This window comes from Trachurus trachurus, assembly GCF_905171665.1.
Source record: "Trachurus trachurus genome assembly, chromosome: 11".
Taxonomy (NCBI): domain Eukaryota; kingdom Metazoa; phylum Chordata; class Actinopteri; order Carangiformes; family Carangidae; genus Trachurus; species Trachurus trachurus.
In genome coordinates, this window is record NC_139904.1 from 21253992 (window position 1) to 21368516 (window position 114525).

The 114525-nt window shown below is 42.1% G+C and overlaps 7 protein-coding genes and 1 pseudogene across 10 annotated transcripts in view; 5 read left to right on the top strand and 3 right to left on the bottom strand.

The window, feature by feature from the left end:
• The window catches only part of LOC310993228 (E3 ubiquitin-protein ligase TRIM71-like), a 21947-nt pseudogene extending 20632 nt beyond the window's left edge, over positions 1–1315 (bottom strand). The window contains exons 1-2 of the transcript XR_014596494.1: positions 1264–1315; positions 899–1040 (exon numbers count right to left, since the gene is read on the bottom strand). The product of XR_014596494.1 is annotated as an E3 ubiquitin-protein ligase TRIM71-like (transcript). The remainder of the gene's footprint in view (positions 1–898; positions 1041–1263) is intronic.
• Positions 1316–41453: 40138 nt separating this feature from the next.
• On the top strand, positions 41454–55832 carry LOC310993535 (1-acylglycerol-3-phosphate O-acyltransferase ABHD5-like; the record flags this gene model as incomplete). Of its 2 annotated transcripts, XM_083981917.1 has the most annotated exons (8): positions 41454–41497; positions 42122–42204; positions 42511–42922; positions 43825–43976; positions 44505–44616; positions 44701–44881; positions 45343–45458; positions 55680–55832. In XM_083981917.1, the coding sequence occupies 8 exons, from the start codon at positions 41454–41456 to the stop codon at positions 55732–55734; spliced, it is 1155 nt and encodes a 384-aa protein (XP_083838043.1). In that variant the 3' UTR covers positions 55735–55832. The 2 variants fall into 2 exon arrangements, with proteins under 2 accessions (XP_083838043.1, XP_083838042.1); XM_083981916.1 differs by lacking the exon at positions 41454–41497 and having other exon boundaries at positions 42024–42204.
• Positions 55833–56599: 767 nt separating this feature from the next.
• On the bottom strand, positions 56600–71353 carry LOC310993534 (SNF-related serine/threonine-protein kinase-like). The gene is made up of 8 exons (XM_083981915.1): positions 71171–71353; positions 67732–68054; positions 67121–67339; positions 65630–65876; positions 60805–60946; positions 59522–59734; positions 59078–59212; positions 56600–57950 (listed from the first exon to the last, which is right to left on the bottom strand). Exons 2-8 carry the CDS (start codon positions 67852–67854, stop codon positions 56633–56635), a joined length of 2397 nt encoding a protein of 798 aa, XP_083838041.1. The 5' UTR covers positions 67855–68054; positions 71171–71353; the 3' UTR covers positions 56600–56632.
• A 2490-nt stretch (positions 71354–73843) lies between these two features.
• rpl14 (ribosomal protein L14) lies at positions 73844–77284 on the bottom strand. The gene is made up of 6 exons (XM_083981925.1): positions 77227–77284; positions 76576–76677; positions 76398–76492; positions 75839–75938; positions 74640–74693; positions 73844–73941 (listed from the first exon to the last, which is right to left on the bottom strand). The coding sequence occupies exons 1-6, from the start codon at positions 77227–77229 to the stop codon at positions 73882–73884; spliced, it is 414 nt and encodes a 137-aa protein (XP_083838051.1). The 5' UTR covers positions 77230–77284; the 3' UTR covers positions 73844–73881.
• Positions 77285–79880: 2596 nt separating this feature from the next.
• Positions 79881–82820, top strand: LOC310993498 (uncharacterized protein). Of its 2 annotated transcripts, none has more exons than XM_083981859.1 (6): positions 79881–79978; positions 80656–80685; positions 80970–81022; positions 81106–81485; positions 81578–81706; positions 82264–82820. In XM_083981859.1, the coding sequence occupies exons 2-5, from the start codon at positions 80672–80674 to the stop codon at positions 81704–81706; spliced, it is 576 nt and encodes a 191-aa protein (XP_083837985.1). In that variant the 5' UTR covers positions 79881–79978; positions 80656–80671; the 3' UTR covers positions 82264–82820. The 2 variants fall into 2 exon arrangements, with proteins under 2 accessions (XP_083837985.1, XP_083837986.1); XM_083981860.1 differs by having other exon boundaries at positions 79964–80086.
• Positions 82821–83590: 770 nt separating this feature from the next.
• On the top strand, positions 83591–86033 carry LOC310993229 (uncharacterized protein; the record flags this gene model as incomplete). Its single annotated transcript, XM_083981543.1, has 4 exons — positions 83591–83628; positions 83717–83831; positions 83909–84076; positions 85134–86033. The coding sequence occupies exons 2-4, from the start codon at positions 83778–83780 to the stop codon at positions 86031–86033; spliced, it is 1122 nt and encodes a 373-aa protein (XP_083837669.1). The 5' UTR covers positions 83591–83628; positions 83717–83777.
• A 2568-nt stretch (positions 86034–88601) lies between these two features.
• Positions 88602–90005, top strand: LOC310993169 (uncharacterized protein). The gene is made up of 4 exons (XM_083981484.1): positions 88602–88610; positions 88711–88822; positions 88902–89075; positions 89256–90005. The coding sequence occupies exons 2-4, from the start codon at positions 88766–88768 to the stop codon at positions 89877–89879; spliced, it is 855 nt and encodes a 284-aa protein (XP_083837610.1). The 5' UTR covers positions 88602–88610; positions 88711–88765; the 3' UTR covers positions 89880–90005.
• A 9169-nt stretch (positions 90006–99174) lies between these two features.
• On the top strand, positions 99175–100745 carry LOC310993230 (uncharacterized protein; the record flags this gene model as incomplete). The annotated part of the gene is made up of 5 exons (XM_083981544.1): positions 99175–99229; positions 99436–99463; positions 100035–100069; positions 100161–100531; positions 100617–100745. The coding sequence occupies exons 2-5, from the start codon at positions 99450–99452 to the stop codon at positions 100743–100745; spliced, it is 549 nt and encodes a 182-aa protein (XP_083837670.1). The 5' UTR covers positions 99175–99229; positions 99436–99449.
• Positions 100746–114525: the final 13780 nt, after the last annotated feature.

Here is a 114525-nt window from a genome sequence, read left to right on the forward strand (position 1 = left end):
CTGCATCTGCGTTACCGAAAACACGGGAGGGGGGGGGCTCAGTTTACAAGGGGCGCAGCGATGAGGGTGAGGTCTTCATCTGGGGACACATGGGCCCGTTGCGTTGTGTAGAAAATAATGTGCTAATTGAGGTAGATTCATGAGGTATTAAAGTCAGCTCAAAAGTGAAAATGGTGCTCATCAACATACAGATTTGTCTCTGTATTATACAACTCTGACCTGATGCAAAAAAAACAAGGAGGTAGACAGTTCTTCAAAGATTGTTTCTGAGGTAACAAAAAGAAGAAAAGAAATACTTAGGCTGTTAAGATCAATTCAGGTATAAGGCGTTTCAGGGAGAAGCATCCCCGACGGTCGGTCTTTCAAATAAAGACCAACAAGGTGACAATGGACGCTCGGTGAATATAGAAAAAGTGTCCGATGGTGGCTTCGTAGTAGAGGCTCATAAAATAAACCCAAAACTGGAGTGACACTGGATCGGCGTCGAAGTACAGGGGGCTCCGTCTCTCCTCCCCCACCGACTCGGCAACATGACTACGGGGCTACGCGCTTCTCAACAGCACCGGGGCGAGTGTCGAAATATTTCAAATCTTTTTTCTTTTCTTTTTTTCTGCACTCCAATTTGGGGCCGTGTCGTCGTTATGTTTCGCAGTTTGTTTGTTTTGTTTTCCCCCTCACTAGTCCACCATCAGTGTCCGTGCAGGCGGCGGCGTCGGGCGCAGCCAGCGGTCGGTTGGTAGACGCAGCGCGAGCCTCGGAGCGCGAGACCGTAAATTATTCATCAAAGCAACGGTCTCATAGCTCGAGCCTCGGGGTCGTTAGGGCATCGAAAACAAACACGGAGAGAGTCCAAACACCAGACAAGACGTCTACGGGAAGCCTCTGTGGGTGAGTTTACCGGTCCGCTTGGTGGAGAGGCCGCTTCCAGCTCCCCCTCTCCCCCTCTCCCCGTCCAGTCCGCAGGCTGCTCTCTCCCTCCCGGCTCCGCTCCGCGCTCAGGAATGCGCAGCGCTTTTCTCCTCCGGCGGCGTGGAAAGAGGCTGTGGTGTAACCGGTGGAGGGGGGAAAAAAACTCGGTCCAGCGACCGTGTGGACTTTAACTACGTCCCTTTACTTGTTTCTTATCGCCGTTGTTTACGCTCGAGTGAAATAACGTTAACATAAACAAGACGTGTGCGCTCTCGTCGTGGGCGCGTGTTGCTCGGGCTGCAGCTCCTCGAGCCGCTCTTATCCGACTGAGAGAAAAAATGGACCCAGTCCCACTTCCGCTGGAGGGAGGGGAGTGGGATGACGCTCGTGCGGGGGGCGTGGTCATGGGCGTCAGTGTGTCAGTCAGCCATGAGTGACAAGGTGAGCGCACAGCTTCGCCCCCAGGTAAAAAACCTAATCTAATTGTTTCAACACTACAGTGGGCAGGTCAAATGAAATTAAAGGAAACGCAATGGAATGAAACCCGGAGTCATTTATTATATTAAATTTACTGTTCCCACAGGATATACGGCTCATAAGTTAATTATGATTGATAGTCATACACAGTGGTGTATAAAAGCCTCCAGCTGGAGGACTGATGGAGGTTAACTCATGGCTGCTGAAGTTACTTGACAACTTCGGTAACGAGTAGGTCTCCAAATATTTACTTCATTTGGAAGTTTTTTTTTAAAATATTTTTTGGGGCGTTTTGCCTTTAATGGACAGGACAGTTGAGAGAGAGACAGGAAATGGGAGGCAGAGAGGGGGGGGGGGGGGGGGGGGGGGGTAGAAATTTTTCAACTACGGTGTACTAAAGATGTATTTCTGTGTAACCTATAGTGACAAAAATGTAGCCTAATTCCATGACATCCCCTATTTTTGTCTGCACTGAGAGCAACAGAAAAACAATAGAGAGCAAAAACTCTCACATCACTAATATACTATGGTACACCACAATTCTTTTTCATTTTATTATTAGGCTACAGTATATTATTATTTATTTATTATTATTCATTAATCATACTCTATTACAAATAATGCTTTCTTTTTTACTGCTATTGCTATTTATTATCTGTGCTATCTTTGCGGTCGTCTGATGCTGTAACCTTGTAAATTTCCCCACTGTGGGATGAATAAAGGACTATTTTATTTTATCCTATCTTATCTATCTATCTATCTTTCTATCTATCTATCTATCTATCTATCTATCTATTGGTAGAGCACCCGCCCCATGTGTTAAGGCTATAGTCCTCACTGCAGGTTCGAATCCCGCGTCGAGCGGCCCTATCCTGTGTGTCATTCCCCCCCTCTCTGACTCCCATTTCCTGTCTCTCTCTGTCCTATCCATCAAAGGCAAAAAAGCCCCTAAAAATATATAAAAATAATAAAAATAAAAAAAGTAAAAGGTGTTTTAACAAGTGTCTGATTTTGTAATCATACATTGACTCTAATCATATGAATGCAATAAACAGCAAGTTTATGATACATTTCAAACCAACACTATAAGTGTTAATGGAAACAGATTTTAAAAATGAGATACATACTAATGCATCCTGTTGTGTTACATGTATCTGATTCCCTGAACAATGAATGATCCTGAACTTCACTGTGGTGGTGTTAACACAGGTTAGTGACTAGTGAAGGATTCATGGACTTGTATGGAAACATACATAGAAGAGGGAAAGCTATTCATCTGTTGTGGCTCTGTCCTCAGAGGAACTACAATAACTGAAGGGAGGAATAATTCCCCAGCAAAAGTCATGTGTGTTGGCGGATCTCAATCTCAGAAGCATAGCATTTGATTAGACCACACAAGTACGTCAAGCATCACGTTATTTACATCCTGGAGAGCAAACTGGCTCTGGGATGGATGAGAATATATGAGAGTTTTAATGCAGAGAGAGGCTGTATTTTATATGGCTGAATGATCACCATACCAACAGAATATAGTGTACATGCGTAAACTTAAGTAATGTACTAAAATCCACCATACAGCCAATTCACCGAAAGAGATACTACATGTGTTCAGCTGTGAGCAAAAATCTCTCTCAGCTAATACTTTAGAAATCTTCTCAAAAGGAACATTTGACATTCAAAGGAAACCTGCTTTGTTAAGGTGAATAATAATGAAACTAAGATGTTTTTTCTCTTTGTAAAAGGACAAAGTCAACAACGTCAAATGAAGACGCACAAGCATAGTGAGACAGTGGTTAGTGGAGCAGGACAATCTTTTTCTAAAAGATTCCAAGTCAGTTCTGTGGGGCCACGGTGATTATCTAAGTGAGATCATATGAGACACATCAGTTGACACAGGTCACCAATGTTACCCCATTTATCCCAGAGTTAAAGAGAACAACAGTGACCTGGACAAAAAGCGCTGATGGTGAGTTGATTTACAGCAACCTCTCGAGGAGATTAAAGAAAGCGAGGGCAGATGAAAGGATGAAAGGTTTGAAAAGATGCCAGAGGTTATGATGATACATCAAAGTAAGAAAACAGAGTGGCCCGTGAAGCGTTGTGTTTCACAGAGGCCTTTCATACAACCACAGCGTACAGCTGATGATGTTGCTGGCTGCAGTGTTACTGTGAGAACTGCTGCTGGTGAAACATCGTGCCTGGGATGACACGGGCTGGGGAGGAGAGGCCGGTTAAGGTTACTGAGAGACAAAGACAGCAGTCACACACGCTGCTCTGTTTGGATTAACTGGAGCTGTGGATGACACACACGCTGACGTCCGTTTGCTCTATATAGTCATTTCCCATTACTTACAGAATCTCAGTAGACGTTTCCACACCACGTGTGGGTCTGCATGCCCCCGAGCTTTACTCTATGAATACAAGGAATAATAAACATTTGTCTGCCCTGTCTGCACTTCCAATAAAGCTAATCAGTTTACGGTAAGTGAGAGATGGCAGATGCAATAAGCGAAAAACTAAAAAGAATAATTATCTCCATTAGTTGTAGTTTTTTTTTGCCTAAGATCAACACCTTGTGAATAAATCAAAGAAATCAATACCTCAATAACTTTGAGTTTATAGAAATCAGAATAAAAATCTAAATATTATAGCTAACATTACTGAGAGGCAATAAGAAAAGATTAAAATGAAACGTAAGACTTTTGAAATACTTTTTTTTTTCTTTTTAGCATTTCAGAGACCTGTAAATCCCTTTCACCGCTCTGTGTGTGGGACGATTTTTAGGGCCTGAAGGTTTTGAATCCCTCACAAGTTGAAAAGTCATTTCACCATCATATGAGAAGGTAGTGTTACATTATAGTATAATCTCTTGCCTTTGAAAACAGAGTAATCTTGACATTTGATGATAATCACCCTCTGTCACAGCTGAAGAAAAATGGGACTGAAAGCAGCACAGGTGCAGTCTAGTAGGCTACAACCACAGCCACGTGTCTCCTTTTATCTGCATTTGTTTTTATTTCTCTTTACTCTGCCTGATAGCTGCATCAGTATCTAATCATGCTGTATGTGACTCATTGACTCATCACAGTCTAGTACTTCCCCCTGGTGGTTCAGTGGCTCTGTAGCACCTTTGGGCTTGCTGCTGATTGTAAAAAAAAAAAAAAAGACTGAAACACAGCATTTTAGAAATAAAGATAAACATGTGATTCCAGCTTTTTCAAACTGTTTTACTTCCACTTGCAACAAAACAAAATAAGAGAAGAAAATCGCTGGTTATGTCAGGATGCTGTTTGATAGCTTCACTTCAAAAGCACCGGCCTGTTTCCTACATGTGTATACCTGTCTATGTCTTATAGACTTGTGGCATTTCAAGGTAATGCTGTTATCAGGCTATTTAGCCAATCAGTGTCACAGCAGGACGTTCTGATGAAAGGTGTCACCCCTTCACTTTGGATCAATACTCCAGTAAACAAGCCTCTCCAGCTCCCTGCACCAACACACAGGTGCTGCTGACACTCTTTACAGATGATTTGTTTACACTGTGATGTGGCCTGAAATCGAGTTTCCTGACGCGCGTGCACTGTGTGCGCCATGACATCAAATAGAGTGATATCACATACGTACATATCCTCAGTACACAGGAAGGACTGCATTTAGGCCACTGATTGCAGCTGTTTCAGGATCAGTTTCAGTTTCCTCTGTGTAATAAAACAATAGTCAGACCTTCGGGAGCAGAACTTTCTTTTTTTTATATATATAAAAACGTCATACACAGAAAAAGAAATCACAGCTCTTGAACTGGCAACAAGTGAGGTTTTGACAATCGGTAAAATAATACAGTAACATAATACTGTCAAAGACTAAACACCATTATAAATATATACTTATTTACACTCAGATGGTATATACATTTAAGAAAACAAAATCTAATACCAATAACAACGCCGCAAAATTATGCTGGACTTTTTTTCCCCTGCAAATATTAAATCACACAAACACTGAGTGACTAATCAGCTAAAACAACTCAGGAAACAAGAAGGAATTAACAACAACAGAAAAAACAAAACAAAAACATGTTTAGTTCTGGCGTCAGTCTTTGGTGGTGATCGTCTGATTTCTTTGCTTCTTTGTCAAACGTTAAATGGAAATACGACCATTTGTGTGAACGTACAGCCAACAGTAATTTATGTGTGTTCAATTTCCTGATTTCATGGATTCTTTTCCACAGTCGACCAGTGTCTGTTGGGGAAAATGAGGAGTAACGTTAAATACTTGTGGGGCCTGCGGGGGGACCGACCGTCTGGGTCAATGCTTCCACATCTCATTGGCCCACAAATGATTGTGGCGGAGCCAACGTCGGGCCGAGGAAACGTCAAGTGTAAAAACTTGCTCCTGTGAGGAGTTCACTGCTGTGTAGTGAACAATGAGTTTGGGCTGAGGGATGCAAGCTGCAGAGAGGAGGCGGCTGCCGGCTGAGAGGTACTCGCTCTCCTCGCTTTCAGTCCTGGAGGAGGAGGAGGAAGCAGGAACATCACACACACATCCAGAACACAACTGAAGGCTCACTCAGACACACACAACAAACAAATGTGTTACCTTTTGAGAGTGATGCTGAGGCTGGCGGTGGTGGTCTCTGAGAGGTGGAGAAGGGCTGGTGCGTTGACAGTGATGAACATCTCAAAGGTGAGAGCCAGCTCCACCTCCTCCAGTCGCCAGGGAACGATCAGCGCCATGACACCAGGGGGAGCAGACACCTCTGTGTAGTAGCCCACACTCAGGGAGTCTGATGAACACACGTCAGTGTCACAGTTACATTTTAAATGACAACTGTTCCTTTCATCTGAATCCTTTAAAATGAAATTACATTTTCATTGTTAAAGGGATACTTCACCCAAAATCGATAAATCACCAATCATCATCTGTAGTAGTAGCTCCCAGTGGCTGCGCAAGATTTGCTACAAGATGTTCATTCTTTGTTGTAAACCATTGGAGGTATGATGTAAACACGGGAGAACATCTTGCAGCAAATCTCGCTCATGCGTGACATGGAGGTATTTGGACGTTTCATAGTGTGTGTTTTGGACGATTCAAAAGTGAGCACCATCCACCGCCATTATATGAAAATCCGTTGCCAGCCGGACCCCCCCCCCTGGACCTCCAAAAGCATTTTGATAACTGAAAGTTCTCCAAACCCTTCCTTGGCATGACGGTGAGTAGACAATTGGTGAATTATCGATTTTGGGTGAAGTATCCCTTTAACATCAGCGACCCTGATAAACTGATTTAGACCTCAAACAATGCATTGGCGGCTACAATCCAGCGATACTCACGTCTGAAGACTTCCCGTGCACGGAGCCAGAAGTTTTGTTTCCCCAGTTTGTGTAACAGTGTCTGCAGCACAGCGTGGTCGACTGACAGGTTTTTAGAGAACATGAAGTCCACTATGTCTGAGGCTACAGGGAGGATCTGTCTGTCCACACACACTTGTAGATGAGAGTTGAACAGAGCACCGTACCTGGAGATATCAATCAAGTCTGGGGGAAAAAGCAGGAGAATAACTGGCTCAGAATAATGTTCATCTCTGGAACAAGACTGAGAATAGAAGAAATAAAGGAAAAAACTAAGTGCAGAAGATTTTCTTGGTGCCTGACATTCAGACTCTTACCACTCTCTTGGTGTCACCACAAACACACTCAGTCACTAGTATAAAGGTGAAGGATAATTTTCATTTGAATATAATTCTTTTCTACAACTCTGTAGACCAGTGCTGATAATTTTCGAAGCTACACTCTCAACTGTGCCCTCATATTTATAATGAGGGCTTTATGCGCTGCAACCCCTCTTTAACATCCCTCTTGCTGACAGTCTGTTCGCCTCCTGCACTGATATTCTCAGTAACTTGAGTTTCTCTTCTGTTTTCCTTTCACATCAACCACAATTTCAGACCCCATTTACCATATTTACTTCTTTTCTCATAGATCTCAATGCAGATGTCACTTTATTCACTGTTCCCATTGAAAGCAGCTGAGCAGCCTTTGTGACTTAAGCTCCTGCCATCTGTGCGCCAACGTCAACCCACTTTAATCTTTGCCGCTTGCCATCTTGACACAAAATCAGAATCAACTCTGCATGCTCTGCATTTTTATACACGCCACAGAGCATGATGGGATTTTAATTACTTGCATTTACATGCGTGCAGCTGGGAGCATCTGGATTTGCCAGGTTTCTCCACTCATTTACTCTGGGTTTTCCTTTATTACTCGTCTAACCAAAGATGTTCCAGTGCTTGAGGGGTCAATCACCTAAACGATACATTTATCTGCACCTCAACGTTTAAATCTATTTATATAACGGTTGCGTTCGCTCACCATTCGGCTCTTTAAGTCCAGGGAGATTACGGAGAATGTCCAGTGTGTCTCTGTGAGACGTCTTCCCAGCTAGACTCATCAACACACAGCTCCGACTCTCCAGATCCTCTGGCTCACATGGCCATGGGCTCGAACTCAGGAACCAATTGTTTTCTGGATTGACAGATACATAAACAAAAGGTAAACACAATTTACAGAGACATGGTTTTGGTCACACACCTGAGGCGCTGAATTTCTCTGTAGCCAACAGCAACTAATATAGTAGATGTCTAATAGAGTTTGATTTCAGGTCGGTTAATTGTTGTTGTTTTTTTTATCTATCTATCAAATGCAAGTCACAGGCATCTGGTGCATACAAAAATACAATTTCTTTTATCAGATTTTATGAACTTAAATTCAGTTAACTGATGTCCAATGACACAAGTCCTGCCCGTATATAACGTTACCATGCATTATTTTCCAAGTAGTGTGTACACTTCACTACAGAAACAGTGTCACTCCCAAAAGAAACTTGGACTTACGAATTTGGTTTTGGTTGAAAAGCCCAAAATATTCCCAACCACAGCAGCAGAACAGAAATTTAGAAATAAGACAACATACAAGAACATTACACAATTTAGAGAAATAACATATAGTATATGTATCAAGTGTTTCATTATTCTGACATTGTTAACAAAAAAAATAACGGACAGAAATCGGTTTCTACATTCACGTGGCTCGGCTGTGGTGAAACTACAAATGTTGCAGCAGCAAAGACCTGGGTGGCATCATCTCCTTTCCTTTTGTAAAAGAAGGTCCAATGTATCCTCCTAATATCCGCAGATAAGGAAGAAAGCACTGATGGTCCTCTACTCTAACCCGCTCTTATTACGGCTGCCACTTCGATACTTGTATAAAAAAGTCATAAAAATGAAAAGTCCTGAGCTAGGAAGACTTTGACTGCAGCACTTCAGTACTGAGGCTTTATGGAGTTCATTCAGCCTGTGATGCAGTAGCTGCCCATTTCATCTGTTACCTCGAAGTGTGTTAAGCGCTCCTTCCACGCTGTTCGTCCAGAGGAAGAACTCGGTGGCCAGAGTGATCAGGCGGCAGCGTGAAGCACTGTCCTCGTTCCCAAACAAACCCTTCAGAGTCGAGTAGCTGACTTTTGAGTTGGACAGTACCTCCACCACCCTGCGACCCTACACAAGACACACAACACAACACACTACAGAGCTACACCCACTTGCTAACATTACAGCTCCTATTTCTCTCCTGTACAAAGATTTTCATTGCACATTTGCAGTATTTCTGTTCTGTCAACCAGGTTCCTTATAATGAAATGTCTACAGTCCATTTCATCATTCATAATAATTTACCTTGTCCCACTGACGTGTTTTGTGGTATCGCAACATGAGTGAGACTCCAATTCTGCCTAAAAAACTCAGGATCGGGCCGTCTTCATCTTCATTCTGACACACTGAAAAAGTGAGAATAATTAAATTACCAGGATCTATCCTTCATTCAACGTGAATTAATGAGCAAAAACACATTAAAATAAAATCCTTCTTTTGTATGAAGCCACTTTTGTTTATTGTACCTGTCTCAGCGAAGGCAGCAAAGGGCACCGACAGCTTATCTTTGCTCTCAGACAGGAGCGCGATGGCGATGGAACCACTGATCTGTTCCAGTTGGTTGGGATGATGGTTGAGATGATTGTTGCAATGGCACATGGACCTGAAAACCTTTCCCATCGCTCTCCAGTCCTCCTGCTTGGCACAAAGCTGACGGGCCAAGTATAAAAAAAAAAAAAAGCAGTAACAATAAAGTTTAACACTAAACCGTTTACTTTGTTTTGGTAAACTGATGGTGAGCAACTGTGATAAGAACTGACCTCGATTTCCACCAGATTCAGGTACTCTGGAGCGCTGCTGGATAGCCTTTTATAGTAAACATGAAGATCATCATTCAGCTACTTGTAAGACTTCTCAAAAAAAAAACAAAAAAAACACACAGCATGTGAATTGACTGACGGTGTCTGTGATATGTGCGAGCAGAGGAAACTCCTGCTTACCTCTGGCTGCTCGGTGAGGTTGGATTGACAACCTGCTGGAACTCTGGAGTGTTTTTCACAAAGTCAAGCGAATCCAAACTCAGACCTGCACTGGCCATCTATTGACACACACACACAATGAATCCCTCCAAAACAGATCATATTGCCTGCCATACAGTAAGAAAAGTGTGTAGGGACCAAGATACCTTCAATGTGAGCTGCATGAGCTCAGGTACTGAGCCTGTGAGAGCCTTCTCTCTCACAAAGATAAAGAGGGCCAGCAGGAAATCATAGGTGGGCTAGCAGGAGAGGAGGACACAGAAAAGTTCAACATCTCTTTCTATGTCCAGAGGAATATAAAGTAATGTGAAAATGACCATGATGGTGCTCATCTCATACAAAAACAGAACATGTTCTGCGCTCAGCGTGAACTGCAGCATGACATCACTGTGACGAGGTGGACAGAAACCACACTGACCACTATCTTGTGGGCCAAGCTGACGCTGAGGACTGAGAAGATATCGGACACCATGCCGGCTTTGAGCAGCGCCCAGAGGAGTGTCAGGAAAACCGGCATGGAGAAATACACTCCGGGTGGGTTGTTGAGGTAGTAGCCTGTAAACACAGCTTCTGGAGACAAAAGGAGACGTAGCAAAATGGTCACAGAGCGACAAGAAAGCAGGCACCAGATCAAGCAGTGAAGAATATGAATAAAACAAAACTTACTTGCTTTCTGGAGACACATTGGGTTTTTGATGAACCGTGCCACAGTTTCAACACAGAACTGAAAGAGAGGAAATTATGATGTGATGTCGCCTCTGTGTTCAACATAAATCAGAAAGCTGCAGGGAAGCATTACTCCACTTTGCATTCACAAGGTTTTGTACAACAGCTCTATAACAAACTCCTCTACTTTATGTGATCATGAAGGAGCGGTACGGCTCAGTCTCCTCACTGCTTCTTTGTACTCAGGGTTTGGCGTGCTGCGGTCAAGCTATGAAAAGATGAATTGTACTTTGTGCTTACCTTCTCATCCCCCTCCACGGGCACATGCTGGTAGCGACACATCTTGAATCCACAGGACAACAACTCACTGAAGTACTGCCTGCAGTACTGAGGGTTCAGAGGAGGAGAGAAGTTGCTGCATGACTCAAAGTTTTGACTCCAACAAACATCATTAACAAGCTGATGTCTCCCACTTCCTCCCTCTAATCAAATACACATGGACATTATCATTTCTGGGAAACGGATCTCAATCAAAAAATCTCCATCCTACAAGTTTGTCACTAATTTCAAGTCTACTATATTAAACAATAAACTATACATCCCATAGATCATTTATATTTCATGACTGAATTACTTTTATTATCCATTTTCTGAGGTAATTGCCAGTAACAGTAATCTCAATTACTAAGCACAGACCAGGCATAACAATTTTATTTAGTCATGCTGTGCACTTATCTATAATTTAAAATGAGATGTGACACTAACTTTTAAGACAATGAAAATAATTAAAAGACAACTGGGGGAAAACGGTGAAACAATCTGTTGTTTAGTTTAGTTTTACTTTTTAAAAACCCTAGCAGAAGGTGCAGAAAACCCACGGCCATCTTGTCACCTGTTTTTTTTTTTTTACCAATCCTGAGCATCCCAGGTAATTACACCTATTCTCTACTGGGGAAAAGATTGTGGAATAAAATAGTAAGTCTTCCAGTTTAAGGCAATAAATTGTTAAAATAAATTAAAAATCATAAAGATGTGTGTTAGGAGAGCGTAGCGATGGTCTTCATTCATTTAAAATACTTACAGAGTTGGATTTCTGGCGTCTAAAATCTGTCATGTTGGCAGGGCTTGTGATCCGTGACACTAGGTAGAGAGCAAAGGCGGCAAAAGAGCAGCCACACACAACAGTTCTTAATCTGCCAGAGGAGTTTGCATGTGCAAACAAAAACTGAAATCAGTGTTGATGCCGTTTTCATTTTCCACTCACCATTTCTTATGTTCATAAGTGACGGTATGTTATGTGTGTTGTTCACTGTTGGGATGGGGTGGTTCCTATTACAGGATATAAACACAATGATATTCAAAACGCTGACAGGTTGACAGGACACTTTAAATGTTTCATGTGATTTAACAGGTACCTTTCCATGCCTCCGTTTACATGATTGTTGTTGGCATCAGATTGGCCCTGTTGCAAAAACACAAAGCAAGTGATGCAGAGCATTTTGTTTCAATGGCTAAACCTGACATACGCAACATATGAAGTAAGACGTTAGAGGTTGTTAATGTACTTTGCACATATGATGAACAGGGCATTAGAGATTCCTGTAAAATTATAGAGAATAAACACATTTTATTTTGAAAGGCACATGATAAGACCTTTAGTTTTTGATAAACTTGATTTTGTAATGTTATTGTGCCTTATGCTTTCTTCCCCCTTCCCTTGTCTCTCTGACCTTTAACTTTGAGACTGAAACTAGTAATATTTTGTTTCTTCACAACTGCAAGGAAGATACGTTGCTCCAGTGCTTGTAGCCCTGCAATAAAGCGCTGAAAACCTCTCCTGGGAAGTGTGGTCCTTGGCCACTATGACACAACGCAGGGCTACTGAAGAGGCATGACATTACCATGGTTCTGGTTTGCGTGTCTGTTGCAGGCCATGTGCTGTTTTGCTTTTTGGGAGTGGTGCCGCTACTCTGAGGTCTCCAGGATCTGCCATCACTCTCCTCTGAAAAATACACACAACACAGAAAATTTTGGCAAATTCCATAACATGATATACAGCGGGGAAAATAAGTATTGAACGCATCAACAGCCTGGCATGGTGCACACACATGGAGGCCATGGCGGTCGAGTGCATTACTCATTGATTTGATTTTAATAGCTAAATCCAGGTCTCTCTAAAGCTCTCCGAGTGCTCCTTGGCTCTTAGACAACTCTTCTGATTGTTCTTTTGTTAATGGTGATGAATTATGTTATTTTCACTTCTGACCCCAGCGGTGCATTCAGAGGTTTAGAAACACGTCTGTAACCAATGCCGTTGCTATGTTTTTCAACATAAAAGGTCTTGAGAGAGCTCTTTGCTTTTACCCATCATGAGATGCTTCCTTTGTGACACCCTGGTGATGAGAAACCTTGTTATAGGCGTCAATTAGGACTAAAGCAGCTGATATTAATGAGCTGATACTGTCAGAATCCAGCTGCTTTAACCAACAGCTAAAACTCTGGTCATAACATACTGTCACTATGCACTTCTTATGCTTTTACGCACCATGTTGTTCACTGCACCTTACATTTTATTTTGCACTAAACTACAATCAACACTGCCTATTTTTTGTGTGTGTGTATGTATGTATATATATATTCTTTTTTTTATATTGCTATTTTATTATGTATAGGTTGTTCTTTTTATTCTTTGTGTTACTGTCACTGTGTAATGCTGCTGCTGCACTGTAATTTCCCAGCTTGGGATCAATAAAGTATATCTATCTTGTCTTTCCATTTCTTTTTGCACCACCTTTTCTTCATGTGTTCAATAATGTCATTTCACTTCATTACACATAACTTAATTTATGGACATATATCTTTTGATTTCATGTCTATAGCCCCATTAGAAATATGTTTACTGAGAAAAATGTTGATGCGTTCAATACTTATTTGCCCCGCTGTAACTGTCTGTGTATTGTCTTTTGACATCTGTTGTCTTAATACAGCTCATCATGGCTGTCTGCTGTTGAAATATTAATTACATAACAGATTCTGATTGGTGCACTAGCCATACCTGTGATATCAGGACTGTCGCAACGAAAATTTACAATGACTGGTGTCGATCTGAAACACACACAAAAAAAACAGTGTCAGTGATGAGGGCCAAACCGATTCATCTGTGATTGTAAAGAGATGGGAGCAAATGTGAATCCTTGCCTTTGTTTAACCCCCGGTGATGCTCCGCCTATCCTTGGCGACACCTTTTTAACCCTCGCAGTAGGTCCGGTTTTAGGGGCGTCACTGACCCTGGTAGGTCCCAGTTTGAGCAGCGCTCCTTTGGGTAGGTTTTCAAACAGCTCTGGGTCGTCCTGGACCACGTCAAGAAGCAGGATGTCCTGTTCATAAGCTGTGAACTCATCCAAAAGGCCAGACTGAGCACAACCAGCTGCCTCTGCTTCTGTCTTATCACTTTCACTGCCCTCTGTTTCAGATGGACTCGATTCTTCGTCTCCAGTAGAACATGGTTGCTCCTCATCGCTGTTGGGAGAGGGGCAGGGTCCGGTCACAACACCTGAGGGACGGCTGCTCTTTATTTTTGGAGCAAAGGGAACTTGTTCAGAACATATGTTACCCGGTTGAAGATCATCTTCATAGTCACTTTCATCCTGGCTTTCCTCTTCCATAGCATCACTCTCATCTCCAACGCTGCTCTGAGAAAGAGGACTTGTAAGTTTTGAAGAGGCTCTTTCCAATTCTTCATTCTGCCCTGATTTTTCACATTGGTTGTGGTCGTGGTCAGGAGACCCCTCGCAATTTCCATGAGGGCTGTTACCAATTTGTGGCACGTAATAGCCAGGTAAGATTTTAAGTTTGCTGGTGTGTTTGTTTACCGCCTCCACCTCTTTCTCATCTGCAGAGTACTGGCTCTGGGGCGGGGAGCTAAACAATTGGTGCTTTTGCGGTGTAGTAACAGGAGAGAGCAGTGGTGGGAGTTTGAACTCACTCAAATTAGTTTCCTCACACTGTTTCTTGGTACCGCATGGTAATCCGCCAACAGGACGGGCGCGATTAAATGGGCTTGTCTTAAAATACGGCTCCAGTATCGGTGGGCTCCTCTCTATGAAAAAATCTTTATCGCTGCCTTGCTCGTCTTGAGGTAGGAGGAGCGAGGACTCGCGTGAAGGAAAGGAGTCAGAGGTATTTGTTATAGATGAAGGAATGGGCGAGGAACCGAAAAAAGTCATTTGGGTTTCTTCGCAGTGGAACAGGGGTGTTTCTACGTCTTGGATAAAACAGCTGAGTGAGGAGGATGTTGGTGACGTGCTTGCAGAGTGACCCTCAGCCAGCTGAACACCTTTCACTTTCTCAAAGTGAAACAACGCGGGTGGGTCAGAGGATGGTGTGGCGGGGAGACTACTCAAACCACCGTGACTTACGAGAGATGACATGGGAGAGAAAGCCGCCACCGTTTCCCAGTCGCTCAGGCCCAGTGCTGAGGGGGAAGGAGTGGACCTGGAGCTGCTGGTTTCTGGCCTGTTAGCCGACGGTGGAGTGACTAGTGATGCTTCTGCATCCATGAGGTGAGCTGTCAACGCTGTGTTTCTGGAAGAGGGTGAAGACACGTGAACGCCTCTTTCCCCGTTGCTCTTGGTTGCGATGCGCTCTCCATTCTTTTTTTGCTCTTCTTTATTTTGGTGAGAAACCTGAATAGTTGTTGTTGTTGTTGAGTTTGAGAGCAGCTCCTTGGTCCGGCTGCTCGGTGAACGTGACTGATTTTGATTCACTGGTGGTTGAACGGGCTCTGTTGGACAGGCTGTGCTGCCGGCATGTGCCGCAAGGGCGTGGTTCCTGTTAGAGAATGGCCAAGGCATGTCCGTCCGTGCACAAGAAGATTTTATCTTTTTGCAACAGACCCTCACTCTCGCGCAGGTGAACGACTCCGGGTCATCTGCATCCACGTCGCTCCCCTCACTCTGCAGTTCTGATGGCATCTGTTCTGTGTTTGTTTCTCTAGGTTGACCTGTCCTACCACAAGGCTCTGTGTGGCTTGCTTTCACAGCTGGCATGTAAGTGCTGCAGCTCCCAAATGTATGTTCTAGACTCGGCTGCCTGCCACCAGGCATCCCACCACATGATTTGTTTATGTTTACTAAGTGGGTTTTTGCTACTTCATCACAATTAACTCTTCTTAAGTGTTGGGAAGGAGGCAAACTTCCACCTTTAACATTATCCCCAAGCTTCATTCTTTTGTCTCTGTGAAGCTCTGCTCCTATGAGATCACATCCTGGTCCGGGCTTCTCCTCAACATCTCTGTCCCACATGCTCGCCCTGTGCAGCTCCCCTGTCTTTTCCTCTTTACTCAGTAAAGTAGGAAAAATTGCAGCTTCACTTGTCCAACCCGTGACGAAATGATATGTGCCACGACTCGATATCTCTGACTCTGTGTGCTTTTTCAAGTGTCTCTGGTTTTCAGTCACACACCAAGACTGACAGCTGCTTGTGTCAGATTTGCTATTAGCCAGAGCACTATCCTCGCTTTCATGCTCGTTATGCCCAGAACAAGCGGGCCTAAAAAGAAATCCGTCTCTTTTTTCCTGTTTGAAGCAATACACAATTTTGGTCTTGAGAACATCCGGTAACAGATAACTACACTTGTGACTGCACACATCACATTTTTGGGCTATATCGCAAAGTGCCACCTTTGGGTATTGGTCAATCCATACGATGATCTTCTTAGAGTTTTCACTCTCTGGGTTCCCTCTCTTAATCTTTAACTCAGTCTGAGACTGCCCAGGCCCTGGGCTAACCCTTCTCTGACCTTGCTTACCCAGTGTTTTATTCTGAGGGGATTTGTATCTACAGTCCCCACAGAGACGGCAGCGGGTAGGTGTCACAGGTCTTCTCAAAGACTCTTCTGAACCAGCATGTCTTGGGGTTGTGTCTGCAAGTGGAGACAAAAACGAGTCAAGTAGTGCCAAACTGGATTTGCATTTTGGTAGATACACCCATTTAGGTGCTCATTATGGGGTGGTATACTATGGAGAAGTGACATGGCAATGCTCATTGCAGATTTCAAAACACATTCACAATTATTTTACAAGAGGTTTGTCAAAAATACATTGGTTTAACTTCCCCAGTTCCAGTTCAGACTAGTACAAAGACACTTCACCAAGGCCTTCAATAGGAAGTATCTGGGACTGTGGAATAAACTGACCCAAATGGAGCCTACACCATTGCATACCAAAACTTTAGACTGTGTTGTAATCTACCTTGGGACAATAAGTTTAATGGAGAAAATGGCACCACCCACTAGGAGAGGTCACAAGGAGGAGCTTCCCTCAATGCTAACTGTGCCAGCTAGCATCTTATTTACAACTGTATAAAACAATATCTGTGGATGGTGACACCTATTTTAACATGGGCCCTGGCATTAATGCAAACATTCAACATTTCAGGTCCTGGAGTAGTTGCAGGCAGGATTTAGCCGTTAGCCGCATTAGCTTAGCGTCTGAAATCGTCCTACAGACAAATAAAAACTATTTTCCCACATGTTAGCTAAACGCTTTCACCTACCGGTCACTTCTCAGTTTAAAATGCATAAGCTGGAGTGCAACCCCGGTATTTTTTTTTTTTTTTAACATTAACTTGCACGGCTAGGTTAAACAGTGTCCCCCTGTTAGCACCTGTCCCGTATGTGCAGCGGCCGTGGAGGAGCAGGTCATGCAGCTTTGACCCCGTGACCAGTCCGGCTAACAACAGGCTTAACACAGACAATGGCACATGTTTTACATTTTATAACCTGGCCCAGACTTACAGTCTGACTGTGCCTGTGTCTCCCGACTCCGTCTTAAAAAACACGAGTGGACCTCAGTGTGAGGTGGAGTGGACATTTCCATCATGGCCCCGCCTGCACCTGTCTGTCCGTGTGTCTGTGTGTCTGTCTGGTGACACGTACCTCCTCCACTGTCGGCTGTCTGTCGTCTCATCTCCATGTCCTCTGCCTGTCCGCCCCGTCGGCCCAGCACGCCTACACCTGGCCCGTCCTCCTCCGGCTCTTCTCCCGCGGCGGAGTTCCTCCCCACCACCTCCGTCGCATCGTCCGGCCTCCAGTGGTCTGTAGAAACACCGCAGACCGGTTCATCGCCGCTGCCAAAGACGGAGGCGGTGTCTCTCACCAGCGACGGTACTTGTTCGTCCACTCCTCGCTTTTCATTTCCCGGCGACTTTTGCAGGCGCCGCCGCCGCGGCACCAGCTGTAGCCCGACGACGTCTTTTAACGCCACTCGGTTGAGTTTGACCCGACTGGAGGATGGGAACATGCTGACCATTAAAACTAGGCTACAACTAGGAAGAGGGTGTGATTTGCCGCCCCTAATTTATGAACTGCAAGTTTACCTGGGAACCAAGGTGTGCTGTCATCTACTGCGCATGCGTCAGGTGTCAATTAACACATGCAAACTCATGAGCAAAGCCTACACAGTGAACATGATAACACAATCCTTGGTGGCATTTGTGTTCTTATCCAAACACAATCTCTACACAGTCACTTTAATCCGTGGTTATGCATGTCAATCAAGTCCTGAGCAAAGTGGATTAAATTAATAAAATACAATATGAAAGAATCACAGGTAGGCCTAGGTGAGTCAAAAAAAAAAAAAGAAGAAGATAATGAACCAGACAAGAAGACAAATATAAACAATAATATCTTACCTATAAGTGAAAAATACAACCCAAGAAGGAAAAGTGAAATCAAAATAAATTTACTGGGGCATGGAAAATATAATTAGGCTATTAAAGATATAAATTTTGATATTTCAAAACACTGATTATAATTGCTATTTTATTTAGGCTAATCACAGAAATCTGCTGTGAGATGCAGATGACAAAAAATACAAAACAGCTGTAACTGCTCTACAGTACAGAAGGAGGTGAAGTATTTTGTACACACACATGCAGATGAACAGATGTATAGGCTAGTTGCCAAAAGAGTGATGTTGGGATTGAGTTCTTTTGGACTTATTGATGGGAAGTAATCACTTGGCAGCCAATAAAGAACAGGAGCACTGGAGAAACTGCCCTATGCGACAGATGTGTCATTCATCAGAATGGTGTGGGTGCTTTTTGCCTTAAAACATAATCATGTATAATCAGGTTTTACAGAGGGTGGATTCAACAACTTGTACAATAAAAGACAAATGTAATACATTTCATTTTTGCATCAGTTTGCATCACTTTTAGACATTAAAGCCATCACTTTGGGGGTAGGATCTGAAATATAAGCTACAGAAGGCTACACATTCACATGGAGGAAATCTAAATTTTAACAAAATATCATGTATGTTCTTCAAATCTTATCACGTCGATCAGAGCGATAAATGTGTCTTTGGTGTGTGTGTGTGTGTGTGTGTGTGTGTGTCCAAGTCGTCTCATATTTGAAATGGCTTCAGTTTGAGTATTTCTTCATGAATCCAGTACCTGTAAATCAAACTATTCAAGACATTTTTATGTCATAATTAATGGGGATGATTGGAAGAAATGTATCGAGACCATAAGAAAGAAAAAACAGTCATTAATGGACACAAAAAAAAACTCCTAAAATTGAGCCATGTGGGATTCTGCCATCAGCACATACTGTCTGTTGTGTGCAACCATACATTATCTTTGGTGATTTAAAATTACATCTTCAAATTTATTATTTTGAAAATATGGACTCCAACAAAATCTGTGATTGACACAAAAATGAATCACTGGACAGACAAACATTTTCAAACTTTATTCATCCTCAATTTTTCTCTTTTTAGTTCCACAATTGAAAAAAGATAATAGATAAAAGAATAAAACCAACAGAGTTTTTTTGTTTTGTTTTTTTTAAACAATGTATAGGCTTTTCAATGTTGAAAAAAAAAAAACATTTCTAGAATACAATTATTTCTCAAATTATTGTAGTTGTAAGCTTTACATGGGGTGTTATTTAACAAGTATGTTACACATGTTTGAATAATCAACACTGTTTTTAACTGAATCATCTTGGACATATTGCTGGAAGAATTGAAAAATATTTTATATTATGAATAATGAATTGGTGCTATTCATGACGAAGACATAGATAACTGATGATAGATGGTGATGGAGAGACCCTGGTGTTGGGAAGTAGCCGGTCCCTTGATTGTGGCGGCCTGATTCACAACACCAGCTGTCCCGCCCCACCGAGCCAGCAGATGGCGCTCTGACGGTGGAAGTGGTTTTCCACTGGGAGGGAGAGAAGTGGTTCCATCTCATTGCGTCCTCCCCCGGGGGGTACGGAGTCAGCTCTCCCTCTTCTTCTCGCTCCTAATCTTCGCTACATCTGTGACAGCTGTGGAGAGAGAACATGCAAATGAGAATCTGATGAAAAACATTGGAGGTGAGGAGAGAGACTCTGAGGGAACTTTCTCTGGGCTCCTCTTCATCATAAATCCAGACACGAGGGAATCGGGGAGTCTCTGCCCCACCTCTCTACACCTGACAGGCGTTAGACCACCCACAACCCCCTGCTTCAGCTCTGGTGCTTCTGCTCTCCACAGCTCCAACAGCATCCTCTATGCAAATTTTATAATCACACCACAGCAACGAGGAACGTGTGTGTTCGTACAGTGAAGAGGGATATAAGCTTTTACTTAGCATATGAAATGAGCTGGGATTAGAATGAGATAAAGAGCAAAGTGAAGAGCAGAGGGAGTGTTAGCAGAGAGGTCACTCATAATTTTGCTTCTGTGAAGCACTTTAAATCTTCCTGACTGCTCTCACAGGCATTGGAATAGCACGCTGGGCCCAGCTGAGTGATAAAAGAACACCAGCAGTTTCACCAATTATTATGCACTTGAAATTAAAATGTTGTAGAATATCAGCATGATAAAAAAGACATAAAATCAGGAGGATTTATTTATAGTAGAGGAAGAATCACATATCAAGCACGTGAGTCCAGACCAGAGAAGCTGAGTCAAATCTGTAAATGTTTCAGGCTTTTTAATGTTTCAGGACCAATGAGCTGACATGTTAGTGGCCGTGAGCATTAAGGTTGGGCTGCATTATTATCAATACAGGGCTTTGATCGTTTTCTCAATGAATCAGTTAATTGTTTTGCCAGACAACTGAGAAAATATCACAAAACCTCAAATTCAAGAAGAAATAAAGAATAAAATGATTTCTTTTCATTTTTTTGGTGGTCACTTTATTAATTTATGAACTAATAATTTCAGCTCTATATTGGTGTGTTGTTTCTGTTATGGGATGGCCTCTGTAATGACTACATCACCCTGACTCCAGTGGTTTGTGTGCAAAAGCCTGTCAGACGCGTAGTGGGAACTAAATGTCAACTTGCGTAATTTTAAAGAAAATCCAGAGCCGATAATCTTTTTTCAAATACACGGTGAATGTTTGATCTATGCCTTCATTTGTTCACTGGGGGAAACATATTTCTATAACCTGAAAACTGCGCCGAAAACAGCTTTGTCTTGGTGGTAATTGGGTGAGAAGCTCAGAATAGGAAGTGAAAGAGGCACAGATGAGCGTTAAAAGCCGCAACGCGTAAAGGAAGCCCTGCCTGTCATTATCAGAGTTAAATGTTGACAAAGACACATGTGAAGCAAAGCAGTTGTCTCAGCAGGTGATGGGAAATAAATGTCAGTTTTCCTCAGGTGTACGTCTTCACACAAATGAAATGTGAGTTTAAGGAATCCTTTGTTTGCTCTGCGGCTTCGCGAGTGTGTTTGTGTCCACTGAGAAACAGCTCTCTGGAGAGAAAGCATCTTCTTTTCCATCGAGAATAATTCTATACGCTACAATTCAGTGGACCCTTCTGCAGATCATTCAAGCATATGCACATAACCGTACAAAAAAAGAAAAGAGAGAAAAAATCAAACAGGAATGTATTTCAATAATGTGCTTACAGTATGCTTTTTAAATATTTCTTTGTTTAGATTTTTTTTTACATAGCATTTGCATGTGAGTGGATTTAAAATGTGTGCTGAGTGTTCCCACCAAAATGACAGGACATGTTTAGCTGTGTTGTTAAGTGCAAGTGCTGCAATTACATTTGATTTATTTAATTGGCACTGGCGGAGAAGAAGGTTGTGCTTCAGGAATAAATATTAAGGAGTGGTGGACAAAAAAAAAAAAAGTCATTGTAAGTAAACCTACATTTAGATTATTACTGTGGTATTTCCTCCTCCTTTTTTAAACAGCCCAGCCTTGATAGCAGACATTAGACTGTAGTGCTGGAACGGCAAGAATCTATATTCGTCTTGCATTAACATTTCTTTGTCTTTCTCTGGACCGGTGTGAAGCTGACGGGAACGCGAGCAGCAGCTGAATTCCTTTAAATAGCCCTGCCTGCCTCATCATATGGTTGCTATGGCAGCCAGCCCCTTGTTTCAAGATAACGTCCACATGCTCAGAGAGACCTCCTCCACCTGAACACTATAGATCCACACCGCTGCTCTGCGAAAAGAAAGGCATTCGCTGGAGCTGTGCAGCCACTTAACGGCACATATGAATAACGTTTTGCGTGTCTACATGTCCACGGAGTGAGGAATAATCAATACCTGAGCAATGCGTTTGTGTGAGAGATCGATCCGGCTGAAGCTTCTCTCGCTGAGTGATTCAAGAAAAGCGCATATTGGAGAGGAAAAAAAAAAAAAAGATGAGAAGTGTGTGAAAGGATTTGAGGGAGGGTAGAAGAAAAAAAGGTTAAAGAGGCAGAGAAGGAATATGATGGGAAAATCAGATGGTGGGGGGAAAAGGAGATCAAAAGTGAAACAGATGAGTGAGCAGCTGGCACACGAAATGGGGTGATACAGAGAGAAATGAATGGTGAAAAAGGATGAATGATGTGTGACATTTTTGAGGGAGTGAAGGAAGTGAAAGATAGCTTTAGATAGGAGAGTATAATAGATGTCGTTTTCAAAAACCTCTTTCTTTTTTAATAACTCCTTCTCCCAGTTCTTTTTTTTTTTACTACCTCTTCCACATCTCCCCCTCTCGTTTCTGCCATTCCCAGCCCCCACCCTTTGTCTGGCATCCTGCTTCTCTCTGCTTCGGTCCTCACCCGAGATCTCAATTAGTCATATGTTTAGCTGAGGGTCAAACAGGACGTTAACAGAGCAGGACTGTGGGCAGCTGGTGTGTGCGCGGGTACATCGACGTGGACGTAGCTCTCAAGCTGACTTTGTCCTGAATCCCTCCCCTAAGTGCACTCAAAACTATTGTGAGGCTCAAAGGTGTGAAATCAATTACAGGGAGAGTGAGGGAGAGGCGGGCTTTCAGGGTATCAGCAGGTTTCACAAAGCCAGATGTAAAGAGCTTTTTAATGCTGCCTCAAACTGAATTTAACATCAATTTAAAAACTAAAAACCTGTCAAAACCTGGTTAAAACAGACACCACTGGCATCCTTAATAGCAGTGTGAGTTAAAATGCACAAATTTAATTTAATCTTAATTGATGTCAAACCACACCATTAATTCATTTCAAGTTAGGCCTTGAGTCAATATGGCAAGATGTCAAGAATCTGGATAAACAATTCTTAAGAGCTGCACTGTGGATTCATTGTATTAATTGGATATGTGGCCTTAAATTTAATTAATCAAAAACATTCATTGAATTTGCAGATTTCTTAGACAGTCTGCACATTTAATTGCAAACACATTTTCACTGTCTTTATATAAATAGTGTATGAGATACATTCATTTTGCAATAAAGCAGATGCATCTACACAACGTGGACACAGACAGACGTAACATGGGTAAGAAGTCAGGTCCACAGACATACTCCACAGTATATTTCTTAACTTACCTCAGTTGAATTTGAATCTAAATCTTTATGAGATATGTAACAATCCTCACAAATGCCTAAGAGGGAGATAAAACCAATAGAGGGAAGAAAAAAAACACGCAGCTGTTTGTGTTTGAGATCCTTTCTATGGAAAAATGGCTCTACAGAGGAGGAGATGTCAAAGAGGAGTCGATGAAGATGGCACCCTCAGTTTCCTCTTAAAACACACAGGCAGGCTGATTGCATTTGAGAGAGTTGGGCGCGCCTCAGCATCTCCTAATGCATCTGTAAATTGAGTTGGAAAATGACAACGTCTGTTGTCTGCACTTGGGATGGAAGCCAGGGAGGCAAAAAGCTTTGCTGTGATGTACATCCCTCCCCGTCTCTGTGCTTTATACCCACGCTTTCAACCAGCAGACCTCCACTTGTGTCAAACACTGTTGTCCTTAATTCAGTGACATCTCATGCTGAGACAGGCAGGAAGTTAACACACTAATTTCTTTAATTATCTTTTTACAAATGCAACCTTTCTCTCTTTCCCCATCTTTAAATCAGATGACAAATGACCGTGCGAATATAAACGAGCAGTCTCCTGAATGATGATGAAGTATTTTCGGATTTAACATTATCGGTAGCAGCACAGTGGAAGGCTGTGAGGTGTTAGCCAGTGCATAAATAGACATGACTCCGTGTTTTGTGTCCATTATTAAGGAGCTGTGGTGGTCAGCTCTGAGAGCAGCAGCGATAAGGATGCTGGCTGAGCATTTGCCAAGCATCCATTTCCTCTTTACTCGGGTCTAAAAGGCCACACACAGGGGTACACACACTCACTCACACACCTACACACACTCACACTCGCACTCACTCAGGCTGCTGGCCTCATGTTCCCTTTGCTCAAAGGTGAACGTCAATATCTCTCCAATTAAATAGGTTAAAAAACTGGATTATGTCTTTAGCCTGACCTTTCTCACTTCATCTCGGTTAGGATCGTATTTTTAAATTGTCATTAGCTCGGTGATGAAAACCAGAGGCTCCAGTGCCGTCATCCTGTTCATTTGCCAGGATAAAATGACACATAATTCAAATAGAAAGCCAGGTAATAAGATCCCATTTGGCATTTTCTTGAAATGTTAAATTGTATTTTCTCATTGCTTTGTACAGTAATGTTTTTTATTTTTAAAGAAAAAAGAAAGTCGGCCGTCGGCTCACGTCTTGTGTTTTTATAGGCATTAAACTAATGGCTCCATTATATCTATATTGGAATACTTGACGGAGAATACGAGAGAAAGAGAGACTCATTATTCGCCAGATCAATAGTAAATAGCAGAGGTGTGTCACATTCATTCACATGTGCTCTCTCTCTCTCTTACAATCTATTTTCTTATGTATGTATCACACATATACAGACACGCCCTATAACTGGGTCCGCTATGTGATGGCGTACAGCGTATTTCCTAATCGCCATCTTTCCACCATGCGCCTCAATGGTGTGACCGCGCTCGCTTGACAAATGCATTAGAAAAAAGGGGCCGAGATTTTAATGTGTCACATTCAAGACTTGTGTGCGCGCACGTTCACATGTGCACTCTTCCTCTCTCACACATGAGCACACAAGCCGCACACCCACACAGCTGCGATAAGGCCCGAGCGCTGGTAGTCATTTAGTTCAGCTTTGTCTTTTAACAGCGTCTCCCTGATGAACTGCGGAAAATGCTAGCACTTGCAGTATTTGAATTATTAGCAAAACGGCACAGCTTTAACTTAATCCAGTGATGCTTATAATCTGTGCTGTGCTGTGTGTGTGTGTGTAATAAGAGCTGAAGAAAAAGTGGGTATGTAAATGAGAGAATGCTGCTTATCTCGGTGCAAAAGTGTGTATGTGTGTGTGTGTGTGTGTGTGTGTGTGTGTGTATACGCGTGTATAAGAAGGCACCCACCTCTGAAAACTGCTTTTTCTCAGATGTATTATATCAGAATTGTGCCAAAAGAGCATTGATGTGAGAGAAAACGAACTTGTGGCCATAGAGGAGTGATTGCTCTCTTTGTGTCGGACGGAGATATGAGTGTAAATCATACACACTAAATTGCCATCACTCAATATCTCCTCTGAGATTACAATGAAACATTGGTTTTTGTGCCACAGTGAAACCGCTGCATGTGTCTTGACTCGCTCGATTGACTGTGATAAATCTGGAGGAGCTGCAATGTTTTATAGGTGCCTGGATACCCCCCCCACCCCTCCACCACCACCACCATCATCACCACCTCCACCACCCTCCTTTCTCTTATGGAAGTATATTATTTGATTGTCTGGCCTCTGGTTTAAGTGCAGATCTATAAATTTACAAGTTCCTGCCAGATGCTTGCGGATGATGTTGGCACAGAGGCGTGCCAAAGGAGCACTAACCCTGATGACTCCTGCAGGTTGCCAGTTCTGGGCTGGGCAGGGCAGGGCCGGAGCGAGGCCCGGGGCCTGCTGCCTGGGCGGAGGGATGGGTGGGTATAGCCGGATAGCTGGCTGGGCGGCTGACTGGGCGCTGGGCTGGCGAGGCAGGGAGCTGTAAAGAAACAACAAGGTCAGCTCTTTGGCAGAACACATTCAGCACCTTAATGCTGGTCTGTGAAAACGCAGAGATAGTGAATGTGAAAGTGAAAAGACTCCGCCGACCCACTGTCGCTATCTAAAACGGAAAAGGCAAGTTTTATTTTCAAAGCTGAATGTAAACTCTTTTTTTTTTTTAAGGCTCCAGAAAGCACAATCATCAACTGTTACAGTAAGGTGGTTTGACATAATGGCTCCTACAGTCTAGGTATATTGAGGCTGGTAATTATGGATTAGCGGAGATCTCCGGTGAGCGGAGACTTCCCCTGACACAAAGCAGTCAGTAAAAAAGCAAAAAGCAGGATTACTCTCACATAGACTTAGCACAAACACACACAGGCTCGACACACACGCACGCACGCGCGTATACAAACAAGCGCGCGCGCAGACAAATGCACATAGACATACGCAGCTATACACGCACACACACCTCAGACCTACACACTCTTGTCGGCCATCACAGACAGCGTGCCGGCTCGGCAGCCATTTTGCAGGGCTGCTCTGGAATGTTCAATTAGGGTAATTGTTGCTTACGCCGTCGTTTCTCGCCACCACAGACATCATCATATACGCAACAAAGTAGCACTTCAGTGGCCGTGACGCTACACCTCGCGGGGCTCCTGATTATAAAACAAGGGTCCTTAATTGTTGAGTCTTCCATGTCTTTTCTCAGCGCGGAGGCCTGGCGGCGTGAACCTGTACATGTATGTGACGGCCGGCCGTGTCAGTCGCTGTGCAGCCATGTGTGAAGCGCACATGGCATGTATGTATGAATGTCCGCTGCGTGGCTTGTTAGAACGTATGTGGCGAGGCGGGGTGGTGGGGGGTGGGGATGTGGATGGGGTGGTGGTGGGAGGGGGGGGGGGGGGGGGGGGGCACGCCCTACAGCTTGTCAGTGCTCACATATGGAGGAGGGGATGAGTGTGTGGAAAGGGAGAGGAAATGGGAAGGGTGGGAAATGGAGTTAAATGGAAGAGGAGAGAGACAGAAAAAGAGAGAGAGAGAGGAGAGAGAAGGGCAGTGAAAGAGAAACGTACAGCTTGTTCTCGTCGCCACCATTTTTACACACAGACTATGCAGTTTGGTCACTACTCATTCAGCCTCGGAGATGCCGTAGGCTAAGAATATAGATTTACTCTGTGATGAATATACAATAATCACAAAACAGGGGATGATGATCCACCCACACCTGTCACGTAACTGTATGCTCACATCATATGAAACATGGGATTACTGCCCTGTCTGAATATTCAACTCTGCATTCCCAGGTTGCTGCACACTAAACGTGTCTGTGTCACAGTAGGTGAGGACATGACCTGTGCACTTTCATGTCCAGAATTCGAACCCTGCTCTCGCTCCCATATCGACCGTCTCTTACCTAACTTTGCTGTCTCGCCCACACGGTACTGACCGATACAAAAAAATCATCTGGAGAAAAAAAAAAAAAAAAATGGAATCGTCACCTCTTAAATAAGCGACATTTTCATCTGAAGAATAAAAGGGCCTCTATAAGCACAGACTATTGTCTCACTTCAACACAGAATAATGCGTTTAAAGGTTTAGCTAACACATAGAGAATCTGTTCACCCAGAAAAAGCTTCGGCTGGTCCTAAAATGCGGCTGTACAGTAACTATGAGCCACAGCAGCCTGCACCCCCTCCACAAAGATCTGCAATCACATGGGCAGGATTTAACAAAGGCCACATAAGGATAAGAGCACGTCTATTACCGCGGTTGACACAAAGAGGGGATTGATAATGTAGTGTCATATGGACAGGGCTGAACCCGGCCGCAGCCTTGTGAGTCGGAGGCTGAACGAGGATGTCGACTGGTGCTGCATATGACGGCGGAGGGTCGGGCTGGTGTGACGACCAGCTGTCAGATGTGACAAGTTGAATAAGGGCAATCGGGGACCGAGAGAGAGAGAGAGAGAGAGAGAGAGAGAGAGGACCGAGGGCACAGCAGCGCAATGCGCACATGTGATCTCTCCTGGACGCCGGTGCCACCTTACAGGGCAGACTCAGACATACTGTACGCACATGCTTACGACGGCGCCCTCCGTATACCGTCCGACATACGACCCCTCCCCCCTGCCGCTCCCCCCACCCACCCTCCCTCCCACGTACACACTCACTCTAAAATATGACACGAGACTGCACATATGATCTGCCGCCCTTTGTCTGGGTTTATTGATCAGTGATGGCCGGCAGTTCGACACATCACGGCTCCTGCTCTCTTTTCTTTCTCTTTCCCTTTTCACACACACACACACACACACACACACACACACACACACACACACACACACACACACACACACACACACGCTCACACACACTCGCAGTCACACAGCCACACACACGCATGCACAGCGGCAGTCATGTGCGTGGCAGATGACCCCTCCTTGCCCACACGTGTTTCAACTTCATTCCCTATGGTATGTCTATCACACGTTACAGTAGTGTCATGACCGCGACCCCCCCCCAACCTTCCCCCCCCCCCCCACACACACACACACACACCCCACCACCACCACCACCACCACCACCCATCCTCCCTCTTCTCAGCCTCCATGTCCTCAAAACGCACCCCCCCCCCCCCACCCCCACCCCAACCTCCACCCACCGGGTGATCATCTGCTGTGACCGTGTCCTCCTATCACCGTGAGTCAGGAGTGTTCGACAGCGATGGGTGGGTGGAAAGGTGGGTGGTATAGGGGAGTGTATGTGTGTGTGTGTGTGTGTGTGTGTGTGTGTGTGTGTGTGTGTGTGTGTGTGTGTGTGTGTGTGTGTGTTGGGGGGAGGGAGGGGAGAAGGGGGGCACACACACACACAGCACATAAATGTGACTTCTTTTTATTTTTCCGATCAGACATGATCGCTGACACAGAGAACTTTCCCACCCATCGGCGGCGACCGTGTGAGCGGAGCTACAGCGCCAGACAGAGGAGACCCTTTGTCTCCCACCAGCACCACACTGGGAGGGACGGCTTACGCACACACACACACACACGCACACACATATACTGTACATACTGGCCTGGCTACAAATGTACACACACGCTCACTCTCTTGACAGCAGCTACGCAGACGCTCACACTCCACACACGGCTGGTACAGGGAGGGGGGATTGGGGTTGGGGGGGTGAGGGGGGGGGGGGTTGAACGCAGGATGCAAAAGTGACAACACGGACATCCTGACTCACACATCAGCCGGATGCTCACCTGTGTGTGTGTGTGGAAATATATTCAATACATTCCTATGTGGAAGTCACTTCATTGTGTGGCGCGTACGAGCATGTGTGTGTGTGTGTGTGTGTGTGTGTCAAGGTGTGCGAGAGTGTGTCATTGTGTGTCCTCAGACTCACCTGGCAAGTTACCCCCGGAGCCGGTTGTCGTGGTGATGCAGCCTGGGGCCGGGGGGGGGTTGTGGAGCGGTGACACCTGACGTCCCCTCCTCCCTGCTCTCACTCTGGCTCTGTGTGCCGCTGTATGGGATCGGTCGCTACACCCTAGCACTGACAGAAGAGGGGGAGACGGAGAGGAGGGGGTCTTATGCAGCTCGGCGGAGCGTACCACCGGCCGCGCAAAGACGAGGGGACGACGCGGGCAGAGCCGGTGGGGACGACCCTGGTAACGCTCCATCCAGCCGATGCTGCACCTCCCTGCTGTCTGCGCCCGGATGGTCTCTCCCTGCTCCCGCTGCTCTGATTGGATGAGGCGCTTCCTCCTTCATCAAAATGTAAAATTCCAAGACAGAGAGAGTAGTGCAGCGTTTGTGTGTGTGTGTGTGTGTGCGTGTGTGTGTGTGTGTGCGTGCGTGTGTGAGAAAAAGAGAGAGTGTGAGTCTGAGAGAAAGACAGACAATGCAAGAGGAAAAAATGTGTGTACATAATGTGTGTATTTGTGAAATATTTGTCATGCAGACTAGTATGACTGTATGCATGAATAGGAGTGTGTGCCTGTGTGTGTGTGTGTGTGTGTGTGTGTGTGTGTGTGTGTGTGTGTGTGTGTGTGTGTGTGTGTGTGTGTGTGTGTGTGTGTGTGTGTGTGTGTGTGTGTGTGTGTGTGTGTTTGCCTGAGCGTTCATGTAAATGTGTGTGTGTGTTTGCGCCTTTGTGTCAGGGAGACGATATACAGGATGCCATTGTCTGTGTGGGCGTGTGATAGAGGAAGAGGTAGTCGAGGGAGAGACACAAGACAAAGAGAGCAAGAGATGGGAAGACATGGCGAGTGTGTGTGTGCATGTGTTTGTGTGTGTGTGTGTGTGTGTGTGTGTGTGTGTGTGTGTGTACGTGTGATAGAGGGAGAGAAAAAGAGAGCAGTGTGTGACGCCCCGAGAGCTGTCATCATTAGTCTCTCTGCAGCGGCTGGTGTTGGGCTGCAAAGGGGCTTGTCAGTCAGTTTCTGTCACAACATGTCACACTGAACGGACACACACACACACACACACACACACACACACTTTCCCACAGGAGATCATGTCAAGATGGGGGCCCGGTCGCTCTGACAAGCTGATCTAACCCCCCCCCCCCCCCCCCCCCCCCTCCCCCAGACACAACCTTTCACCCTGCTCCTCTGACTCTGCAGTGGTGTCACAACGCAGAATCAATCCCCTGATTTGTCAGTTTCACTGTACACTGAAAATGTTTGAGGACAAAAAAAAAAAAAAAAAACGGGGCAGGTAGAATAAGACAAGGTGTGTGTGAGGAGACGTGAACGTGAAGAAAAGGCAGCGGAAAAAGGGGGCGAGAAGAGTGGCAAGAGGCAGATGGCAGCGAACGCTCAAACGCTGCCGAGTCTCCTGAGAACTAGCCGGTGAAATACTGCTGAGTCACTGTGCTCACGGCAGGCCCTGAAACACACACGGACCAACCCCGAGAAATCCAGCTACTTCACACACAACTACTGAAAACGTACCGGTGACTGCTGACAAATATCAATACAGGGGTGAGTAAAGTGAAAAGGAAAAAAGAGCACACAACAAACAGCAGTTTGGTTCCCGTCCTATCGATCCCCTGTAGTTCGCTGCAGTGGGGAGTTTTATGTTCACACATAAAACAGACCTTCCCCTTTTTCCTGGCTTTTCTCTGTCTCTCTCCTGCTGCCGATTTAATTACCTTCTATATTTATCGGAGCTCAAGATGCTATTTTGGTTTCGAGACTCTTGTCACTGATATCGGGAGGCTACATTATTCAGAGTGAGAGCACTGGGGGCCGTCAGACACAGAACAAGAGCGCTGTTGTTAACCCTATGGAGAAGGGGCAGATCACGTTTGCAATGTGGCTGATCGTGTCTGCGTGTTGTCTGACATCCGTCTTCTGTTCATTGTCAAGTTCAAACTGTGCGAAAAACAGCAGCGGTCCAAAGGAGCGGTTCCCGTCTTTCTCGCATCTCCCTCGTTTTTTTTTTCCCCGACTGCTTTTCGTCTCGAATCTCAGCTCCGGAGCGTCACGACACACACACACGCACGCACACAAATATACATACACAGATGCAAAACTGGTTACCATATATACACAGGCGCAGGGGTGTGTGTGCTTGTGCAGAGCACGCGCACACACACACACACACAAAGCGACACACGCACAGCCGGTATAGATTGGTGTCCTCCATATTTGGTTGTGATTTATGATTGCTCTTCAGTTGAGGCCACAGTCATCTAGGAGATGATGGCCATATTGATCTGATAAACAGTTTCATTTACTGCCAAAGCCCACCATTCATACTCACATTTACACACACACACACACAGCAAAGACACATAGATTCACAGCAGGAATAACCCAGCTTTCTGCCTCATCAATTCCCCACCTCCTCCACGTCTGCTTTTCTGTTTCTCTGCTCTTTCTCTTCTCCTCCCCCCAGGCCACCTCACCCTCTCCTCTGCTCTCAACACGCTTTAACCCGTTCCTCCTCTGCCCTCGTTCTCATTCTTTCCACCAGCATCCTCTGCCAGTCACCTGGTTCTCGACCAATAATCTCCCCCGCGCACCACGGCCTCTTTTGTTTCTCCGTTAAGCTCTGCGTGGCTTCACACTGTGGTTATATCTCAGTTTGCCAATATTTTCCCAGCAAAGATTTGACAGCGACGTGCAGGAGGTGACTAAATCTAACCCACCGACAGAAATTTAGTAAAATATGATATCACGTCTTTAAAGCATAGATACAGTCTATCTCAGTGTAATACTAAGATCCTATGCACAATATATCCAAAGGCTTGTTCATCGCCATCATTGCTCTTGTCCGTTCTAGCTGAGATGTGATACCTTTAATGGTGAGATTATCATGTGGGAGACGGGACAACCTCAACAGTAGCAGCTCTGCAGAAGCTAATATGATGCTTCAGTAGTTAGAGCACTCCAGAGGGTCTGTTCACGTGTCTGACAAGCTCAGTAACAAAACACAAAGAAGAAATCTTGTTGATTTTGGGAGGATATCCACCTGATCTGACTGATTCTCACTGCTGAAGCCTCACACGAACCTACCTATCACAGACTGGACATTGGGAGCAACTTGGGGCTATATACGGTATATATAGGCTGCTGTTTGAGTTTCTTATGCAAAGGCATCGCTCCTTGGCTAGTGTGGACAGGAGCGATGACTCAAGATTCTAGATATCATTATCGTCCCAGAGGGGCAGTCAGCAGCAAAAAACTATAGAAATACATGACAATGACATGAGACAACAGTTAAAAAGGACGGAGCAATCAAAAAGGTACAATAGAGATTAACAATAAATAAAAACAGAAAAAGGTAAGTGACCACAGTGTGTGCAATCCACTTTAAAATGGCTATGAATCATTTGGTATTTAAAAGGCCAACGGCTGCTGGAACCCTGGGCATATAAAATCTGCGTCCGGATGGGAGCAATAACTTTAACATCTAAGTAATGTATTAAAATGAGCTCATTACTCGTGATATTTTTTTAAGTTCCAATTTCACACAGTGGCAACAACAAGTGACTGTGCACATCAACAAAACATTGTTATCAGCTCTACATTTATATAGGTTTTCAGAGAACAAACACGCTCATACGACATATTGTATAAACTTATTCTTTTTCATAATACCTCTGTCTAAAATGCGCTCAGCTTTGCCCTTTTATTGCATTAGCACATCTGCAGAGCAGCATATAGCTTTTATCGGGAGCTGATGTTGCCACAAAGTAGCATAATATTATGCTATGACAATTTCCATAAAGCCGGTGTTGCAATGGCCGAGGCTGGGATTATGCTCTGTAATGCCAGCAATCATGGCTCCTGTGTATAGCTCCACTACGGCAGCAGAAGTCACAGTGCAACAAAATGGTGAGCTGCTACCCTCAGGCAGTTTGCAGCTGAGGTCAGAAGCCGTTTCATGTGTTACATATTGCACATGGTCTCAGCCATGTCAACAATGACGGACCACAGTCAAATCAAAACGGATTTTATTTCATTAGGTTCCCTTAATTTAATGTTTTTAAATAGTGATGTCAGGAATTAATGCGGCATTAGACTAATGTTGCCCAGAGTTTCGCTGCTTATTAACCGGTGCGCTGGGTCAAACTGCCTTAATTAACCCTAAAGTTAATGGTAAAATTAGTCGTATTAAGAGAGTTTTGAAGATGATGTTCATTCAAAAGCTTTACCACTCTGACGAGGATAACACCGTCTGCATGCATCTGTATTGTTGAAAATGAATCTTTAAAATTGTTTGCGTCTTTTCTGTGTGTGTGTGTGTGTGTGTGTGTGTGTGTGTGTGTGTGTGTGTGTGTGTGTGTGTGTGTGTGTGTGTGTGTGTGTGTGTGTGTGTGTGTGTGTGTGTGTGTGTGCATAATTTGTGAGTAAACAGATAATGCTAGAGGAGTGAAATGGAAAATAACACACACCAGTGAGTGCACAATATATTCTCTCTCTCTCACACACACACACAGACACACGCACACACACACTAGAAGGCTTTCAGTTTCTAAATCAATCCCACATCCGTAGCTAATGTAGTACTGGGCCCTCTTCAGGAAGCATTAGGCCTATTAGTCAAAGTGCGTACGCATTCCTGTATTTGTGTGTGTGTGTGTGTGTGAGAGTGGGTGTGGGTCTGAGTGTGTGTAGAAGCCGCACACTCAGCAGTAGCCGATCTCAGTGGATCCTGTGGGGTCAGCAGGTGCAACAGGGAATGAGGGACCATCTTATTGTCTGTGTGTGTGTATGTGTGTGTGTGTGCACTCGCGTTCCCTCCCCTCAATATCCTCTGGGATCTTTATCGCTCTAAAATTATCCTCCATTTACTGGAAGACACTGGACAGACAGAGGGAGAGAGAAATATGGACACTCTAGTTTGAATGTCTTCCTGGATCACTTAGGGGTGCAGGACGAAGAGACAAACAGACTTCTTCCTTTGTCAAATAATATAATTTAATAAGTGCAAACAAGTTAAGAAGTCTGAAAGAGGAAACATTTTAGCTTTGTGGATCAGCGCTCGTGTAGCGTTAGCTCTAAGCTGTGAATGGAGGGATCAGGACGTAGCATGTAGCCTCCTCAGCTGAGCACGAGCTTCGTATGCTGAGGAGACGCCACACGGAGACGACAGGAACTGTGGCCCTGATCAGTGATCAGTTATGGGATAAATGTTTTCTGTCGTTAATATAGGGGCGCTAGAGTGAATTCCAGCCGGCACTGGGCGGGGTTCATGCTGCACAGGCCGCTGGTGTATCACAGGGCTGGCAAACAACCACACCTACAGTACAGAGAGGTTAGAGCGGCCAGGAGGAGGCCGGACCACCCAGAACACAGCCCCCCAACGGCCAGCGGGCCCAGGACCGTCTTGCTGTGAGGCAATGGTGCTAACCGCTGCACCACCACGTCGCCCATGATTTGATATTGATTCTTAAAATGTGAACATATCCTTTAAGAAGATCTGTTTTTTTTTAAACAGGTCTCTCTAACAAAGACGCCCCCACTGTGTCCAAGCTGCACCACACAGTCTGACCCCAGCTCTCTTTAGCCACTGATGCAAGAAAACAAATATAGCCATCACAAAGCGGCAGTTTTACGCTCAGTCATGACTATGAGACGTGTCGAAATAGAAGTTGCCTGCATATAAACCTAGTTATATAACTACATGGATAGAAGATAACAATTGCTCTATATCAGAAGTCTTCAACAGGGGGTCTGCGGAGGTTCTGCAGAGGGTTGTGGATTTTTTGGTTGATTAGTCAATGTTTAGTTTCCACATTTATGTTTCAAATAAAAAAGTCCATTTGAATAGCTTGTCAGGAGGATTATCATACAGTTGACAGACGTTGGGGCTGTCACTTTTTAGAAAAATTAGGTTCGAACGAGCCGGCCAAGGAGGTGCATGCCGCGACACGACACCAGCGGTTAAACTGGCGCTGCTTCTCGGCGCTTCCACGTCCGGTGTGTCCCCGGCGTATGCAGCAGGCACTGCAGCCTACATATCGAGCAGGTCATTCATTACCGCTCGAATATGAACTTTTCACCCCACGTTCGAACGAATATTCAAATATTGAATAAAAAGTGACAGCCCTAACAGACGTTGTTGAAATTGGCATTGGTATCAGTGAATAAGGTGTGAAATGGCAGAGGGACAGCATATGGATATATGAACCTGTGTGTTATTTGAATAGCTGAGTACTGAATGCACAATAACAAGCTACATTCATACATGGTACTGGGCCCAGTTTAATATAATACACAATTTTTTAATATAGGGTGTCCCTGCTCCATCTCTCTCTCAGTTTTGGGGTACTTGGCCTGAAAAATGTTGAAGGCCGCTGCTCTATGTAACAAATTAAAAGAATGAATACAAACACAGTTACGGTGGGGAAGTAAGAGACAAAAACAACATTAGGTGTCTAAGGCGTTGGTTCACCAGACTGTGCTGCCAGAACAGCTTCAGTGTGTCTGGGCACTGACTCTGCTGCAGATGAGGGGACATCTCTGGGGGTAATGAACATCATTTCTCCAGAGGATATTCCCTCATCCATTCGGTTTGATGACGGCGTTGGAGAGAACTGTCGACCACAACATGCCCAACACTCCCAAGTCAGCCATAGGTGTTCTCTCTTGCCTCCACTGGTTTCCAGCCAAGCTAAATATTTTTTTTCTTTATACAGCTATGCCCCCAGCCTCGCATAATGAAAATGACTGGAATTTCTTTTGTGCTGCTCCGTGCTTTGTACAAATTACAAAAAAAACTTTGACAGCACCACCTCTTTCGAGAAATGCTCAGGATAATCCACAGACTTCACTGTAAACACTTTTCTAAGGGACTGTTTCCTCGCCGTACTTCACAGTCAACAATCTTAGATTTACAGCTGATTTTTTTCCCTTTCATCAGCCTAAAAATCAACAGCAGAGTCTGTCCATTTGTAAAATCCGCAGTGCAACCTGCCTCTCTCAGCTTAAAGGAGCCTCTACCCAACCAAAAATAATAATTTCATTAGTCTGTCTTTTAGTGGGAAGTTAGGCGATACTGTGATAGGTAATACTGCCCTCCACTTAAACACAAAGAGAGAAGTCTCAGAGTGCAATTTCCTTGCTGTACCTTTGGCACAAACAATATACCATACAGTAAGTTGGGTTTTCAAAAGCTGGAATCAGTTTTTATCAGCGATTTTATCAAACGTGGCCGCCTCTCCCTCGTACATCTTACATATGATCCTCCATCTCCTTTTTGTCTCACATGGCCCTGCGCCCCCTCCTCCTCACACTGTATTTGTCCCTGAGGATTTTCACAACCCAGGGTGGATCAAGTCTCTGAAAATCAATATTATCCATTCATGTGGGTGCAGCTCAGGCTTGATCATGTGAACATGCACGCTCAAAGACACAGAAGTTGTGCCCCTATAGCGTATAACTGCATTCTGTACGTAAGACCAACAATGTCAGAAAGGCAAAATGAGTTTTGTCGTTATTGCCAGATAAACTGAAGTTAAACAGCAGCCTTTACCAACGCCAGGAGGAAGTACTGAGATCAGCCAGACAGGGCCGGTTGGATGCTGAGGATAGAAATGAGGGTAGAGGATGGAGAGAGAGTCAGTGGAAAAGTGAGAGGGAGGAGAGGAAGGAGGAAACTAGCGGAGAAAGCGAGACAGTGAGGCTGGCCATTATAAATCATATCCGCTGTTGGCGCCGGCCATGTATCCTAGCAACCAGACAGACCCTCCGCCTCTCCTCCATCCCCTCTCTATCTTCCTCTAACAACCTGGTCACTCTTATTACCCATACTGCACTGGGCCGTGCCCCAGAAACCCATGACGGAGCGGGGTTTGTGCCTCCAGATCGCTGACGGATCCACTCAGGGTTTGTATTAGAACTTCTGCTCATCAAAGCTCATTAGAGCCGAGCCTGGAGCAGAGCGCTGTGGACAGTTAATAGACATACTGCAGACCCCTGTGACTCTCTCTCTCTCGTAGTGCACACACCTAGTGCCAAAAGTATGTGTCATATTCAATCACAGTCTCTTTCTGTTTCAGTTTTATTCATTCATTGACTCGTATGATGATCCTTGAACACAACAGAAAGACAGTTTTAAGAATAAATGTAACTGATTTTATTTGATTCTGATGTGATGTACTGCTAATTAAGACAAAATGCATGGACCCTACATTATCCATGGTTGTGCAATATAAGTTGCAATTTTACTATCTTTATCTTATGATGATGAGTTTTCAGTTTTTTTGACTAATTAAACCTCTTGTTCAGGTTGAAGCTGGATGAAGATAATCTGAGAATTACATGAGGTCATTAAATTTCATGTAGGCTAAGGATGAAGAAGGTTTAAACTACCCCCGATCTGACAAGTACAGCAGCGCATGGACACACACATGCACACAAACACACACAGCCCCTAAGACAATCATCTCACTTGTGTGGGTTGACATTAATAGGATAGGAAGATTTTGCTGTGTTACAATTCTATACTACTATATGTGTTAAAATCATGTGAATGACGAGACACAAAAAAATAAAAAATAAACATGGAGACATGAACATTTTGACATGTCAAAGTAGGAAAAGCACATTGGATAAATATTAAAATCAGTGATGGCTAAATTTGTGCTGTGGTCTCAGCATCATGATACTGTGCAGGCTGGTTCACTGTCATATTGTCATTACACTGAGACATTATCAATTCAATAGCACCTGCTTTTCCCACTATAACATATCAAAATGTGTGCTGGGAACAAGGCCTGTGGACTTCACTATTTTCTGCTGACAAGAGATTATACAGCACATGTGAAGAGAGCATAAATCAATGTCTGATGTCTCAACACTATCCACAATTTAATTACAATTGACAGATATAAACATTTTACAGTTTTATTTTGTATATTGTCTGAGTACATTCAATTTTTTCACAACACCAGTGTTAACATGCGACATACTAATAACCCTCTCAGTATTAGTCTGTAACAGTGAATGCGGGCGAAGCCTCCTCGTTGTTGCCTCCCTGTAATCACCTGAAATCCAAATGCAGTCTGTTCCCTTTGATCACCTAAGCCCTGTTCCTTTAAATGACTTCATATTGGCTACAACACGATTTTAAGATGCAGTGCCATAATCAGCAGTGGATGGATAACAGGCTAATTCCGCATTTGTCACAGGACCTATCACATGTTTCCACCGTTTCGACAGCAGAGTTGTGCATGTGGGACCTGTAAAGGATGTGCGCTACCTGAGCTGAGTCAGCTGTCACTAGAGAAAACACAGAGCACAATCTTAGACAAATTATTCTGTGCCTGCAAGATAGAGGAGAACAAACTGATATAATAAGTCCCTAATTTTCCATCAGTTTACAGGGTTCACTGATTTTGAGCCTCAGATAAAAGCAGCAAATACAGTATAAGCTATAGCTAGCATGACTAGCATTTAGTCGTCAGAGACACTGAGCGGGCCGACTCCCTGCTGCCGCTTCATAATGTCTCCCCGCTAAAAGCTTCACCCAGTTACTGGTCTCCAGACAGCTCCAGTCTATTACTACCCCTGCACCTCTTTGGGCCTGGCTACAGCCTCATTGTCTGGCTTATGAAATTTTGAGTACTCAGCAGAGTGAACAGACAGCAACACACATGGAGGATGAGTGTGTGCATCTGTGAGAGCGAAGGAAATGAAGCACTCAGGAACCACTCAGTCAACCCATAGTCCAAGAGCCACCAGAAGTGGGAGGTATGAGAGGAAAATTGTGTTTGAGGAATGAAGGACAAAGTAGCCAGAGAGTGTGTGAGTATGAAGTGTGTGTACAGTACATACTCACAGTAGAACGCAACCACGCCACCTTGTGGACAAGGCCTGTCAGGAATCTCCGTAAATGTCCCTTTGCCTGCGAGAGAGAAAACGGTAAATTATTCAAAGGTGGTTTTGCAGCTCAACACAGTGATTAAAAAGTGATTATATACAAGGACTTGCCACCGTGCTGGAGGAATAAAAACATAACTAAAGCTTGTCATATGATGACCTTTTGTCTTCTTTACGTAATGTACACGTGTTGCCTTTAGATGCATGTAAGAAGTCCCACACCACCCTGATCCCAGTACCAGAGGTCTCAGTGAGACACGAGCATCTGTCTCCTGTCAGCATAGACCCACTACACAATCATTCCTTGAAGGATGCTCCTGAGCTTTCAAGGGCGACACCTCTATAAATCTAAGATAAACCCGCTTTTAAGATTTAATGAGAATCACAGTAAGAGTACTTTTTTTTTTTTTTTTAAGGAAAGAAGGGAGATAGCAAAGTGTTATTCCTATAGCAGCTGGATCGCACCGTACAGCCAAATCCTTCAGGATAATGAATTAGATTAACTTTTCCTTTAATCTCTGCCCTTATCTAAAATTGTAGGAAGAAATGTATGTAGATAAGAGCAGGTTTAATCTCTAAGACAGCAATTATGTTTCTGCCTATTATTAGCCTAGATATTAGTGTGAGGGAAGCCAAAGTCATCTCCCTGCGTTTGTCACTGCACACAAGACTCAATTCGATTTACACTGTTTTTCAGGAGCAAATAACAACCCTCTCCAGGCAACACAGGGAGGATTTCTGTTTACTTATTGACCATGATGCAAATGTAAAATGATATCCTCTCATTTTAAATGTTAAGTGTTTTTCAATGTATCTTCTTTCTTTTGCGTGTGGTTTTTGTTTGTTTGTTAGCTGTCAACAATTAGAAACTAAAAAATTAAAAAAAAAACTTTTAAAAAGGCATTTACTCCAGTAATTGTTTCAGCTAGACCTATAATGTCAAAGATATATTTTGAAAACATCACTACACCCTAACCCAGGGCTCCAGACTAACCTTTTTTACTAGTAGCACAGGGGCCCCTAACTTAACATTTTAGGAGCGCTAGCAGAAAATTTAGGGGCGCACACTGTAAATCGCCTTGCAAGGTAAATATTCACATTTCCATTTCATTCATGATCCTCACACCCATTGGCATTAGCCTACACCTTACACCTGCAATGACAGATACCAGATTCTTTGAGTCGTCCCTTCCACATTTCACCCAAAAAATAGCAAATTTACTGGTTGCATCTGCGCAAGTAGATGAAAAATTTACTTGCACTGTCTCAAATTGGCACAATCCCCCCCCCCCATTTAGGGGCAGTCTTGAGCCCTGCCCGCAAACACTGTTGTCAGCTGACTTGACTTTATGATTAGTTTATTTTTTCCTCTCAATGTCATCTAATTTAAAGTATTAAATATGGAAAATGGAAGAAACTGTTGAGCCTAATCAGAACTTCTGAAATAAGATGCTAGTAACTTAGCAGACTGTTAACTGGCCAGTGATCAGCCTCTGAGTGACGTAACGTTAGGCTAGTAAAAACCTGGTAAAAAAAAACCAGAGCGATAGATAAAACCAGAGCGAGCTCTGGTAAAAACTACAGGGTAGTTTAACAAAACTCCTACCAGTATTTGTTACATGTTTAATTATGAAATTAATTACCATTAAATTAAAATTTAATGACTTCTGGGGTGGTTTGTGTCACAGTGTATGTGTATGTGGGCCTACTAAGTTACTACATTACCTGTGTTTGACGCAGCCACTGGGGGTCAGCCGTGTGACCGTGGCAGCGCCTGAAATAATGTCTTCTCACTGCTGCACCATCCCGCCCCAGCTCAGCGTCTCTGCTGCTCAGGTAAAGTGAGCATGAAGCGGTTATGAGACTAATTTCTTCCACCAACTAGAACAAAAATCAACTTTAAGGGCTCGAGACGACGAACTCAGCTCACCTGAGCCGTTAAGTTTGGGCTCGGGTTCAAACCGTGCTGCTGCCTTCAGGTGCAGTTGGACATAAAAGTGTCGCGCATTCAACACTACAAAGCGCCGAGTCCTGAAATCTCAGACTTCAGCTTTTTAATAACCCTCCTATTTCCAACTGTACATTTCAGACAATCGCTCTGCGTATGCGTATGCTTTGTGAACGTGTTTGTTCATTAGTTGTAACTTTAAACTTAAAAATGTATGCTAATTATTTTTTACGGAAAGTACATGAATGCATCATAACAAATACTGACGACTTTTCCCACACAGTCATAATCACAGTTTACCATGAGAAGGATGGCGGCAGAGATTCAGCCTGTCAACGAGCAGAGGTGAGGCATCCTCCTCATAACAAACTGTAGTTGAGTTGAGCTGTTGAACTGTTATTCCTTCCTGAATGTGAAAGCTGTCTGTTTTCAGATAACATTACCCAACCACATTGTTTTGTTCTTAAACTAGCGCTGACCTGATATTTCTGACACACAGACACCGGAGCCCGCCTCCATTTTAATTTAAACCCTCTTATTTAACGTATAGGCTACGGCTATTATCCAAATCTACTTGTAGCCTATCTTTAGGTTAATTCAGACACACATTACAACTTTATTTGTAGTGTCTCCATGCATGTTGCCTCTGTCGAATTTAACACACATCCATTCCTCCAAAGTCTTAAATAATGTTTTTGACTTGTGAACTTGATGTTCAACAAGTCATCATCATCATTGAAATATTTTAAATATGACATGTAAAGCTCTCAAAGTACACAGGACTAAGTGTCTGGATGCTTTTTAATGTTTTCATGCTGCCAAGTTTTTCTAGAAGGATGTGTCAGGTATAGATTGTAGCTACCTGCAGCACTGATAACAGACATGTTGTATGGACAAAGGTCAGTAGTTTGTCAGTGATTGCATGTTCTATGTTTCCTGCTTGTGTGCATGCTTGCTGTCTGAGTCCAGCTCCTGGATATCAAGTTGGCTTCCCTCCTGGTGCCCCACGTCTCCCTCTCAGCTCAAAGATGCAGAGGAAAAAATGCTCAAAGGTGAGTGTGTGTGTGTGTGTGTGTGTGTGTGTGTGTGTGTGTGTGTGTGTGTGTGTGTGTGTGTGTGTGTGTGTGTGTGTGTGTGTGTGTGTGTGTGTGTGTGTGTGTGTGTGCGCGTGTGTGTGTGTGTGTGAGAGCTGTTGGGACACTTGGAGGAACTTGTCCAGTTTGAATTTTGAGAGCATTTTTCTTCCCTCAAGAACATCAGACCTGCTTATTGAAAAAAACACATCAGTCTAATCAGTGTGAAGCTTTTAAGACGTGTGTCATGTCCTCTTCTTCACCTCCTCTGTCCATCCTCTGCAGTTGTGAAGCGGCCTTTCTCCAGACAGCACGTGCGAATATCTAACGGCGACTATCTGTGGACCTTAGCGTTCTCCACTCAGTCTCAGCTATGCTCCCCTCCATCTTGCCAGCAGCCCCCCGCCCATCACAGGCCTCCCCTGGTTCTCCTGCATGGCTTCGGCGGCGGTGTCGCCCTTTGGGCCCAAAACCTGGACTCTTTCTCCAGCAACGGGCCGGTCTACGCTCTCGACCTGCTGGGCTTCGGCAGGAGCAGCCGCCCCGAGTTCAGCACCAGCCCTGAAGGGGCCGAGGGGCAGTTCTTGACGGCTCTGGAGGAGTGGAGGGAGAAGGTGGGACTGGAGGACATGGTGCTGCTGGGACACAACCTGGGAGGATACCTGGCCGCTGCCTACACTCTCAAACACCCACACAGGTGCTTTGGTTCATGTTTGATTGTGTGTGTGTCCTTGGATGGGTGAGAAAGAATAGCCCCTGTTGTTTATACATGTAGATGTACAACAAATTAATTTTATAGACAACAGTGTCCAGTTTCTTTTTGAAGTACAGAAATAAAACTCATGCAAATAATTTGACTATGAAATAACTGATCGACGGAAAATAAGTGAGGAACAATTAATTGACCCGCCAGTTTTCAAACAGAAAGGCACAGCTTTACCTAAATGCCAAGTATCCCTATGCTGCTTATTCAGTTTAAAGGTCCAGTGTGTAAAATGAGGGGAAAACAGTGACATCTAGCATTCAGATTATATTATTTATCTATTAAATTATTCTATCGTTTATTTAAGAACGTGAAACTCTTGAAACGCGCTCTCTGGTTGGCTGGATTTTCCATTACGTACAAACATGGCGGCGCAAGATGGCGACACTCTCTAAGCAAGATCCTTGCTATATGTATATATAAAAGAAGAATAAGGCTATGAAAACCAAACAGATTTCATTTTTTAGCGATTATATACAAATATATTCCTTGGTATATTGGTTTATTCAGATTTTGCCAATAACCTTGACAAATATTACACACTGGACCTTTAAATGCAGAGACTCAAAAGTTTTTAGACCTCTAAATAATACAAGCCGTCTATATTGTTCAACTATTTGAAAGAGTTGCATTCACTGGCTTTTTAGGCAAATTGTTCTGTAAATGTGTGTATTTGTTAGGTTTTTGAAGTAACTCGTATATGTGTGTGTGTGTGTGTGTGTGTGTGTGTGTGTGTGTGTGTGTGTGTGTGTGTGTGTGTGTGTGTGTGTGTGTGTGTGTGTGTGTGTGTGTGTGTGTGTGTGTGTGTGTGTGTGTGTGTGTGTGTGTGTGAGCAGGGTAAAACATCTGCTGCTGGTGGAGCCCTGGGGGTTTCCCGCACGTCCTGAGAATCCCAATCACAACTCCATCCCAGTGTGGATCAGAGCCATGGGGGCTGTCATGAGCCCCTTCAACCCTCTGGCTGGACTCAGACTGGCTGGACCTCTAGGTCAGCACACTCTGGCACATAAAGCCACTCAGATGTATTCTTCCCTCCGTGTCACATTTTGATGGCCGGCGAAGGGTGTCTTAGCATTTTTCAACTTCAGAATAATGTATAATTAACAGCTGCAATGTGATTGAATTAGCAGGAAAACTAGGCCATGATTGAGATGACTAATCCACCTCATGACAGTGGTGTTCTCAGCTTTGATCGTTCTCCACTTAAAAATATATTGCTTTGTGCCTCCTAGTACAAAAGAGATTTTGCTACCCATCTCCATACCCTGTCGCTGTCATCATCCAGTGTTTGTTCAGTCTCCAGTTGAATGAAAAAGATGCTTCTTTTTCAGCTCAGTGTTTGTTTTAATGGAAATGCTCTTATATTATTATCTCTGATAGTGGTGTCCTTTTGCTTGTACTGTAAAGCACACTAACACATCCTCAATCTTTGCAGCATAAAAACAATGTAGAGGTCACAGTGCTCCGATTTATTTCCAAATTAAACTGTTTTCTGATTTCTTCTCTCCTCTCTCAGGTCCTATGCTGGTCCAGACCATCAGGTCTGATTTTAAGCAGAAATACTCCTCTGTGTTCAATGACAACACTGTATCTGACTACATCTACCATCTGAATGCCCAGACTCCAAGGTGCGGAGCTTTTTTTTAAATCGATATGCTCAGATATGTTGTTAGTGAACACATCACCGACACGTCACCGTTCATCTGTTACAGCGGAGAAACGGCCTTTAAGAACATGACCATTCCTTACGGCTGGGCTAAGAGGCCTATGCTGGAGAGGATCGGGCAGATCCAAGCAGACATTCCCATTTCCTTCATCTACGGATCACGCTCCAGCATCGACAGCGACTCTGGATATGCTTTCAGGAAAACAAGACCAGACGTGGAAATCACAGTAGGTTCTTTACTGTATCTTCTTTTGCAACTTCATATCATTACACTGTCTGATATTTCTTTATTTGAGTAGCTCCAAAATTTACAAGTAGAATTTAAAGATTGGGATATAAGTAAGGAAAACACTTTTCAGTTTTTAATTTTAGACTATCTTCTACTGTGTTCTTTTTGTTTTTGTTTCCTGTTTGGTTTTTGTTAAATCTTTTTCTTGTGTGTTTTTTTTATATATGGACCTGTAGTCTAGTATAAAGTTTATCTATCTATCTATCTATCTATCTATCTATCTATCTATCTATCTATCTATCTATCTGACAAGTTTCAAAATGTATTGATAAATGCTTCTCAGAAGGTGGGGCATGGACTTGATGTTGAAGGTTTCTTTCTTCAAAACAGGAGCCACAACACCTTTTTATCTCTTAACAGCTGACTTCCCCTGTTGACCTGTGTGTCTGTGTTTGTCAGGTGATCAGGGGAGCAGGCCATTACGTTTTCGCCGACCAGCCAGATGACTTCAACCAGGCCGTATTTCAGATCCTCGCCAGGATGGAGCAGAAAAGTGAGGATGAGGAAACGAAGCAGTGAGCATATCTTCGTTCAGATGACACCCAGAGATGAACTGGCACAAACCCAGTACTCAAACGCATACATTTAAACTGTAAGGCTTTTTATCATGCACTTTATTCTTAAGAGAGACCCACCACTGACTGAAGGCACTCTAATCATCATTCCACAATCTCCATGGCTTGAGGTCAAAGGTCAGGTGATGCCACAAGGTTCATGTAAATATATTTTGTAAATAAATGTGAGATGCAGCACAAGTTGCTCCGTTTGTGTTTTCTCCTGTCTTCATGTGGTAAGAGTCAGTTCAAACTGGTTTACATTTCCAAATATGAATTCTAAGAAACTATTGGGCAACGCTTGTCTCCAGAGAATATCTTGTTTTGGGTAGAGGTATAGGCAAAGTACACAGGGTGTTCCTTTCCTGACCTCTTACCCACTCTGTGACAGATACAAGGGGAGCAGTAAATAGGGCAAAGTTCTGGTGTGTGTTTTCGGTTTTCTCACTTCCCCTGAGCCCCCCCCTGCCTGAGAGCAGCCAGCAGAGGGCAGCACAGCTACAGCATGTACACATCATCATCTCCCAGAAGAGAAACTGTGAATCCCATACAAAGCACCCTCACATGCATATTGAGCTGAGTGACCTACTCAGGAGACCTGGACAGAGATGCTTTAAGAGCAGCACGACACCCCGCTCACTGCTAAGTCACAACTGCACTGACAGAATAGGGTCAGAGATGTGTGTGGGACTATAAATAGACCGTCTGTTTTGAGACGCTTCGACATGAGTTCAACAACCTGGTCTATTACTGGGAGGCATTCATTTTTTTGAATGTGTGAATGAGTGTGCAAAAATTGCTAAAAGCAGGGAAATCAATCTTTTAATTTGACATTTGCTCGTTTTTTGCTCCGTACACTCCATTCACAAATAATTCAACATGCTCCCCCTTAACAGTATAATACACTCATTTTAAACAGTTTAAGCTCAAAGATGTTCCTAAATCTGGACATAAAATGTTTTTTTTTTTCTAGTTTTGCTTTTACTACACAGCCAGCATTAGCATTAAGAGGTGAGTGTTTTGAGTTCAGCTTCAAACTTCACTCCTTCACCCCCCCCCCCCCCCCCCCCAACAAAACAACACTATCACATCTTTTCTTTGACTGAAGTTAGCATGCTAACCAGCTAGCTCTGTCCTGTCTCATCATTTTCTGATAGCGAGTCAGTATCCTCCAAACTGCCCTGAGGATGTAGCAATGTTCAGAGAGCGTATTTGAACTTTTTGTAAACCCAACGATCCCCAAAGATCTGATTAAAAGTCTCTTTAAAATAATTTATTTACAGGTGGCCACAATTTAAGGAAAACAGGAGAAACCTTATGGACTTATTAAAATGACAACAAGGTTTTTGAAGGAGCTTCACTGCTATTTAACAGCTAGTTGCCCTCATAAATTGTCTTTTTCGCCTCAACTTAAAGGTACCCAGTGGGGTTTTTGACCACTGGTCATGCTACATATGCTTGTTTCCCAGGACCCCATCGTTGTGTACCACACAGTGTATCAGTGTAATAAGGGCAGCGACAAGGAGTGCAATTTGGCAAAGTTGGATTAAACACTAAGATTTTTTAATATTATCAAATGCAACTTTTATTGTAAAACCGAAAACCGTAATATCTAGCGTTCAGATTCTATATTGCAGCACTCACTCACTCGCACTCACCCCTCCCGTCGGCAAAGTGACGGTGGCCTCCGAGGACAAAAAAACGTCTTTACCACGACTGGGAGTATTTCAGGAGCATGGAGCGATGAGGTGAAGATCTGAACCATATTACCATATGTCTGCTGTTTCCTCCTTCTTCTTTCCTTCCGCCTTCTTTTTTGTTGGTTTATTTATGAACGCGAAACTCACGAAACGTGCTCTCTGGCCGGCTGGATTTTCCGTTCGGGCTGCCATACAAACATGATGGCGACACTCTCTATAGCAAAATCCTTGCTATATATAGAATTATAAGGCTACGAAAACCAACCAAATTTTATTTTATAGCGATTATACACTTGTACAAACATATTCATGGGTAGCCTAGTATATTCAGATTTTGCCAATAAACCTTGCTAATTATTACACACTGGACTTTTAAGTGTGCATTGTGGTCAGAACGACTGATTGTAAACAGTGTCTTTAAAGGTGCAATATGTAAGAATGTGGCCAAAAACGGTTACTGCAGTCAAATTCAAAACACAGCAATCTCATTTTTTCTCCAAGCCGTAGCAGCAGCTCAGTGGACCAGACCGGAGGCTGAAATGCCACTGACGCCGCCGTGACTAGGAGAGAGGGCTAGGTGGCGCAACATGTAAACACGTAAATTCAAAACAAACATGATTTGCAGTCTGCAAAAAAAGATTTTTAATGCGAATACTCTGGCTGTACTATTGTTGTTGGTGAGTTCATCATGTTATATGAACATTATTCCTGAGTCTTTGTGACATATTAGGAGGATTTTACGGCCAGTTGCTTTAGATTTCTTACATACTGTACCTTTAAAACAAGTCTGTAGTTTAGTAAACAAAGCAAGAATAGAGTTAACAACCTGGAGTTGTATGTTTAAGTATGGAGCACTCTGGCCTTCACCAGTACAATCCCTATCTTACCTGTGTCCATCTCTGTCTTTTCTGAGACATCATCCCAGCCCACCCGAACTGTCTCCTGGCAACAGGGTAGCCACGGAGACTGAGGCTTTTGGATCACCGACCCGCAGGAAGTGATGCTGTGATTAGATGTGGTAATTATGGGTTGTTTGTTTTCTTGAAGACGCCGGCTGGCTGCTTGTCAAGGCAGCGAGGAACATTCAGCAGGAGATCCGTGTGCACAGCCTCTTGGGGTTGGAAATGTGCACACACAATGTGCCCAGGCCTCCGTCCATAATACTCGCTTAATAAGCCTGCAGGCTGATTCATCCTGTCTGTGTCTCCGTCACCCACTCGGTTACATGGGCACAGAATCATTTCATTAGGAAAAGTGAAACAAGCTAGAGAAGTGACAGGAGCTTTCATACTGGGTTTTGGATATAATTGAAAGCTTGGAGGCCTGAAATAACTGCACATAAAAGGTGCACGCTCACAGAAACACACGCTGTTGCTCCGCAGCCGGCGGCCTATCAGCTCTTACTTTATCTTTAATCAGCACCCCCCACATACAGATTTGTGCAACCAAAGCACCAGGAGTTCAAAGTTAGGAGTGATATATCTCCTTGATTGGTAGGACCGAACTGACATTTTTCACTCGTTACTCGGACTCATTTTAGTGCTAATAAGTAGGAGGCAACACACACACACACACACACACACACACACCACTGTTGATCTCTTTTATGGTGGTGGGATTTGGGAATCAAGTCCCTCCAACAAAAATGCTGAAGAAAAATCCAGATAATTTCATATTGTTTGAATAATAACTGACCTATTAGAGTCACAGTAGAAGTGTTGCTGTGCTCAGCGCTTTGTGTGAATGGACACTGAGTCAGTCCTGCACAGTGCTCTCCTGGATGAGCACCTCTTCCTTTTAAACACCAGGTATCACTATACCATGGAGATACGTCATCACACTGCAGACGTCTTGCACAATTACCTTAATTTCTCCTCTGACATTCAGCCACCCTAATGATACGAATGCATCCCCCACAGGCAGCTCCACTCCCCTCTTGTCTGAACTGAACAATTATAGTCCGCTTATGAGTGAGTGACTGATGATATTTACAGAGTCCAAGGTTTATTTTTACCCACAAAGGTGGATACCACACTGACATTTAAAACAGAAAAAGGCAGCATCTCACTGACGTTTGTGTAGCAGCACCATCTTGTTAAGTGAAAGCGATATTTATCTTTCTATGTAGGAGGTTAATATACTATCAAACGAAAATGCTGAAAAGTACAGTCATTTTACCTGAGCTCCAACATTTCTCCATTTAATTTTTTTTTTTTTTTTTGCAGTGGGAGCACATCACAGCACCTCACAGCTCTCACATTGCACCAAAGGCGACAGCGTCTAATGATCACAGCTTTTCACTTGTGTGTGAGCGCATCAGGAAAGACTAACAGGACCAGAGCTGAGCTGGAGTTTGCCAGCTGGTTGGTTATTTTCTACTGATACAGCACAAGAGCTGTTGACGTGATGACTTCTCTTCACCTCACAGAGGGAATGAAAAGGATCCAAAGAGGCACTGAGACTTTTACATTGAGACTCACGAGGAAGCATTTCATCAGTGACATCACCGGGGCTGATACTGAGGAGTGCCACTGATTCATAAAATCCTGTAAAAGGTGGTAATTTCTCTCTCTTCACTGGAGCTTCTGCTCCTGCTGAACTACATCTGGTTCCTGAGCCACTGCCTGTCATTAAGCTAATTTCCATACTTGCCCCAACTGTTCATCTACACTGATTTTGAAAATCAGCACCATATTTTTTTTATATAACAATGAATCTCTTGCCTGTTTGTATTCCGTGGAAAAAATAGCTGGTAGGGACGAAGCCACAGTTAATTGGGTCCCCTCATTTCTACAGAGGCTTTCTATCAAGTTTGCAGCACTAAGCAGCTGTTTTCAGTGAGAAGAGAGAAAAAAAAAACATTGTACACAACCTGCTTTGCACAAAATATCAAAGTTAGCAAGTAGCTTAGCAGCTACAGAGCCAGATATATTGAGAGGGAGTTGGTAGAAGCAAAACAGGTAAAAGGAGAGTAAATCGACTTGTTCATCAGGTGGACACAGACGACTGCTATTGTATAAGTCAGTGTTTTTCAACCTTGGGGTCGGGACGCCACGTGGGGTCGTCTGGAATTCAAATGGGGTCGCCTGAAACGTATAGTAATTACTAACTAGTAATTAAATTACTGATAAAACTCTAAAAATATTATGATTAAAAACACCACACACAATTTTAAACAGCTGTATTCTATACTTTCACTTTCTCGAATATACAGTAAATCGAGTTCAAATAAAATTTAGCATATACAAATATCTGAGCTGGTGCATCTTGATTGACGGACGCGATCACATGATTGCGAGGTCACCAGAAATTTGTGATGTCAAAATGGGGTCACGAGCCAATAAAGGTTGGGAGCCACTGGTATAAGTCCTAGATGTCTTGACAAACCACTGTTAACAACATAAAAGGTGATGATACGTCTTTGTTATGTTAACAGTGGTTGAAAACATCTGTAATAGCAGCTTTTCCCTGAGCTCCAGAACCACCTTTGTTGGACCGCTCTTGAACTCTTCTGGACAAAAGTTAGGTTAAAAATGTGTAAAAAAAAAAAAAAAAAAAAAAAGGGAGCTGGCTGAAGCCAAAAAGGCAGTGCAAGGCACTCTGAATAATGTAATAAAAATCCTTTATTTAAACAGGGATAGACCAACGCGTTTCAACGCTTATTGTCTTCTTCAGGTTAAAAATGTTTGTCTGTTAGAAATGCAGCGTCTTAAAGCCGCCCGCAGAGACACCCCGGTGTCCCATCACTTCATGGAAGAGATACTACATTTCTGGCAGGCTGAGGAGTAGCCTCCCTGTGACTAATTAATTTCACTTTGGCATTCATAATTGAGTGCTCCTCAAGTAGCAACTGTTTCTTCTCACCCCTTCAAACCATTTCACCTGACTTGGAAAAAGACCGCAGGCTACGATTGTTAATTATTTCAGAAACAAAGGGTTTTTCCAGCCATAATTTCTGCCTCCAGGTTGAGAGGGCCTTCTGTGGATTCTTTTTTTAATAAATGCGGGTAACATCCAACAGCCTATTGTCATATTTATGATCATTAAACACAGGTGTGTCCTTCTAAACCAACAGGATGTGGCTCAGGAGGAAGTCTGCCAACAGCCCTGTGCTGTCAGCCCAGCTCTCTTCACGCTTTCCCAGACGACAGTTCATTTCACTTTCAAAGTCAGTGCCGTGCACTAAAATTGGATGATTTGATCCCCTGCCCTGGTTACTCTGCTATCTGAGCTATTCACATTTTTTTTTTTTTTAAGATTCTGCAACTCTCAATCTAACTGGCGGTCATCTGTGCCCGGTAGGCTACTGCTTCACAATTTCCTGTTTAGAAGCAGTTTAGTTGCTTGTTATAGCCGCACAGTCCTCCAGCTGTGTCCTGCTTTCTTCACAGTGGAGAAAAAGAGGTAGAAGTTATTTTTTCAATTTCCTGACTTTTTGCCCTGCTGCTGTTTGCTCCTGGTCCTGTACCTTTGAGTTTCAAAGGTTTTATATAATTTTATTCTTGTTTAAAATTGCTGTGGGTTCTTTTATATTCTGTGTAATAGATGTTCTTTTGTGATACTGTCCCTCCCCTGTTTGCCTTTTCCCAGGCTGTCACAGCTGGTGAAATTTTTCCTTTAATTGACTTGCTGTGCTGAACCCCCCCCAGACCCCCCCCCCCCCCCCCACACACACACACCCCACACCCCACCTCTCTCTTGCTATCTCTGGCAGTCCTTGGTTTCACATTGTGTGAGACAGGCAAACATACTGTTTCAGTAACACTCTGAACAAGCCACCACTGAAATTAAATGTACACATTCACACAAACAGAGAATCATCACACACACACACACACGATTACACAGACCCTGTTTGGCCATTCGATTAAGCTTTTTTTATCTGACATGCGTGTGTGTGTATGAGAGGGAGAGAGAGAGAGAGAGGCGGCTGGGCATAGTAACAAAGTAATGAAGTTTTAAAATAACGGAGGAGTGCAGTGTCTTGGCAGACTGTATTTAGTATAAGAGGTGAGTGATCCGTCTGGCCTGCTGACAGCGTGTGTGTGTGTGTGTGTGTGTGTGTGTGTGTGTGTGTGTGTGTGTGTGTGTGTGTGTGTGTGTGTGTGTGTGTGTGTGTGTGTGTGTGTTGGGGACTTTGTTCCTTACAGCAGTTTTATCAGCAGCTCTGCTGACAGCCTGGTGGCAGGAGTTCAGCCTTAGCATTCAGCTCCACTGACGGTCACATTAAAAGTGCTGTGCTGACAGATACATCCCTCAGTCTCCCTCTTCCACACATAATGCCTTACCCTGCATGGCTGTAGCCTGGGCATACAGTCAATATGTTTCTCAGGAACCAACTACAATAATGGCTAATGGTTTAATTGCACCCAATACAGCGTAATTCACCAAAGTGTAAAAAAAAAAAAAAGAAATTTAGTTTATTTTAGTAATTTTAGTTGAACTCTTCCTTTCTATTATATTAATGAGATACTATAATGCTAAACTTCAAAATAAACTTATATATAAACTTATAGTGCACATCACCGAACATGACACTTTTTATATAATGTAGATTCAACACTAGCCCCTTTTTGAATGAAGGTATTTTTGGTGCACAATTCTTGAGCACCTGTAGGCTACATTGGAATTTTTATACAATAGTTGCATAATGTCTATCTATAAATTTGAGGTCACAGAGCTCCATGAGTCGTGTACTTGTAAATTGTAGATTTTTTTCTCCACAACACAGTTACACCTTCATAGATTCTTAATTACGGGTGCACAAATCCTATTTTACAAGTCACAGATTAGAAAACTGACATGCTCACATTTTTTGCTAGGACTGTTGCAGAAAATCTGGTGCAAAACACATTTACGCACCCGTATCAAACAATGTGAAGGACAACATTTTTAAATATCTGCAAATCTTAACATGCCTTCTCGATAAATATTTGTTTTCTTTTATATTTTTAAACCACAAACACAAAGCGATAACTGCATCTGTCGCTGTGAGTCACAGATGCTATTCACCTACAAATTTAACTCCATACAGAGTAGCTTTTATTTGAGCTATGATTTAGAATGCTAATCAGCCAGTCCTGGGCTGATAAGACCATCTCCTCTCCTGCCAATACTGAGCCACTGGATCACAGACAGTGCTGCTCAGAGGGCAAATTATAGCCTTGCAATAAATGCTGCTAAATAAAGAGCTGCTAATGCTAGTTCATTTGCGTAGCCATAGCAAAACTTACAAAATAGTTCCTTTAAACTGAGCATATGGTGTCAGGTGTGTTTTCATTGCTCATCTACCCCTTATTGGGAAAATTGATTAAAACATTACAAAAAGCACAATTTATACTGCATCTCTACATTACAAAAGGTATTTAGCCTATAGTAACCAGCGATAACTGATTTTCTTGGTCAGCTGGGGGAGGTGTGAGGACAACACTGATACACTCAGCAAAGACTTTTTTTTTTTTTTATCCAGCAGTTGTGGAGCATTCATGTTTTGGTCTATTGTGGGTGACAATATTTGCCAGTGCACCAATAGTGTCTGCCTGCTGCACAGGAATAGATTCGAACAGTTGGCTTTTAGACCTTTTTAGCTGTAAATTACTTTGTGATGAAAGAGCCAAGCAATGAACATCTTTTTTTTTCTTTGTCATTTGATGCATTGTTTTTTTTTTTTTTTTTTTTTTTGAAAAATAGTGATTGCAGCTGTTTTAACTGAGTAAATTATTTCTTTTTAGTATCACCACAAAGGTTTTTTTTGTTGTTGTTGTTTTTTTTTTACCACTGACCTGCCAGGAGCAGATAATGTGCCTCGGTGAGCGTGGTGTGTGTGTAGTGGTGTTTTCCCTGCCAGGCTGCCCGGCTGATCCTCGGCACACTACACAGAATTGAATGGAAAACTACAGAGACTAATTTGAACTCACAGGACAGTCTACACCCTGTCAACTTCAGCATGTTCTAGGTATTTGGTAGTCAAACCTAAAACTATTCAACCACTACAGTGAGAAATATACAGAAAGAGTCAGAGATCAGGTGCCAGCGGTGATGCTTCTCTGCCATGAGGGGATTATGGGTAGATGATAGGATTGATTCCAGCACGTGCCTCAGTGCACACATGACATCCTGTCTCTGAAACACTACCCTCAGTGGTCCATTCACTTTTTGAAACCCACATGACAACCTTGTCACCTGCTCATTTGTGCATTTGTTATCCTATATGGCTTAAGTTTGTGTGTAGCTGTCAGTACACTTGGATTCCATGTGTGTGCGCATGTGCATGTGAGTGTGTAAGCCCGCCCATGTGTCACATGCGTTCATGCGTTGACCCTAGAGCTCATCTGGTCTGATCTGATTTCCTCCCAGTTGCCTGATGTGGAACAGTAGCCCAGATGTTGCAGAGATTACAACTCCCCGCAGTGTTTGGCGGGAAGCTCTGAGACCATTCAGGAAAATATACACAATGGGAGAACATGTATTGCGCACAGGCCCACTCAATCATGTCTCCTCCACAGAAATAATCCCCGTAAAACACTAATTTTGTTTGCAGACATCACAGATGACAAATAAAAATCCTGATGCCGTCATCAGACAGACTTTCCATGTGAGACACGGGACTGAAGCCAGGATTTTAGAAACACTCAGGTCAGGGGTCAAAACTCCCTCCATTAGACACATGGCCATGTTAGACATAATGCACTTGCTACCAACTAAACTCTGTGTTTCTGCTCACACACAGTAAGGCACATTTGTTTCTCCACATTATGCGTTGATGAGTATTGCAGTGAAAAAAGAAACAGTGCCATTTATAATTTTTGGTTGAACAACACAAAAAACCAGTGTGTATCACTAAGACAAACACAACCTGAGGGTGAGGATCTACAAAAAGTGGACTGGTAAAAAAAAAAAAAAAAAAGGATGTGCACATCAAACAAACATACTTCACTTCATTCACATGATTTTATTTTCATAGATCTCTATCATATACATACAGTACAATATGCTCAAGACAGATTTTATGGCACATCCATTTTTGTTGTACATTTTGCAGTTGCTGGTATTGCTGTGAGGCTACAGTAAAGTGACCATTTGAATCTCTTACTTAGGTAGATACAGCAGGTGGTTGGACCTCCGTGGGTTAAGGGTAAGGTTGCTACAGCAAAAACACATGCACTGTCAAGTTATATATGCCACTAGGGTTGGGTCACACATCCAGTTACACAGACCGATACTTGTAGGGGGCGGTGTTGTTATGTTCTATTGAAACCCCCTTTGTTGTTTTTGTCTCGGAGTAGGCTACAACAGTGGCTACAGTGATCCTGGAGAGCTACAGGATGTACACGGTTTGGGTTCCACCCAGTAATTATTTTTCCCACCACTGAACTCGATCTTAGGGCCATTTTGAACTTAAAGAGCTGCCGTTAAACTGAGTCATAGTTTAGTTATGTGCCAGTGGATATTTTCAAATTGGTCTTCATGTTCTTTTTTTCAGCCATCAAACACGATTCGGAGCTCTGGGTTCGACCGAAACCTTGGATATCCAGTAGGAGTGAAGAATAATGATGGATAAGGATCTAGTATTCAGGTATCTACTGCGATGCAACTTTACAGTCAATACTACAGGTACGGAGTACTGCTAGGAGGTTATTCACATATGTACAAACTCTGCCGTGTGACCGCAGAGACTTGACAAGTGAGTGTGCATTTTTTCTCTCTGCAGAGCACGTTTGAGATAGAAAAATAAAACAGTGATAGACTATAAAATACTGTGTGCCACCGTCATACTCAAGTGCTGCTATTCATTTTCACCCTATTATTTATCCTCATCTGAATGAAAACCTAGTCATAACTAAACTCTTTCAGTCAGAATTTAAAAAAAATTGATAAAATGATTGTCTCAAAAATAATTAAAAAAATTATGATATTAAAAAAACAGCATCAAAATACAACAGAAGACGATATGTAACATGATACTAAAACTCGTCAGGTGACTAACACTCCCTTTTATCAGCTTATTAGAGTGATGTAGGTGAACTTTGTGTACAATCGGTATATACAAGTGTGTTAGAGCAGGGATGTGAGCACCTCCTGTATTTGTTTCCATATGTAATGTGTTTTATTTGAACACCAGCAGGTTCAAATGTCCCCTTAGTGTCCCGTTTAATCTGCTTAAAGTGCTTCACATACTTGGCGCGGCACCCAGTCTCCTCCAATGGAGACTTCTTGTGTCTCTAAAATGTGCAAGGTTGGCATTTGGACTTTCTCCCAGTCATCCACCGTGAGTGTTGAACAAAAGCAAACCATAAAAATGTGTAAGTATTGGGAACTCATGAGCCTGTGGGGACGTCACCGGGGAGGAAAAAAAAAAAAAAAAAAGCAGAATGCAAAGGGATGTATGGATGGAAGAGGGGGAGTGTGGAGGTGCAGCAGCTGATGGCGCTCTGTCTAGATGACCTGGCAGCAGCTGTGTGGGGTGGGGGTGCAGAGTAGACCCTCCTTGGGACTCCGGTGGATGTTGACGGACAGAGTCTTGTCGCTCAGAGGCATCTGCAGCACGCGGCTCTTCATGTTCCTTTGGTTCTCCCTGGCCAGGTCCAGCTCCCCCAGCCTCAGGGTGCCGGAGCAGGGGCCGTCCAGCAGCGGGTCGGCCAGCGCGTCTCCCAGCGGCGGCTGCTGGTACAGGTTCCCCCTGGGCGACGGACCGCCCAGGAGTGAGACCTTGTCCAGGCTGCCGGTGGAGCCGCCCATGCACATCCTCCACATGGGACGGTCCTGGTTGTCCGCCCCGACGCCTCCTCCGCTGCCACCTCCCACACCCCCCACTCCTCCTCCCCCTCCTCCTCCTCCTCCTCCCCCACCACCCGTCAGGTTGTGGAACTGAGAGCTCAGGCACAGGCTCATCAGCTTTAGGCTTTCCACCAGGCCGCTGGGAGCTTTGGCTGTGCCCTTGCCTTGGCCTGAACCTGATCCAGGACTGGCACAGTTGGAGGGACTGCCCTGCCCTGCCCCCCTCCTCTCTCTATCCTCTTTCCTCCCCTCTCCCTCTCCTCCTTGTCCACCTGCCGTGTCCGGTAAGTGGTGACTTTCTGTATCATCATCACTGGTCTCTGAGCTGGGGGTGAAAGTGGCAACCGGCGCCATTACAGTTTTAGGCGAAGACATGAGTGTCGATGGTGACGGTGTTCGAGAGTTCAAACAGAGGCTGAGGCTGGGCTTGGGCAGGCCGAGTCCGTGCAGCTCTCTCCCTTCCTCATCCTCCTCATCCTCTTTATCCTCCTCGTGGATCTGGTTCAGGACGGGAGCGCTCATACGCGACGTCAGCCGATTACCAGACGACATGGACGAGGACGAGGCTTTGCAACGGAGCACCACCTGGGCGGGCAGCGAAGAGGGGGGCAAACATTTGTCTTCCTCCCCGTCCTCCTCCTCATCCTCTTCCACGCTGAAAAGGCTGGGGCTGCGTGGTTTACAGGGGCCCACTGAGGCCAGGGAGCCCAGCCTGATGGGGTTGGAGTGGGGCTTGGCCAGAGGCCTGAGCCCCTTCTCTTGGTTCGGCCGTGCAGGCTGCTGCTGGCTGGATGACAGAGTGTGGTTGTCCTGCCGCTGACCGAGGTCCAGCAGAGCCGTTTTAGGCCTGGGGCCCTTGTGGAGGCTCTCGGCACTACGGGCAGGGGACTGTGGTCCACCGGGGTGGGACATGGCTGGACCCCCCAAGCCATCACTGACATCCTGATGAACATCCACTCTTGTAGGCCAGGACTGCCTATGAAGGGTTAAAAACACATAAAACACAGTTCAGTTAACTCAACTTAACTATTAACTGTACTGTTTATATGTTTATATACTGAACAAATGTTCTTTGTAACAGAGAAACTTTAAGAAAAACCTTTTGCGAAATATGTTTATTTAATTTCTCTCCAAAAGCCAAATGAGAATATTAAAATCCCTTTGAAGTACAGAGCTGGAATCAGGGTGTGTTTGGTTTAGTTTAACATGAAGAAAGAAACAGCTAGCCCTGAAAAGATAAGCATAACTCTACAGACTCTGTACACTTGTGTCCATACACAGGTTGATAGAAAAGAATGATAGAAAATAAAAGTGAAAGAAAAAGAAAGTAAAAACGTGTGCATTTGTGCTTTGTCAGCTTTAGAAGTTGGTCTCATTTTTTAAATGTTTCTAGCCTCAGTGCTAAACTAAGCTAACCAGCTGCTGACTGTAGCTTCATATTCACCATTATGTACAAAATATTATTTAAATAGAGAAATAAACTATACATACATGTTGTTTGGTTGGAGATATTGCAGTGTGGTTGGCATGAATGAATGAAAGTATGGTTGTGTTGTATGGCTAATGCTGACTTTTACTGATGGTAATATACATTTCTAAATGTAAGCTGTTAATATTTTATTCTGTTGAATCTAAGATCCATCCCTTATTACAAGAAACTATATGCTCTTTTGTTTCAAGGTATTTTTGGTGAAAACATCTCTGTAATGTTGCTGATCTGAAATGTCTCTTCTATTCTGAGTCTGTGCTTCGCTCGCTGCACAAAAAAAAAAAATTCCATCTGTCCATCTGCTGTCAAACTTGTTTTCTAGGGGAGTGACAGTACACAGCACTGCAGAGGCAGCACTCTGTCTGTGTCAAGAAACGTTTGTGTGTGTGTGTCAGAGGGTTATAGGAGGGTTAGTGTGCTACTATATTTGTGGGGTCAGAAAACTGGGAGCCCACAATACTTCTGGGGACCAAATTGCTGTGAGAGTGAAGAGGTTTTAGGGTCCGTGTTTGAATTAGGTTAAGGTTTGTGTTTAGTACTTAGTTATTATGATTAAGGTTGGGGTAGGGGGGCACAAATAAATGAAACAAGGCTGTGTTTGTGTGTGTGTGTACCTGAACTGAGCCTTGCTGGGGCTGGGTGATCGTATCTGGCTGTGCTGCTCCTTCTCTTGCCGGTCCCTCAGCATCCTCTCAGCCAGCAGGAAGTAGGTAGCTGTGATGTGGTTGTACTGATTTGACTCCAGAGCCCTGAGATGATTGAGAGAGAAATCATTTGAATTCCACGACACATACACACACACACACACATATCGACAAGCAAATCAGTGCCAAATCCTGACCATGAGTCAAAAGGAAGTGACGGGGGTGGAGATTTAATTTGACATGGCGACAGCTCAGGACGGATTGGCAGCTGGTGGTTAATGGCAATTAAAGTGTTGACGACATTCGATTAAGCTTCGGTTGGGCGACGGAACTGTGACAAATTTTGGGAGATTACACAGGAAAGAATAGCTGCAAGTTAATTTATGCGTGTATGTGAGATAAAGGGACACATACTCGGTTATGGTGTCTCGGTCGGCGATACCCCCCAGCACCATGCGCTGAATGATGGAGCTGTGCTCCTCCTCCGACAGGCTGCGATGGGACACCAGAGGGGTGGACAGCTTGGTGGCCGGGGAGGGGTCGACACCTTGAAGCCATTCGTGGGCCTCGATCTGCTCTAAGGTCGCTCGTTTCTTGGGGTCCCTCTGCAGCATATGGCCTATAAGACTGGAGGGAGGCACAGAGTGTTACAGACAAACGGAGGAAACATCTGGTCATGACTGCAGGAACATTTAGATACACCATGCATTGCTTTAGTACTTGATAAGTATATGATGTGGAAAAGTAGTAAACAAAGTTTGCTTTTGTGGTATAACTGTGTTATTATCACACGTTGGCTCTTGTTACCTTCACATTAATGGACAAACTGTTGGTTTGTTTACAACCTGAATGACCCATCGGTGATATCTCATAATAAAAGTCATTATAGGTAATGATGGTGACATTATTGTCACTGTGTAGCTTTACTATAAATAAAGTCACGCACAAACCTAATCATAATGATAAGAATTTAAAACTGTCTCTAAAATCTGACAATGTCGTGTTAGCGTCTCATATCTTTTAAAAAAGGCAGCTTATTTAATTTTTGGTTTGTGCTGACTTGACAAATGTTGAAATATAAAGCCCAAAATATAACCGCCTGGGCAGCTTCAGTACAAAATGCTGCACACAACTGTCAAACTGTACTTGTAATAATCCAGTTTTATCCCGATCAAAACACCTGTAAACACGTTATCTCATATTTGTTGTTGTTGCGATCTGGTTAAGATGACGTATCCCTTGCTAAATCATTCACACAGAACAGGAAAATATGCTGCTTGTTTAAAGGTGTGAACAAACACCCTGGGGACAACCGATACGTCAATATTTGCAGTCCTGAGTGCAAGTCAGCATAAACTAATGATGTCCAAACCCGGAGTGTGTTCGAAGCCACAGCCATTCAAAAATGTATTCGGCACCTAGTTTGTCCTTCTCTGCTCTGAGGCATCGTTAAACCCTCACAATGTTAAAAATAGAGGGCCGATTTTAAAGGGTGCATTAGATACACTTAACGCAGCGCTGCATCTGTGGCGGTGCAGCTGACTGCAGCACTGAGTGAAAGCAGGACATGAGGAGCAGCAGAAGAGAGAGGCCGCTCTCTCTTTTTCTTCACACATCTATAAACATGAAATATGCAGCACCTGCAGAGTACTCTGTCCATCTGTGTGGAGATGTGTGTGTGTGTGTGTGTTACTCACTTTATGCATGCATTGGAGATGTGTGGAGGCACTGTGTATTTACAGTCCATGATCATAGTGAGTGTCTCGCTGTCGTTAGCCTCCTGGAAGGGGGGCTGACCACAGACCAGCATGAACAGGATCACTCCAAGACTCCATATATCTGCAGAGACACAGAGAGAGAGCGCTGCCTGTTCAGACCGGTGTGTGCAGATAACATGAGAACAAAGTGTGAGTTTATTAAAGCAGGAAATGGTAAAAACAAATGAGAAAAAAGAAGGATGACAGGCCAACAGAGGAAAGCATGTATGCCCTTTCTGCTTAGTGACCTAGATAGAATTAACAAGAGCCGTCTCCCCCCCTCAGTTCAAAATACACACAAGCCAGTATAAATATGTACTGGCTTAGGACACATCTGTCTAACCAAGGATGAGGCCCGGCTCGGCTCGGCGCTGCCGCCCGCCGCCAGCGCCGTGCTCGCCTCACACATAAACACGCATGCATGCCCTCCCACACAAACGCACAGTCCTGGGAAAGTGGGTTAACGTGTTCATCCCTCCTAGCATCATACGAATGCTAAATTTATGGAACAGCTCTCTTGGTCCGATTAGTCTTTTTTTCCCTCTTTTTGTTAGAAAAAAAAAAAGGATAACTTTTTGCTCCGGGCTTTCACCGCCGCTTTGGTCAGCAGGATGGTCCACTGACACACATTCTGCAGCCATGTATTGACTATGAGCAAAGAGACAGTAGGAGCACACGCTTTCTCAGTCAGTATGTTGACCCCTTTTCACAACCGCTTTACAAATAGTGGAATAAAAAACAGATGAAAATAATAATAAATATGAAGTAAATAGTTTCTCCTTCTCCTTTAATTGGCAAAGTCCAGTTGATTTACAGTAGCCGCTTCTACACTGTGAAATCTAAAATATCATTATGATAATTGTTCAGTTACTTATTTCATACTGTATAAATACACTCGTGTGTTTCTTTTTTTAAATCAAAGTTCTCCTCTTGCTGAATGTCTAAATATTTTTAATAACTCATCATAAACTCAACAGAGAATCACCCACTCAAAAGTTATTTGCTGCTAAAAGTACCTGTTTTTACGAGAAGGTGGACCCCAGTTACTGACTATCTGGCTTAAGACCCTTATACTCTATTCATTTATTATTATTATTATTATTTTTATTATCCATAAGATATGTGCTATACCCTTACAGTGCTATATCTGTGTGACAGATGAGACCCGATCTCAAGATGTTTTTCTTTTTGTATTCCTTTGTGATGTTAATTGCCTGTTAATGTACATTTAAGGCAATAAAGTAAAAAAAAAAAAAAAAAAAAAAAGTTATTTGCTGCTACTAACTTACACCCTCCATATAAAACTCCACTTGACCACCAGGTAGTATGAAGCAGAGTAAAAACTATTAATTTGTCATATTCACCCTGGAAATACATAACACTTTCAATATAGTCACTCTGCGACAGCCAGTAGGTGCAAACCAACATTAGCATTATTGTAGGTCCAGTATCTATTCCTCTGTTAGCTCTTTAGCTGTGGTGCTCACCAGCTTGTTGCTAACTGTGTCTGCAGTGGGCTGTAAAATCCAAACAAGAAGCCAAAGATGCTAAATCCCCCTGCAGAGCTCTGTGATAATTCTCTGCAGTTTGTCACTACAATCACTTTAACGTTAGCATCATTAGTTAATTGTAATTTAAAAAAAAAAAAACACTAATAAGTGTTGCTGTGTGGTTATTGCTTCTTTGCCCTGCGCTTGGCAGCGGTCGCTGGTTAATCAAACAAACTGTGTCTTGTCTAGAATCCAGAAATGGAGCATCGTTCCCAGTGACAGCTGATGTATCAATTATTACCTGAACAGACCCTGTGCTCATTTTAATTTAGTTTGGTGTACAAGGCGTATTCTAGCTTGTACCCTGAGCGTAAATGGGTTTATCATCCCCAGCACCCCCTGTGATGTGTCTTCATATTTCTTCATATCACTTTGGTTTGCCAGCATACGCTGGAGATTTCAATCTGGTAAAGTAAAACGTGCCAGTTTCCTGTGGGTGGCGAGTATTTATTGCTCTGAGGCTGTGAAGGAGCGCCTCATACTTCTGATGGAGGGAGCAAACACTGCTGCAGTTCCCCACCACCATCTTACCCCTAGCCAACGTATCCTAGCAACCGTGACCCTGCCTCCCTCATCGCTTGCGTCAGCGGCGGTCCACCAAACTTCCTTCCTCGATAACTTTATTTATAAACCAGATGGCTGACACATCACTGGATAGCGCCGTCCACATCACTGCACATTAGCATCACTTGTGCTAACCGTGTCTGCTGCTTAGCGTCGACAGCTGGGAGTGTAAACATCCCTTTTTGCCGCCCTGCGTTGCATTTAAACACCGAGTGCTTCCCTGAGATAACCACCAATGACTCCCTTGTGCCTTGACACTGTTAACCCCCCCCCCCGGGCTAACTGGGTCGTGTTCAGCATCCTGTCCTGCTGCAACGTCTTGTTCAGAAAAAAAAATAAAGCCTTTACCTCTTGTGCACGTTCATTATGCACAGATATGCTCTGAATTATGCATGCGCCCAGGCTATGTTCTTTGTAATTGCTATTAGGTAAGTTAATTTTTTTTTAAGTGCAGCTTGTGCTTCTTGAAGAGGAGGCAGAAATCTATATTTAACTTTCCATTTACTGGAGACAAAAAAGGAGGGAGCCCACACTGCATAACATCAAAAGGATCAAAAAAAGGAGGCAGGCATCGTTTCATAGCAGTTATTAGTCCATCATCTGCTCAGAAAAAGCAAAAACATGTCAACACCAGACTAAATCTGCGACTTTCTCATACTACTCTTTAATAACTCTGTCATTAAAATTCCATTTATTCACTCACTGTTTAACCATTTATTTATTTCCCCGTGAATGACGGTCCATTACAGGGTCCAGAACATGTGACTGCAGTTTCAGTTAATTCACAAGAGTGACTCATTAGAGGCAACATTATTTGACGAATCTTCTTAAATATGTCTTTTTAAAGTAAAAATTAAAGTAGAAATGCCAAAAATTCCACACTTATTACCTCTCACACACTTTCCACAGTCATCCGTGATTAAATAATATCTTCAGCTTTAGATTCTTGATCACATAAGAGAAGCAATGTCAAGAACTTGGAAAATGTGATGACGTTTTTGCTGATTCACTGTCAAAAAGCTTAATCTATAATGATGAACTTCAGCTGTGAGCTGTGAGAGAGCGATGAAGAAATCACAATTCTCTCTTGTGAGACAAACACCGACACCTTGGATTAATAAATAGCTTCTTCTTCGCTGGTGTGCGGTTTGGACTGTTCAGCTCTCGCTAATTGGCTCCTTCTGTAAGACTGACTACGTACGCTCTCTCCTCTCTATTTTGGATCACTTTTCATCTCAAATTATTTTCAGCAACTCCTTCAAAAGAGCAACAAACTCCAAACAAGCCTGGCTAGAGAGAGCTGAGCGAGGACTGCCTCTTTATCTCTGCAACAAACTAGGCTGGCCGCCACCTGGCATGTCACCAGCAAAACCCAGCACCCTACAGACTGTCAGCAGGTACCTTGGCAGCAATGTAATCCCAGGCCAGGTTACCTCAAAGCCCCGAACGTCAGGGCTGTTGGCCTCCATTCAGCCTGTTCCACATCAAACTGCACTGCTGATAGAATCGCACAATATTACATCCCGGCTGGGTGGATAATCCCCGCAATCAAAACATCATCATCTCAGCTGAATGAACAATAGCGCACAGGCAGTGTGAACACTTCAGAGGACAGGGCACACACACACACACACACTGAAAACATCTGATTTGTCATTTGGGTCAAGTGCTCAGAGAGGATTTTACAGGACAGGTGACCTCACACATCCAGCTACTCACACAATCACAGAAAACACACACATGCAGTCAAATAACGGGCGCTGTTATTATTCCACTTTTAGTATTTGGGAGCTGCTCATCTGCTTGGCTCAAAATAGGGGGAGAGAGAGCGTGAAAGCAGACAGAGCAAAATAGCCACTGCAAATCCACTCAGTCAGAAAAATAGAAAATGCTTCTCTCTTGCTCCTGCATTTCTTTTTTTTCCTCCTTCGCTCTGACGCAGTGGCCTCTGGGTAGACAGAGGCACTACTGATGCTTTTTTTTTTTTGCTTTGTCTGTTTTCTTCTTGTCCATCTTTTCACACTCCTTTTTCCCCCCTTCCTTCACCCCCAATCTGCACGCTTCTATTTCATTTCTTTTCCATTACATTTTAATTTAATATCTACACTGTGGCTCAGTGAGGATTGGGGGAGCTGTATCGATGCCAGTGAAAATGACGGCGAGGCTGCTTGAGGTGTGTGTATGCCTCGGCCACAGAAAAAGAAGAGTGCTGAGGAAACCAATTTCAGCCTGATCTGATATCAGATTTTATTACACTCAGAAAGGCCATGACTGTCAATGAAGGTAAACTGCAGGTGTAGGACTGCAATTCTGTGGATTAAGTTATAGTCTAATTTCGAAAGTGACTGATGCACTGTGTGAACTTGGACCAGTTCCTCTCCTTCTATCAGCTGGATGATAAAGCTGCTGAAATGCCAAGTTGTATGCAAGGTGCATCCAAAGTACAGTAGGTTATATAGTTGGTTGCCAGCTGTATGCAGAGCTATCAATAGGTCATCAGTTAACCAGGCTGATATATAATAGAGGACAGGGTGTACGTTCTGCTGCTGAGTCAGTGTCCCATTCCAATAAATGTAAAAGCTGTAAAATAACTATCTCACTTTGATAATCACCATGGGAATATAACCACCATGTCGGTTCATCAGACTTACCCACGGCAGGAGCGTCATACTCGTCTCCCAGCAGTATTTCAGGCGCAGAGTAGGCCAGCGAACCACAGGAAGTGTTGAGTTTTTTCCCGGGCTGAAAGCGGTTGCTGAAGCCAAAGTCGGTGAGCTTGACGACGCCCTGCTTCTCGAAGAACACCACGTTTTCTGGCTTCAGGTCCCTGTGCACGACGTGTAGCCGGTGACAGTAGGAGATGGCGTGGACGATTTGGGCGAAGTAACACTTGGCCACCTTGAGAATAACAGACAGAAAGGGTAGTAAGCAATAGTAGTGCACATCACAGTCCCATAATTACCAAATGTCACTGTTTTGGCTGCGGTAAAAAAAAAAAAAAAAAAAAAAAGGATCTAAGGGGCGCCATATCTGATGGCCTTTTGCTGCGTCACTGCATGTCATTCTCTCTCTGCCTCCCCATTACCTGTCTCTCTCAACTATCCCATCAATTAAAGGCAAAAAGCCCCAAAAAATACTTAAAAAAAAGATCTACAAATAACTGAAAACAAACAACAGACAGCGTCAGTTAGCAACTAGCAAGTGAAAAGCTTTAGCCAGTAAGTTAGCTAGCGAGTGGCTAAAGAAATTTCTTATCAGGAGTTTGCCTGAAACCCTGTATGCTAATGCTAATGATGCTCGAGAAGCAGTAGATGTGTAAATAATTAAGCAACTTATTTGTTAATTAGTTTGTCATATGAACTTGAAAAGGTGAAGACATGTCAATGTTTTGTTTACCACTGTTTCTGCTTTCACAAAGTCGTGGCTGAAAAAATCACTAACCCTAATTTTACTGCATTTTTATGAAGGAGCAGCTAGCTTAGATACGTGTAGCATAAAAACTGGAAGAAGGAACATGCTAAAAACTGTGACTATGGTTTTTTGTATGGAGTAAACAAACAAGATAAATAAGAAAACTTTTACTACCAGCGGAAAAGACTAGGCTAGCTGTGTCCCCCTGTTTTGTGTCTTTTATTTGTGCTAATTCTAGTTAACTCGCTACGTAGCTGACAGAAATGGGACTCCTAACGAAAATGTTGACAGGCATGTTACACAAAATCTTATATTCTTCTCAAGTCACACAAAATGAACCAATCTAATGTATTTCACTGCATAAAAAACTTCAATCCGCTCCCCCACTAGTAAGTGACACAGATGACACATGAAGACTCAGCGAAAAGCCATCTTTACCACTGCAGAGTTTGATCCTCCTTAAGCTGTCTAGCCTTTAATGAAACATTTTGCCTCCAGGTGTTGTGAATTTATTAACTTTAAAGAACTGCTGTGCTGCACTAGTAAGCCTCTAACTACGTGTTCTGTTCCTTTGAGTTTTTATCTTCAGTGTTTCCTTATCCAATACTAGGGGAATTCATGGTGATATGAACAGAGACGGAAGCTCGAAGAGTTAAAGTCGCTTCTGTTGAGAGACTGAGTCACGGGCAATGAATCTGAATGGCCACTCTGTTGCCTGCAGTCCCACTCACCTCCTCACTGAGGCCTCCATCGTGCTTCATGATGCAGTCGTACATGTCTCCTCCGTCTCCCAGCTCCAGAATGAGGTAGAGCTTGGTGGCCGTGTCGATGACCTCGTAGAGGCGCACCACGTTGGGGTGCTGAACCATCTTCATGCATCGCACCTCCTGGAAAAGGTGACCCCGTGCCACCGGGTCCAACTTGGTCTTATCAATTACTTTTACCGCAACCTGGAAAACAGAACACAACAAAACATGATGATTGGCACCTTTCACATCCTAGAATTACCAGCAGAAACACTGGACTGCTATGCTGATGATAATTTGAGGATAATCAGGAAAAAAGATTAGAAGTGTTTAGTGGCTCTAGTCTAATGTCTCTAGAAGCAGCATTAAGACAATCATGTGCTGGCAAACTTTCACAAAAGTCACATGTTGGTGGGTCGACCCGCTCAAACCTTCGAGCCGTTACTGAAACTGCCAAACTGTTTCTTTGGCATGTGTCTCTTAGGGTGTGCCTGAAATTTCCAACGGTATGCTGACAACACTAGGCAGTTAAATATGAGGACATTCCATCAGTGACATTTAAGGCATTTCGCTTGTACAGACATGGACCAGCGTACCTTTTCTCCTGTGAACACATGTCGAGCCAGTTTAACCACAGCAAAGTGCCCACGGCCGAGAGTCTTGTCCAGGTCATACAGCCCAGCAATCTTCCCGTCATGATGACGCTTGAGCCCCGCCATGGCTGCTTGCGGACGGCGGTGGGGATAGCTGCCTTCTGTCGCCTGCCGGGCCTCTGTCAGTTCTCCATCGTTGTTTTGATTCGGTTGAAGTTAGGCGAGTTAGGTTTGTGATGACGGTGTGGTCGACTCTAGACCAGCTGTAGGTCTTCTTGAGGTGGCTTCAGGGAGATCCTCTCAGTTCAGTCCTGTCTGCTCTTGGTCTGAGAGAGGAATTGACACAAAGAGAAATTAAAACTCGTCCATTCACAACATAACACTCCAGTGAATGCTTTGGTTGGGAATGCTGCTCATCTCTTGAGTCATGAACCTGTCTGATCGACGGCATTCTACTACCGATACTGATCACTTGTGGCACTAGTTGGAGGAAAGCCAAAGGTAATAATTACATAAAGAGTTGGAACATGCAAAAATAACAGCAGGGTGCAGTTTTGCTAAATCGTTCAACAGTTAAATGAGTTTTGATTGTGGAAGCTCAACTCTTCATTAAATACTAAAAATGAAATAAACCAGTCCATGAGTCTAGCTGTGCAACTTTGTGAGGTTGTACTTGGAGGCATTTTGAATAATATTAACATACAGATGTTTAACCTGGATCGACATCAGAGCAGCGCAAATGGATTATTGCAATCATTCAAATTTGTTTTAAAATTTCATGACAACTCATTTAATGGTATAGGTTGATACAGTATTTCAGACTGGACTAAAGTGGTTGATCACTATAAGCAATCCTAGAGTCAGGCTTTTTGATTCTCATATAGACATTTGAGAACAATTACTGACTTTGGATAAGAGTAAAGTTTGATGATTGTATTAAAACAATGAGAGTTGATTGGACATTTCCTACTTTACCCTTGGCCCTGGTCCTAGGATTGCATTAGGTCTGTTGGCTCAATAACACAGCTTTGATAGCTAAGTGGGAAATACATACGTATACGTATATATACGTATATTCACAATTAATGCTCCAACTAACCCTTACTGTCCTCATCAGCTGATCTACAAAACACTAGTCTAAACTCACTCATCTCAAATGCCACCGGGCTCACATGTCTGACCCTCTGCTCCGTTCACCAGGAGCTGCTGTCGTCACACAAGCATTTTGCTTCACAGCCCTGATTATGAAACAGTGCCTCAGGGGGAGTCATGGCATTCCTCTTCCAAGAACCTACCTGCCTGCCCACCAAGAGCACAGAGACAGCAGAAAAGAAAAGAAAGAAAAACACACACAATGTACCGGCAAAGAACATTCCTTGGAGGGTACCTCCACCTAGGTGTGTCTCATTCACCTGAATTCACAGAGACAACAGGAAACCAAATAACTGTTGCCGGGGAACACGCCTACCTACACGTCTAGGTAAGAGTAAGATGAAGTAATAAAACATCTCTAACCCAGCAGCCGTCTGTGGTTGCTTAAATGAAACTATGAAAGCCTTGAGAGCTCTTTTGGGTTTTTATGTGATCCTCAGTTTGAGGATTGTACCTGTGAGAAAAGAGTGAGTCATTTTTCCTGTAATAGGAGTCTGACATCTCTATCTGCCTCTGCTCTCTCTCTCTCCCTCACACACACACACGTACAAAAGTCATCTCAACAGTGCTGAACTATTCGCCTCACCAACACTGACAACATGTAGGTGTTGATGTCTCCGAACACAGAAGCTACAAGAGGAGACACATGCACACACTCTGTTTCTTTCATGCTTTCACATGCACATTTCTAGATACACACACACACACACACACACACACACACACACACAGCTCTGGCACACCGATCAGGCTGACGGGGCAGGTTAGGTGAGATCAACCGGGTCTGTGTTGAGGTGATGAGCTGTTGGGTTGGCCTCAGTCAAACCGGGGTATTACCATCTACTCAGCGGTGAATGACTGATCTCCAAGTCTAAATCTAAACCTCTTATTTACCTCTGAGTGTAATCACTTGATCGGTGCTGATCAGTTTAAAGCAGGTGAAGGATGAAAATAGAAGATGAGAAAAGACACTTGGTGTTAAATACAGGTTGGCATTTTGATTATGAATCCAGCCCCAGCCTCAGAGTCCACATACAGTACAGTACAGTACAGTGGTGTGACTGCCAGGCATGCTTGCTTCAAAGTTGGTTGCATAACTGTTCGAGTTGCTGGTATTGTATTGATTAACAAAGCGGTAGGACGCATGTGTGCGTACAAGAGCACACAGACACACATGTGCGGTCGAGCACCTGTTATGATTGTTGCTACACTCTCATGGCCGGTGAGATTAAAAGATATGAAGTGAAATCTCTGGTTAACTGGAAACTCAAGTCCCTTGGTAGGCGCCCAACACCTCACGTACAAAGTAGCTAGTTATCCTTTTATTGAATGACTCCAACTATTATGGCCTCTGAAACTTGATAAAAGTTTGCCCCTTGTTTTGTTTATGTGGGTTTTTAAAGTATTAAATCACAGCACACAACATTTTGGGTGGCAAACATGGTTTCTTATTATGAATAACCTTATGACTCTTTAGAATTTACTATTCAGGCCTAACATATTCAGAGATCCTGACGCCTAGAATGACAACCACTGCTACAACCAGAATACCATACTAATAACAGTAGCCTACTATGAGGGCTATGACTGTAAACCGATAGCTGTACAATAAGCTGCTACAAAGATGTTAAATTCTTTGACAAAGAGTTTGGGAATATTTTTGTGGCTTGACTGTAGGATTCCCCATTTTTCCTATTTTCCTACAAGAGGTAATGTCACCACCAGGTGTCTTCAATACTACAGTATACTGTACATGTATGAAGTTACTGTAGGTCTAGGCTATATGGTGAAGATACAAGCAAAAGGTCACTGTAAACTCACTGTACTGTGTTACAAGATCACTTTAAGTCCTTATGTGTAGCCTATCACAGGAGTATTAGTGGCACCCTGTGCATGATAAATATCATATCACCTAGCCTACTACACTGACACCATGCAGGAGTCAGTGTAGGGCATCTTTGTAAAATGACCATCCTGCACTGTATCTGTTACATTACCCCTGCATAGGTACTACAGTCCATATGGGACCCCCCTCTCTCGCGCTACTGTCAACATGCCTGCTGGCTGCAGCCACAATAACATGACAGTGCAGGCCAGCCTGCGCCAACAGCACACACACATGAGAGCGGCGAGGACACGGACAGCATGCTAAAACGCGCCCCGAGGATGCGCATTCAAGAAAAAGTCCCCTCACTCAAATCCAGCAGAGCCTCAGTAACTTGACACATATTACAACCCGGGGCCCACACCGTCAGCCTGCATGCGCTACAACAAGCACAGTCCTACTTACACTGAGGGATCAGCGCTGGCTCCTGCCGTCCGTCCGTCCGTCCTATCTGTTCCCGTTCAAACTGCGGGAGTGTGCGGGGCTCCGGGCGCTGAGCCGCGGGCTTTGACCGAGGCTGAAACCCGCCGCCGGTTAGTTTAACTCTCGGTGCGGACTGACAGCGAAGCGGCCACAGATTATCCCAAAAGAGTCCCCGTGTAAATCTGTCACACTGTCAACTCAGCCTCTCTCTTCCCTCCCCCCTCTCTCGCTCCTGCGCTTTCAGCGGCGTCAAGGCAACACGGGTATCGGCTGACACCGGAAGTTCACTTTCATAATAAAAGCATAGAGAAAACCCTAAATTCAGTCAATCTATTTAACAAAAGCAACCATTATGTTGATAGTGTGTGTTGTATTTTAGAGTTTGCTATCGTTCCTCACTAACTGTTCATACTATATTTTTACTTTAAAATGATCCCCATGACAAAAGTGCCTGCAAGTTTTTTTTGTTTTATTTAGTTAAATAGGCTACCTCTTTTGCACTAACATTTCACATTATTTGAAAATATGTAGAGGAAGTTTGACATAATCGAGCAATCACATGCCATCAACTTGTTAAACTCCTCCCTCTAAGAATCAGTCGAATTAATGTTTTTTCTTCCACTATGTAGGCTACAACAATCAACAATCTATTTAAACTGACTAAGGCATGCATATGTTTTTTTAAATAATGTATATTTATTGCACTGTTAAATATAGGCAGATTCTGCTGAAGATATTTGAATGATTTATGTAAGAAAATATATATCTTTTTTTTTTATCAAGGCGCAGTATTTTACAGTGTCTTTTTAACTAACTCATCATTTCATGGTGCACAAAAAATGGCAGCGTTTAATACGCTATGCTTTTATTTTGAAGGAATATTCTTCTGTGTTCCGGTAGTGTTATTTCTCAATGACAGCTCTATCCTCACTGCGCTTCAGTACCATTCATCTTTGACGTCAGAGCCATGCTCAGAGAAAAGCGTGTTTATCAGGCCCCGTGATAATAACACTAGATATATTATTCCTCTGCAGCTGAGCAGTATTCCTGCTGGGGTCATATTTTAAGGTATTTAACACTAAACAATTGGGAGGCTGGGAGATAAAAATGGTATTTTGATTACATGGCTCAGACTATAAAGGAACAATGGGTCATTATCAGCTCTTACACTTCCTATGAAAGACCCAGGCAGGCTGTCAGTCAGAGGCAGGCCTCCTTCACCCCTCACCCATCTTCAGCTTTCACTTGTCCGACTGCCAGGAAGGAACCCAATGCCTGCTGAGTGGCGGTGAGAAGGGGAGGTATGTTGGCATCAAGTCCATGTCCCTGTCCTCTGCACCGAACCAGCTGGGCTATGTTCAAATGGGTTGTTGTGTGGTGTTTACAGCCTCCTCTCTGAGATGTGGAGCACAACCTGTTCCCCTGGTGACAGATCTCTCTCACCAAGCTGGTTTGTCTCCACTCTGCTTAAAGATGGTCTGATGATCAAAAGTTAAGGCCAGTGGTGATAAGCAGCACCTTGTGTGACTTTGAAGTGGCACCTGCTCAGACTGGTAAACACTGTTACACTGGAGAGGAGGCAGCTGTATTCAGGGACCTCAAATCTACCCACAGCGCCTACATACGTTTTCTCATCTGGAGTAGAAAGACAAAGGGGTCAAACTTCTCTATTGGCTGAGACTGCCCTCTAGTGCTTGAATGAGAAAAGTGTTGGTAGGAAAAAATGTATAAAACATACTACGTATATCCAGTCATTTGCTTTATACTTCATATACGTTTTTAAATCAGACAGTTGTCTCTCACTTACAATGCTAAAGTCCTTTGTTGTGGATTCTTCATAAATCCTAAATTCTGTCAGTATTAAATTATAGGCCAAGAGCCAAGTCGATAATCAGTACAGAACACATCATTATTTAAGTTACACTTAATATATTTTAGAGCCAAGCAGAGTCTCTTTGGTTTTAAAATAAATACATTTTAGCTGAACATGTTTCAAGATCAGTATCAGTAAAGAAAAAAAAGCACAGGCCTCATTTACAAGCCTGATTATTGGGTTCAACTATAGCTGTTGTATGGAACAGTTGAAATGCATGGGGATAGCAGTTGACACAAATAATCGTAAGTTTTAAATGCTTTAAAAATGTATATTATCTAGAAATATCTTTTACAAAACGGTGCGTTTAAAGGGTAAAAACTGAAAATTTGCACCACGGCAATGTTTCAAAATATGAGTGTATGAAGTAATTCAAATTGGATGGTTTGGGTGAGAGAAGTCCCTTTCCCGCCTGGTTTATGTTTCTCATTTCTTTTCCTACATTACACATTACACTACTAAATATGTTTGGCTCCAGGCTGTGGTGAGCAACAGTACTTATATGTTGTTTCATCAGAAAACCAGCAGAGAGCAGCTTCAGGTTTATAATCCAGAGGCAAATATGACCAACTCAACCTGTTACCAGGTCAAACCAGGCCAGTATTTCATCAAGTACAAAGAGTAGGTTACACACTCCACTGTCCCTCAAAGATATTTAATTTCCACAATTTTTATGCTTAGGGAGTTGATAAATTTTACAGTTGATAAAAGTTCATTCATAGTACATAGAAAATAGGTAGAAAACCCTAGAACTGAGACATTACAGAAAGGAGAAGACACAGTTGAACAATTGAGCAGAAGTTTATTTTGTGAAAACTGTTCACTTCTTTGCTGCCTCCTTTTGGAGCTTCTTCACCTCATGCTTGATGATTTTGTTCCTCTGCAGAATCAAAGAGAAAAAGTGCATTAATTAAAAAAAAAAGTACATATAAATATATATACACACACACTGACTGCAGCACGGTCACCAATATTCACACAGAGTAATGGATGCTCAAATCAAGTGTCACTGGCTGTTAAATCAAGCCGCAGCCCAGAAAAGTAATCACTTTTCATTTGCCTGCCAAAGGGAGGAGCCTCCACGATGCCACTATTACCGATGCTCACTCACTGGCACAATTAAATCAAACCCAGCCGTCGTTAAATTTATTGGCTGCAGCTGTTTAGTCAGCAAAGTGAAAAGGCACCGACACTCATCACATCATCAGAGCTGATCCAGCATCAGTGAGAGAGGCCTTACACTCAGTGCACTTTCACCAATAGTCAGGGAGCATCTGGATATGATTTTACATCATATCATTACAGCACCTATATTATAGGACATCAATTAATTTGTCAATAACACTAGTTTGTAAATGCAACATTTGAAGCTGATAAAGAGTAAAAGGATGATTAAGCCTGGTTAAATCATTAATAACAAGGAAGAAGAGTATTTAAGTAGCTACTTCCAACATTTGTTTCATAGTATTTTAATAAATATTTTTTCACTTGTTTGTAATAAACAACCAGGCGTCACCTTATCGATCTTGTATTTATGTCAACGGCCCAACAGCTAGTGTGCGTCTGTGTTGCACTTACCATCCTCTTGGCCTTCATCACCTTGTAGCGGTCAAAGTCGGACATCTTGGCCCTCTGCAAAGGTAAACAAGAAGATAAAGTCAGTTTTATCTAAACCAAATTCAAGTTTCGGATGCCTTTCTGTCAGAGAGGGAGTAAACGGTGGGTGATGTGTTCCGTTTACACCATGCTGGTGTGCAGCAGTGGTCCACAGACCAAAAAGGCAGAGAGCACTACTCAGATGACGTGTACTCAACATCAAATCTGTCCACTCTGGGGCGGTGCTAGGGTGATGTTTCTTTTTGAGAACCATTTGTTTTGTAGTTAACCAATACCACTTTCTGAAGATTAATATCAGAGAGAGAGGTAGCAAACAAAACAAGATAACAAGATTTGTCCAAGTTCAGTGTAGCTGTTGAGGAAGAGGTGGGTCGCCAACTCTAAATAAAACACTGCCTGCAGAAAGAGTAGAGGCAGCTATTTCACACATTGTGGATCAGATGCTTAAGTGTTTTTACTGTGGTCTAGCTCCTGAATAGATCACAAGACCAGAAGGTATCAGGACCTGTCAGGTTCAACCCAGAAATTGACAGTGCCTAATCAGCCTCACAAACAATTTGGTTCAGTTTTCAGTGATGCAACTCAGGCTTTACTGCAGGGGAGAAAGTGTGATGAATAATTGATACAGAAAATGCAAATGCCATCAAACTCTGGACTTGTATACACCAGCTGATCCCACGTCAAATAGTGGGTCTAAAACTTGTCAGCTGTCAGGTTTTGCTGTGCTACACACCAAACAGCTGCTCCCCTCTCTCCTCAGTTGAGGTGGGAGTTTGTCTTTTTACCTACCCATCACCAACTTTGTCACCATGACAACTTTGGCTTAGAACAACAATATAGGAAACACTGATGCTGAGTTGGCCAATAAAACTCCAGCGCAACTAAAATTTTCATCACTCCAAAATAATTACACATTTTCTCCGAGTCAATCCGCAGTACAATAACAGTGAGACCCTAAAATGAAAACACCCAACACTTCATCTAATTCTAAATATCAGCTGTACAGCATCTAAAAAAATAAATAAAAAAAAGATACAAAGCTTGACAAAGCTTACAAAGCAGACACATGAAACTGCAAAACTACTGCTGAAGCACAGACTCTTCTTCTCTGTAACTTCCAACAGCAAACATAATGTCCAGCAGCTAAACACAGTATTTACCTTCCGTCTTGCCTCGATCTTCTTGGCCCAGCTGCTTTGATCCCACTTCTCGTTGACTTGGGCCTTCTCCCAGGCTCTCTTCACAAACTTCTGGCGGGCACTGTGAACCAGAACATCCAGTAAGTACTGACAGACGCACCAAGTAATCATTTCATCACATGTCACCACTTGACAAAAGTATTTCTTATACAACTTTCAGGTCCTATTCAAAGCTAGCTCTGTATTAAATGATATGAGAACTGGACATGTGGAGAACTAAGACTGCAGTTGGTGTTCTCTTGTAAGATGGGCTGTCCTTACTGACTGAAGCCGTAAAATGTGCAGATCAACATACAGACTGGTAGAACTAGGTGTGTATAGCCTACAACATGTTTACTTATTAATGTAATGCTCCTAACCCATAAAGACAGTCTTTCTGCATATATTGGAGTCTGATAAACAGGTTATTGGGTAGAAAGCACAACGACATTCACAAATAAGCTCTACATAACTAGAAATATTAAATTAATGTGACATGACAATTTAGATCAGATATATAGAGCTTGTTATTCCCACTCACCTGTGAGGTACTTTGATGACATAGTCTGTGAGCTGCATGCACTTGAAGGGCATGGATTGCCTCTTCACTCCTGTGCAGGGACCATCAACAAGAGCCTGAAAAACAGAGAACCAGTCAATATCACCGAGACACGGCAGAGCACAGCACTTTTCTATACGCCGTCTTCCAGAGCACTCACCCTATTTTGGTCGATGACATCCACGATGGCCACCAGCTTGCCAGCATGGGGTCCGAAAGAGAGGTAGGCAACACGGCCGATCTCAACGAAGCGTTTGAACACCTGAGGAAGACAGCGGACGTCAGAGATAAACGAAGTGGACACGGACACAGAGACACAAAACGCGAGCTCTGTGTGAGAGTCGACAGTAGGACAGGGTGGAGAGCGACTCCGGCGTGTTACTTAGCGCTGCACAGTTACAGTGCAAATGCTTCGGCCGGCTAACGCTAACTAGCCGATGCTAATGTTAACGACTTCACAAACTGGGACGACACTTAACACTGAGCATATAGTGTGTTTAAATATCAAAACATAAGTAGTAAGTGATTTAACTTAAGTCGGTGTTGTGATGACAAAACAAGTGAGACGTGTTAAGCCTCACCGAGCAGCTCTCGGCCCGCTCGGTCTGTTAGACCACGTTGTAGTGCGGGCAGGAGCCGACATCTTACACACTCTAAGATTAAACTTTAAACGTTTGTTACTCTAACGTAGACCCCACATATATGAGTATGGGTGTGTTACAAACACATACGACTCTTGTTGTCCCAGAATAAAGAGATATATTACGAGAATTTCGACTTGGAAATGCCTAAACCCTCATGGCGAACTCACCATGATGGCAGTCCGGAGCAGAAAGGACGTTAGCACTTCCGCCTGCCGCACATACAGCTTCCGCCAACCGCGCGCACATGCGCAATCCGTCCACAGTTGACATGGGTAATAGAGAATATCTTTGATATAGGCTACTAAATGAACGTCATAATAAAGCCAGTTGTATACGGGTTAATCTAATAATTTGAGGTTTATGGCAGATTTGAACAATATGAAAAATATGTGGAAAATATGCATCAGTCGACAGTCGGTCTGAGAAACTCTCTGTCTCACACTCTTTTTATGGTCTCACACTCCTGTTGCTTTCACAGACGCTGTGGAAAGCCGGTGTGGTGTTCGGTTTAGCAAAATGAAGCTCTAACAGAGAAATAGGCTACATGACTGACGTTCATTGTTATTTTGGAGAATTACAAATCTACCGCAGTGAAGTTAGTTTTTAATTGGATATTACCCTACAGACATTCGCTCCTTCTCAAAAGGCTAAAATTCATAGAAAATATAAGATGTGTTCAAATGCAATACAAATTATTGAGCTATAATGCTCATATTTACAGTATAAAATAGGCTACATTAAAAATTCATATAGCCTAGCTAGCCTAAAATATTACATGTGTTCAAATACAATAATAAAAACAGGTGCGTGTCATAGAAGAGGCTTAGCCCTACCATCCTTTATTGATTTTGAGCCAACAGGTCACATGACCTGGGAGTTATTGAGCTATAATGCTCATATTTACTGTATAAAATACATAAAAATTCATATAAAATATTAAATGTGTTCAAATGCAATAAAACAGGTGTGTGTCATAGAGGATACTTAGATCTTCTGTCCTGTGTTGACTTTGAGTCAACAGGTCACATGACCTGGGAGTTATTGAGCTCTAACGCTCATATTTAGGCCTACAGTATAAAATATATAGGTGACCTGTTGGCTCAAAATCAACACAGGATGGTAGGGCTAAGCCTCTTCTATGACACACACACCTGTTTTTATTATTGCATTTGAACACATGTAATATTTTAGGCTATATGAATTTTTAATGTAGCCTATTTTATACAGTAAATATGAGCGTTAGAGCTCAATAACTCCCAGATCATGTGACCTGTTGGCTCAAAATCAACACAGGATGGTAGGGGTAAGCCTCCTCTACGAGACGCACCTGTTGTTGTTGCATTTAAACACATTTAATATTTTATATGAATTTTTAATTTATTTTATACTGTAAATATGAGCATTGTAGCTCAATAACTTCAAGGTCATGTGACCTGTTGACTCAAGATCAACACAGGATGGTAGGGCTAAGCCTCCTCTATGACACACACCTGTTTTTATTGCATTTAAACACATTTAGAATAAAAAGGATCGTTTTACAGAGCTCCGGGCCAAAACTAGTTTCCCTGACAGCAACACGCAGCTGTGTCAGTTCACAAAGTCTGACAACCTCTCTTTCCCTGACCCGGTCTTTTATATTTTACACAAATGAAGCTTATCAAATGTAGGTTGAGTCTTTTTTGATCGGTCCATGATGCTGTCATCCTCCTCGTGTTATCTGACTCCACGGTTGCCTCCGTATCAGCTTTGGTCATTCTGCAAACGTTAAAGAAAAGAGACAACATCCTGTTCTGCTTCCCTCACCACTTCTTCTGCAGCACCCTGAGATTAATTTTCCTCATAAGAAGTTGTTTATTTCAACAGATACACTCAAACCTGTTCTTCTCTATATATATCTCTGCACACTGTGTTCTTTCAAAGAGTTACAGCACTCAGCACTAAAACATCACATCACACATGATTACTACTTCTATTCATTATCTATTAATACAAATCCCTACACAACTCAGGGACACTTTCTCTAATCAGATCACTACTCTAGATGGCATCACCCTGACCTCAAGTACCTTTAGGGTCATTTTGACCAGGACCTTTCCTTCAGCTCCCACATAAAACATGTAATGTGACTCACTCTTTTGTTAACCATTTTCATGTTTTGCATATTCTGTGCTAAAACTGTTTTCTTGTCTGTAAGCAACATCTATTGCACGTCTGCCCTACCCATCCTGTGTGAGGGATCCCTCCTCTGTTGCTCACCCTGAGGTTTCTCCAATTTTTTCCCTGTTAGTGTAGGCTACAGTAAAAGGGTTTTCTATGGAGTTTTTCCTCAGTCGATGTGAGGGTCTAAGGCCAGAGGATTGTTATTATGATTCTATAGCCTACCCTGTTTTTACCCAACAAACTGTTGGGCTATGCAAATAAAATTGCCCTGCCTTGCCTATTGACCTGAACAGGCATAGGAGAGAACAAACTGACTAGAACTAACTTTTTCTTTACTAGAACAGTAGCCTAACTGATTCTGAGCCAGATAGGTAGCAGGATATTTTTAGGGGAAGACACTAAACTGAGATTTTACATTGCAGATGATGGGTGTGTTGATAAGGTGCACGTCCATCAACATCCTTGGGAATCTAGGTTTTTAACACTTCCTCCAAGTGTGGCTAGGTTACAGTGAACTGTGTTTGTCCATTAATCTCCTTTTCTAAGTTTGCATTCTGACTATATAGCCTACAACTGAAATGTTGAACATACATTAAAAAAACAACAACAGAGTGAAATACGGTGTAGTGAGTCTTGACTGAGTCATCACGTGACTGTATGAAAAAATAAGACGTGGACACGAGCTGCAGCGGAAACACCCGAACATCGCCGACTCACGGTGCGGAGCGTCGTCGTCACACGGAACAACACAACGGGCTGGTCAGTAGGCTTCATGAAGGTGTTGTTTATAATGAGCAGTGTGTTCAGCCGTCGGTCCGTGAACTTCTCTTGGCTTGTCTTTGGTAGAGGGCTCTGTAGGGACGTGTGGTAGGTGATGCAGACTGATGACGCACTTTACGGAGTTTAATATGGAGTCGTGTTGTGAAAAATAAATCTTTAGGCTATCACTAATTTCTGTTTGAGGTAACGTTAGAGTTGATCGTGTAAGTTCATTAGTCTAGCCTACGTCAAATAGCTAACGGTGGTCTCTGTTGTTTGTGTCATTCTTGTTAGTTTCGTTTTAAAACACCTCCCGTTACTTTCGTTTTTGCCGTAGCCTATCGGTGAATAGGTGGCTATAAGTTAATGATGATTTAGAGTTCTAAAGTGCATGATACGTTTTTTGCAGTCTCTTAATCAGTTTAATAACCTACTTTTGATGAATTGAATTGGAGTTAGACTGGCTATACGTTTTCTCAACCCCTTAAGTAGGCCTACTACCTTACACAGTTGATTTACCAAGTTCTATTGGAAAATATTGCATTTTACAGCATAACCTTGTCTTATGAATACATTATAAGAATTCATACAACACAATTAGATTTATCCTCATATGAAAGTAGGCTGTGTGCATTTATCTAGAACTGCTTTAATGACATGTAGCTATGTTTTTCTAGGTGACAGAGAACCAGGATGGCTGGAGTCAGGTAGGCCTACCTGCATTTTCTTTTTGTTCAGAGAGGTAGAAATGAAAACTCATGTAGGACAAGATTGATGTGGGCAAATGTTCAGGGTTAGGATCCGCTGTGGACGTAGGCTACTTCAACAATATAAAACCTTTCTAATCAAAAAAGACTTGGAAATCTTTTTTCTTACATTACATCTTTATTTTCCTTGTTCATGTTAGAGCTGTCAAAATAGTATTTTTACGTTCACAACCTGCCATTTTTACTGTCACTACTTCTGTAACTTTCTGTTTCTTGTCCTTCAGGGTGGTCAATCCCTCTGCTAAGCTTGATATGCAGCAATGTGACAGAGCACAAGGTTGTCTACACATCTTCCCCCCACACACTCTGATAACCTTGTTGTTAAACCTTTCATAATTCATTTCTCATCTCATGTTGCAGGTGCAGCTTACCTGGAATGGGTGTCAAACCTTGTGTCAAGACAGAAAGACGAGATTATAAAATTGAATAAGCCAGCTGGTGCTGTATTGAAAGTAGCAGGGCTTGAAGACACCGTGTACAGTGGGAACCATGATGAGGTGAACGGGTGGGAGAAGTTCTACCTCCCCGATGTAGTGAATATGCAGGTTTTAGGTGTGGTGGGGGGCACCTCATGTCCATGTGAGCAGCTTGTTGTGATGACCTGTGAGGACAAAAAGGTGTACGCCTACGATGGAGAGGCCCTGCATCTGGTGGCTTCAGGCCTGAAGAAGCTCTGTGATGAGGGAATGGAGTATCCAGCATCCACAAACTATTACCGTGGAGAGGCCTTCAAAAATATGGTGAGAAGTTACATCATTCACAGGGACTCGTGAAAATGACTGATCACCTGACACCTGTGCTGACAAATGTTTATTTTTCTGCTGTGATCTAGACTCAGGAGGACTGGGAAAAGGTGAAGAAGGGCCCAGTGGGAAGGGAGCTGGAGGAAGACCATCAAAAACTGGTTCAATCAAAAAAGGCTGCATTTTTGGCAAGTCTCAAAGGAGCAGGACACAGATAGGTGGGTGTTTGTCTGTATGTGATACTGAATATCAACATTATAGTATTAAAGATTAAAGCATAATTCCTGAATGAAGTGCTCGAATGTCTTGAGTCACTTGCAAAGGCCCAAAGTAGCACATGTAAAGTTAAAGAAAAGCCTGTTTCTGTCTGTGTGGAGCCCTGTGAATAACTTAATGTTTTGTTTTGTTTTTTTAATACCTTTTATTTATAGAATGCAAGTCATAGACATCCAGTGTATACAAAAATACAATGCCTTTTTTTTTCAACATTTTACAAACTTAGATGAACACTGCCCCCCAGACCCATGAACCTCTTGTATAATTTAAGTGTTAACCTTGGCATATATTTATTATTGTGTTGACCAAAAGAATCACAGATGCCTGCTATAGAGATACATAGTCATGTATGAGGCTGGAGCCAAACTGACATAGGGTGTGGGTGGGGTAGCCTACACCAAGTCCCAAGTCACCTGCAGGGCCAATATATAGAGACAAACAGCCTCACACAGTGAATACCTGATAAATACATGGTAATTATATGTTTGTTTTTCTTTAGGTTCTGGTGTTGCCCAAAGTAAAGGGTGTCTTTCCAAAGCCTTCATCATTTAATCAACAGATCAACAGAAATCATCATAATCAAAAATAAAATTACACTCTGTGTATGAAATAGCATGTTAATGATGTCTCCTCCTCAGACATCGCATATTTAGTACGAATGTCAAAGCGATGTTGGGTGCCTGATCTGATCCAGAGTTTTCCATCCTGCATGTGCTACTTAGATGATAAGGGTGGAGTCCCACATCAACAGTTCAACATTTCATGTCAGTTGTCTCCACCTGCTTCTGTTAAAGTTAAACATGTGTAATTTCCCAGTGAGTGAATGTGTATTTCTGTGGACTGTGGCAAACAGTCAGAGAACACTGACTACAAAGGAAGCAGGAAATCTCTACCCACATGAAAATAAAAAACTGTCTCACTGACAAAACTGGCTTCATGTAATTGAAGTTTGAGTTCCTGCTGTTTAGAAACGTTGCTGCTTATTTTGTGCCATAATCTATATACTCACAATACAATGTGCTGACTACAGTAAGTGATTAAACTACATAATTAAGACCTATTTGTGTCAGTGTCCTCTTCTTAAACTACAAAGTCTTTCCTTTCATTCTTCTCCACTCCTATAAGATCTGACCTTAATATTCTCATGAAACTGATACCACAACAGCAATGTCGTCCACCTAACAGTAATGAACATTTAATGACTGAAGTAACATTTACCCTCTGTTAGATTTCTGCAACATCCAGATATGCTATTTTACATCGAGTTTATACTGATCATGCTCAAGTTTATATCAGGCCTTCAGGATAGTTGGATCGACACAGGAAACCTGTTACCACAGATAATGGCGCGAGCATGGCACTGTGCTAAAAGGAAGAGAGCAGAGAAGACCTTCATGCACATCTTCAATCTGGAAAAATACATGTTATCAGTCATGTTCGGAGTTTAACTGAGCTTCTATTAAAAATGCTTGCTTATCACATGTCAAAGTCCTGGTTTTTCAGTATAGCTGGCTGGTTGTGTTACTGGAATAATATGGTAGGCCTACATTAGTGTAGGGTGCTGCTGCCTCACTCATCAAAGTCCATAACGGGCTGGTTGTTACTGGAAGTCACATGGTGGGCTACATCAGTGTAGGGCGCTGCCTCACACTGATTTTACTTTCTCTTTCATTCTTACACTGCGGCAGAGACGTTCTGTATAAGGACTTTGACTACAGCGATGGTGAGTAGCAGCTTTCTCCTGGTACTGACACTATCACCACTAAACTCTGTGTTGAAATCCTGATTTTAATCATGTCTTGTGTGATTTATCTAATTGTTGTCATGTATTTTTCCCCTGTTGACTGAAGGCTGAGCAGAAGAGGTGAGTGAGCTGATTCTGCTGCACTGCAAGTTATCACTGCTGTGATGTGTTTGTGACTTACAATTAAAACTTTATTGGTATTTTTTAGACAAGAAGAATTCCTGACAGATCAAAATCCTTTTAGAGAAAATGCCTTCAACATCATCGTGATGATGCTGGATTGGTGTAACAAAACAGAAGGAAGTAAACATTTAGTGGATGAGGTGGGTTAAATTGGATTTTATTTTTAAATCTCATACGTGATTTTATGATTATAAATTTATGTGTGTTATTTTAACAGATACTTCACTGCATCTTCTTCCTGGGACAACTCAACAAGATCCGCCCAGAGAACATCATCAATGATGAGGAGATGTTGGCAGTATTGACAGAGAAATACCCTCGGCCTATTCAGTTTTACTCCACTCAGCTCCCTAAGCGGAGTCCATTCTCCTGTGTCATGGACGTGGTAAGATATTGATCTAATATGGACTGTGTGTTACACTATAGAACTTCATTTTTCCTGCCTATTATACAAGTAAATAAAACATAAAGTAGTTTACAGAAGACTGAGAGGCTTTGCAAGAAAAATAAAATAGTACAACAGATCAAATTTGTTGACATAAATCAAAAGCACCAATACTGGAAAAAACAAATATAATAGTACATACTGTATAAATAAAGAGACTTTCACTCCAAGCTAGAATGATAAATTCAGCTTTGTTCTAATGTTAAATATGTCACCCCTACAGCTGCTCACAACACCCTACATTATTAACCTTCCACAGCCCAGACTGATTGTCACATGACATATGATAACAGTATGTAAAGTGGTGCAAACTGAAATGAACAGCAACACATCATCACATTTAGCTCTATTGAAAAGTGATTACTGGTCACCTTTTCTTTTTCTTTTTTTTCTGACTTACACATGTGTTTATTTTTACATTGTTATGTTTACATTATCTGAATGTTAAACCTCCAAAATGATTATCAAATGAAAGAAAACTTAGCTAAAGTAAAGTAAAGTATGCCTTTATTTATCCCAGGACGGGGAAATTTGCAGGGTTACAGCAGCAGTACATACAAACAAACACATTCACACATGCCGTGCACACTGTGGTGGACTGGTAAATCTTTTTATAAATATAGGGCAACCAAGATATTAAAAGAAATATAAAAACATATATTAAAATGTATACACACTGCAGGTTAAAGGAAACACCAAAATATCCACAGAAACATCCAGGCTCAACATTGCTTAGTTTTTTACTCGCATTTTTGTTCTTTTGTGACTCATTTCTTTATTTGAGCCTTAAAATATAGTTAATATTTAATGTTTTTTGTTGTTGTTGCTTCTGAGCCGTTCAGTTTTGTGATACAAGGAAAACATGAAAAAAGACCATCCATTAGTCTTGTGTCAGACCCTGTGTATCCACATGTGAAGACTGGGGTCAGACTTCCGAGACCACTTGTCTTACTTGTCCAGCAGCTGTAAAAATCTTCATTTGTGTAACTACTTCCAGATTGTGAAGCTGGAGAGACCAGAGAATGAAAACCAAATAAAGCAGAAGCTAAGGGATATCGTCAGAGACCTAAAAGTGAATAAGGACCAAACAGTGGAGACCCTGAAAGATATCGTCGCACAGCTGAGAGAACGAATGGATGTGGACCAAATACAGAGAAGTCTGATGGATATCATCAGACAGCTGGAGGAGGAACAAATAACTGTGGGCCAAATACAGAAAAGTCTGAGGGATATCATCAGTCAGCTGGAAGGAAAAATGAATGTGGACCAAATAAAGAAGAGTCTGATGGATCTCGTCAACAGGATGGGAAAGCAGTTTCTGATGTCTACCACCATGTGTGTCTCTCAGCCTCCCAATAGTGCTAACAAGTACTACTACGGAGTCTCCATGTCCACTACAGGTCCAAATCCTGGAAGAATTGTGATAGCTGCTGCCTGTTTGAGCAACTGGGATGATTATGTAGCTGAAGCAGTGATGGCCTACTCAAGGGAAAAGAAAGAGAGAGAAAAAAAGAAAGGGAAAGGGAAAGGGACACATGACAATCGAGATTTTAATGGAACAATCACATTTCCAAAGGGTGTCAAATGCCAGGCCTTTAGTCTGTCCACTGGAAAGGAAATGAAGCCTTGTAAATCCTGTGGGGAATTGTTTGGTTTGCAGACAGATGAAACAAAGGGCTGGGTTTATGGCAACTGTGCTGAAGCCGAGAGCCTGAGCAACTTACTTAAGAATGAGCAAGAAGTTAAAAATCAAACCAAAAGAGAAGATTCTGAGTACACACCTCAGAACAGGCAAAAGAACAGAGAGAGTATGATTGAATACCTTAAAGAAACACTACGTACAGTTCAATTCAAGGAATGGCGCACTCCGACCTACTACACTCCACAGAATGAATAGTCTAAAGGAATACTGAAGTTAAAGGGACAACGAGGAGTTTCTCCAGCGGCAGAACAAAAAATTCTGCAACAATAAAAAAGTCTCATATTAATATGGATGAATCTACGTTACCCACACTTGTTAATGGGCCCATTTTCGATAAATATATCGTTTTGTCTCTATCGTTATTTTGTTATTATTAGTGGTGGCGGAAATGCTGGTCGAGCCGACCAGCGTTTCCTTACTTTCGGTTTCGCGGCGAGTCATGAGAATAACGCCACCGAATCGCTGTTTATGGTCGAAACTACGACGGTATGTGATCGTCTTCGAACCTCTGACTTTAATTCTTGATGAATGAAAACATGAGTCCGTCTTGCGCCGGTCAAAGAATTTCACGGTGCGCGCAGAGGCTCATAAATGTAGCTAGTGTGAAAACGCTTCGCTTTTCCAAAACTCCTCGTTGTCCCTTTAACTGGCTGTGATCTCTATATCATAAAGTGGTCTGATATACATGTCAGCAGGGCCATATTAATACTTTTCTGTACCCTGGGCAACAAGACTCAAGGGCCCACCCCAAAGCAATGATCACAAAGTCACTGTCATCATCAAGAGCATAATATTTCTATACTAACAAATCAGGCCTCTGCATGAGAAGTACAATGGCCTCATTATTAACAGATGCACAAATGTTTAACATAGTTTTGTGCAATAGATCTGTCACAGAACTTACAGAGAAATTATTAAATGTTTCAATGTGTGAAATGAAGATAGTGCTAGTCTATTGAGCATGCAAACATCATCATAGGGGACACTTAACTTCAAACCAGTGTGTGTGTGTGTGTGTGTGTGTGTGTGTGTGTGTGTGTGTGTGTGTGTGTGTGTGTGTGTGTGTGTGTGTGTGTGTGTGTGTGTGTGTGTGTGTGTGTGTGTGTGTGTGTGTGTGTAATTGTGCTACAATTTGAAATTCTTGAATATCACCACCATTGCCATAAGCAGGCAAGTATGGAAGAAAAGTAATCCATACACTGTGGCATGCAATACAAAGTCGACAATTTATGCTGATGCACTATTATTATTCTATTTTATGGCCTGGGCCCTTTATAGGTGCTGGGCCTCTGGTGGTTAATCAGTGGCTTGTCAGTCAATATAACCCATCAGTCAGTCAATCAGTCATAAAAGATCCTCCACTGATAGATCACTGCTGCTCCAGCTACATGTGATGTGAACTTTTGCACTTGCTAACAGTGAAGATCATGTCAGTGATTATAAACTAAATATGTTAATGTCTTTAATGAAGCAAATGGATGATGCAAAAACTGCGTTCATCATGTTGATGTTAATAAAACCAAACTTAACCAAAGCTGATGGTTTGTTTTCATTTTATCAACTTTTTCACAATGGCATAAGTAAATGTATGTGTGAGTGAGATGACAGATGAAGCATAATGAGACAACAGGTTGAAAGGTGGGAGGGTTCAAACATCCACTGCTAGGATGAAGAGTCATACAAACAGGAATCTTCTTTGGCTCTGCTCAACCCCATTCATAATAAAGAGCTCCCAAAAGATTGACTGTAAATCTGATGTCAGATATAAAGCCGTTTGCACTCTGACAAAAAAAAAAAAAAAATCCAAACCACAAAGAAAGAGGCAAAAAAAAGATTCAGGAGTTAAGTACCTCTGTAACACACAACATGAACACATGAATCCAAAGCAAATACTCTGACTTATTTATAACTCCACGTCCTGATGTGAGGCCATTAAAGTATAGATAACTTAGATGCATAAAGGGCAAAGGATAATATCGTTTGCCCTTTATTGATCAATAACTACTACACCATAGCCTGCAAGGAGCCTTAGACATTTTGGTACTACCTGTTTCTTGAATTACTCAGAAGGCAAATTTAGTAATTCATGGAAACTCATGGAAATATATTCTATAATTTTAAACAAGCTGAAAGGATGAGACAAAGACTCTGTTTCACATATATTAACTTTAAAATGTAACTGGCTATAAGTGCTGGTTTATCTTTTGTAAAAAGTTGTTTTGCAGAAAGATAGTTACAGAGCAAAATGTTTAGGTCACATAAGAAGGTTTTTTTTTTCATCTAATCTGTATTTTTTATTCTATGCATCATTCTATTATCAAATAGATTAGCACTTTTTGTCTAGGGCCAGTCAGTCATATTTGAGGGGGAGGTTACAGTACCTCTGGTGTGAAATAGAGTTTCTCTGTTTATATAGTGCCCTGTTTCTCCAGCAGGTTTAACCATCGCATCGCACTGAAGTTACATTTCCTGTCTGTCAGATTGAAAAAATCTGGATAAATACGTGTTTGACCAGCAGTCCACAGCTGGCTGGTTGTTACTGGAAGTCACGTGGTCGGCAACATTAGTTTTAGGGCGCTGCCTCACACTGACCTTTATACTTACTTTCTCTTTCATTCTTACACTGCAGCGATGGTGAGTAGCGGCTTTCTCCTGGTACTGTTATTATTACCAGTAAACTGTGTTGAAATCCTGCTTTTGTTTCTGTCATCTGTGTTGTATCTAATTGTTTCATGTATTTTCCCCCTGATGACTGAAGGCACCGCCAACAAGGTGAGTGAGCTTATTCTGCTGCACTGCAAGTTATCACTGCTGTAACATGTTTATAACTCTTTAAAATTATAGGCTATTGTAACTTAATTCTTATTTCCAGCAAGGAAGAATTTCTGAGAGATCAAGATCTGAGAGAAAATGCCCTTGACATCATCATGATGATGCTGGATTTGTGTAACAAAACTCCAGGAAGTAAACATTTAGTGGATGAGGTGGGTTGGTAAATTTGAAAAAAAAAAAAAGAATCTCACATGTAATTTTATGGTAATAAATTAACATGTTGCTAAACAGATACTTCACTGCATCTTCTTCCTGGCACGAGTCAACAACATCCCCTACACCCCAGAGGAAATCATCAGTGACAAGGAGATGTTGGAAAACCTGAGAGCAAAGTACCCTCGGCCTCTTCAGTTGTACTCCACTCAGCTTCCTCGGAGGAGTCCATTCTCCTGTGTCATGGACATGGTAAGATATAGATCTAATATGGACAATTTAGCACTAGATATAGCACACAAAATCAATAATTCACAAATGTTTGTTCCCTCACTTCTACATAATCTAACAATTGATCTTCATTTTACAAAAGATTCAGTGAGTGGCAGTTTGCAGCTGTAACATCTTGATAACATGTGTCACTGTTTCCAGGTTGTCCAGCAGAAAGGACAAGAGAATGAAAACCAAATAAAGCAGAGTCTGATGGATATCCTCAGAGAGCTGAAACCAAGGTTTCTGGTCTCCACCAAGATCTGTGTCTCTCAGCCTCCCAACCTTCCTGTTAGGTACTACGGAGCCTCCATTTCTGCTAATCATAAAAATCCCAGGAATATTGTGGTAGCTGCTGCCTGTTTGAGCAACTGGGATGATTATGTAGCTGGAGCAGTGATGACCTACTATCCAAAGACCCAAAAGAAAGACTACTTTGATGGAACAATGAAACTTCCAATGAAACTTCCACAGGTTGTCAGGTGCCGGGCCTATGATCTGTGCACTGGAAAAGAAAAGCCTCCGTGCATATCATGTCAGAACTTGTTTGGTTTGCAGAAGGATGAAAGTCAGCCTCAGAACTTCTATGGCAACTGTGCTGAAACTGAGAGCCTGAGCAACTTACTGAAGAATAACCAAGCAGTTAAAAGTCAAACCAGACGAGAGTCTCCCAAATGCACGCCTGCAAACAGGCAGAGGGCTGAAGAGAGTCTTAGGAAGAATCTCATGGGTATGTTAAATACATTAAAGTTTAAATGGGACAATCAGTTCTACACCCCACAATAGTGTTGAACAGGGATATTGAAGTAAACCATCGGCCGATCTCTATCAGATAGTGGCCTGATACCTGTCAGTCAATGTAACCAATCAATCAATCAATCAATCATAAAAAAATCCTCCACTGATAGATCACTGCTGCTCCAGCTACATGTGATGTCACTAACAGTAAAGATCATGACAGTGATTATAAACTATGTGTTAACGTTTTTAATGAAGTAAATGGATGATGTAAAAAAAAATATGTTGATCATGTTGATATTAATAAAACCAAACATAAATTGATGATTTTTTTTTTTCATTTTACCTACTTCAAACTTTCTCAGTAATAATAATAACTTTATTTATATAGCACCTTTAGAAACACAATTACAAGGTGCTTCACAATAAAACAACCAGTGAACAATAAAAGAATAAAAACAATTAAGCAAGTAAAAGATCCAGCATCAGTATAAACATAGTAAAGTGAAATAAAAATAAAATACCAGGGGAATTAAGAGAAAGCCATACGATAAGTGAGTCTTAAGAAGTGAGAGCGTGAGATGACAGATGAAGCATTATAAGACAACAGGTAAATGACAACAGTCGTCAAATTTTAGTTCAAAACTTAACTGATTTTGACTGAAATGATTTTACAAACTCACCTCAGATCAGATATGAAAAATCATGACACAGCCGCCTGGAAAATGGAAGGATTCACACATCCATTCTCAGGATGGATAGTAATGAAATAAAACAAACAGGAGTTTACTTTGGCTCTTTTCATCTCTCCTCACAACATGATTCATGAGCAGGAGCTCTGATGATGAGAAAACAGTGCCTACTCTAGTATTCAGGTCTGAGCCTTAGACATATTGTGAACTGGAACAAATCAGCTTTGTCAGTGAAAGAAATCAGACAGTGAAATAACTTCTACTGCATGTCAAATATTTAAAAGTAATTTGGACTGAAATTCAACTTTTTCAAGTGATTTTTTAAATTTTATTTCAGTGACACAGATTCACCACTAGATGGCAGCGCATTCGTTCATTCAACCCTAATGTGTTTGGACTGTGGTGTGTGGTCAGAGGTTTTAACCCAGATCCTTCGACTTATAATGCCAGACAGTAAATTACAATAAAAAACATAAGCAAAAAACTAAAGTCAAGACAAAGAATGACCTTAAAAACACCAGTATAAGAATGACATTAATAAAGGGTCCATATAAGATAAAGAACAACATTAAAACCTAAGTAAAAGACTTAATGAAAATATTAGTTGACAACAATGAGTTGACACAAAACATAATAAACAATCAATAGATGTAGATGATAGAGCATTTTGTTGATGATAGCTACTGCTGGGATATCAATACCTCTTCTAGTGCTATAAGCATAGTATTTCATAGAATTTCATCTTGAACATCCCTGACACACTCAATGTGCTTTTCTGTCTACGAATGCCAGGATAGCTAGTTCTCAGAATAGTCTTTGTGTTTAGCTAAGCTAGACCAACATACTGCTGGCTGTGGCTTCATGTTTACTGGGCAGACATGAGAGGTGTATCAGTGTCTGAATTTAGGGTGAATAAGTATAAGCTATCTCCCGACATGTCAAACTTGATCTTTAAAATGTTTGAATTAGGGGAGACCAGGGATGGTTGTAACACTTTTTGTCTCAGCTCCCATAACCTGCAGAGTGTTCATGGTAGAGCTCTCAAATTTTGACACCGAGTACCCTCATTTGTCCTCTATAAATAGCAATGCCTTAAACTCAAACTATATCACAGAATTCACTATTTGATGTCAAATGCAAAGAGTGCCACTGTTACAACCTACCCCACTACTGGTTGTAACACAACCTGGGCTAAATTGTAACGGTGAGATTAAGAACTAAAAACTGAGACCAAACCAAAAAAACACACATACTGTATATGTAAGTTTATTGTGCATGTTCCAACACTAAAGCATATTCCCATGGTTCAGTATGAACAAAAATAACTCATCACTGATGGTTAAATGAAGAACAGTGACAGTGGTGTAGATCCTAAGAAGCTGTCTTAGTAATACCAATGAAAGGTGAACATGTATGAATGTAAACCTTCAGCAGGAAGTCAGAAGGAGTTTATAGTCCAATTCAAATTCCAGGAAAGATGGTTGACACTTAATGACACTTTATAAAACAACAGGGTTAGATAAACAACAAGATAAAAGGTGTTACAGCCATCCCCACCCCCTGTCAGCCATTGTTAGCTGTAACAGCATGGTGGTTTGAAATAAACATTGATGAAATGATTCATATTTTACCTAAGAACCTGCTCTTTCATCTTATACATGTTACCTAATTCAAACTTCAACGGTATCAATACTAGTCAAAATTTAGACTTGGTCCAAAATATTAGTTTTTGACCTAAAAAAAAAGTTTTTTGGCTGTAAAACCTACACACTTATTGACACAGCCATGCAAATTCACATGCACTGTCAGGGAGTGAGTGGGTACACACGATATTAATCACATAACTCTAATGTTATCCCTTATTGGTGAAAGTGATGCTGTTACAACCATCCCCTTGTTACCACCATCCCCGGTCTCCCCTATAACATTTTGATTACAGTAGCCTAAGGTCAACTATAGGCTCTAATGTTTCCCTTGTACTGAGCATAGGGATTTGAAATTTGACAACAATAATAGAAACACTGCCAGAAATGACTATGTTGTACAGTATAGATTTCAGTTTAGTCACTGGGCACTTTATCAGATTGTTAGTAACACAGCACCTGTATTAACCTGCTCTGTGTGTCTAACCCCCTCACTTCTTTTTTAATGTCCACTGCTGCTTAGTAAGATGACTGCAATGTGATATAAGTTAACAGAATCAGCAGACTTCACCTTCGGTCCCTGGGTCTGAATTACCACTGACTACACCTGCCCTCCACACAGAGAGCACATGGCAGCCAACCCACTCGCTTTTTATTGAAGCAGATTTATGGGCAGATGTACATGATCATCATGTCATATCATGTCTTTATTTTCACTGAGACCTGAGTTCAGGTTGATACTGTGCATTCAGAAAGTTACAATATGTAACAATTATTTAACAAATAAATAGTGAGTAAAAGCAAACTTGCGAGCTTCCCTATTTTTTGCGTGTTTTTTTATTTGAATTTTATTGATTTAACTTTCTGTTATTCATAGATTGTAAGCAATTTGACCAGTTTGCCTTTTGATCAATTACTGTTTTCTGATTTTTTTCCCTTTCAATACCTTACTTTTTCCATATTATTTATATACCGGTACTGCATATTTGTAGTTTACATTTATTTATGCATTTTTTTTTATCCTTACTCTTCCTTTTGTCTTCACTTTTATTCGATTTTTATTACGCCATCCAAAAATAATAATTATATATGTAGAAATATGGATTGAAGTCATGTTAATGGTGCATGGTTTTATTTTACAGTACAGTAATTCTCCTTGGCCTTTAATTGTTGTTGGTTTATTTCAGAGGTTCTTACAAAGATGTGGAGATATTCCCTTTGATCAGCCACTAAATTTACAAAGTGTGTGTCCAACATTTTTGAAAATGAAGTCAGTGAAATTACCTCTCAACACAAACATACAAGTGTAGATGTCTTTATTGTGGAGGACGACTTGTTAACAGAGCATTAGGTGAACAGTGGCCAGGTTGAATAAGACACCGTCAGTTGTTAAAGACAGTTTATACGAGTTGCACAAACAAAGGAAAAACTATAAGAACATGTTATGTCATGCCACATATGGTCGCGATAGTACACAACACAGCCCTCAGGTCCTTCCTCATTGCCTGGCTGCCCACTAGCCCAGTAGGTAAACCTCACAGGATAACCATCAGACCACATCCATGCGCCTTCTTTGTGGGTCTCGCTGAGTCCGATCCAGGTGAGACCCTCAGCAGGGTCAAAGTTCTTGATCAGGGTTCTGACAAAATTATCTTCATCCTGACTGTAGATGGACACCAGGTTGGCTCCTTGTGACAAGCAGTTGACCTCTGCATCAGCCCAGGTCATACGTGAGGCAACGTACTTGTAGCAGCGGCCGTTGAAGTTGTACCAGAACATGGGACAGCTTCCACGCTGCAGCTGCACAACAGGTTCACCTGAAGGAGACTCAGCACCCAGAGCCAGACCAAACAGGAAGAGCAGCAGGATCATGATGGTGTCAGAGTCTCTCTCTAAGTCTTGAGAATGGAGAGACTCTGGAGAATGACGCAGGGTTGAAGTCTTTGTTGGAGCTTTCCTGCAGTGTTGGATGTAGGAAGATCAAGATTGTTGAAGAAACAGCTAAAGGCCACTTTCTTTTATACGAGTCAGAGAGGGAGGTGGGTTGAAGTCTTGATGTGATGTCACTGGTGAAAGGTTTTTTAAAATTAACATGGACTTTAGACCATAATAAGGAAACTGGCAATGAAGCAGTAACTGTTTATAAGCAGAATATCTGGCATTGTGCACCATTTATGGATATTCACATATGAAACTGGTCAATCAATAACTGACATCAGCTCCATAAAATTCAGCTGGTCTGATAGCATGTTGATGTACATGTGCATTTTTCAGGTTTTTTCAATTTCATCCGCATCAGCTGATGATTTATGATGATGAGTAGCCTACCTCATTTACACCTAAAATAAGGTGCAGCTTTGAAGTAGCTAAACTATCCACAAGAACTGTTACACAGGAATCACACAAAGATGTCAAACCTATAGGCTATGCACTGTTTGGCTGAGACTTAACCAAACAAAACAAGCCTGAGTTACAGTACAACTAAAGAAAGAAAGAAAGAAAGAAAGAAAGCACTAAATGTACACAACTTTTGCTGTGATATCATCATTTTGCACATTTATTTTGTTCAAGCGTTATCTAGCTGCCCTCTACTCCAAAAGACAAAGTTGACTGCAGACCCATCAAACCACATCCATGATCCTTCCTCCTGAGTCTGATCCAGGTGTATCCCTGAGAAAGATCAAAGTTCCTGATCAAGGACCTGATGAAATGATCTTCATTCTGACTGTGGATAGACAGCAGGCTGGCTCCTTCTGACACGAGCTCTGCATCAGCCCAGGACATACGTGTGGCAACGACAGCCTACTTGTAACAGCAGCCATTGAAGTGGAACCAGAACGTGGGACAATTTCCACGCTGCAGCTTCACTACGCAGGTTCACCTGAAGAAGACTCAGCTCTCAGAGCCAGACCAAACAGGAAGGGGATGGCATGATGGTGTACCCTGTATGATTGTGGCCCTTCATGGCAAAGAATAACTATTAAGGACAGCTGATCTCAACATCTCCATTTCAGATTTTTCCCAAAACATTTCCACAACAGCAGTATAAGAACAAAAGTCAAAGGTACACTATCTGTGATTCATTATAGTCCCTAACTCATGCTAGAGGTTGGCATTACATCAACCTAAAACCCTGATATATGCCATCTTGTCCTATATAATCCCTCAAAATATCTGGAAATCAACATGAAATATACCTCAAGCGCAAAGAATAACTAAAGTCACTACTCAATGTGGTGTGAATTTGAGATCGGAAACAGTTACTATTCAGATAAAAATGTGACAACGGAAATGCAAAGCACAAACAAATTATAACAAGAAATTGAAGGAAGCAGGTTTGAGTCTAAAAGGGATGCAGACGTTATTCAATGGAGAAATGTGACGCTTTTTTTTAACGGTCATTAAAACAAAAATAGCCTCCTGTTGGAAACTGTTTGAAACCCAAGGAAAAAGAGGAACATCATCACTGACTCACTCGTCTGCTGCCCTCTAGTGGCCATAAAATATAACAACACGTAGGGGAGACCGGGGACAGTTGCAACACTTTTTGCATTTGGCTCTCTTACTCAGAGATGGTTTGGATTAGACAAACCATATTTTTATACAATAAACTTACATTTGTCTGTTAATAGTCAACACAATTAATAGATGATTACAGAATCCACATTCTTCACAATTTGCATTTGAGTGTAAGGAGTCAGATGTTGCAACTGACCCCGGGCCCGGGGACAGTTGCAACATGTTACAAATACAATATATTTCATGTCTAGTAAAAGGATTATTATCAAAAATGTAAGTTCTATAGTGTTATTTATTCATCAGCTTTGATCAGATGGCAATTACAGTATAGATTTGTCTAGATGAGGAGGAATTACTGCATGTGCAGATGTCAAATATTCAAATTGAAAAAAAAAGACTTTCAGTGTATAGGATGAATGGAATAATTTGTGAGGGAATAACTTTTATATTGCCATTGTCATTTATTCTCTCATCATTTTAATATTAGCAATACAACAGTAAAAAAAAAATTAATGTCAAAATACTGTTTTGTGGTCTGTTTTTATATTCATATATTGCACGGGGACAGTTGCAACAGTTGTTGCAACTGTCCCCATCCGGTCAGCCATGATTAAACTCCATGTGCTAGCTAAACAAAGTGCTCTTGATACATGCTAATCATATCACCTTAAAGTTAACATGTCACTCCTTTAAACCATATAAGTTTGAGCGGAATCACAAAAAGAGTGACAACAGTTTTAACAAAAACAAAGCTCAAGAAAAAAATACCTTCATACCTCAAAAACAGTTTTTTTGCAATAAAACCTGGAGCATCTTTTGAATTCAACTGATTTTTCTCTGCAATGGGGGGAATCCAACTAAGCATGTGCAGTGTGAGTATCATCACTCTAGCTTGTTCATGATTGGAGAAAAATGACATGTTGCAACCATCCCCTGTTGCTACTGTCCCCGGTCTCCCCTACTTATACATTCCAGCGGTGCAGCCTCAACCCACAAACATTTTTATTCTCACATGAGCACATCCACATGGCTGAACGACGTTTTGTTATCTCAGAAATACATAAATCAACTATACAGTATATGTGTGTGTGTGTGTGTGTGTGTGTGTGTGTGTGTGTGTGTGTGTGTGTGTGTGTGTGTGTGTGTGTGTGTGTGTGTGTGTGTGTGTGTGTATACGAGAATAAAACTCTGAACAAGGCAATATTAGAAACGAGTGGTTAAGATTCCAGTTTATTGTGACGTAGCCTACAACGTGAGCAAACTATAGCGAATAGTAACAATTCTTGAGAAACAGATACAACACTCAATCATTGGGAGTTGTGGTAAACAGATCAATTCAAAGGTCAGGTCATTCCTCTTTCCCTTGAATATCCAACCAGAACGAAGACACTTCTAAATCACACATCAATAGGGATGTTGCATGGTATTTCACATGACAATGAACAACTTAAACCTTTGTACTTTGCACTGAGACCATCAGACGTGGAACCTCTCCAGGGGACCCACATTGTGCTCTGTGGGCCTATGTTGATAGGAGGTGTTAAAAAAACACTAAAGAGAGAGAAAAGAGAGAGAGCCATCAGCTGATCAAATTCAATCATAGCAGGTGATTGATTCAGTTACAAATAATCAAAGGCACAATACAAAGTAGTTTGTTCCAGTCTGGGCGAAACCTCCATTGATTTGATTTGATTTGAAAATCTTTAATGTCCCCGGAGGGCAATTTGGTTTGCAGCAAAAGTTCAGAGTCACACACAGTAAGATCTCAAGATCTCCTAAATACTTATAATGGTTGACTATGGCCACAGCTGTACCTTTGGCAAAGGTTTGGGCTGTGACGGGTGGTTTCTTACGTTTTTGACACATTAAGTTGCAGATGAGTCATCACACCATCTAACAAAATAGTCAAGGACCGGTCCGTGGCCCACCTCGTGGTCATCAGCAAATTGTATAATGTACCTTGACTCGAACATGCTCTTGCAATCATTAGTCTAAAGCATGAACAATAGAGATGACAAAACACATCCCATGGGGCGAGTCAGTGGAACACAACAGAGTCTCGGACAGGGTTTCATTAACACGAGTTCTCTGAGGCCTAGTCGTCAGAAAATCAACTAACCAGCATATAGTTCCTAAATCAACACTGGGTATTTCTGAAAGCCTATGAGCAAGGACAAGCGGCTGCATACAGTTGAAGGCTGATGAAAAATCAGAAAAACATAGACGTGTGTTTTCCTGCCTTCCAGGTGCCTGACAACTACATTCAATAGTGTCGCCACAGCATCCTGCACCCCTTTCCTGGGTTGGTAGGCAATCACAGTCTGCGTCATAGCAAGTAAGCTCTTTTTCACTATACGCTCAAAGCTCTTCATCACCACTGAGGTGAGGGCCACAGGACGATAATCATTTAATGTGATGGGACCTTTGCCACAGGAGCAATAGTGGATTCTTTCCATAATGTGGGAACTTTATTGTTCCAGAGATGTATCTATACATGTATCTATACATCAGTAGCCTAGGCCTATGCAATAATTAACTATAGTTAAAGCAGAAGTAAGTGGTCCGGTCGTTTTCGCTAATGCTGCGTTCCAGGCAGGCTTTTGAAATCGTAAATTACAGCTTCAAGTCACAACTTACGACTTTGTAGCGTTCCAGGCAACCCACTCGTGTTTTTCCGACCTGTTTTACCGGTGAAAGTCACTATAACGGCCACTCGTAACTTCCGACCTGTGAACTCGTACCAGATCGAACTGGTATGACATCACGGTCGGAAAAATACGAGTTTCCTTGAACGCACCATAACAGTCCTCGTCCCTACGTCGCCACATTCACGGCGTTCCTTGGCTGCACACACAGCCCTGCATGCCGTTCTCTCTCCTCATTGGATAAAAACTGTAGGATACGATAAATGTTTTCTCCTCGGCTCAGAGCAGAGCAGAGTGACTGACAGACCCGTGTTTCAGACCAAACACTCTATAGAAGTGATTGCTGTCGGAAGATATAACTATTTAAGACTTATATTAACACAAATATATCACTTACTTCTGCTTTAATTATTGCATAGGCCTAGGCTACTGCATTGTACCTGTCACTCAATGTTTACTGTTCACAACAACCACATAAGGCAAGGCAGGTTTATTGTAGCTATTGATTTTTTTTTTTTTTTTAACAAACAGTTTGTCTCAAAGAGCATCATAACAACATCCTCTGCCCTACCACTTCGACTGAGGAAAAACTCCCAAGAAACCCCTTAACAGTGATGTGACTATGTGAAGAGTAGAGAGGCCCTCTTTCACATTGTCATGTTGTTTAAAAGAAACAAAAATACAGCTGCTGTCATAGGTGGGATAGCGTATCAGCTTTCTATCATGTGAGCAGTTTTCGGTTGTCATCAATCACGTGATTCTATCGAAAAAATAAAACGTGGAAAACAGAGTAGACGAAGCTGCAGCGGAAACAGTCGAACATCGCCGAGGCACGGTGCGGAGCGTCGTCGTCACTCGGAGCAACACGGAGGACTGATCAGTATTTAACTTTGTGAAGGGTGAGTCTAATGAACAGTGTGTTCTGCCGTCGGTCCGTGAACTCCTCTTGGTTTATCTTTGGTAGAGGCTCTGTGGGAACCTGAGGTAGGTGATGAAGTGATGCAGTTTACGGAGTTGATCAAGTTAATGCTAACAGCAGCACTAGTTAGATTAAATATTTGACCTTTTTCCATCATTGATTTGTTTTTTTTTGTTTTTTTTCTAGGTGACCAATTCAGGATGGCTGGAGTCGGGTAGGCTACTTGTAAAAACCATTTTCTCTTTGTTCAGGGAAACAGAAATAAAAACTGGCACATCAAAACAAACAACATTCACCTGGGTTATTTGGTGGCTCAACAGAACCACTAGGCTACTTGTAATAATTAAACCTCATGCAGGAACCTAAATGAATTATGGAAGATTACAAATTGATACTCATCCTTAATGGGTCAGTTTGTCTGAACCAGATAAAAACATAGCTGTTGTGTAAATAATTTGTTTGATATTATGAAGATACCTCACCAGACTTCTTTGTCACCACCACAGAAATTCATATGGTCTCCTCAAACGAAAAGTGTTCTGTAAATGTATGTGGGATAAACTGAAGTTAAAATGGATGTAGGCCTACCTGTATATTTCTCCTGTGAAATAAAAAAAAGTCATGATATATCTGGTTGACTGTAAAAAAGAGAATCCACTCAGACTTCTAAGTTATGGAGTTTCCTTGTAGAGGCTGTAACTCATGCTTGACATGCTTTACTTTTGCATCTTGTTCACTGTCACCACTTTTTTTTTTTTTAACCTCCTGTCTCTTCCATCGTTCAGTGTGCCTGATCGTTGTCGGGGAGATGGAGCAGAAGGTTGACTACACTTTTTTTTTTTACCCACACATCATGATACCTCTGTTGCTCATAATTCATTATTTCACATATTTCTCTTCTCATGTTGCAGAAGCAGCTTACGCGAGACTGATGACAAGACAGACAGACGAGATTACTATAAAACTAAAGAAGCCAGCTGGTGCTGTATTGAAGAAAGCAGAGCTTAAAGACACCGTGTACAGGGGGAACCATGATGAGGTGAACGCGTGGGGGAAGTTCTTCCTCCCCGCTGTAGTGAACATGCAGGTTTTAGGTGTGGTAGGGGGCACCTCATGTCCATGTGAGCAGCTTGTTGTGATGACCTGTGAGGACAAAAAGGTGTACGCCTACGATGGAGAGGCCCTGCATCTGGTGGCTTCAGGCCTGAAGCAGCTGTTTGATGAGGGAATGGAGTATCCAGCTTCCACAAACTATTACCGTGGAGAGGCCTTCAAAAATATGGTGAGAAGTTACATCATTCACAGGGACTCATGAAAATGACTGATCACCTGTGCTGACAAATGTTTATTTTTCTGCTGTGATCTAGACTCAGGAGGACTGGGAAAAGGTGAAAAAGGGCCCAGTGGGAAGGGAGCTGGAGGAACACCATCAAAAACTGGTGAAATCAAAAAAGGCTGCATTCTTGGCAAATCTCAAAGGAGCAGGACACAGATAGGTGGGTGTTTGTCTGGATGTGATACTGGATATCGACATTATAGTATCAAAGATTAAAGCATAATTCCTGAAGTGAAATGAAGTGCTCAAAAATCTTAAGTCACTTACAAAGGCCCAATTATATAGAGACAAACAGCCTCATATAGTGAATACCTGATATACACGTGATCATTTCTTGTTTGTTTTTTCTCTATAGCTTCTGGTGTTACCCAAAATAAAGGATGTGCTTCCAAAGACTTCATCATTCCTCATTTAAAAGGCAATCAACAGATATAATCAAAATCAAAAATCAAATGCACTCTCTGTATGAAATGTCACATTTTCCAATCCTGCATGTGCTACTTTATTTTGTGAGATGATGAAAAAAAAAAGATTTTGGCAAAATTGATAAAGGTTTGATACAGTAATGTTTGCCACTGTAAATAAGGGTTGAGTCCCTCATCAACAGTTTGACATTTCCACCTGCTTCTGGCTAACACAGGGCTAAACATGTGTAATTTGCAACTGAGTGAATGTGTATTTCTATGGACTGTGACAAAAAAAGCCAGAGAACACTGACTACAAGGGAAGCAGGAAAACTACCCACATGAAAATAAAAAACTGCCTCACTGACAAAACTGGCTTCATGTAATTGAAGTTTGAATTCCTGCTGTTCAGAAACTTCGTGCCATATAATCACACTGGCATGTGCTGACTTACAGCAAGTAATTAAACTACAAAAAATAATTAAGACCTATTTGTGTGTCCTTGTCTTGATCTACAAAATTTTCTCCAATGTCTTTTCTTTCATTCTCCTCTACTTCTATAACACCTGCTTACTGTGAACCTGGATATTAGCAGATACATCTTTGTGTCAAGCAATTGCCTCAAATGGTTTAAGTAACTGACAGTAGCAAAAATTATTTTCTTTAAGTATAGTCAACATTAAAAGTCAAATACACTTACACTTATGTACACATTCTAGTTTGTTTTTGTTTTTTGTCAATGACCACACAACGCAGTACATTTTATTTGTTTTATTGAAACACAAAGCAACAAATATGTAAAATGATGCTCTGTGTGAAATACCAGATGCAAAACGAAAATAACAGTAAGGCCTTGTTTTCATAAAATGACCAAAATGTCTACAGTATTACCAGGCAGGGGAAGAAAATAGTGTCTGACCCAACCCACATTGTCCACTATGACTTCCAATTTCCATCAGGACTCTTGATGCTAAAATATAGTGTAAATGGCACTCCACTCCAATTAATATTTATTTACTGAAGGCTGTGCAATGTGTCACCTCAGAATGCCATGTTTATGCTGCTGTGGGTGGCCAGGTTGCCTATTCTGTGTTTTCAATTTCTTCTTGTGTGCACAGTTGTTGTTTTTTTTTAATTGTTTGCTCCGCGAACAATTTTCAAGTTCGGAAAAAAACAACAACACTAAGCATACTGCAAGTGCAAAAGGAAAAACTGTATGTTTTATTTGTCGTACAATAAAGCAGGCATTAAGAAGAGCAGCATTGAGAACACCAGAGTTGGTGCTACAAGAAGAATCGCATACAAAGGAACAACTGCAACTATTTGCTCCAGTCAGTGCAATGTATTTGTGCAAAAATCCAGACATGGACATGAAGAGTTGTGCCATGAGCAGACATGTCTTACACTTCAAGCTCATTCTTCAGCTTTCGAACCTTTAGAGGTATACTTCAACCTAAATTTAGCAGTGTGGGGTGCCTAGGTAAAGCCAAACAAGAGGCACATTACTGGAGGCACATTGTTGAGTGCTTCCATGACAAGGCTGCCCTCTAGGATGATTCCTATTCCTGAGGGGTTTAGTTGTGGCGATGCTGGGATTGCAGCTCTGTTGTCCTCTGATGGAAAAATATCACATGTTCATTTAACCTTGTAAATGATATGTCTTGTTTTGCAGAGAAGTTATGTGAGAAGGCTTTGTCCAGTTTTAATTGGTAGAAGGAGAAGGGCAGTGGAGATAGTGGTATGGGATGGTAGGTATGCAACCCACTTTGACGGAACAAAGTTTAGAACAAAGGACAAAGTTTACTGAAACTTGCATCCAAGTGTGTTACTCTCCCCTTTTTTATGGAACAAAGTCTTGAAAACATCTTCCTTGCAATGTAAGGCCCAAGCCTCCATGGGGCCCTAAGCAAAATCTTTATTTTGGTGCCCTCTACTGCCAATAATACTCTTTCATTTTTTACTCTGTCATTACGAATCATCATATCCTGGCAGGTTTTTACCCATCAATGGTTTTTATTCTGAAATGGCACCAAATTCAGCTAAAAGTGCAGCCGGGGGTTGATTTACATTTAATCTTCAAATTGATATAGTACTGGGATACTGAATGTCACCTAGGTCGACTAAAAGTAACAAAATAAACCAACAGACAATGCATTTACTGTAAACACATCATCTGCTTTTTAATTTTTTTGGTTTTAAATATACTGCAACAGAAAAGTGCAACAACAATTTGAAATGCAACAATAATTAAAGTTTTTTGTAATTACGCAGTGTTTCTCTAAGGATCGACAAAAGTTACGCACTACAATTTTAAAAAGTTACTTGCCTTTTGGGGGCCCCCCAATAGTCACGGGGCCCCAAGCAGGTGCTTAGTTCGCTTATGCCTTGGGCCGGCTCTGTGTGAGATCCTGTGCACTGCTTGAATAAAGAGATACTGACTTCAAGCGCCTCATAGCAGAGGATTCCCATTGGAACGTCCACAAGTCTCCCTCATTAAGACACTATGAACATAGTGGGAGAAACAAGACAAAAAGAGGTTATTCAGGTTAACAGCAATTTGTCTACAATCAGCTGTATGGCCTTCTTTGATACTGTGATTTTTATAATTCACTATGGTTTTATTTAAGGTAATGTTGTGTAATCGAACTGTTAGAGCCTATTTTGTGCGTGTGTTCACGTAGGTGACTATTGTGGTGAAGATCCCATGTTGTGATAGTAGGTAGTGTATTGGACAGTGTGATACAGTATGTGAAACTGATTCAAACACTAACCAAAAAACATCACTCATCAAACTGCTCTTAAAGAACATCATCCCCAAGAATGACTGGAAGTCCTCTCAGGACAAAGCATCGACAGTAGGCTGTTCGCTCAGTGCTCTGCAAAGAGGTAGAACGCACAATTAAATGTAGAACAAAGAAACACTGTTGCAAAACTGTATGTAAAAAACACACAAGTAGAGATACTCTAAAACACAACTTTTATTGTCAAATGTTCACTGTTCACCTAAGTCAACCTCAAATTAGCACATTCAAATGTACACATTTTAAACTAGAAGAGTTACTGCAGGCAAATATGAAAGCCTGTGAAAAACAGAATAATGCAGGCAGAAAATGTATTGTCCAAGGAGCATGCAAAGTGCAAAGACCTTAAATTACTCTGTGAAAATAAGAAAATGCCGCAACTTTATCCGTAACCCCAAACGGACAAGCACGGCCTTGAATTGAGTGTTGAGCCAATCATAAACAGGCAGCACTGTGGCCAGAGGTAAAACTTGATAGTTTCATTTTGTTAAACTTACAGAAAATGAATACACCCAATGACTGGCTCATACACTCTTCATATACTCATACTGTTTAAGTGATGCATTTAAAAGAAAATTGTTTGCATAGAAAGAACTTTTTGGTTAACAGTGATGATGGGAGGCCTAGGGTGTAGTTGGATCTGATCAATATTGATAGAATCACTGCACTGTATAATAGGATCAACACAGGACAGCTGTTACCACAGATAATGGCATTGTACTGGGACAAAAGAAACAGAGCAGAGAAGACCTTTAATCAAATGCATGTTTGGGGTTTAACTGAACTCCTCCTAAGAATGCTTATCACATGTCAAAGTCCTGGTTTGTCGGTATATAGCTGGTTGTGTTACTGGAATAACATGGTACATCAGTGTAGGGCGCTGCCTCATACAGCACTGACTTTACTTTCTCTTTCATTCTTACACTGCAGCAATGGTGAGTAGCAGATTTCTCCTGGCACTGACACTGTCACCACTAAACTCTGTGATACAATCCTGACTTTATTTCTGTCTTTATTTTATCGTTGTCATGTATTTTCCCCTGATGACTGAAGGCAACGGCACAGCCAACAAGGTGAGTGAGCTGATTGACACTCAAAGTTATTACTGCTCTAACATGTTTATGACTCTTCAAAACTATATTGAAAGTTGATTGTCATTTTTTAGAGAAGAAGAATTCCTGACAGATCAAAATGCTGTTAGAGAAAATTCCTTCAACATCATGGACATGATGGTGGATTTGTGTAACCAAACTCCAGGAAGTAAACATTTAGTGGATGAGGTGGGTAAAATGGGATTTTATTTTTAAATCTCATATGTCAATTTATTATTATTAAGTGTCATTAAATAAGTGTGTTGCTAAACAGATACTTCACTGCATCTTCTTCCTGGGACAAGTCAACAAGATCCGCTACACCCCAGAGGAATTCATCAATGACAAGGACATATACGCAGAGTTGAAGAAGAAATACCCTAAGCCTCTTAAGAACTTCTCCACTCAGCTTCCTAAGCGCAGTCCATTCTCCTGTGTCATGGACATGGTAAGATATTGATCTAATATGGACTGTGTGTTACACTGTAGAACTTCATTTTTCCTGCCTATTATACAAGTAAATAAAATATAAAGTAGTTTACAGAAGACTGAGAGGCTAACAACAGATATCAAAACAATTCATTATCAGATGTTTGCAAACCTACATCATTGATAACCTTCCAAAGCCCAGACTGATTGTCACATATGATAACAGTATGTAAAGTGGTGCAAACTGAAATGAACAGCAACACATCATCACATTTAGCTCTATTGAAAAGTGATTACTGGTCACTTTTTTTTTTTTTTTTTACCAGACTTACACATGTGTTTATTTTTACATTGATATGTATAGTATATATTAATATCTGAATGTCAAAACCTCCAAAAATGATTATCAAATGAAAGAAATTTTAGCTAAAATGCATACACAACGCAGGTTAGAGGAAACACCAAAAATATCCAGACAATCTAGGCTCAAAGTTGTTTTGTTTTTTTACTCACATTTTTGTTCTTTTTACTTTTAATTTGTGGCTAATTTCTTTATTTAAGCCTTAAAATATGATTAATATTTAATATGTTTTTTTGTTTTTGTTTTTGTTGTTGCTGCTGAGTCGTTAAGTTTTGTGACAGAAGAAAAACATGAAAAAAGACCATCCATTAGTCTTGTCTAAAAATCTTCATATGTGTAACTACTTCCAGATTGTGAAGCTGGAGAGACCAGAGAATGAAAACCAAATAAAGCAGAGGCTGATGAACATCGCCCGCATGCTGAAACCAACGTTTCCGGTCTCCTCCACCATGTGTGTCTCTCAGCCTCCCAACAGTGCTAACAAGTACTACGGAGTCTCCATGTCCACTACGGGTCCAAATCCTGGAAGAATTGTGATAGCTGCTGCCTGTTTGAGCAACTGGGATGATTATGTAGCTGAAGCAGTGATGGCCTACTCAAGGGAAAAGAAAGAGAAAGAGAAAAAGAAAGGAAAAGGGAAAGGGACAGATGACAATGGATATTTTGATGGGACAATCAGACTTAAAAAGGGTGTCAAATGCCAGGCCTTTAGTCTGTCCACTGGAGATAAAATGGATCCTTGCAAATCATGTGGGGAATTGTTTGGTTTGCAGACTTATGAAACAACGGGCTGGATTTATGGCAACTGTGCTGAAGCTGAGAGCCTGAGCAATCTACTTAAGAATGAGCAAGAAGTTAAAAAACAAACCAGAAGAGAAGATTTTGAGTACACACCTCAGAATAGGCAAAAGAACAGAGAGAGTATGATTGAATACCTTAAACAAACACTACGTACAGTTCAATTCAAGGAATGGCGCACTCCGACCTACTACACTCCACAGGATGAATAGTCTAAAGGAATACTGAAGTAAAATGGCTGTGATCTCTATATCATAAAGTGGTCTGATATACCTGTCAGTCAATATAATCAATCAGTCAGTCAATCAATCATAAAAGATCCTCCACTGATAGATGCTGCTCCAGCTACATGTGATGTGAACTCATGTACTCGCTAACGATCATGTCAGTGGTTATAAACTAAATATGTGTTAACATCTTTAATGAAGCAAATGGATGATTTAAAAACTATGTTGATCATGTTGATGTTAATAAAACTAAACCAAAGTTGATGATTTGTTGATGATGTTTTACTTATCGCAAACTCACCTCAGATCAGATATGAACTATCATGACACAGCAGCATGGTAAATGGAAGGATTCACACTCAGGATGGATAGCAATAAAATAAATCAAACAGGAGTTTACTTTATTGGCCTCCTCACATCATCATCATCATCATAGCTGATGAGAAAACAGTGCTACACTACTCTTGTATTCAGGTCTGAGACTTAAAGCAGAAGTAAGCAGAATATTTGTGTTAATATAAGTCTTAAATAGTTATATCTTCCGACAGCAATCACTTATATAGAGTGTTTGGTCCGAAACACGGGTCTGTCAGTCACTCTGCTCTGCTGTAAGCCGAGGAGAAAACTTTCCTTGTATCCTACAACCTTTATCCAATGAGGAGAGAGAACGGCATAAAGGGGCGGTCCTCTCTGTGTGTGCAGCCAAGGGATGCGCGTGCATGTGGTGACATAGGGACGAGGGCGGGGACTGCTAACTCCATCGACTGACAGGAAGTTAGCCAAAATGACCGGATCGCTTACTTCTGCTTTAAGTGTGAACTCCAGCAAATCAGCTTTGTCAGTGTAAGAAATCAGACCGTGGAATAACTTCTACCGCATGTCAAATACTTCCCACCTGAAATTCGACATTGTTTATTTATTTATTTTTAACCCGTCTTCACTTCAGTGACACAGATTCACCACTAGATGGCAGCACATTCACTCATTCAACCTTGTGTGTTGATCAGGGGTTTGAATCCGGATCCTTCTACTTAACCACCACAACACCGTTCCACCCTGACTGAAAGATTATTGTAGCCTAATTTTTGTCATATTTTCCATTCTTTTAAGATGAGTACATGCTCAGTGTATCATGGAGCCTTTAACTACAATTCATGACAATATCTAAAATGCCAGGTAAAGAAAGGAAAATAAAAGATAAGCAAAGACCTAAAAGAGGTTACAGATGAGCAGAACCACTTTCCTGCTCTCCTCACTGTTGTGGTGTCAATATATTGAGCTTCTGACTTCAAAAATTAATTGATAATGTAAGACACAACTACAGCATACACTTAGTGAGTTTATACTAATCACTCTGAAGATGATATAACGTCTACAGGAGGTGGTGACATCTGATGGACACTTCCATCTTAAATTCCTGGATGATAGGATCAACACAGGAGGCCTGATGCTGTAGAGGAGCGTTGCACTACACTGACTGGAGCAGTCAGAGTAGACCTTCAAAATAACATGCGAACATGGACATACACATGTTTTCATGATTTGATTTACTTGTTTATTTGACAAGGACAATACAAGTTAATGAACATCAGGACAAACTGTATATGATAGAAAAAATGTTGAATTTACATCTGTAGTGCCTCAACAGGTGATACAAAGATACCAAAGATAAACTCACAATAAACTGAATACTGAGGTAGAAATGATTGCAGATCTGGTTTCTCTTGATCTTATCAGTCATATTATGGGTGTAAGTGACTAAGAGGTCATGTGATGTGCCTGTTTCCTTCCTTAAGAAAGTGCTGCTTTATAAGGAGTGACAACCTGGCAAACTCTCTGTTCTATTCTCTCCCTGCAGCGATGGTGAGTAGCAGCTTTCTCCTGGCACTGACACTGTCACCACTAAACTCTGTGATACAATCCTGACTTTATTTCTGTTTTTATCGTTTTCATGTATTTTTCCTCTTATGACTGAAGGCAACTGCACAGCCATCAAGGTGAGCTGATTCTGTTTCACTGCAAGTTATCACTGCTGTAGCATGTTTATGACTCTTTAAAACTACATTGAAACTTGATTTTTTTTTTTTTTTTTAGACAAGAAGAATTCCTGAAAGATCAAGACGATCTGAAAGAAAATGCCTTCAAACTCATCGACAAGATGCTGGATTTGTGTAACCAAACTCCAGGAAGTAAACATTTAGTGGATGAGGTGTGTGTGTTTTTTGTTTTGTTTTTTTAAATCAAATTTGTAAATCAATGGACATGGTAAGATACAGATCTAACATTGACCATGTTACACTGTATAATTTATCCTTTGTACAATTAAATTATTTCTACGAAAAAGATAATCATCATTTATGCCCAAATATCAAACTTACACGTTTGTTAACTTGCATCAAATCATAATATCATTCAGTTATAATATCAGCAACCAAAGAGAAACTGCATTTTCTGGCAAATGCAATTATAAAAAGTAATTTCTTATCAAACATTCTTAAATTCACAAATGTTTTCAACTCAAAGAATGAAATGTTCCCTCACTTCTACATCCTCTTATTCATTTTACAAACGATTCAGTGAGTGGCAGTTTGCGGTTGTAACATCTTGATAACATGTGTCACTGTTTCCAGGTTGTCCAGCAGAAAGGACAAGAGAATGAAAACCAAATAAAGCAGAGTCTGATGGATATTCTCGGAGAGCTGAAACCAAGGTTTCTGGTCTCCACCAAGATCTGTGTCTCTCAGCCTCCCAACCTTACTGATAGGTACTACGGAGCCTCCATTTCTGCTAATTATAAAAATCCCAGGAATATTGTGGTAGCTGCTGCCTGTTTGAGCAACTGGGATGATTATGTAGCCGGAGCAGTGATGACCTACTATCCAAAGATGGTTCCCAATGGCTACTTTGATGGAACAATGACACTTCCACAGGGTGTCCGGTGCCAGGCCTATGATCTTTACACAGAAGAAGAAAAGCCTCCTTGCAAATCATGTCAGAACTTGTTTGGTTTGCAGACAGTTGAAAATCAGCGTGAGAACTTCTATGGCAACTGTGCTGAAACTGAGAGCCTGAGCAACTTACTGAAGAATAACCAAGCAGTTAAAAGTCAAACCAGACGAGAGTCTCCCACCTGTACACCTGCAAACTAGCCTCGTAAACCAGCCTCTCGCGGAAATGCATTTCATTTCATTTCTCGGGAGAGTCTGGCCTCATCCCCCCTCTAAGCGTTTGGGGTGGGCGGGAGCTGGGCGGGAGTAGTAGCAAAGACGGTTTAATATCTTTGGTAGTAGCGTTGACAGACAACCCCATTCAGCCAATCAGCAAGTTGGTGTAGTGACGGGGCTTTGCACCAGTCGGTCCCTGATTGGCCAACGTGCTGTGTCAATCACAGCGGGCGACGCTGATTGGCTCGGCCTTCTGAGGGTTTCAGTCCAAACGCTTAGAATGGGGATGAGGCCAGACTCTCCCTCGGAATGAAATGAAATGCACTTCCGCGAGAGGCTGGTTTACGAGGCTACCTGCAAACAGGCAGAAGGCTGAAGAGAGTCTTCGGAAGAATCTCATGGGTATGTTAAATACATTTAAGTTTAAATGGGACATTCACTTCTACATCCCACAATAGTGTTTGTTGAACAGGGAGGAATATTGAAGTAAACTGTCCATGATCTCTATCAGAAAGTGGCCTGATATAGGCTACCTGTCAGTCAATGCAACCAATCAATCAGTCAATCAATCATAAAAGATCTTCCAATGATAGATCACTGCTGTTCCAGCTACATGTGATGTGAACTCATGTACTAACAGTGAAGATCATGTCAGTGATTATAAACAAAATGTGTGTTAACGTTTTTAATGGAGCAAATGGATGATGCAAAAACTATGTTGATCATGTTTTTATATATATATATATATATATATATATATATATATATATATATATATATATATATATATATATATATATATATATATATATATATATATATATAGCTTTAGTAAACTAAAGCTGGTTTGTTGATGATTTTACCTGCTTCTTTTTCAACGTTTCACTTCATCATCATAACATTTCAGATTTGTGTGAGAGATAAACACAATATGAGACTGCAGATTGATGAGTGGGAGGATTCACACATCTACTCCCAGTATGGAAAATAATTAATCAAATACAATCAAATACACAGTTAATAAGTCTACAATTTCTGTTCACAACCTAATTCATAAGCAGGTGCATTAGTATTTAAATTTGATGATAGTCAAATGAAAGAAGATAACAAGAAGTATATAATATCCAGACATCACACATCTAAAATATGAACATGTGAACCCTCAACATCTTTTATATGTGTAAAACTAGAGATCCTCACTGAAAATCTGCTTTGACAGCCAGGATGTATACTGTATCATCTTGTCCCTTCTTGACAAGATGATATCTTGACCTACCAGTAGATGGCAGCACAGCCACGTGAACAGTCCTTTGCTGAGGTCTCACAGCTTCACTTCTGCAACTTTTACTTCTTGACAGGCTAGATCACTTCTTTCATGCCAAACAAAGACAGGAAGCCCACAGAATAATTTACCATTTTTAAAGGAAAGACAAGAAAGACATTGCAGCAGGACGGGCAAATAATCCACATTCATCTGTCATGAGGTATTAACTCAGGTCTCTTCAGGGAGCAGAGGTGCTCCAACAGGGCAGGCATTTGCCTAGGGCGCCAAGCTGAAAGGGGGCCTCCAGAGTGTCCAGAAGCGCCCCTGGTAGGGAGAATACACTTCTGGTTTCAAATGAATTGAGCTGTAACACACAGAAAAACTGTGGAATGAAAATAACACAGCTGAGATTGTTCTGGCTGCATTCGGCGAAACTACATCATGACAAATCTGTTTTATGTTCATGCATAAAATCCATCATTTCATTAAAGCCCACTCTAACTATTAGTACTTAGACCAGCCTGCTGTACTTGTGTTTTTTTTATTCATTGTTTTTTCTTTTCTTTTTTTCCATTGCTATGGAGGTCATTTCTGAATCAGTCTTGAAAACCAAACAAAATGTCATTCTTCAGGAAAGCTTTAACGTCTGGTGAGTGATGGGAAAAATGATTTATTTCCAGCTGCTATACGTCACAGAGGCTTTGTCTTTCTTTTCCTGTGACCCTCTCCCCAATAACATGTTTGTTTTCAGGTCTATATTTGTGTAGCCAAATGCTACCGGTGGGGGAAATCCTGTCTGACCTCTCGGCCAGCGCTGATGAAAACACTGGCAGTTGGTGACGTCCAGGAGGTGGAATGTTAATTTTTCTTTAAACCTTATGTAATTCTGGAGTCTAATCTGTGTTTGACCAGGCAACCCTTGGTACCTCACAGATACTCACAGGGACCTAGCGTGGCAGCAGAGGGCTTAGGACAAACACATACAGTGTGCACACAGCGGTGAATGCTGCATCACACTAACATGCTCACACAGACACAAACACTCACAGATGGTTGCAGTTAGTCTGTAATATTTTCACTCAAGTTGGCCTTGCTGTTTCATGTCTGGAAAATCTGAGTCATGCTTGTTTGACAAATCATCTCTCTCTCTCAGCTCTATCGTAGGCTTTGGTTAATCACCCTATGATGCTTTAAAGAAGGTTTGTAAGTGAAACAGATGCTCAGATAATTAAACACATGGTCATCACTATACTCGTACTGTAGGCCTACATGAAGGTGCACTTCTGACAATATGATGAATTATCCAGTGCCCACTTCTTATGTAACCAACAAAAGTATTTTTCCTTAAGTTGAGTCATTCCTTCAGTTCCAAGTTTGTGGGGAGGCCTTAGACCTCTGGAGGTACATGGTTTTTAAAGGACTTCATTAGTGTTAGGTGTATCATGAACTGACCACAGTGTCCAGGTTTCTACTAGAGTGCTGAACAGGGTACAACATAACCAATGCATGTAAATGTAGAGGCCCAATAGGCCTACACATGCTATGAATGACTTCATTAGTCTAGATTTGTACATTTTAGCACAAAGAGTGAGAAGCCTCAATTAATTACACTACAAAGCACAATGTAACAAGAAATCCTACTCACTAGTTAGCTAATCTCTTTTCTATTGGACGGTTATTGTTTTTTTCCCCACAGGTTTAGCTGCCTGTGCAGCACAGTTGGCAAACACCTCGTAAAGTACCATACCAGGCATCATGTAGCCTACCACTGAATGTCATATAGAGAAAACAGTGAGGGATTTGATGTTGTATGCAGGATACCCTGACCTTATATGGCCACACATTTTCAAACGTTAGCTATAGCTATGCTAATCTCATTTTTGTAAACAATTATTGCTTTAGAAATAAAGTAATCATTTTGTCTTCCAACTGCTGCTGTTTTCCACAAGGAAGTAGAATTTAGCCCCCATCCAACTGTGGACAAGATCTTATAAGACACATATATTAAACAAGCCAAACACTGAATTACCACCCTGACCATAAGTACCATGACTAAATTAGATTAAATTGAATGAAATTGGAGAATGCTTATTAACAGCTAGATTTTTTCAAAAATAAGACATGCACGGGGTGTTTACAGGGGTGCAGACTTTAAGAAATTAGACAATGACTTCCTGTTTACGTCACACCAGCCTGTTTTGCGAACCCTCCTCCGGGTCATGTGCATTTGTTTTCAATGAAGCCTTTATATTCAATCAGTGGATCAATGTATTATCATATACGTGTTATGATGTGTGTATTTGTATAGTCTTATCCGTCATAAACAAGAGATTACGGTTTACTGGTCGCATTTGTGTTGCGGACTCGCGGTGCCACCGAGACTAGAGCTATGACACCGGGTCAGAGGCTCTGATCATGCAGGTTTGGTTTTGAAGAAGGTAAAAATTACACATAAGGTAAATATCCTGCATAGTTCTTCTCCTCTGTGCTCCTCTGATCAGAGTGGTGTCCCTAGCAACCTTGTGTAAATACTTAGCGACAGTCAGCAACCGACTGCTGGAATTCTTTTTCTGTTGTTACAATTCCTATCTTGATTATTGGAGGGTGACATTCGGCTCATTCTACATATTCAACCTTTAAATTAAATTAATAAAACAATCCCCTATAAATGTCTATTCTGAAAATGTCTTCACATCATATCTTATCTTTTCAGATGTGTAGGCCTATACAGTGGCTTGGCGTGGACTCAACAGTCCACCAGGACCCAGTGTGCACACTGCTGTGGCTCTAATGCTAAGCCCTTCCTGGTATGTACCAATCCCAATGACCACCCAATCAGCAGATTGTTTGTTTGGGTGTAAACAAACCAGAGGAGAAGCTGAGAACTGTGTCTTGTGTGTGTCATGAGAAAAATAGTGGCAAAATAAGTTATTTGTTGTTGGGACATGTTGAAACAGGCCACTGCTTGCTACACACATCCTCTGTGGTTAACAATAGCTTTTGTGAATGAATATTGGTGTGTGCGGGGGTGTGTGTGTGTGTGTGTGTTGCGTCTGTCTGCAACCACTGATCCAGACTGCCAGGCAGTCCCAGGCCAGGCAGCGCAGCAGGGTGTTATAGGGATTTCGATGAGACCGTTGCTACTGGACCACCACTTCCCATCATGCTGTTCAGTATGGCCAGTTCTGAATAAGTGACTCAGCAAGCCCTTGACGGACAATTTTATGTCACTGGTCTTCAACAAAGAAAGAAAAGCAACACAATACTCCCTATGGTGTGTGTGTGTGTGTGTGTGTGTGTGTGTGTGTGTGTGTGTGTGTGTGTGTGTGTGTGTGGACGAAGCCTGCCTCCCCCACCAATCACCTCTCACTTTTACAATCTCTAATGAAGACTGTGTGCTG

Coding starts and splice junctions, on each gene's coding strand:
- LOC310993534 (XM_083981915.1), bottom strand. CDS start 67,854: ATGGCGGGGCTCAAGCGTCATCATGACGGGAAGATTGCTGGGCTGTAT. Junction 67,340..67,731: donor ATGTGTTCACAGGAGAAAAG/GTACGCTGGTCC, acceptor TCTGTTTTCCAG/GTTGCGGTAAAAGTAATTGA. Junction 57,951..59,077: donor CCCAGCAAGGCTCAGTTCAG/GTACACACACAC, acceptor AACCCTTCATAG/GCAGTCCTGGCCTACAAGAG.
- rpl14 (XM_083981925.1), bottom strand. Junction 76,493..76,575: donor ATGTCATCGACCAAAATAGG/GTGAGTGCTCTG, acceptor TCTGTTTTTCAG/GCTCTTGTTGATGGTCCCTG. Junction 74,694..75,838: donor AGATCGAGGCAAGACGGAAG/GTAAATACTGTG, acceptor TTACCTTTGCAG/AGGGCCAAGATGTCCGACTT.
- LOC310993498 (XM_083981859.1), top strand. Junction 81,023..81,105: donor GCAATGTGACAGAGCACAAG/GTTGTCTACACA, acceptor CTCATGTTGCAG/GTGCAGCTTACCTGGAATGG. Junction 81,486..81,577: donor GAGAGGCCTTCAAAAATATG/GTGAGAAGTTAC, acceptor GCTGTGATCTAG/ACTCAGGAGGACTGGGAAAA.
- LOC310993169 (XM_083981484.1), top strand. CDS start 88,766: ATGATGATGCTGGATTTGTGTAACAAAACTCCAGGAAGTAAACATTTA. Junction 88,823..88,901: donor GTAAACATTTAGTGGATGAG/GTGGGTTGGTAA, acceptor GTTGCTAAACAG/ATACTTCACTGCATCTTCTT. Junction 89,076..89,255: donor TCTCCTGTGTCATGGACATG/GTAAGATATAGA, acceptor CACTGTTTCCAG/GTTGTCCAGCAGAAAGGACA.